This window comes from Amblyomma americanum, chromosome 11 (assembly GCF_052857255.1).
Source record: "Amblyomma americanum isolate KBUSLIRL-KWMA chromosome 11, ASM5285725v1, whole genome shotgun sequence".
In the NCBI taxonomy this organism is placed as follows: domain Eukaryota; kingdom Metazoa; phylum Arthropoda; class Arachnida; order Ixodida; family Ixodidae; genus Amblyomma; species Amblyomma americanum.
Genome location: NC_135507.1, coordinates 18958422 through 19100077, shown reverse-complemented (window position 1 = coordinate 19100077; position 141656 = coordinate 18958422). Strand labels below are relative to the sequence as shown.

General features: G+C 46.2%; 2 protein-coding genes across 5 annotated transcripts; both read right to left on the bottom strand.

The window, feature by feature from the left end:
• Positions 1 to 4609: 4609 nt before the first annotated feature.
• LOC144109997 (uncharacterized) lies at positions 4610 to 8504 on the bottom strand. Its single transcript, XM_077642803.1, has 3 exons — positions 8379 to 8504; positions 7555 to 7572; positions 4610 to 5372 (listed from the first exon to the last, which is right to left on the bottom strand). The coding sequence occupies exons 1-3, from the start codon at positions 8416 to 8418 to the stop codon at positions 4729 to 4731; spliced, it is 702 nt and encodes a 233-aa protein (XP_077498929.1). The 5' UTR covers positions 8419 to 8504; the 3' UTR covers positions 4610 to 4728.
• Positions 8505 to 20405: 11901 nt separating this feature from the next.
• Positions 20406 to 105515, bottom strand: Lar (tyrosine-protein phosphatase Lar). 4 transcript variants are annotated; one of them, XM_077642798.1, is made up of 34 exons: positions 105118 to 105515; positions 96766 to 97050; positions 96268 to 96450; positions 95572 to 95682; positions 94680 to 94952; positions 92102 to 92392; positions 89249 to 89269; positions 85809 to 85909; positions 84851 to 85046; positions 83538 to 83822; positions 81309 to 81614; positions 67895 to 68019; positions 66343 to 66529; positions 65503 to 65700; positions 64598 to 64690; positions 62348 to 62537; positions 57336 to 57543; positions 48097 to 48283; positions 44534 to 44628; positions 41775 to 41991; positions 40675 to 40847; positions 40209 to 40391; positions 39441 to 39640; positions 37429 to 37669; positions 36620 to 36925; positions 35429 to 35542; positions 34605 to 34759; positions 33783 to 34162; positions 33129 to 33205; positions 32326 to 32460; positions 31580 to 31705; positions 25934 to 26088; positions 25057 to 25192; positions 20406 to 22831 (listed from the first exon to the last, which is right to left on the bottom strand). In XM_077642798.1, the coding sequence occupies exons 1-34, from the start codon at positions 105185 to 105187 to the stop codon at positions 22763 to 22765; spliced, it is 6072 nt and encodes a 2023-aa protein (XP_077498924.1). In that variant the 5' UTR covers positions 105188 to 105515; the 3' UTR covers positions 20406 to 22762. The 4 variants fall into 4 exon arrangements, with proteins under 4 accessions (XP_077498924.1, XP_077498926.1, XP_077498925.1 ...); XM_077642800.1 differs by lacking the exon at positions 81309 to 81614; XM_077642799.1 differs by lacking the exon at positions 89249 to 89269.
• Positions 105516 to 141656: the final 36141 nt, after the last annotated feature.

The window sequence follows — 141656 nt, the reverse complement described above, 5'->3', positions numbered from 1 at the left end:
TCTTCCACTTCGGGGGCAGTTTGCGGCGCCTCCTCGTTCGTTATAACCGATTGGTGCGGCCAAAGTTGCTCGCTGTATCTGCGACGAATTGCCATTGCCCTTACGCATATTTTGACGGCATCACCGCACCCGTTAGTGATAAGCGAGCTTTTGTTGTGTCTACGGACGTTATAAGTGGGCTCGACTGTATGTTGTCGGTCTCACCTAGCCCAAGTGGCCTGTTTTTCTTTTCTTCCAAATCCTTGGTTCAAGTTATGTGAAACACCCTACACGTGAACAAGCTTCGATGAGACACTCTTTTCGGTCTCGAGCATTTGGCGTATATGGGGATATAAATTATCTTAATATTGTCTTCCAAATAGTGTCTTAATAGAGTCTTCCAAATATCTCCAATATTTCCGTAAAAAAAGCTTGCTTCTTTCCTCACTTTTTCCCAGCATTACAAATTTCCGCAAATTTTCTATCTTGTCACCATGGTTCAGTAATGCCAGCATGACTGCAGAGGTTTCGAATCAGTCAATTGCTTTCTCCTAACACATGAAGGGTATATTTACGGGTTGGTTATATTCCACGCGTTTCTACGCACCCTGATTGGCATGCAGTGTGAATAACGTATATCGTCCAGCAGGCTTTACGAAAGCCGACCTTGACCTTTAGTTGAAGTTTCCCCGATTCTATTAGCGACGGCCTAAGTACATACTATGAGGGCGACTAATAGCGTGCTGCTCGGTGTGTAATTTTTTTAAAGTCCTTAAAGTCCCCTTTCTTGTGGATTGGTTTAGAGGGTTTAACGTCCCAAAGAGAGCTCACGCTATAAGGGGCGCCGTAGTGAACCGCTCCGGATAATTTAAACCACCTATAGGGTTCGCCAACGTGCATTGACATCGCGCAGTATACGCCCCTCTTTGTGAAATCGCCTGCGAAAAACTGCGATATTTTGAAAGCCTTCTCGCTGCTTCTGGCGTGCGTTCGAAGAGCGGGACGTAGTGATAACGCAAAAGCCGCGCTTCGGCAGTGAACAAGAATGCTGAGGGTAAAGATAAACGCAGTAAAGATGCTCTGTAATCGAACGGTTCCAAGAGAATTGGCAGCGCATCGAATCTACGATAACAGGGCATGAGTGTGGTTCTGCTTCTTGATGCGTACGAGTTCAAAATGAATTTTAAAATAATGAAACCTTTGCAACGCGGCGATTCGATGCCAACTTGTGCGACATGAGATACGGTTGCTTACGTCAACGCGAACTCTTCGAAATTTCACGCCAAAGGCCTTGCGACAACGTTCGAAGGCTACTGCTTGTGCGTAATCGCGGATTATTTCACACAGTGGCGCGAACGTAGAATGACCCATGGAATTTAGGCAGGCAGGCAGAAGTAAAATGTCTGCCACACACAGTTCAAGGTTGTGCCAAGTTTAGCCGAAACTCGTGTAGATACAGAGAGAGAGAAATATTTATTTCCCAACCCTGGTCCGAGTCACCGTCTCAGGTTTACGAGTCAGCGCCCATATCGTCCAACACGCAGGCGTTATGGGGAATGGAATGAGCAGAGGCTTCAATATTGGGAAGAGTGCACCAGGAGGTGCGGCCAAGCTCTTCCAACAATAGTGTACCCGGGTAGGTAGGGATCCGCATTGTAGGTAGTGTAGTGAGTGTATGAAACACCTGTGTGCGGCACGCGGACAAGTACAATATGCGCGTGTGTTCTGAGGGCCGACGCCACACACCTGATAGCGGAAGTGGCCAGAACGCACAAGTATGTGTTGGTTGTACAGGTCATCACATGGCAGAGAATTTGTCCGCGCTTGTCTAAAGAAAGTAGATTCGCGGCGAGAAAGATGTAGAGAAGGGGCGGATGGAGGCGGCGGGTGTGCCGCAGTTCTTTCAGACTTTCTCTTCGGCGTTTTCTGTGCATAGCCCGCTCATCTTTGGGCTTGTAATCACCCGGACAAGGGGAAGGGTTGTTCGGACATGCGTCGCGGACGAAGGCATGCGCCCGCTCGCTCCTTTCTATTCCCTGCCTGCTTACCGGAGACCCATTCCAGAAGGACGTGTCGGTTTGCGTGCTGGTGAAGGTTGTTTAGGTTTGGCCTCCTTCACAACACATGCGTGCAAGTGCAAGCGGGAGAACAGCACTTATAAATTCAAAACCCTGCAGTACTCGCTCAGCGACAACTACGAAGCATACTTCCCTCCCTGCTTTCTAGATCAACCACAGACGCGCGATCACGCTCAGCTACACATGACTGCATCTGTCACTGCTTACACCTCTGCTTCCGCAACTGGCGCAAGAAATGTCCCGGGGTAAATATAGGTCGTTACGGGATCTTTGCATGAGCACTGAAAGTATTTCCGACGCCAATAAAAGCTCGAAGGTTGCAACACTTGCGTAATCAGCAATGCGACTTACAAAACTGACCAGCGGCCATCGCACTTACGTTCTTGCTGTTGGGGCTGAAGATTTGGGAAGGCTTCGTTCACGTAGGCCGATCGTGTTCACACTTTGAAAAGATGACGCCGACAACACCACACTTCGAACACAAGCCCGCAGTGGCACGTTGGCGGTTCTTTATTTCTTCGGCAGCAAAAGAGAAGATGCACCGTGGTTGGCGACGGTCGGGCGAACATGACGTTGTCAGGCGCCGGTAATAGCGGGAGCCTCGGAATTTGTCAAGCCATAAGTTGATGGAAATAACAGGGACAGGGCTTCAGCTGGTCACATTACGACGAGAGAAGCAGGAAGGGCTCATCAGTCCAATTAGTCGAGTTCAGCTTGAACAACGTCACGAGTAATCAACAAAATCACATCCGAACACCGCTGTAACGACGAAGCCGTGCAGCTGCCGCGTCGTTGCCGCCCGGTAGGCTTAGGCCGAGTCTCGCTAATTCTCGTTCACCGGACGAGAACAAGTTGGTGGCCAAATAGCCGAGTTGATAGCACGTGCTTCAGCTCAGACCACAACGACTCTTTCGTTTCTTTTTTTTTTGGGTGTAAGATCGCATAGTGTTATCTCGATTTTAAGCTCTCGTCCAGTTGCGTCCGACAGCTTTTTTTTTTAACCGTGCAAGTACCGTTGTCTAACTTACTACGAGATAAAATTTGCCGCAATACGCAAGCTCTGCGTGCAGTTTCACCGTAAATGAGCCAGCGGTTGAGGCGGGGAAATTTTTTTTTCTCTAATTCAAGTATGCGCCAACTAGCCAAGAAGAGGTGTTAATACCTTAATAGACACACGTGGAATAGTCGTACGTATTGTTTTTTTTTCTTCGAAATCTTGACTGGGTGAGAGCCTTACACGAAATCGGCATTTAAGAGCGCAGCTCTTATGTGCGTCGTCGGCGGCGCAACCGGCAGAGATATACCAAAGCGATGAGCACGACCAGAATGAAAAGGCGGAGGAGGGGCTATACGTTGAAGAGAGAAAAGTGGAAGCGTAAGGTAGAAAGCAGAGAGACAGGGTGCGGCGCGGGTAGGCGAGAGGAGTAGCGCTCAGTTGGCGCCGGCTGTTGCGTAATGAGTTCCTAAACGCGTTTAAAGGTAGTCGTCATGCTTAGAACGTGCACCACAACCACTTGCACAAAAGCGACTGCGGTGGATTAAAGAAAGAAACAAGGGATTACAGAGGACTAATATTAAACAAAACATTAGGATGACAAAAGATTAAAGAAGCAAAGAAATGTGACTTAAAAATCTTGCGGTCATGAAAGAGTGTGTCAAGAAATACATAGAGAACATAACAGTTTACTTGGAACATTAAAATTGGATGCATAAAAAAAACGTGTAAAGGAGCTGGCGCCTTTTGGTTCATCGATATCAGGTTGATTACAGGTATGCATCATGCGCGTTGAACCGTGCAAGTACCATTGTCAAACTTACTACGAGATAAAAGTTTCGCCAATACGCAAGCTCTGCGTGCAGTTTCACCGCAAATGAGCCAACAGTTGAGGCGGGAAAATTTTTTAAGGTTTGGTTTGGTTTATGGGGGTTTAACGTCCCAAAGCGACTCAGGCTACGAGGGACGCCGTAGTGAAGTGCTCCGGAAATTTCGACCCCCTGGGGTTCCTTAGCGTGCACTGACATCACACAGTACACGGGCCTCGAAAATTTCGCCTCCATCGAAATTCGACCGCCGCGGCCGGGATCGAACCCGCGTCTTTCGGGTCAGCAGCCGAGCACCGTAAGTTTTCACGATAAAGATGCACGGTACTGTATAAGTTTCAATTCCTCACAGCACATACAAAAGACACGGACAGAAAGAAACGCACCACAAGCGCTTGTGTTTCATTCTGTCTGTGCCTTTTGTGCGCACTGTGAGGAATTGAAGCATCTGCCACCAGCTATCCCAGCAGATCGTACTGTACGTTTAGTGCTTATGCGACTCAGTGTAGCTATGGGTGGTCTTTCTGAACTACATCGTCTATTGTTGTCGGCCTTTGAACCGATTGCTTTCAACTTAGTTGACATCCACACCTTTTTTTCTTCGTTTCTTTCACTTTCACAATTCAATTCTTAACGTCGATAATGACCGCTAGGAATCAATTTATTCTAAAGCAACTACTGCAACCTTGAGGGCATTGTGGCAGCACCAAAACGTACACGAACGAGAAGGGTAGAAGTAATACTAACTTTATTTTCTGTCCCACACACTTCCTGCATTTTAAGATGAGCTAATTTATAGTGAAAGACGTGCCGGCATACTTTTTTTGCGACTAGATTTTGGGCGTACTGCTTAATCAGCGTTGGCGTTGTCAGCACTAGCGGAGTCCGCTTCTGCAGAATCGGCACTGGCGGAATCTGACCTGTCAGCCATGGCAGAGTCGGCCTCGGCAGAGTCGGCACTGGCGGAATCAGACCTGTCAGCGTTGGCAGAGTCGGCTTCGGCAGAATCGGCACTGGCGGAATAGGACCTGTCAGCGTTGGCAGAGTCGGCTTCGGCAGAATCGGCATTGGCGGCCTCGGACCTGTCAGCATTGGCAGAGTCAGCTTCGGCAGAATCGGCATTGGCGGCCTCGGACCTGTCAGCGTTGGCAGAGTCGGCGCTAGCTGAATCGGCATTGGCGGCCTCGGACCTGTCAGCATTGGCAGAGTCGGCTTCGGCAGAATCGGCATTGGCGGCCTCGGACCTGTCAGCGTTGGCAGAGTCAGCTTCGGCAGAATCGGCATTGGCTGCATAGGACCTGTCAGCGTTGGCAGAGTCGGCTTCGGCAGAATCGGCATTGGCGGCCTCGGACCTGTCAGCGTTGGCAGAGTCGGCTTGGGCAGAATCGGCATTGGCGGCCTCGGACCTGTCAGCGTTGGCAGAGTCGGCGCTAGCGGAATCGGCGCTAGCGTGGTCATTTCGGGCGAAGAGTGACCAAGCTTGAGCCTCCGTTGCTGTTGCATAAGAGAACAGGAAGTTCAGATGAAACGTCGCTGCATAATTGGCCTGCACTATGTCACAGTATATAGAACCATAAATAAGATTTTTCGAGGACTGGCTATTAATCTCCTATTCCCAAGTTCTGGCCTTCACTATGTCATAGTATATAGAGCATAAATAAAATTTTTAGAGGCCTGGCTATTTATCTCCTATCCTTACGTTCTGGTAGCAACGTGAATTTTCTGACAGCGTAAAAGAAATAAGCATTTCCTTCTTCCCCTAACCACGCCTTAGGGCAGTCCTTCGACTTCCCATGCATTTTAACACATATTTGAGACCAGTTCTGTTAGCAATGCAGTCACACATCTTATAAGGGTTTCTTTTATTTCATGCCCCATTCTGTCTTCTTTTAACTGAACCACAAATACGGCATTATAGCAAATGCTGTGATTTGTGACCTTATTTTCAGAAACATTTTTTGCTGTTTTCATTTAATAAAACTGTAATTAAAAATACCAACTGAAGAGATGTTTGTTATTCTAGCTCAATGGCTCTGCTTCTCTAAGATCAAAAGAGAAGAAAGGCAGCTTGTTATCTTTTGTTGTTCTAATAATGCGTCAAATTTGACAACAATGATATTGCGAGATATTTCAGGTCAACGAGAAAACACATATTTACTGCAATATTTTGGGAGCAGCAATATCCACTAAACATTTGTTCAGTAGCGGCTAGTCATATTGTTCAAATTTCAATTTTACGCTTTGCCTATCTGCTTTTTTGGCCTCCTTTGCTATCTGTTTTGCAACTCTCCTGGTAAAGTACTTTTGATACAAATCCTCCTCACGTAACCGTATCGAGATGTAGCATTTTGGAGATATCCTAAATGCCTTGATATTATTACGCATATATCCTTGTAGGGTGGGCATTTAATGCACTCCTGAAGCTTCATGTATTTGTAGGGTTACTAAAACTTTTGCTCTCACCACTGCAGACCTTTTGGCCATGAAGGGTGCCGTAAGCGACCTACTATATGGCTCAAAATTAAGCGGCGTGCCCCGAAGGCTATTGGCAGAGGTTATACATTAGGTTGGATTAAGACAGTTCGTGTACTTTTTAAAGTTCCGTAAAATAAATGTGACACCTTAACATCACAAGCGGTGCTCACTTCTCGAACAACCTACTTCGACAACCAAAACGAAACTACGGTTTGCTATACCTTACCCCGGCATTACAGTGACCGAGTGCCGGTTAGCAGAAACCTGTCGTGGTTCACCTAGGGGACTTCAGTACGTCATCATCAGTATCGTTATTACATTTGTTGTCGCTGTGATGCAGCGACCGCCCCGCTCTAGCAGAAGACAGTCAGCAGCTTGCCTAAGGTATACTACCTTTCCCTGCCTTTACACTGCACTGCAAGCACCACGAGAAGCATAACCAAAACAGGGAAATGCTCGTCTAGGGGACCTTTCACGGTCTATTGTTATTTTGATTACAGTACGGTAGACAATGTACAGGTGCGGGCAAAAGTAATCGGAGCACGCTATTCCGCTTTAAGTGCAATCACGTCTGCCATATTGGTCATGAAGAAGCGTTGTTTGTGCATGAGAGAGCGCACTAGTGTCCACTGACAGCCTGCGCATACCACATCTGCCCGTTTCAATTAGGCAACGCGTGAAAAATGTTCGAAGGCAACAGAATGCTTCGTTTACTTTTGTTCGCACCTGTAGCCTTAAGTGAAACGAGCAGCGGCTCATCCAGTGTATCTAGCTTTTACTTGAGATCAACTTTATAAGTGCTGTTGCCATAAAGTAACCACGAGATAGGGACAAATGGGCAGTGGCTCGCCTAAGGAGTAGTTGACTACATGAAAAGTTGAGCGCGAAACATTTAGTCTAAAGAGGCAGCGGTTAGCCTAGGAAACCTTTCGCGACTACGAGACGCATAGTGGCCCGTTTCTTCCGCTTGACAAGCTTGGGGAAAGTTCACCATAGACTTAACTGCTGACCATGTCAGTTAGCCGGAATGGTTAACTGGAACCTTCCTTTGTCTAAAGCCCTTGCCTACAGCGACTGCCGCGGCCAGGATCAAACCCGCACCTTTCGGGTCAGCGGTCAAGCACCATAACCGTTAAGCCACCGCGGCGGCTATTACCAGAACTAAGACGCTAGAAAAAATTAATGCGGAATGCAGACTTACCAATAAGTCCCACCATTACTGCAAAAAAAAAATGTATGGAGTCGATTAAGACGCACATTAGTATTGTTAAGTTCAGACTTTAGCTTGAGCACAGATCCCCAATTATGTAGGCACGGAGAAACGACTTTTCTTAAATGCTGCTTAACCCATGTCTACAAAGCGTAACTCTAAAGGCTGACACAAGTAGGATTTGGTTTCTCATTTTATTTACACATATACATTTTTTAAATGAAAATTGTGACGGAATCTTGTCTAGCCCTATATGAGCACACAACCACAAAAGTTCCCATCGCATCTGCTCGTTACTAAGATTATGTGGTTTCCTAAAAGCGATTGATTTTAGTGGTTATATTGCAAGAAATGAATGACTAGCATCTGAGTAAATAAGCAGAAGCATTTAATGACTCCCTTTCTTGTTCTATTGGTTCCTCCGTTCGCTACAGGCAGCTACCTCTTCAGACATCTGGGCTGACAGCCACGAAGTAATGTTTACCGCTGGCCCCACAATCGTAACCGACGGGTGATCAGAAGCAAAGAGAAAAAAAATAATCATCGGAAGAAAAATTATCAACAAAGTTCCCATCATATACGAGCCCCGGCGCTAAATTTTGAAGTCCAGCTACGTCTGCGGTTAGGTTCCTACCATGACTCAGTGTGCTTAATGAGGTCTCAGGAGTCCGTCTGCTTCTAATTCTAGCTACGTTATGATAGGTATAGATTACAGACAAAATACTGCATGCATAGAAAGCGGATGCACTCATTTCTGATGCCACAGTCGCTTTAAAGCACCACTGGCATGACGAGATGAAGACCGGAGTACCCACCGACCAGACCGAAGAGGATGCAGACGGATAGCTTGGCCATGATGGTTTGCTGTGGTTCGGTAGCTCGAACCGACCGGTGGGGCTGTACTAAAAGGTCCGGCTCGTGAACAGAGTTGAGCAGACCTTTTCTGGTCTACTTATAAGGCCGCCCCTGCAACGCATCTCGGTTGCCCCCAAACAGCCAGCATCGACCCTCGCTCTCCACACGGCTCCCAATCACGACATCGTCATTAGTGCTGACATTTACGGCCACAGGCGTTCGAGATGGATACCTGGCCGAAGGCAGGGAGATTTGTTATTTTTTGGTTCTTTCGCGAAAACCTACGTGATTTTCTTTTTTGCCTTAGTTCACGTCTACTATCTTGCCTTTGGCAGCAGAGAGCTCGCTCTGTTATACGAGCTACACGTTGCGTCTAACATGAACGGTTGACGACCATTTGCTCCTGGGGAGACACACAGACTTGCTTCGGCAATATACGATCCGGCCTTAGCCGCAGTGGACGCAAGGGCAGCGATTGAGAGGAGGCTGGCGTGGTATAGAGGAGGGAAAAAGAGAACGTTAGAGCTTTCGCTTCACGAGCGGGGCCGGCTTTTCCCATCTGTGATCGTAAATAACAACTAGCCGGGAGAGGCGGTCGTTCTTGGACGCTTATGCTGGCGCGGGGTATTGACGAATGACGGAGGACTCCGGCTACCGTGACGACGCTGCCGAAGCCGGCACTGCGGCTACCGGACCACAGGACCCGCGCTGACCGCACAGTACGTACGTGTGCTCACTTAACAAGTGTATGCACGCCAAGAAAAAAGATCTTCTAAACGTCGCACCTTTAGACAAGGTGAAGAACTAACCGCGGTAGCTACGTGATGGCAAATGGAATTAAAACAAACTTTATCCATTGAGTCAGGCTTTTTAACTCCTTACCGCACCCACTGAGCAGCAGCAGAAAAATTCACAAATATCCTGTAAAGGCAAATCTGAAACATCGACAGAGCACAGAATAGCCTTGAATGGTCTTTAAAACTTATAGGGAACATGGTTTTTTTTGTAGCTGAGGTTAGTGTAGGTCTCTATGCGACAAGGACAATGTTAAGCGTAAATATCCTAGAGGCGTCTAGGCAAAGTGACATTCATTCTCAACGAGGCTGGCCACGGAGTGGGTCCACTCAAGTTCAAGGGGAGATGCGTTTATAATGGCCGCTTTCACCCCAGGGGATTTCATTCCCAGGTGGAGAAGGCGATCAGTGGACGTCTTGGAGGGGAGTCCAAGCGCCTTCCTGATGGCCGCTCTGGTTATTACGTCTAATTTCTTCTTGCCGCACTGCATATGTTATTCGGCTAATGACGAAAGCCTGCACCAGGCGTAACGTCTCCTTTTCCATGAATCCACCGTGCTTGCCAGATACCCTGCCAATCATCCCTACTAATTTGCTCGCACGTGGACTTTAGTTTGTTAATCGCTATGGTATTATTGCCTTTGCTCTTGATTTGTAGCCCTAACAAGCGGATGTTTTCTACCTCCGAGACCTGAGTTCCATCTATGTATATTGGAATTTTGCTTGCCGATTTTTTATCCCCCGTGATACGAAGGACCTCTGATTTCGTGGGTGCACACCTAAGGCCACACTCTTCGGCATACTTATGTAGCGCTGACGCTGCCTCCTGTAAGGCGTTCTCGATCTGTCCAACAATGTCACCCAACTACCACAGAGTGATGTAGTCCGCGTAGATGGCGTGTCTCACGCCATCTATCGCGTTGAGCCTCCAGGGGAGGCCCGTCATGGCTATGTTGAAGAGCACAGGCGACATTACCGCCCCTCGAGGCGAGCCTCGCGTTCCCATCTCTATGGATCCGAATTTACTCTCGTCTATCCTGATGTAGCCTGTAGGCCTTCCTGTCCATGAGAAAGTCCTTGACGTACTGGTAAGTCCGCTTTCCGCAGTTTGTGGTGTTGAAATTCTCTAGTATCTTACTGTGTTTAACGTTGTCAAAGGTTCCCTTCAAATCCAAAGCTAAGATAGCTCTGTCCCGTTCATTGCCGTAAAGGGGGCCTATGATTTCCCTATTAAGTTGTAAAAGCACGTCGTGCTGACAAGCGCGCCCGGAAGACGGACATAGTTGTAGAGAAAAGCTCCTGGTCCTCTATGCACTCAGATAGTCTTTTCCTGACCATCGTTTCCATACGCTTGCCCGCGCACGACGTAAAGAAAATGGGTCTTAAATTGTCCGTGTTGATTTTCTTACCCGGTTTGGGTATGAAAGTCACTATTGATGTTTTCCACTCTTCCGGTATTTGTTCCCCTTCCCATAACTTATTGATGAAGTCTGCGAGGCTCTCGATAGCTTTTTTGTTGAGGTTTGGCAGAAAACTTACCATTATGCGGTCATCTACCGGTGCCGTGCCTCTCTTCACACTGGCTAGTGCCGCTTTGACCTATCACTTAGTGAATTTCGCAACCAGTTCATTTTCTTTCGCGCTGTATATGTTAGTGCGTCTTCATATTGGTCTACCGTGGTGCATATGTACTTGTCTTCTAGCGCTCTAGCGAGTTGTTCATTTGTACCTTGAAATTCGTGTAATGATGGTATTAATTTTCTACTGTTCTCCCCCCTCGTTTGACTCGGTTCAATGAGGCACCTCAGTAAGCTCTCTAGGGCACTCCTGGCCTCCCACAGATGCATGAGGTGGCTGTCCACCGCCGGTGTCATTTGTTTGTACCGTGGGCGTATATTGTTCTCTGCTGTCTACGAGTGCCTCAGCCCAACCACGATACCCCCCGTCCTGACTGAGCTCTGGAATTCCGGAGTCCCTGAATTTGGTCCAGTCAGTGAGCCGCGCTTGACCCCTCTTCCCGAGTTCGTTCGCCTCAATCGCTACCTTTAGGATACAATGAAAGAAAGGAAGAGGTGACCTCTTTCTTCTTTCACTCCCTCCTTTATCCCTTCCCTTACGGCGCGGTCCAAGTGTCCAACGATATATGAGACAGATACTGCGCCATTTCCTTTCCCCCAAGAAACCAATTATTATTATTAGGATACAATGATCCCTCCCTAGCGTCTCGTCAGTGTTTACCCATTAGTATCTTTTTGCGTTTCGCACTAGGGAGAGGTGCGAGCATGGAGGAAAAAAAAAACTAGGAGGGAGCATGACGTCACGCGCTCAGCCTCTGCAAGCCATCCTCCTCTGACGCCGCTGCCGCGGGCCCTTTTTACTCTTGGGAAATAGGCCCTCCACAGTTACCAGACTATCAACCAGCTTGGATTGCGATGCTTATTAGTCTGATGCAATACGGCGATAGAGCGAAGCCGAAATCCGGCTAAGAGCTACCGTTGCCTTGTCACGTGAGGGCCTATTTCCCATGATGCTTTCTATTAAATTTTTATGACTAGGCTTCAGTATTATGACGTCACGCTCCCTCCTAGTTTTTTTTTTCGTCCATGGTCACGAGTCACGCTGTTTCCTTTCTGGTCGGATGAAGGGGAAATTATTGGCCGAAAATTATTTTTAAGCACACCACACTGAAATTACGCTTTCTTCTTTGGTCGGGGGTGTAAGGAAAGAGTTAATTAGTACTTACGTACCCGTTGACTCTTGGAGCGGTGCCAGCTTATTGAAAATTTTAGCGCCAGCGCCAAAAACATGGCCCCACTTCGGGTAATTTCCGCATCTCCAGAGGATCGCTTTTTAAGAACTTAGCCGTAAAGGCATTAGCCGTCTTAAACACCGCACACTTCTGCAACTCTGTTTATCGACACTTTGTTCCGAGACAGCCTCGTGCGGGGCGCTCTCTTTCAACTTCCGCCGCCGCCAACGACGTGTCAGAAATGTTGTGAAGCCGCCGGACACCAAGCAGCTGCACGCGCCCAGATTGGAAGCCTTTTCAGTGTGCCGCGGACTCAATATAACGACGGTTGAAAGGCAGTCAATGAAAATGCAAGCACAGACGGCGAAAGTCGTCGGACGTTATATGTGCCGTGGGCAGGTGGCAGGCTACAAGCTTTCCTCAAATACTTTCGCGCGGACCTTCAGTATCCGCAGTCTAGTGTGTAAAAGGCGGGGCAGAAGGCGCAGAGACCGCTCCCGCAAGAAAAACGCGTCGTGGTTTTGCGCGCATGCGCAGAGCGCGACGTGCCGCAGCGGTCATGGTGGCTTCGATCACGTCCCCAGGCAGAAGGAATATGCGCGTCCTGGTGTTTGCCGTCGCAACGATATCGCGTAAGAGAGCTTCTTCATCCTATATCACATCTTTTCGCACGAGCATATTCATGGTTATATGTAAACAGAAGGAAACGCCAATTTATGAAAATTGTGGTTTTTGAGGACAGGAAATGACAGTATGTCTCGCATCTCGGTGGACACGTGAACCACGCCCTAAGGGAAGGGATAAAGGAAGAAGAGAAGAACGTTTGGGTTTACGGGTGTTTTAACGTCCTAGAGCGACTCAGGCTATGAGGGACGACCCGCCGCGGTGGCTCAGTGGTCAGGGCGCTCGGCTACTGATCCGTAGCTCCCGGGTTCGAACCTGACCGCGGCGGCTGCGTTTCGATGGAGGCGAAACGTTAAGGCGCCCGTGTGTTATTTGCAAGCCAGTACGGCCATTGAATGCATACATCACAAACATGTCTGCCAGTGCCTGCAGCAACCAGTCCCTGCCAAAAGCATTAAAAAGGTATCAATCTAATAAAAGAAGGTTTTGTGTTAAATGGGTGCAACTGAGACCAATAACACCCTTCGAATTCCTGTTTGTCACCGTACACCTAAAGCGCCAGCTAAAGACAAAATAAAACACCGTAAAGGGTAGAGCTTCTTTTTACACCGCATAACTGAAAAACTCCGTCCCCACACGGAGTTCCGACTAATGATTTATGGTTTATAAACTTTTCCATACCTAATTCCTACCACCAATCTAGCAGCACTCACAGGAGACTTTTGAACTGGTAAATCACGGGCTGATCTTTCATTGAGAGGAACACCCACGAGTAAGGTGTACCAGTAATGAAGCAGTAGCAAAATTCTCCAGAGTGAAAGTTTCTACCAGTGATCTATCAGTCGCGAGAGATATAATTTAGTTTCGCAGTTATACGCCAAAAAGCTTTCAGAGACTAGTGCTTCAGCAAAGGACGGAGCCAAAAAAAATTTGTTAGACCTAATGCCAGTGACACCTTTGTACTGCAAGTGGGCTAATTATGACACATCTCATAGATTTTCTGCGTGCTTGCAATCGATGTAGCCGTGGAATGGCTTTCCGCCGATCTTCCCAGAAGGTGAGTGCTTGTTGAGGAATGATTAAGTTTTGGGTTTGAGGGGGTTTAACGGCCCGAAGCGACTCGGGGACGCCGTAGTGGAGGGCTGCGGATAATTTTGACCACCTGGGGTTCTTTAACGTGCAGACATCGCACACGCGTTTAGCATTCCGTCTCCATCAAAATGCGACTGCCACGGCCAGATCGAACCTGTGTCCTTGGTCAGGAGCCGAGCACATTAACCACCGAGCCACCGCGGCGGGTGCCGACAGGGCTCCTCGCATGAAAAGAGATGGCGGGAGAGTAGTCAGATGGTACTAGTCAAGACAGATAGGCAGGATGATAAAGGGCAGCTTTCAAACAAGCCGCCGATGTCACCCAAGCAGCTATACTCAAACTGATCGGGAGACCCCGAACACTCTCCTACACCTTCATTTCGGTTTACAGGATAAGTTGGAGCTAGCTGCGCTGGCAGCATTAGCCAGCGGAAAACATATTTCTTCCCAGGCTGCCGGCTCGAAAAACCTTTTGCACAGAGCACGGTAAGAGCATCGAAAATGGTGCTCCGACTTTTGCGATTGGGTAGCCTGTTGTGCCTTGGGGAGTGCTGGCTGGGCAACATTGTTTCTTTTTAACCTGCCCACATTACGTTGCAATTGAGCATGCAAGCAAGTCCTGCAAGCTGCATAGGACCAATGAAATCAGCCGGAAACTGATGACCAAGTGTTGTCGTGTTGGCCACGTGCATGCGCCTTCCCCTCCCTCATCAGCCAACCCGGCCTCCAAGGACCTGTACGAAATGGCACAGCATTAAAAGGCAAGCAATTGGTACACAAACTCGCTTCTCTCTGAATTCTCTTGTGCTTTTAAAATAAAAAAAATCTAGATGTACGCATTAAGGAAGTCAACACCTCGAAACCAAGTAAATTTAATTTGTGGTGTTGATTAATGGGAGATTAGTAGCACAATCATTCAAGCCGGTTTTTATAAGGCCCTGCAGAATTTCCCCTACTTCTTTTTCACGAAGCCGGCAAAACCTCTGGTCCCCTGCTTCGCTTCCCAAGGTCAACTGATGGCAATCAAATTGCGCCCTTGAATGCTGTTGAGGTGACATGTTTTTCCTATTGCAGTATGGGTACACAGCGGAACTATGGCGGACTCAATCCGAGTGCGGCACCTGCCAGCTCGGAAAGATTCGGTGGGGGTTCGGCTTCCGTCGGCCCGCTTTGGCTTCGCCCAGCTCGACCCCAGCCACAACCCTTGCGGGAAGTTGCACGGGGTGCGATGCACCTTGATCGCACCCTGGTTCCGAGCCGCCAGACGGCAAGAATACCACCACAATGACCGTGGTGTACCAAGTGCTCCGTCGCTGCCCGTGCACAACGCCTCATTGGACATGTCTTTGCCCATGGGACCTTATGTGCATGTGCGTTAGCTGCTGTTCCACCTAAGTCAGATATCTTTAGCAAGATTCTGTTTTGCTGATGAAGTCCACGGCCAAGGACACCTCACTTGCAGACTCGTACAAATGAAATACCAGTGTACAAGGCTGGCGGCAGTGCTTTCCGTTCCTTCATTACACGCTGTAGTCAGATACAACTCGAGAACGAAGCGGATTTTCCAGACAAAGGACGCCCTTCCAGCCAATTGTGCCGGCTGATTCTCATAAGCCTGTTACTTGACAATGCAGGGAGTGGCAAATAAAAGGGGATAGTCCCCTTCCCTGCACTGTCACGCTAGCAGGTTCACGAGAATCGGCTGACATCACTGGCTGGAAGGGGGGTCCTTTGTCAGGGAAACGCCACTTCGTTCTTGAGTTGTACCCAACTATAGTCGCTTTAGCTTCATTTCCCGGTTTCATGAAGCATGTGTATTCATGTGCCAAGTAGTGTCAGTTAACACATGTAGAAAGGAAAAGACTTGCAGGGAGGGTCCTTGGACACGTTTATTGGGTACACTATGACAGACACGAGCCACACTGGTGGCACAGGGAGAAACACGCAGTTATTCGAAGCAGCTCGTATCATCACACCTCCGATGGCCCGCAAACACAGTATGTTCCAGCCCAGAGGAGCATTTTTCACAGAGGATGCAGGCCTCCAAATACTTGGGAAGGGTGCGGCCGTGTTCTCTTTGTGCAGCTTTCTCTTCTCTTTGGCGACTGTTAGGTCTGTTAGCTCAAGTATTTCTAGTTGCCTTCAATTTGAAAGCTTCACACTAAGATGGCAAAGAAACGATTAAAAAACAGACACAACACAATAAAGATCAACAAAAGACGTCCTACTGCGTTCAGCATGCAGGTTTTGTGATAAGATCTTGTGAAGTATTCCAGAAATAAACAGCGCATAAGAAGAAAACAGCTGCTGCTTGATGAAGGAACACACTTGTTCATTCAGCGCGTGGATACAACTTAACATCTTTGATAACACAGCCTAAAAGCGGCCGTGGTGAAGGAAACGTCAACAGACAGTCCACAGACTGTCCATAGACAGGACGGTTCATAGACAGTCCATTGACTGTATATTGAAATTTCCTTAAAGTTGACAAAACAATTCTTAATGTTTGATGAAAACCAAGGTGTGACGTGTTGCTGCTCTTCTGCATCGCAACAGTAATGACAAAATATAAGGACACAAAAGAGCATCCACATCTAGATGGCAGTCAAAACATAGGAGTGCAGAAACACACAAAAAGGAACTTTCTTGGATTGCCAGCCACTGATAACGAGAAGGTGATGCAGCACGTCTGACGTCACCGCACGACTCATATTGCATCAGCCACGCAAGCCTGGCGGCACTGAACACTCGAAACGCGCGTTCGAAGAGCAAGGCGTGACCCGTGGCATGCAGCGCCTTTTTCCCACCAACTTCACCAGACACTTTTTTGACGAGCACACCAGTTGAGTAAAAGATCTCTCTCAGCGCAACATGCTTACGTCACAACCTCATTTAAGTATGTGTGTGTAGGGGTCAAAGGCTATGAAGCCAGCTGCAAGGCCGGCCACCAATTGAACCGACGATAGAGAAACCACTACGTGATGATATGTCCCTAAAAGAAGCTCTTGGAGGCCGTGACATGCAGCAACCCGTGATTATGTGTCGGCCAGCCGGGAAGCATTCAATAGACCACACACTCCATTCATGGCCAGTGTCGAAATCGGGGGTGCATCGTCCACACACCAAGTTCAACAAAGGCGGTGCACCGTTTTTCACTTGCAAAGACTTCACAGTGAGCTGTCACACAGCGTTCGTTCTACTGGTCTAAGTCACATGCATGGTTATGTACAAAAAGAGCCCAGCCGGGTTCGGTAAGCGGTGTCACCGCCTGCGTGAACCAAGACAAGCGGGCAAGATAACTTGAAAAAAAAAAAAATTGCCACGAAAAACCCCTCTTGTGCTTCTAGCATGACGCAAACTAACGCCGCAGATGCTGCCATTCGTGGTAAAAATATCTATACCTGGTTGCAACATACAAAGGGCTCTGTTAATGTAACAGAAGTACACGCGCTTACAAACCATCTTCGGACAAGAGTACAAACACAGCTTCTCTCTCTCTTTTTTTTTACTCCTCCGCATACCAAAGGCATGCTGTAGTAGAGGCTAAGCAAACGTAGCGTGGCATGTGCTGTGCTCCGGACAGACATAAAAAAAGAACCCATACAAAGAATGCATCCAGTACTGCAACCACACACTTGCACAGTTAAAGAGCAGGTGCTAACCAAAAAAAGCAGCAACCCCTACAAAACTACTCAAAAACTAAGTGCGTCAGCGCAGATTTGTTTGTTCACGTGGATTTGTGCGTTAGCACGATTTGTACACGGTGAGTGTGTACTTAATGCGCACGTCATAAACAAATAAAATAAAAGTAAACTTTTTTGCTCTAGGAAAACTGCAGTAAAAAGCAGTGCTTAAAAAGGCAACAGTAGTAAATGTGTATATAAATAACAACAAGAAAAAAAAGTGGGTGCATTAGGAGGTTTCTCAGCTCTGCAAGGGCAGGGCAAGAATATTTCCTCGTCAAAGTTCTCACACTTCTCCAGGCACACCAAGTTTAGTTGCCTTTACCTCATCGAAGCTGCCTAAATTGAAAGAATGACCTAGGTGTAAAAAAACGAAGAGTGCACAGTTCATTATACTTTCCTCAAATGCTGCCACAGCAACACTTTTCCCTTCTCATGTTCTAGGCGACATTAGCATTACACCACAGCCGTGCACCCCATGCACGAAGCAGCAATGCACAGAAGAAACTGACCTCTCTCACTAAGATCGATCAAGATGCAAGCGTTCCAAGACGCTTGAAGCTAGCTATCTGCTAGTGGCATCTGGTGGCGGAAAAGATTATCATCTCACTCAGATGAACACAGATCCAGACACCGAGTTGCTTGCCAGCATCTGAAGACAGTGGACGCGTCTGCACATCTCTCCGACGACCTTGGGCGCGCCGCTCAGCCCACCGGTTCTTCGCCTTGACTGTGCGCAGTCGGCAGCCCTCTGTGGCAATGTCTGCCCTTTTCCCAGTCGTTACGCTTGCCCTGGATTAATTGCCCCCCAACCTTTTCTCTCTTGGACCTCGGAGGAGTGCGGTGTATGTTTGCTGCTATTCCCCCCGTGGATTCCCTACGACTCTTGTCACCACAGTCACGCTCCTGCCGTCACCTCGCCCAATCGCACGTGCTCCTGGGACCAGGATTACATGCATGCCGGCGCAGTGCCCTTGCACCGCACCAACTAGGGAGTCTTCCCAGCTGTCAGGCACATCGTTCCCATCTCCTTAGAGAAGGACTTCATGCCGTCGTCGTGAGCTGCGGCGGCCCAAGTTCCTGTACCTCCTAGCAGCTGGCTCTGCCGACACTGAAAGTGGTGGCATGTCTACCACCTCAATGCCTGGTGGGTTTTTTTTAGGACAGAGAGCTGCCATCCTGCTGCCCTTCGTCCACCCTGTGTACACTCGTGTGAATGTGCCTTCATCTGCAGAGCTGCAGAATAGTAGTTTCTTCACTGAGAGCACTCCACTTGGATAAATCTTATCCTGTACCTTACCGTGAATGTGTGTGTGTGGGTGCCCATCTCTGCTGTTATTTGTGCCCTCTCCTAAAGGCTGCACTTCCCTCCACAAGCCCAGATTACCTCACAGTCCACTCTGTCGAACTGATGCGTGTGCAGTTTGCTTGGGTGCCCACTACGGCCTCATACATGAGCTCTCATACATGAACTTCCCCATTACCCATCCTGTCCCGCATCCCCCTTCGTCACCCCAGCCATTGAGCAGTGATCACATCAGGGGTAGCAGGAGATAGCGCCTTTCCCCCAACCATTCCAAGCCACGTCAGATGCAGACATTCCAAGTGGCTCGTTGATGGATGGATGGACGATAGGAGCGCTTCCTTTGAAATGGGGTGGTGGCAGTCACCACCATGCCAGGCTTTTTTTCTTTCCATTTCTTTAACGGTGTAATTACAATTAGTATTTAAATCCGCCATTTTCTGCTAGCCAGTCTCTTGCTAGTGGCATCTGGTGGCGTTAAAGATTATCATGCTCATGCACTCTGCTCATCTCCAATGGAATGAAGCAGGACAAGGGGTATACATGCACTGAAGCTGCACATAATGAGTAGGCAGTGTGGGCTGCGGTCAATGCAGAGACGGCACACCCAGCCCCACAGCAACAGCAGTGCAAGGAACCACCCCGTGCACGCACCTACACGCAAGCAGCCAGCCACACCTCGCAGCTTCCGGGGCAGCCGTAGCAGTCTTGCGAGCCCGCTGCTGTCACCCACAGCCAGCCTCTGAACAAGTGCGATCTCCCCATCGTGCGGCTACAAACTGTGCTGCACGCCACTGCAACGTTGCCGAAGGGATCAACCAGCCGTCGGCTCTGCCTGGACCACGGAGCAAGAAACCTTTAGGAGTGGAAACTCCGCTGCTTGCGGCGACTAGAAAAGGTCACAAGCCCGCGGAGCCACTATCATGCTGGAGGCGCCTGGCGGCCTGGTAAGAAATTACCGCCGTTTGGATTTCCAAGGCAACTGGTCAAGTGTGTTGCTCCCGTTCGGCCGCGCACGCCCGGCTTCTATTGAGGACATTCTCGCGCGCTTCTTTACCGCTGGTTGCCCGAAGAGCAACTGGTGCTACGCTTCAACCACTTGAGCACAGTAAAAAATAAAACGCGTTCTTTTCCATGACCGCTATAAGATGATCTGCAGCTTCTGGTTGTACACAGGGCTTTTGTCTGACACCCGCGCGATGACTTTAATTGGATGGGTATAAGCGCTGCTGGCATTCGTCGAAGGCAAACATGCCTTCATGTTCCTTGAGTACGTGACCATGCTAAGTTTCATCTGCTGGAGGAGAACGCGGCGCCGTACGGTGCAGCGTTTATGACTACACGTCAGCCGACCGTCAGACACCGACAAGAACTGTTGCTGTTTGACTTAAGGGTGCAGAAATACAATGTCATGGCGTGCCCGCTGAAGCAAACACCCGTTCCGACTGCTTGTTGTCTGCTTATAGTGCGCGCCGAAGCCGCCTGCCCGGGCGCTGCATTTTTTTTTTTTTGCTGCAGCTTCTACGATGCGCCGCATGGCGCCGCCACTGCATACGGCCCCGTCGGGGCATACAAATTGTGACCTTATCTGGTCGGCTGCGCTCGCTCGCGCTGACGGGAGTTTCACCTCCTATATAGTCTTCCTCCGTGGCCTGGATGCAGCGGGGTCCTTAGCGGTTGTTGGGCACCACCAGTATTGAGCCTGTGAACTCTATGCAGTGCACTGCGTGCACAATTTTTGATTGTTTTTTTTTTGCAATCCGACGCTTTGCGTGCATGGACTGTATGTGCAGTGAACCTTGCGCATGTGCAACCATCCCATGCACGCGGTGGCTAAAACTACGAGTGTAAACACTCCTGTGTTGGTTACCCGCAAACTGCGAACAATGCCAAGCAGGCAAATGCCTGCGGGCAATGCGAAAGTGCCTGACCGCTGGCCATGTTAGCCACTCTCAGGGCAAGACAATCATGGCAGCCGCGGCATCATTTCAGTGTTTTATATCGCTCTTCATGCCCTGTGTTTTCTCGCTGTACCTTTCCCTAGTTTATTTTCCCACTCAACTGTCCCTTCTTTCCGCTGGCTGCAGCTCGGGTGCTTTTATAGTTACAACGGCAGATGCCGCGGCCGACAAAAAATATTTTTTGTTCTTTTTGTATTTCATTCTCCAAAAGACCAGTAATAATAAAACAACGGATGCCGTGGTGGAGGGCTCTGGATTAATTTTGCCCATCTGGGGTTCTTTAACATGCATCCACTGACTTCTCATAGCATGTTTTTTTTAATGCTGCCACTATAATTCAATGCCACTAGTCACAAGCACTCCTGGCGTCTTCACCAGTGCCTTTTTTTTTCTTTTTACCATCTACACGTGCTCTCTGCAGGGAGGTGTTCACCCTTCTGCACATTCCTGCTTCGCGCATGCAGACAGACAATGTAATCAGCAGTTCTCCACTGCCATTGACGGCTTGCAGCCATTCCCATTACAAGCGATCCAAAACCGTGGCATGCCAATCTCGCCGGCACCACCTCGACCCTTTCCCAGCTTGTGCGCGCCCTTCACTGCATCGCAGCTATGTACACCAAAATTGTGCCGAGACAACGCACCCCCACGCTCCAAACACAATATAAACACATATATACCAGTGTGATGCCATGATGCGTTATGGTACAGTGAAATGATGACGATAAAAAAATCCTATTGTACGTTTATATTAGCTCGGCACCTCACGCCGTGCAGCAGCAGAGGCAGCCGCCATTTTTGTGCTGCGGGCATGTGGGCCTCCTGCCTGCGGAGAAAGTGCGTTTATGTGCCGCGCAAAAAAGAAGCGTCCATCGACATTAAAGAAATCAGGCAGACGTCATTAGATCTAGGAAGATTGGCGGCAGAACTTGTTGGCAAAAGCGGAATTCTCTCTATTCTCGCACCTATGCCAGTGTGAGAAAAGGCAAGGGGAAAAGAGGCTTACAGGAATCTCTCACCACTATTGCCTTGACGAATATCTGAGCCAGTGGGTGAGGGGGAAAGAGAGAAAAAATAGGGAAAAGGGTAGCCTGCAGTAGGGAAGGCAAAGTTGGCAACATCTCGAGGTAGGGATGCCAGTGGGAGGAGGGGGCTCATTTCCCTGTTTATCTCTCATCCTCTCTCATATCACCAGCATCCCATCATCCGCAGCTGAGCCTGCCCCCATCCTGCCCACTGCTTTGCTCTGAAAATCTTTTTGAGCGCTGTGCACCGGTAAGACTTTCGTAGACAGGGCAAAAAGAATACAACGAAAAGGTTAAGTCCCACTCGAGGGTAACTCCCCTCCCTCTCACTCTCCATGGCGGAAAGGGGATTTCCCTCCAGCTAGCCAGTTCCCTCGAAATGCAGAAGTGTGGTTAACCTGAGTGACTAGGAAGCCAGACAGCGTGCTGCACGCGTCTATTCTTCAATGATCTCTGTCACCTCCTCCAACAGAAGAGTTAGCATTTTGAATTCTTGTGCATTCCCTTTTTTGCTTTCCCCCCTCCCTTTTTGTGGTCTTATCAACGGCATGCATCAAAGTACTTCCACTTCCCCTTGTGGCGCTTCCCATGGTGAACACAGTGGTGTCGTAAAATCCGGTGCATGCTAAAGAATTCTGCGCCTGCCTTGTGAGTATATGAGCACACCTAGGGCTGACAGTGTGAGAGCAGTTTTGAAAAATGAGATCGTGCAGTGGGCACCAAGAATACCACAATCCAAAAATACTACCAAATTCAGGAATGATGAGAACCGTGCTGCTCTACGCATGGAATCAAAATATGGTGTCTCAATGAAGAAGTGTAAAGGAATTCTACATACCTTTGGAGGGCAGGTCAACAATATGGTAGCCATTAAAAATAACTTAACCTAATGCAAACACAACTGCCACCGAAGTGATCTGCAGTGAGCAGGCACATTGGCCTAGCTGCCGATGTGTACCAGTGCACTCGGTACCACAGTATGATTCTGAAGTCCTTGTAACGAATGCCAGCAATAGGGAAGGGGAGGACTGTTTAGGTAAACAGGCCATGCCATGTCAAGCCAAGCCAAGTCAGGCCTCTGCACAGTGCTTGGCTCCTTGCTGTGCTCCGAGCTCAATTTGCATAGTGGTCAAAGCTGCTCATGTACTCCAGTGCTGCCCGGTAGCAGAACTGGTACTGGTCCTGAAAAAGAAACGCATGCCACATAAGCTGGCTTAACATGTGAATTCACGTTCCATAATGACGGCAAATGCAATCAATTGTCGATAATTTGAACTGAAAGAGTATCAAAAATCTGTTTGAAATATGCAAAGTTATAGAGAGCCTATCAAATACATGTTTACAGGACCAAAGCGTCAATTCAAATAGACTAAATTAAGCAGCTACAGTTAGCAAAAATATATTGTATTTTGCAAGCACAAGAAGGAACTCCACACATAGCCAGTGCTTTGTTTAATGAGCGCCACTGTACAAGAATGGACATAATAGCTTCTTTTACATAAGCCCGACAGAAATGGGTCAAGTCAGGCGTTGGGCTGAGCAAGGTCCCCTCCGACTTGATGACTACTCGTTTACATGAACTCGAGGTCAGCGAGTCAAGAGCGCCACAACTGCAGTGACACGTACTGTCGTGCAGCATAGTGCAAGCGTGCAATGGTAGCCTCCATGAGATAATAGCCGCCAATGCTATTCTCGGAGGCGGTGCAAGAAAAAAAAGGTTCCTATTTATCCTTTCCCTTCCCACTAACCTGACTCTTCGACCTAACAACACTCACATGCACCTCACATACGGCTCTGACTAAGTTAACTTACACCCTGGAGTCCTGCTAGCTCAGCCTGACCCGACAGTTGCTTAGCCCAACTTGCTAATGCTTCGATGAGCCCGACAAGCAGTTTTCAGCCCGGCAGGCCTATTCAACCAGAGTTTGTTGGGCTCATGTAAATATCCAGAATGACCAAGCATGTTAGCATAAATTCGTACTTCAATACAGCACAAGATGAAACATGAAGAATGAAACTGCACAGGATGAGCGCTGATCATCAATACCATGTTTTCATCAGCAACAGGAGAGCATATATAACAAATACATGAAGGTAACAAAACAAAGTTACCATCAGCTTCTCAAGTATGAAACTCCGCTATGGCACATCACATTTCTCGGCTGGATCCCATGTACATAGATGATAAAGGTCTCCACAAGCTTGCTGTTGGTCACCGAACTTAGGAACATTGTTTTGTTAGCTCGAGAACATACAAAAGACTACCGTTAAGATGAACTCAAGGTGAATTCTCGGACAATACCAACAGTGTGAGAACATTTGGTTGCTTTCCTATACACCCAATGTAAAAAACACCTGCTTAAGACAAACTGCTTCACATGTGCTTTCAGTTAAGACGAACTTTAGCAGCGACCGTGAACTACGGCGCCGCCATCAGAGGCACTTGTGGAGCATTCGTGCAGGACTATCGAGGTAAGCAAGAAAGAAAAATTAATAAAGCAACGCTTCTCTGGAAAAAAGCACGCTTCCTGCAAGAAAGCTTCATTGCAGTGAGTGCTTTCTAGCTAAGAAGGCTGGGGTGGTATAATATAACTATTCCCCAACTGACTCAAAGCAATTTTTGAACTTCCCGCCCTTGTGTTGTGTTTTTTCGGCCATTCCGCTTTTGCACTGTTACCAACATGACACTTACATAGCTTTCCTTGGGGTACTTCTGATATATAAGGCGAACAAATTCTGAAGGTCTCTTCAAGTTCGTCTTAAAGGCAGTTTACTGTAAGACCACTCTCCTTCTAAAACACTGTCTTGACAGTTTACTCTTCCCCTGTGTTTTTCAACTACAAAACAATAAAACTCACTGTTGTGCTGTATATAATGCCACAAACGAAATGCAAATGTTCAGTCCACTGACAGGAGAGTGGCTGTCTCATCATGAAAGGCTTAACGATAAGCATTATGTGTTGCCTAGTGCAGCCACCAGACAAATCCAGACCTTATCAAAGAAATAACTGGTACAGCTGAAAAGGTATGTGCTAAGTTCTCACATGGCTCTTAGCCGACATATAATTATGCAGACGTTTTCTTTTATTTTCACCAATCACAACAATTTTTAAAACTTGCATGAAACCACAGCGGTCTGTTTTAGGCATGGGATTCTCAACTGATTTTTGTGCCTTGGGGAGCCCCCACTGACTTTCAAAAGTTGCAGAGGAAGAACCCCACGTCTTGGTGTCCATCCTTTCATTGCCTAGCACACATGCAAAAAGGAGCATGCAGACACATAGCCTCTCAAAGAATGCCCAAATTCAATTAACAATGGTTGGATGCATTCTTGTGTCACGTGTAACGCAATATTCCAAAGAAAGAGAATGAGTAGCAGTAGGAGGACACGGACTGAGGACACTGACCTCGCTCTGGACCATCCCGGGGCGCTGCGTGCGGAGTGTGCGCACCGTCTGGAAGATGTCCAGGACACCCTCACATTGCAGCCGTTCCAGCACAATGCTCAGCGTGATGAACACGCCCGTTCGGCCAACGCCAGCGCTGGAACGATGCAGATGTTGAAAGACAAGAGAGAGAGAGAAAATAAAATTTGTCAACCGCAGCACGAAAGCATGGCTTTCTTTGCTTTATATGCAAGCACAAGTGGTAGGCAAAGAAGAAGCTTGAAGCTAAGAGAAACTTTAGGATTGACACTGCTAGTCACGATTAAGCTTTTCAAAGACGAAACAACGTAGGAAAAGGAACGCGCGAATGCATGCAGGCACCGCTGCAGAGAAGTGAAGCACAACTGAGACATTGCAGAAAGAGGAAATTGAAGCATTTTGGTGTGATGCAGTTAGAATAATGGCACAGTGCTTACACACACACAAAAAAGGGTGGTCACCATAAAGACAAACTTGTTCGTTTTACCCTTCATTAATCAAGATTTTCTGAACCCTGCATTAAAACTTTGTACTTTGACATTCATGCTTATTTTCCAAAAATTATGTATCAACACGAAATCACAGATGCCTCTGAGGCAGAATTACAACCACACAGAGAGATGCAGAACTATTCAAAATGCAAGGGCTTAGCCAACATTCACCAGATGCATTACAGGATGCCGCAATTCCTAATTTCCCAGTCTGGTGGGTAAACACAGGAGAACATGATTATGGGCTCAATAAGGGTTTCAGCCATCATCATCATAACTAATCCCAACTTCCCTTCAAGGCTACACGCTGCTTCATGGCAGCAACCAACAGAGGGAAGACAGCCTAAAAAGGTTCCAAAAACGCCCACCTGCAGTGGACCGTGATGGGGCCCTCCTGTCCGAACTGTTCCTTGGTCTTGTGCACCTGTCCAATGAACTCAAGGTACCCTTCGGCTGTCTTCGGAACGCCCTGTTCGGGCCAGTCGGTGAAGTGAAACTGCCGAATGGTCCGTGACTGGCCGTCCTGTGCATCGTGAGCCAGCAACACAAGACATCAATACTGTCCTATGCACTAGAAGGAAACACTTCAGATATCATAGATGCAAAAACACTAGCAAGTAACAATACCCTACATGACGAAAGAAAATATAGTCATTATTCAAAGTGGCATTTGCAAACAAGCAGTGCATTTGAATGCCAGCTGGAAAGTTGCGTCAATAAGCTTGCCATTGCACAATGTCTGAAGAAGATTCCAAATCAAGGTTGAAAATAAAATGCTGTCTAAAACCACTATACGCTGAGAGGTAAGCATGCCCCAGCTCCACGCTATCGACAAAACTGCATAAAAGTGTAGATGCAATGATATCTGCAGAAAAGCTCAGCTACCATATTTACTCGATTCTAACGTGCAAATTTTTTTTCCAGACAAAACTGCCTAAAATGACAGGCACGTGGGAATCAAGTATAAAAATGAAACCATGCCAGCGATATCCTATTGTCATCAGCATCACAAACATGGCGGCTTGGCATTTCTTGCGCATCGATATTATCGGCATCTCCTACCACTGTCTTGAATACCAAGAGGACTCCTAAGGATCTGAAGTCTCCTGTCAGCAAGGTGCCGACAGTGAGTGTGGAAATGTCGGTAGCGCCATGCTCACTACGACGCCAGGTTAGAATAGAAATCAAGGACATAACCTCCGCCTTTACGGTAAGACATGACAGCGTTAATAATTTTTTGCTATTTTCATTCCCAATTAGTATGCCTTTTAATTGCATGCACTACTTAGCATACATCAGTAGGCATACTAGGCCACAGTGATACACTGCAGAACACAAGTTCTCTTCTAAGTCAAACGAACGTGCCTGAATGATGTGTTTGACTCGCAACCCAATCGTCATCATCTTGATTCTTAATTAACCCAATATTCTTTTCAGCGAAATTAGTTTACTTTACATCCTTATATGCCATACGGCATTTCAGTCATGCTACAATGTCGTACTGACAATTTAACTCAAGTTTTAATCAATATCATTCGACAGCTCAACTTGTGAAGGCTCAACCCTTTCTACCAATCCTTATTTAGTGTGCTAATGTGCACAGCATTTCGTCCAAACGTCCACCCTGATGCTGCCGCGTTAAAAAAGTGACCTCTGTTCAGGGGCTTTCAAGGCACACACTGGTGCTGCCTGGCAGCCCCACGCCGAACGGGCAACCACCTCAGACACTCTTTTTCAAAACTTTCAAAAGCACTGCTACAGGGGACACCAAGAGAAAGAAAACTAAGGACAAGCGCTACTATCCACTGAAGTTTATTGGAAAAAACACACAAGGTTAAATAGCTCACATAAGGCAGCCAGCAGCGCATGCGCCTACCCCCAGAATGACAAAACGAATCACTGTGTTGAATTAAGATACCGAATTTCACAATCATAGATGACAACAGATGGTGTGCTGATGCACATGTCGGAGTTTTTGTGAATATGAAATGCCTCAGATAATTCTCTTGTTAGCTGATTGGAATGCATATAGGCATTCCAACGCATATAGGCATTCCAATCAGCTTCAATCAGCATTCCAATGTTGTCATCCACGATTGTGAAATTCGGTATCTTAATTCAACACAGTGATTCGTTTTGTCATTCTGGGGGTAGGCGCAAGCGCTGCTGGCTGCCTTGTGTGAGCTATTTAACCTTGTGTGTTTTTTCCAATAAACTTCAGTTGATAGTAGCGCTCGTCCTTCGGTTTCTTTCTCTTGGTGTCACCTGTAGCAGCGCTTTTGAAAGTTTTGAAAGTGATGTACCAACTCACTCAATTGCCCGTGTTACTCGGACACTCCCGTCAGGCACACAAGTGTCTTGGCTCTATGCCAAGTTTTCCAAGCGCGCCACTGTTGCCGAAGCTCTGGTCTAAAGATAAATGCGCCATGTTATTGAAGCGAGCACCTTGGCACAGTGCCATGGTCTGTACTGCAGACACCGACTATGGTATAAAGGTAGGAGCTAGGAAATGCCAACGCTTTGAAATGAGGTGATCTTGTGTAAGGAGGCAAGTGGCAACGCGGCAGCCTCATGTGCCTATTTCTTTATCGCAGCATTAAAACCTAGCGCGCGTTACAATCAAAGTGATAGCACTTTTATCTGACCTTGAGAAAAGGGTGTGTGTTACAATCGAGAGCGAGTTATATTTGAGTAAATACGGTATCTCAGCATCCCACAGAGTTGAGAAAGGTCATGACACACACCTTACACCATATTTTGGTGAGTTACATCAACCTCACCATTCAGAGGGGTTACAATAACGTTAGAGGTCTTCAAGCCCGTAAGTGAAATTTCAGAACGGACAAAATGCTTCCCCACCCAGACGGCTAGCAATGTCCGACGGATGTCCGATTAAGGTCCGTACGTCCAAGCCAAATCCAAAGAAAGAACGAAGCAGATCCAAAAGCGGACATCCGAATCCCTATGTCCGTTGGGCGTCCGAAAATCTGGATATCCAAATCCGGATGTCCGGCCGGCTTACGAGGGGCGTCCTACTTGGGACCAATTTTGAAAACGGGTAGAACGGAAAAATCACTTTTCCACTCGGCAGTAAACCGGTATATTTCTTGTCTGGCTGTTGTAGGAGGCGGGGAGGGCTAGAGAGCTGCCCACTGAGGACTCTTATTAGAAGCTCGAATTAGCTCCGTGACCTCGTCTTATTTCTTGTGTTTTGCAACATTGTTGGTGCTGAAAAACTTATCCATATTGCAGGCTGTAAGAGCAGCACATGGCATTGTGTCTGCAATCTTCAGCACAGCTGCTTGAACACAGACGCCGCGCTAACTTCGTATTCGGCACGCGGTGGCCCGTACACCTAAGCGAGTAACCTTTCAGAAGGAGAGTCCTACAAAAAAATCTCTGCGGAGCTCCGCTTGTGCACTGAATCCATCGCGTGGATGCAACCTTCCCGGCGGTCTAACTCGCTGTGAGGACCTCGCACTAAGAATACGAGTGGGTGCAGTGCTGCATCCTGTACTCACAGGCCCCTCCACTAACATGTCCTTTCTGCCCTACTCCAACCAAGGAGGCAGTACTTAGCCATTTTTTGACAGCTTGATCCGGTCTTAGTGCAACGTGCGCCATTGACTGCAGACACAGCTACCACCCAAACCGCCAGCCAGATGCATGCATGTGGACACATTCGCCGCACATGGAGCCTCAATTCGTGCCGAAAGGTTAATTTGTGGAATGAACGAAGCTCTCCCCTCACCTCTTTCATTTCACTTCTTCAAACTGTCTGCTATCCTTTATTTCCACTGCCCCAGCTCAGGTGCCGCCGCCACAATGATGGCAGATGCCGGGGTTAGCAAAAATCTTTTTTAACTTCCATTTTTATTATTTTTTAATACACTTACTACTACTACAATAAACAAAAACCAATCCTCACACAACGCGAAAGACTGATTTTGGTATAGTGTCCCAGTATTCTAGAACACAACACTTTATTCTTATTTTTATTCCTGATTACAAGAAAAGGCCGGCTTAAAAGCCAAAACCAGCCAAAGCCGATCGCGAGCCGCGCTGAAGTAAACAACACATATGGCCGGCGTTCTTTGTGGCTATGTGCTTGCGAGCTCGATTTGTCTTTTTTTTTTTTCGTCGTCAAGCGCTGTTCGCAGACGGTGTGACCCTTGAGATCGATGAATAAGTATCTCGTGCATCTGTAGGTGACATCTGTTTTCGGCAAAGAACATTCAACAGGAAGGAGCAATTTGCCATTAAGCGTCGTCGTACTCTGAAGTTGGGCAGTGGAACATTTCTTGTGAGTGGTTACTGAAGGGAAGCAAATACCTGAAAATGCACCCTAGGGCGGTCAAGTTATACTGGTGATTGAAAAAAAGCTTGGAAGTTAGAAAAAGTTTCCCTGCGTCGCAACGTCATCTTACGCCCGTACACCCAGCCTGTACGGTCGAACTCGACTGGAACTTGCGAAACGACATGAAAGGTGAGCCCATTTGTCTGAAGCGGCCGAGCGGTGCTCTACAAAGGAAAGAAAGCGAATTTTTAGAACAGGTACGGAATTTCAGAAATATTCGCACTCAAGTACAGCCTGATAGGAATGCAACCCCGTACAGGAACAAGCACTTCATCCTTACGCTGCGTAAAATTTTCCTCATTCACTCTGCACGCGACCGCTCGAGAGTTCTAGACAAACATGCTCACCTCTGCATACGTGGACAGATCGCCATGACTCTTTTCGCTGTGGTTTTGTAATTTTCCGTATATGTATATTGTGTGTCGTGTTTGTCGCTTAGGAAGCAGCCCTTTCGTGCAATAAATGATTTTTCGTTAGACCTATTCCTACTTATTTTTGTTTTTAATGATAACAGTGGCCTACCGACTTCCTGCTGCAAAAAGCATGCAGAAACCGCTTGAATAACCTGGGTATGCACGGTACCCTGCGACGGTCCAAGAAATGTCCGTACGTCCGTGTTCGGACGTCCGTCGGATGGACTACACATGTTCCGCGGTCTTGCATCGGAGGGTCCGACGGACGTCCGGTGGTTTACTTTGGGTAAAAAATGAGTTCCGACGGACACGCGAAAGTCCGATGCGGGATAACCGTTGGACTTCCGCTGGACATCAATGACCGTGTGGGCATGAACACCTCGGAATGACCACACCACGGCCTTATGGCACAAAGACAACAATGCAATGCATTACCATATTTACTCTATTCTAACATACCCTCGATTGTAACGCATCCACTTTTCAGATACGAAAAAAAAATAAAGTGCAATAACTCTGGTTGTAACGTGCACCAGATTTTCATGCTCTGATAAAGAAATATGCAAGTGAGGCCGCCCGATTCCCACTTGCCTTCATACACAAGATCATGCTATCCTAAAGTGTTAGCTTTTCTTAGCTCGTTCCTTTGTGTCCTCGTTGATGTCTTTAGACAGGAGCTCTGCAGCGCTGGCGGACTCAATGAACTTGGTAGAGCGCCAAGATGCTCGTGCACGTTGGACGGGAGCGTCGGCAGTGGTTGCGCAACAAGGCTGCCCAGCTGTGCCCGTGTGTACTTAAAAGGTCACCGCAAGCAAGGTAGCCTTTTTTTTTTTGCAACTGACGTTTCTACACTGGCCCAGGTACAGGTCGGTGCCTTGCTGATGAAACATTTCAGATGCTCATGAGGTCTATCGATATACATGGCTGCAGTAGGTTAGGTAGGCGATGTCGATAATATCAATGCGTAAAAAATACTAAGCCGCCATTTTGTGATGGCGACTGCAACAGGGTGTTGCTGGTGTAGTTTCATTTTCATACTCGATTCTAATGCGCATGTCATTTTTAGGTGATTTTTTTTCCGGAAAAAAGGGGTGCATTAGAATCGAGTGAAAAAAGTAAAATGAAACTGTCATAATCGAAAAAAAAACGACAAGATATTCACAACATCAGTTCCCATCAGTGTGCTGGCCTTCAAGTGTTATTAGTCTTTCAGACAAGAGAGACAGGCAGAAGGAAGCAGTCACCTTGGCGTCAGTGACTTTGAACTCCCTCAGAATGTACTGAGGCATGTTGTACTCTGTGATGGGGTCGACCACATAGTACAGGTACCGCTGGGAGTGCTCCGACGGCCAGTACTGGTGGCATTTTTCCTGCACGAGCAAGAAGGAAATATAAAGGTGCAGTCAGTCAAGAGGCCAAGTTTCATCATTCCAAGCAGAAAACTACTACAGAATACGCTACAACTACAGTCAACTGCTGATGATTCAAACTACAGGGGACTGAAAATTAGTTTGCATTATGTGCTGTTCAAATTAGGGCGAGCCTTTGATGTTGACAGGACGAAAGCACGAGTTCAAATAAACTGAAAGATCAAATGTAGCGAGTCCAAATGAACAAGATTCGACTGCAGTGCTGCAACGTCAAAAATTCCTGCAGGAAACCTGTGTAAAAACAACTGGTGAAATGAACTAGCAGCAAGCAGTGCTAGAGTTTCCAGGACAGCAGCACATCTTTATCTGACCTCTGAACTGGACCTATCTTTAAACAGAATATAAAACAAGCAAATTTAGGATTTTAGGAAATTTAGAGAATTCAAATGCAGGTACTACAATAATAACGATGGCCTTGAATATGTTGGACACTTCCATAGCCTCAATTTTGGCTTGCGTCTATAAAATTCCATAACAAGTGCACTACGAATTCCAAGTCACTTGTCATGTTGGAAGTGTTTGTACACAAGCCATGAATGGCAGGTTTAAGTGATGCTCACCCGGCCCATCTCCTTGAGCTTGGTGAGCATGACCACAATGTTGGAGTTGTGCTCCCAGACCATGCGCCAGAAGTCCTCCGTGGTCTCTGCCATGGGGCCCTGCGTCGCTATGTACGCGTTCCGGTACCGGTAGCCCTGAAATTACAAAATGAGAGAAGAAAATGTCAAGCAGCATAGCGCAAGCGAAGTAAAAGCCAACGAAAAGAAAAAGGAGGAAGTGTTGACATGTCACACCTGAAACACTGACACTAATGTTTTGCTTGCATAACAATGTCAGTTATGACAGGCACGATTCGTGAAGACTACACATTTGCAATTGGCAAATGCATGAAGCATGGCAAGAAAAGGTACACTGCAGAGCTAGCACCACTTGCACTCCTCTAGGAACAGCCCAGAGTTCTAGCTGAACAACTTGCTGAAGCCATGTGTGCCTTTTGAAGCTCAGCATGTGAACTGAACTAATGCAATACTTATCTGCTTCTTTTTGGTTGTATATTTCCATATCACGAACGTAGTGTCATATAACCTATTCTTCGTCGCCACAAGTTTCTCTGATCTCCTGTCATCGTGACATGAAAAGATAGGATGGTACTGTCGACCAGTGCAGATGGGAAAGACATGCATTATCGATTTGTACAACTCTAAAAGAACCCAAATTAATAACACCCCTTCCTCCCTGAAAAAAGCAGTATGTAAACTTCAGCTAATCAAATCAACTAAATATAACTAACGCTGCTGTAAGTAATGCTAGTTCAAAAGGCTTACATAGAAAGATGCAGGGAGCCAAGCCAAGTTCAACTCACGTCAATAAAGCTTGCATTGATGTAATCAGACCCATCCACTCCCCTTATAGGCTGTAGACAGACCCGAGTTGATTCATCTGCAACACGAAGAGGGAAAATCAGGAAAGGGACAGTACAATGCAGCAAGCCCTTCTCAACAGAGACAGTCATTAAAAAAAACTTGCATAAGTAGGTCCACTAGGTCTCTCTATGCATGAATGTTTCTATAATTTCTATTTACAGACAATGAGGACAGCAGTACATCATGCTGGCCGCTCAGGAGAATCAGGGACATAAGCAAGGGTGTTCAACTCTGCAGTTGCAGACTGCAGCTTGTCTTCTAAATCTGTTGCGAACTCTGTAAATCATCAAGCTTTAAAATATGGCTCTCGAATTAACTTTTTGAAAATGCTTCACTGGTCCTAATCTCTGTGTCTACTTTCTTTTTATGAATTGGCTCATTATTATTAATCCTAACTTCTCATTGCCTTTCCCTAGGCAAGGGTTGAATTGAGTGACAAGGCTGTACAGGAAATAAGAACTGGCAAAAAGAAAAAAGACCAAGAGACAGTATAGGTTGAGCACAGGCTGCTGAGGGAAAAACAGGACAAACCAGGGACACATGGCTGCGCATGAGCCGAAAATGAAAGCAAAAGGTGCCAGAGCAGTGCTCACAGGGCAGGATGTTCATGAGGCGGTTCTTGAACTTGTTGACCGGGAGGTTTGCACTGACAAACTTGCTGGCCTGCGTCTTCATATTGGCCAGCTTCTTGAACTCGAGCTCCATGCCCGTGCAGGCCTCGCCGGGCACCAGCTGCAGGAGGGACTGCAGGTGGGTGGCCAGGGCACGCGCGGGCACCTCCGTGCTACCCGCCAGCACCGCCTCCAGCAACGCGTCGTGGATGAACAGGTACTGGTCCTCCGTCTGGACCATGTAGTTGCGCTGCGCCCGCAGGCACGTCACGTGGCCATAGATGTCCACCGTGCCCTCGTGCCGCAGCCGCTCCAGCATCGAGTCAATCACCACGAAGCAGCCCGTGCGACCCACGCCCGCGCTGCATCAAAGAATGACGTCACCAGAACGAAGCTCAGAGAGAGGTTCTCTAAACATCTCGTGTTCACTGAGGAAAGGAACTAAAAGGGATGATGAACTCAGTTGGAGGACTGACTACAGCCATGTGTTACTAATACGCATTCCGAACAGTATGAAGCTTTGCAAGCAAAGACTCCATACAAACTAAAAGCTAAACCCAGGGCCAAAGTCTGGGTGTATAGCAAAAGGCATACAACCAGGCTGAGAGCATCCCCACAGTGGTGGGATCCTAATTAACTTAAGACTGATCAGGGTCGTTTAACGCAAACTAGGACCTGAAAATGTGGGAATTTTCACGTCCTTTCACCACTAAAATGAGGCCTACCACAAGACAAGCCAAATGTGTAATTTTTCACTAAGCACCAGAAAACCACAGAGGGTGAGGGGTACCACCACCACATTACCTGCAGTGAACGATGAGAGGACCAGCCTCTGGCGGGTTCATGGCCCGCACACGCCTCAGGAACATGAGGAATGGAGTCGGGTGGTCGGGGACGCCGTGATCGGGCCACGCTGTGAACTGGAACTGCCGCACTTCCCGCCGCTCCAGGTAGCCAGACTGCAAGCGAGAATGAATGGAGCCAATGAAAGCAGACCACAGCCAGCGAACAATATGTTGAACAAGAACTTCAGCGCCTTCTTAACCGCATTCTTAAAGAAGCAAATACGATAGCATTTAGGTTGCCTGCTATGGTGTCTACAATGAGTGTCTAATGCTCTTGTGATTTTACCGTTAAAACGTCAGTTGGCACCGGTTCCGCTGCCCTTACATGGTATGCATGAGTCATCACCTTTTAGAATGCTTGTCTTTCATTAGGTTATCATGTGGGATTATACTAATCCAACTCATTAATTCACCTTAATCCAAACACTAATACACTTTAATCCATTTTTTGAGGCGGGCCTACCTCCAAAGTTTTGGGGGTCTTTTGGAATACGGGAGACAGTGGGCAGGTTGTAATGACGTCACAAGGTCACGTGACCTCTCTCGATCAATCGGGCTGGCCCATCAGGGCAGATTGTGATGACGCCACGAGGTCACGTGACCTCTCTCGATCAGTCAGGAATTTCGTAAGAAGCTGGAAATTTTTTGCGACACGACAACCTAAACGCTGCCGCTTTAATAGCAGCAGCTCCACAAAATATACTGAGTGTACTATGGAAGCAAAGCTCAGAAATGTTTTGAATGGCATGCTACAGCAAGGAACCGCAAGTCATTGGGACTCACTCTCTTCAGGCTGAACGTCCTAATACAGTAGGTCGCCAGTTCTTGGACCTCTTCCAGGGTTACCTCCATGAGGCCATAAGTTTCAGAGCCTCTTGAGGGCCAGTACTGGTCACACTGCATCAAAAAATTTCGCGTACACAAGATCATATCTCAGCAAGAATTCTCCATGTAAGACATGGATCAAACTTGTAGACATTCAATTCATTTATTTAAGCTAATGTTTTGCCCCCAGCAACATCAATATGTAAGTTAACACTCCTAAATTCATGTTTTGTGTAACTTAAAACAAATTTTCAGTCCTCTTCGACTTCTTCTGGTTGCTCTGGTGTTCACCGAACCAATGTGAACAACAGCTCAGGTGCTCATCATTTCTGTCCTGCATCTATGCTGCTACGGCTGAATCCTCGAAAGGGTTTGCTCTGCAGTAATGTCATTTTGAGTCATTTTGACATAGGGATAGATGGGATTAAAGTGCAGGTGGACAAGGGGTGGAGGCAGCAGCCAACTGACAATATGCAAGCTGGAGAGAATTGACATCATGGTTCTTGCGGTTTTAGGGGACTATATGCTAACTTGTCATACACTAACAGATGAGCTTGATATATGGGAGAAAGGGGGGCAGCCAGGCCCCCTCGAGCCCCCCTTCGATGTGAACCTGCATAGCAATGCTAAATCAGGACCCCAAAGGAACAGCCACCATTTTTATGAAGTAAAAAACTGCAGTCCCTCTCCCACCAGATGTCGTCACATCACTGTTGATGACATGCAGCCAATGACACACACAGAGGGGGGAAAGGGCACTGATTCCGGAGCGAACTGAATCATGAATTCAGACCCTGTTTTGTGCTATGCAGTACAGCAAACCTGAAAGCTCCATTACTAGTCCACGCGATAAACGACGTTGAACACAGAAAAGACAACGTCTGTGTAGTGTTTTCCTGAAACTTTAAAATCAATCTTCGAATAATTTGCCCAGATATTGTGATTTTGCCATGGTCAGATTTATAAAGTTGGAAATTCTGGAAGATACATTCCTCGATTCAATACGAACAGACTAACAAATATATCCGATTTGTATTCAAAATTTTGAATACTTCCACACCCTCAATGACAGACAAAACAGTTCGTGATAACACAGATGGAGAATCTTGGCTTATGCTTGCTTCTAAAGATGGCAAGCACTCCGGTCACCTTGACTCTGGTCCGCTCCTCCAGCTTAGTCATCATGACGATGGTGACGCTGTGCTGCTCCCAGACCATCCGCCAGAAGTCACCGCATGTCTCGGGCAAGGGCCCCTGGGTGGCGATGTAGGCGTTGCGGCGGCGGTAGCCATCGCAGTAGTTAGCATTGATGTAGTCCGAGCCGGGGATGCCCTCAATGGGCTGCAGCACCACGCGGCTATGGTCGTAGGCGACAACATTGGCGTACCGGTTCTTGGGCTTGTTCGACTCCAGGTTTGAGTGCTCCCAGGTGAACTGCTGGCCTGGGTCGATTGACTGCGACAACACAGACATGAGAAAAGTGGGAGAGTGAATGAGGAAAAGAAGACGAAAGGGGATAAAGACATCCAGTAGGAGGCCCAAGCTGCCCTTGTCCACACTTCCGAGCTGTTTTTTTTTTTCAGTCCTGGCCATCCATCTTTCATTTAGCTCGTGCACTGCTGCTAGGCAAATTTGATGCTCAAGGATAAAAAAGAATGCATCCATAAGCATAATGTAAACAAAGAGTAAAAAAAAACCTCCCAGACTCTTTGTCCTGCCCAGGAGCAAAGAAAAATAAGGATAACTGGTTGATTACTATGAACCAAGCCCTAGTGGAAGGCTCCAGATTACCTTTCGCCAGCTGGGGGTTCTTTAATTCACACTGAAAACTCATCGAACGACTTTTCTCACACTTAAGTTTCCAACAAAGTTGAGGCCGTCCCAAATGGGAATTGATGAACCCGCAAGCTTGTGCTCAGGGGTGGAAGAGGAACAAAAAATGCACCCTGCACACCCACCTCATACTCCTGGGAGAAGCGCAGGTTGTCGTTGGCCTTGAGCGCTTCGATGTGGGCCGCCAGCTGGCTGACGGGGATGGGCGGGTGACCCACCATAGCGGGCGTCTGGTAGTTGAGTCGCCGCAGCTCGACAGGGTCCGCACCTGCACCCCCGACGGGGTGGGATGAAGCCAGGTCTCCCGAGTTCATCAGTAGCTTCATGGTCGTCTCCCCCGCAGGCGCCTTTGCCTGCTGCCGTCTCCTACAAAGCAGGATGTGCGTCATCAATGTGCATGCATGAATGTTGTGATTTATTTCCTTATTTGTTCATTTATATGTACCACAACACCTAGCGGGGCTACAGCCAAAGTGGGGGAAAAAGAGGTAAAATGAACACTAACACAAATGGGTAAAAAGTTCAAAACCAAGTGCTACAGGATAAGGCATATGTGCGGTAAAACCTCGTTAATTCGGACTTCAAGAGAGTGGAAAAAAATATTCAAATTATCCGAATGCCGAACTGTCAAACGGGCCCCCAAAACTACCAACAAGTGTTCGCGTAAAAGTAAGGCTTCTTCATTTTGGGAACAGCGCTAACACAGGACGGAGGTGCGGGAAGTCTAGGATCACGAGGCGAATAGATACTGAATACGACAAAATATTGTTCTTTGAGATGACTTTACCACTATGCTGCAGAGCCGAGAGGAGGAGCCAACTTTTAGAAGACCTTGAGGCCCTGAGGCAAAGCGTGCAGCGCGCACGGAAAAAGTAAAGCTGGCTATGAACGCAGAAAGTAGACTGCGCAGATCACTGAGGAAGGAAAGCCAGTAAAAATCCAATGAGAAGTAGAAAGGGTGCGAATCATGTAGCAGGGGGAAGCAGCAGCAAGAAACAGAGGCGTGGCAGCATGCCCAGGTGGTTTTGTCGTGCTTGACAGTGTCGTGCTCATTTCTTTATTCTTAAATGATGCTCAGACCACAGAAGGTGACACCATGATCATGCAAAGCTTTGGTTTTCACATGGAATCAAACTCGCTTTATTTGTGTAGCCATGTTGTACTCGTGCAAATGCCGTAATTATACAAGACGTAAACGAAGTCGAAAACGTGATAGCATGTGATAACTGAAAATAAATAATTATCACATAAAGGGGCAATAAGAGCAGGATGTAAGGTATTTCTGAGTGTTTCTTTTATAAACCAACATTTGGTGCTTAGTAAGCAGGCAGAGAGCATAGTCGAAGCCGTGCCATCCCCAATAACTGATATAGTAAAGACTCTATATAGTAAATATTTTTGCTGGTCCGAGCTATTTTAATATAGAGGAGTTCTACTGTTCTACATTTTGAAAACGCAAACTATCTGCTCTGATTCGAAAATATTCGCTTCACTTCGAAACTACTGAAACAAAATAACTATACGTTTCGAACTGAAAATTCACTATTTCCACATGCTTACAGCAAAGCTACCTATGAACGAAATAATCGAACTGCTAAGGCAGCTAGTAAAGGCCTACTTTATTTATAAAGCTGGTGCAATGTGCATTAGTAAGCAGTCTATCATCCTGCAGCAGTGTGATTGCGTTCCTGTAAAGAACTTTGTGAGCACAGCCAGGCGACATCATCTGTGTCAGATATGAAATCCTTTCCCGTTTGAATTGAACTCTCATTTGAAAGTAAGCGCCTGTTCAGTCTCTCATTTGTGTCGCCTTCGTTTTTGCATTGTGGTCTACAACCCACCCCCAACTCACTCAGCTTCGCGTTTTTCTAACCCGAAAAGGACTTCAAAGAACCAAAGCATTTGGCGGAACAGAGCTCTGAGAACACCTGCAACACAAATTACCACGACAGAATGCAATTTTGTTCAATCAAACTCGCTTAACCTACACTTCCACTTTAATCGAAAAAGTGCTTTGGCACTGTCAACATCATGTGTATTCGACAACATCATGTGCAAAGTATGTACAGCAGGCAAAGGCATGGCAGCCTCAAAGAAAGGCACTGTGGGACCCAGCTGACAGTGATGCCATTCTCACCTTTTCATGAGGATGAAAAAGAGCGTGAGGAAGAGGGCCATGAAGACGATGAGTAGTACAGGGCCAACAATCCAGCCCACGTCGGTGCGGGCACGCTCGATGTGTGATACATTGGGCACGTCGTCGGCCGATGGCAGTCGCACCTGTGGCAGCATCTCCAGGCTCAGCTCGTCCGAGTATGGGCTCGTCGTGAACAGGTTCTGCAAAGAAGTCACCGAAGAAAGAATTGGAAAAAAAAAAAATTCCCAAAGTAAAGGGATACTGTTGCTTAAAGTGTTCACGACAGCAACACCAACTGTGATGTCAATCTATGCCAGTTTGGTATAAGGAGTTTTTGTCCAGATTGGGCATCTTGGAAGACCTGCTTAGTTGTTGATCAGTTTCGCAAAAGGGAGGCATGATGGGTTGGCACAGCTGAGGAGAGCTTGTGCAATATTCTGCGATATACTCACCAGTGGCAGAAAGATGGCCAGTCTCTATTGTACAGTTGCAGCTGACAACAATTCAGTCAGACCTCAACATTAGTTCATCAGTAATAATTTTTTGGACAGCATAAATCAGCTTCCGAGACGGCACATGCCGCATCATTTTTTCGTCTTAGTGAGTACCACCGAATTCTCCCGCAGTGAAAAGATGCAGCAGAATCTCAATAACACGATCAGGGCTAATGCAAATTTCAGTATGGCAATTTTTCTATTTCGTTAAAAAGGCATATCCTTTGTGGATACACTCCATTCTGTCAATGTCTGACCGCAACCACCGACTAACCTTTTGCAAGGTGTCCACAACAGCTCGCACGAAGATGCGGTACCGTCGATATGGCTGGAGCTTGCGGTTCCGAAATCCCCCGTTCACTTTCATGTCACCAAGGACAAATCGTTCGGGCATGTTTTGACGGACAAACGCTGCAGCTATGTAGGGGCCGTCTTCATCCATGGGCGTCTGCATCAACTGCAAGAAACGATGGTACAGTGCTTAAAATGCAATACCAAGAAGCTAGCTCCTACCATAATGACACCAAGTTACTATGATTTCTTATATTACTTTAACAAAATCATGTTGGCTTGCGATTGAGAAACTGGACAGCCAGCTATAGTTTAAATGAGACTACAAATTTCAATGCTTTTAAAAAGCTAAAGGGCGTTTTCAAAGAGAGCTGAAATTCTTTTCCTCATAGCTGTCATACTGTTACAGGGAGACCTAACCTTGCCAACACTCTCAGGCCCATACATACCTCTTCGATCTTGTAGTCATCAGGCTCCTTGTTGGCAAACTCTGAAGGGACAACGACGAGGTAGTACTGCTTGATAGGGCCATACTCTTCCGAGGCCTTGGGTAAGATGACAGTGATCTCGTCTCCATTGCTGATTGGCCAGAGGGCATCTGGCTTTACCATTGGCTTTGGCGCTGCAGCAAAGACGAGTTGATGAGCATCACTGCCGGTCGGCCTATTTTCACAGAGCGCAGAGCAGGAGCTAATATGCTAGCAGGTCTCTAAAAAGGGAGGTCCGACAGCATTTACACGTTCTCGATGTAAAGAAAAGAATGCAACATTTTGCACCCCAGAGTGCCAAGCATGCTATGGTGCAAGCTATGGGCGTGTTGTGTATAAACCTTTTTATCCAGTGTGCTGCCATCTAGCTTGCTACACATACCAAAGAAATGATTCCTTTGAACAGTGGATGTTCCTTGCCTAATGGAAAAGTCAATATAATACTGCTGCTAAATTTTGCTACAGTGAACACCATTATATTAGAATTTCTGCTACTACAAAACAATTCCGATCGAAGGTAATGTCCATAATTTCATCCTGCAATTAGCATTTTCTGGAGAAGGGTTCCACTTCAATGGACTTCCTGCGAAATAAAAGTGAATGTGAGAATTTATTTCACAATATTAAAAACATAAGACTGCCAATTTGCCGGCGCTTGTGTTGTCTATTCTCTCCTTTTGTACGTGTTTCCTGCGCTGTTGTGAATAATGAATATGTGCAAATTTGCTTTCGTACGTCCAAAGATGCCTACACAGCCTGATCGTGTGGTTTCATCAAAGACAACCACCACACTGAGTATGTGTTTCAAGAGACACCAGTGCCATTCCATGTGCACTGAAACAGTTACCAAACCGTGCACGCGTCAACATGTGCTTAAATTGTATCTGCAAGCTCTACCAGTTACAGGGTCACGAACCATTCAGAGCCAAGCACTCTATATTTTTTACACACGCTATCAAAAAAAAAACATGTCTGCCGTGCCCACATTAATTTGAGAAGCAAGGCAAACAATGCCATACATTCTGAAAAGAACAAGCGAGAAGCACAAAGGACTCCATTACCAGCCATGGCTGTTGTGACCATGATTTTAGCTGGCGGTCGGAAGGAACCATCCCGTGGCACAGCCGTCAGGTTGACCCTGTAACTCGTGAAGGGGATGAGGTTCTCGATGGTGTAGTTGGTGGTGCCCACATCTAGCAAGACACTCTGTGGTGGGATGGGCAGTTCCTGGGGGCTGCCCCGGCTGTCATAGAACTCTTTGTGGGCACTGTACGAGATCTGTGAGGGGAGGAGAATATGCAAAGCAGGAATGACGGGCTAGATTAACGGTCTCCTTTTACTTTACTCATAAATACTGCAATCATTTACAGGGTCTCAGCAGAAATCGGTAAATACAGCATAAAAGCTACTAGTGTTGGAAATAATGTACAGCATCATAGAACATGCCGCCGAAAAAAAATTTCCAAGAAAAAAACAAACAATACAGACAGCAATGCAAAATACACACGCAATACAAAGATACAAAAAAATACCAAGATATTTCGAATCAGCAAGAATATACCAGCCTTCAACGGCGGCTATTTCGAATTAGCAAGAATAGACCAGCCTTCAACAGCAGCTATTTCGAATTAGCAAGAATATGCCAGCCTTCAACGGTGGCTACACACAGAGGGCGCACCATGATGACAGCCCAAAGTGGCAACGAAAAGAGGACGTACAAATATAAAAATCAATACTATTTCACAGTGCACTGTTAACACTATAAAAGAAGGACGTGCACACCTCACACACTACTTTTCACCAACGAAACAAAACAAACCCACTTGAGAAGCATGCAAAGGGACGGTCATGATCAACTACAATTTAATTACATGCTCCAACCTGTGTAACTATGATGAAGGCATTTGAGTGTATTTCACAATGCTTACATTCCATACCCTCCCAAAATCCTCTTAGGAGAAAACATAATTGCAGACTTAACAAACTAAAGCTTTCAACTAGGGAAGTGTGAATTTTAGAAACTTCGAATACGAATCAAACATGTTCACTGCTAGATTCAAATTCGATTCAAGAAATTGATATTCAAGAATTTCCAAAGATTAGAAAATTTTCCAATATTAGGTGGTGATCGAATACTGTGCTGGCTTTCATAAATCCGACCGTTGCAAAACCACAATATCTGCGTAAATTCAGATCAAGCCTAAAGTGTCAGGAAAACAGTACAAAGGCGTCCTGTCCACTTTCCTGCCCCGCCTGCTGCTCCATCTATCCACCCATTCATTTTCAACAAAAGCGCATGGTCGATCGACACGTAGTGTCCCTGCATTCGTGTCGCTGGTGTTCAGCATTATACGCTTCAAAAGGTGCTTGCTGTCGTCATCATCATCATCAGCAGCCTGACTACACCCACTGCAGGGCAAAGGCCTCTCCCATGTCTCTCCAATTAACCCAGTCCTTTGCCAGCTGCATCCACCCTTTTCCTGCAAACTTCTTAATCTCATCCGCCCACCTAACCTTCTGCCACACCCTGCTACACTTACTTTCTCTTGGAATCCACTCCGTTACCCTTAAGGACGAGCGGTTATCTTGCCTTCACATTACATGCCCTGCACAAGCCCATTTCTTCCTCTTGATTTCGACTAGGATGTCATTAACCCGCGTTTGTTCCCTCACCCACTCTGCCCGCTTCCGGTCTGTTAACGTTACACCTATCATTTTTCTTTCCATGGCTCGCTGCGTTGCCCTTAAGCTGAACTCTTTTCATTAGCCTCCACGTTTCTGCCCGTAGGTGAGTATCGGTAAGCTACAGCTGTTGTACACTTTTCTCTTGAGGGATATTTGTAAACCGCCATTCATGATCTGAGGGAACCTGCCATATGCGCTGCACACCATTCTTATCCTTCTAGTTATTTCCCTCTCATGATGCGGATCAGCTGTCACTACCTGCCCTAAGTAGACGTATTCCTATTCCTTTACCACTTCCAGCACCTCGTTGCCAATTGTGAACTGCTGTTCTCTTGCTAGACTGTTGAACATAACTTTGGTTTTCTGCATGTCAATTTTTAGACCGAGCATTCTACTGTGCCTGTCTGTATCATTGATCATGATTTGCAGTTCACCTCCTGTGTGACCAAGTAAGGCAATGACATCAGCGAATCGCAGATTATTTAGGTATTCTCCATTTACTCTTATTCCCAACTGTTCCCAATTGAGGCCTCGGAATACCTCCTGTAAACATGCGGTGAAAAGCATTGGCGAGATCGTGTCTCCTTGCCTGACGCCCTTCCTTATTGGAATTTTATTGCTGACTTTATGGAGGACTATGGTAGCTGTGCAGTTGCTATATATATCTTCCAGTATTTTGATATAAGGCTCTTTTACACTCTGATTACGCAATACCTGCATGACTGCTGAGGTTTCCACTGAGTCAAGTGCTTTCTCGTAATCAATGAAGGCTATATTTAGAGGTTGGTTATATTCTGCGCATTTCTCTATCACCTGATTGATAGTGTAAATATGATCTATTGTGGAATACCCTTTAAGAAAGCCTGCCTGATCATTTGGTTGATTAAAGTCTAAAGTTGCCCCGACTCTCAGTCGCAGCGAGATAAAGCAAACATGCTGCAGACCAGTCCTGAACGTCAGGTGCGCGTTCTTTATGTGAGGTTAAGAAAATAATAATTCTCAACAAAACAAGTTGGCAAGTGGGTTCATTGTGCAAGTAAATACAGTAACTTTTACAGTAACATGTGAAGAAAAACCAAAGCAGATTGTTAGGGCATGCCGTGAACTTGAATAAAAAACCAAGAAGAAAGCTTACATTGAATTTTATGTAGTCCAGACGAGTAGGTGGTCGCCAAGAAAGAATCATGCCATGGGTGGTGACGCCATATGCACGCAGCTGTGTTGGAACATCTGCAAGTACACGACAGAAATCAAGGCAAGGCTGAGACAAGATGGCGACATACGACATAAAGTTTGGTGGAGCATATCAAAATGGGTTCACCACTGAGGCTACTGCTCTCTAAATGCGTGACGATCTCAAGAGTAAAATGGACGTGAGCTGCGCTCAGAATATTGCTAGCGCATGGAGGACAACCTATAATGGAGACATGCACCTAGGAATGTTTTGTAGCGATAGCTACATTACGGTAACATTTCGAGCCTTCGCGTTGGTGGTGGCGGCGCCGCCACCCTGTGGCTGTCACGTGGTTGGTCACGTGATGCGGAGTAGCTGCCGGCGGCGCGGCGCCGTGGCTGATCATGTGGTTCGTCACGTGGTTGAACACGTGACCAAGTTCCACTCGGCCAGCTGTAGCTATCGCGTCACTCCAGGTTTAACCTGAGCTAAACCACCGCCAATTTTTTTTCAACTGTCACGAGGAAAGAGCTGGTCTCATGTACTAACAGTAGTTGTTGTCCATGCCAAACACTACAACAAGCACACAGAAAGCACCACTGTCAAAAGGTAGTGATGATGAAACAATGGTAGAAAGAGTTACAAACTTAGTCACAACAACTTCAATTTAACAAAATTCAAGAGAGCCACATACAGCCGACTGAAAATTCAGACAGCTGATTTTTCGGACATGCTTGATTATTCTGACTTTTTTTGCTGGTTCAAAATCCGCTGAACCAGCCGCTGTCGGTACTCCACCTTCAAGTTTTGAATGATGCCCAGGTTGAGCGGTTGAAGCACAGCCGTGCAGTTAGGCGGAAGGTATTCGACACGCACATTGCTGAAATGAACATCAACAAGGTGGGCTGAGCAATTGTCGACTATCAGAAGAATGTTTCTCTTTGCATTCCTCATTTCTTCGTTCAGGGTCAGGAGCCATTCACTGAATACATTCCTGGTCATCCATGCCTTCTGGTTGCTTTTATAGGTACATGGCAGTGAAGGGAGACCTTTAAAACATCGTGGTTTCGCATATTTCCCTATCACTAGCGGCGTGAGCTTGTGAGTGCCACTGGCGTTGCAGCACAAGAGCACAGTAACTCTAACCTTTGACTGCTTCCCGCTTTTGCAACTGTCGTCCTTGAAAGCCATTGTCTTGTTTGGAATAGCCTGATAAAACATACTAGTCTCATCCGCGTTGTAAACGTCGTCAGGTGAATATCCAATAATGACATCGCGAAGTTTTTCATCCCTCCAGGTTCTCGCTGCCTCTTGGTCGGCATCCTTGCTTTCGCCGCAAATCGTTTTCCATGCGATCCCATGCCTATCCCGAAATAATGTAATCCATCCACTGCTTGCTTCGAAGCCGCGAACGTCCAGAAGAAGAGCACATTCCTTCGCATTGTCCTGTATCATCGGGCCGGAGACTGGAACGTTTTGGGATCGTAGGTCGCAAAGCCATACCGCAATGGCATCATCCACTTCTTTGAAGTACCCCGTGCAGAGTCGTTTCCTGGCGGGATTCATTGAAGTTTCTCCTTCAAGCTTCGATTTTTGTTTCACAATCGTTGACAACGTCGACGGTGCAATTCCATAGTCCTTTGCAACTTCCACTTGCCTTTGACTGTTGTCCAGGCACTGAAGGATTTCCAGCTTGTCCGAGAGAGACAACCGCTTCCGTTTCGTCGCACTCATCTCGAAAGTGGGCACGTGAATTGCCGTTGTTACTTAAAACTGGAAGGCTGAACGGAGCCGATGAAAAACGCACCATGTGGGTTTTGTGTGCACATGTGGAACCGACGAGACTGGAAAGAAAGAGACGACGACCATACCAGGACTAGCCGGTCGAAAAAAAAAAACAAACACACACATTACGTGGTTTGTGGTGTGGCAGATCGTCGCGTTGCTCTGGCGGCGCTGTAAGCACCAGTGATGTTACTTTGTTCATGGCCTTTCAGATCACACGCAAGCTCGTTTCGAGTGGGTGATCTCGGAGGCCATGCCTCATTGCCGTTTGTCTTCCGCGCCGCCGCTTTGCCCCAGGGGCACTGTAGAGCCAGCGACGTTACACTGCCGCTGGAGCGGTGGTTTGGTGATGGCGGGCATCGGTTGCGCCTGTAGTGCAGAGCGCAAAACTTCGTTGAACTGATCGGAAAAATAAGCCTGGGTCCTCTGAGCGAGTTCGTTGAACTGAAATATTGATTGTTCCGAAATTCGTTTAAGTGAAACCTTTTTGCATACAATCTATAAGAAAACTGCCGGGGATTTTTAAAAAGTTCGTTATTCTGAAATATTCTATAAACCGACGTTCGTACAACTGAGAGTTGTACTGCAGTCGCTAGGCCTAATGACGAAGGCCAAAGCTGACGGAGTGCTTGCCTCGGCTGTTTCTCGGTTCTTATTGTTTCGCCATCTTCGTGTTCTTGTTCCGGGCCCACCGTACTGCGGGCGCAGCGCAGTTCCCGCAGCGGCATGTTCGTTTTCCAGTTTAGACTTTGTCCCAACCCATGCGTTCCTCGGCGACATGCTGAGGGCAGCACAGCCAGGCCGAGCTCGTGAAAGCAGTCGCCGCCCGTCGTCTGTGCACACGTCGCACGGTGAAATTTAGTCATGAGGAGCTTTAGAATATGTGCAATACAACTGACCCCTTTCTCCGGCATATTGATAATCAGTTCGTGATTTTTCCGTGAAATTTGATTTTCCGGACTGCCTGATTTTTCAGTCGTTTTCGCGGACCCTAGAGAGTCCGAAAAATCGGTTGTCGACTGTATAATTAATTTCATTCAGGTGAAAATTGCGTCTGACTGAGAAAGTATTTGCTGCACTGGCTATCTGTGGAATACTGATACTTCATTTGCAAAAAATTGAAATTTTACCTAATTCTGGTTCATTTTTTTTTTTTCGATATATTTGTGCAAGACGGTGTAACCACTAGCCATTAATGCAGTTCAGGTGATTTTTACAGCCAGCACTGAATTTTCGACATCACAAACATTCCCACCATATTAATGGCAGGAATATTTCAGCGTCACTAACAAAATTTTGAGGCTTGTATTAGGCCATCTCAGGCATTTTGTGAAAGGGGTCATCATTTTCAGTCGGTACTTCAGCTATTCAATGCACGTACGAAGTATTTTTCCAGTAATGTTTGTGACAAAATCACTGCATCAAGCGAAGCGATGCCGCCGCTTTGAAACTCAGTCCATGGGGCCATGGACCGAGTGTCAATTTCAGTTTGCTGTTTTCGCTGTTTTGAAACAGGTCCACTCAGTACTTTGAGAAACGGCTTGTAGTGGCGGAGAGAAGGAACTCCAATGGATGCGATGTAACTTTCAACTCAAAATATTTTTTAAAAAAACCCGGACTTGCCCTTTAAGTACATAGTACGGTGAAGCAATTGCCAGTAGTAATCGCAAGACTAATCCCACCTGTAGCCAGTAGCCACCTCAACAAAGAGACCCGAGTTACGCCGACGACATACTGACCTGTGGGTGTGACCTTGACCGTGACCAGGTCCGAGAGCTTGCCTAGAGACTCTCGCGTGTATGCGGCCACCCGTATTGCATACACTGTGTGGCTCTCTAGGCTGGTTAGCTCGGCCGACCATGTGAGAGGCACCTTCTTCACCTGCCACTGGTCCAGATCTTCCACAGCCGTCTGGGCATACAGCACCTGTACACAAAGAAGTCCATTCCTGGGACATCGTCTACACAGTGTCATGCAAAGGAGAAGACACATGCAAAAGGAACAGCTGTGTGCATATTCGGGGACTGCGGGATATGTCAGTGAACAAGGCGACAAGTAGACGTTTTCTTTCAAAGAGTACTGTCTATGGTTGGCTATCTGTAGGGCATTGTAAACAAACTGATGGGCATCCTTGGCACAAGAAAAACAGCGCATAAGTTGTCTCTCTTTCAGTCCACCATGCTCAGTGAGTTCGCGACAACTTGAAGTCAGGTGGCTAACCCTTCTTGTCAGCTGATACAAATACAGAAATCATAATAAAAGTACAAAGGAATTTTGTCTACTCTAAGACACCTATGCTTTAAAAGGGGCTGTGAAACACTATTAAAAAAGTTGCGGCATGCCCGGGATGTTGGAGGATGCAGCAAGAATTTTTTTTCAGTGTGTTTGGTAAAAGCGGAGTTATCTGCAATCAAACTTAGAATTTCAATGTTGCCGTGCCTCGCCCTCTCTTTTCACCATTTTTTGCATGCACTAAGACGGGCACTCTTCCACAGGCTCCACACACTAAAACATCACTATTGACGCCCACATGAAGTGGTTTGAATTTTTACATTTGTATTTATCTTTCAACACTTATTTTCAGTCTTGGTGCGCTGAACTGCTGGCACCTTGCATTCATGTACAAATCTTACGGAGAAGGCAAAGCTTACTCCCACCACGTGCTGTAGCAACTGACTTGATGAATTTGAATGTCACTGGGGGGTCCGGAAGGTGTTGTAGGCTGGCGTGGTGCCTTCTAACGATTTGTTTTAGGTTTAACTAAACTAAAGAAGCTGCAACGAAAGAAAAGGTCGAAGAAAAAAGTCTAATAGAAAGAAGCTGCAACGTGCTACACAGAAGCAGACAATTTTGACACTCATCCGCCGCCACTGTTCCTGCACCCAGCAGTTGCACCATAACACAGACGCTGCGTCGCTTTTGTTGGCACGTGACTGCATAAAGCTCACTAGAAGAAACACCACTCGATTCAAATAATGGGCGTGCCTCTGCCCGGTCACATGGCACGAGGAAGCTCCACCTCCCTGTGGAACTTCGACGTGAATAGAAGGCCACATGACACGATGGCGCGACGCGGCTGACTGTGACGTCTGACTCCGGCCAACAGCCATTTCTAAACCTAGATATGTAGATGCATGGCACTAATGAGGGCGCATGCTTAAAAAAAAATTTGCTGGTGGTTTAGCTCTGATTAACCCTGGTTGAAAGTGAAAAGCTGCATCTCCATGGCTACGTTTGTGGTCGAGTGACTGGCGGTTTCCATAGATAGCCATACTAACACACACACACAGTAGGTGGCATTTTTTTTATTTGTTAATCATCTTGCTTTCTTCGAAATGACATTAAAGGCACTCACACAAGACAGTATATATTTAATATAGATTCCGAGATATTTACAACTGCATTACTGCTCGCTGTATGAAGAGATATGGAACCAAATCCCATTCCAAATGGCGCACAAACCCTACAAATAATTTCAGAAAGCCAAATTGAAAAAGAAATTGTTTTTTTGGGGGGGGGGAAAGGAAATGGCACAATGTAAGACAAGCAGGCAATGTAAGACAGGCAGGCAGACAGGCCTCATTTTTTTTTCTTAAAACAAACTTTAATTATTCTTCCCTTAAGGTTCTGGTATCCATGGAGATATGCAAGACAGGCGTAATTTCCTTTCCTTAAAACCAACTTTCCTTCCCTTATGGGAAAACCTGAGGACAGGCCATATTTCCTTTCCTTAAAGCCAACTTTATTTCACTTTCCTTCCCTTAAATCCTGATTCCTTTCCTTAAAGCCAAATTTATTTCACTTTCCTTCCCTTACATCCTGATTCCTTTCCTTAAAACCAACTTTATTTCACTTTCCTTCCCTTACAGCCTGATTTGGACATGTCCACCAAGATATATGAGACAGTAATTTCCTTTTCTTAAAACCAATTTTCATTTGACATTCCTTCCCTTAGGGGCAGGATTCGGATGTCCGCCAAGATATGTGAGACAGGCTTCATTTCCCTGTTCGACCTTTAGCTGCACTCAAGGCCGAACTTGCAGCCCACAGCCCAATGGGCATTGAAACCCCCTTGGACGTCCCACGGATGTCCTAAACTTCCACAGGACGTCCGAGGCAGTTTCAGTGCCCATTGGGAGAGGGCTGGCTCGAAAAGCTGACATAGTGAAGCAGTGAAATTTTTCGCTGCAAAGCCAGAAGAGCTCACCTGCTTGCAAGCAAAATTGTGTGTTCTCTGTTCTCTGCTATATGAATCAGCATGTATATAATGCATTCTGGAGAAATGCGCAAAGTTTGAAACAAAGATCATGCAAATCAACAATCTAGTGTCTCCACTCCATAAAGCTACACCTATCTGGACATGTCCACTTCGTGGACCACATCTTGAATGCGGACCATATTTTAAATTTGTATTATTACAATGAATTTGCTAACTCTTGTTCTACATTCTGTGTTGTACATGTTTGGACATATTTCTATAGCAAGAATTCTCATACTGGGCTCTGTGGAACCCCGCAGGTTCCTTGGAGTGCTCTCTGGGTTTCACCGTGCACCTAAATCCATGCATGCCACCATCCCCACCTTTCCTTTACCAACTTCATTTTGGGACTAATCACACTGCAACTGTTCACTGAAGAGTGTTTCACTGCACAGTCGGTCATTATTAATTTAATTTGGGCATTTCTTGAGCTGCCGTGTATCTGCATGCTCCTTTCTGCATGCATGTCATGCAGAACGGAATGGACGTAGGTCTCTGCGAATAGTGGCTCTTTGGTTTGAAGAGAATTCGAAGCAAATAGTAATTTTCTTCGAACAATATCAAAGCAAATACTTCGGATACTTCCGCCACACAAAAGGTTCAACAGCACAACAAATCTTTTCACCATCCTTTATTTTTCTAATACACGGCGCACGAGAGTTTTTGTAATTTGCCTCCACTGAAATATGGTCACCACAACTGGGATTGAACCCGTGACCTTTGGATCAGCAGCTGAAGCCACCGAGGCGGGTGGAGGTGAAATGCGCAAGACGACCCTGTACAGCCCATTGTCAGTGCACGTGAAAGAGCCCCCCCCTGTGTTTGATTAAAGAAAATGATGCAATAACTGTAGCATAGAACTCCCACGACACTTTGTGAGCTTCAATGTTTTTCATTACGCATGTATCACCGCAGTTGTTAACTTCAAAACATAATTCTGTTATATTCATACTAATTAATCACACTGTATTTCGAGCATTTTTTTAGAACTGTGTTGTTGGTGCCTCTTATGAAATTTCTAATTAAAATTTCGTATAGGAAGTCCCTCTAACAGTTTTTTAACCTTGGAACCTCCTCCTGTATTATTATGTTAATAAATAAAGTGTTGTTGTTATTGAATTTAAACGGTCTCGCATCTCCATGGACACCTCACCTACCATGCAAGGGAAGGGCATAGGAGAGGGTGAAAGAAGAAAGGGAGGATGAACTGCAGTAGTGGAGGGCTCTGGAATAATTCTGACCACCTGGGGATCTTTAAAAGGGCTCTGAAAGGGTGCAGGGTATGTCGCTGGGCGAGTTGGTGGTGATCGAACATCGTGGAATCGCAGCGCTAGCAGACAAGGACTAGCAGACAATGACGCAGGGAGGACACAAACACACGCTTGCGCTGAGTAGAAATCTTAGGGCTACGTCCGAGCAAGTGCTGGATATCCTTGGGGCAGTCCTTGGCAACTGCTACAAAACGAACCTGGCTGCTAGTTGCCGTGGTCTTTTTGGGCACGAGAGTCCGGAGATGTCGAAGGGTCTGTTGCCACAGACTCGTGCCCAAAAAAAGACTACGGCAACTAGCAGCCAGGTTCGTTTTGTAGGAGTTGCCAAGGGCTGCCCCAGGGATATCGAGCGCTTGCTCGGACGTGGCCCAAAGTTTTCTACTCAGCGCAAGTGTGTGTTTGTGTCCTCCCTGTGTCCTTGTCTGCTAGCGCTGCGATTCCATGATGTTCGATCACCACCAACATACCCTGAATAAGTTCATTTCTTGTACAAAGGGCTCTTTCTCCATGTTTTCTGTTGATCCGTGCCGCGTTGTTCCTCTCATCGCCACTGCAACGTGCAAGGCAAGATCTTTGGGGCTCTGCATCCGCCACAGAATTGTGCCGCCTGAAATTCGGGGCTTGTTCGGTGGGCTTCTCACCTCGGCTGGCCATGGACACCGAATGTGCAAGATTCTGCGGTCGGAATGGCAGCAGCAAGCTCGCCTACATCGGCAACATCTTCGACTGCTTGTGCTCACTTCCCCAGCAGCAGCTTCTTTGCTGAAGAAATGTCGTGAGCTCTCGCGCATAACAGACGGCACTACCGAGTTTCTGTGGCAACAGACCCTTTGACATCTCCGGACTCTCGTGCCCAAAAAGATCGCAGCAACTAGCAGCCAGGTTCGTTTTGCAGGAGTTGCCAAGGACTGCTCCAAGGATATCCAGCGCTTGCTCGGACGTGGCCCAAAGTTTTCTACTCAGTGCAAGTTTGTGTTTGTGTCCTCCCTGTGTCCTTGTCTGCTAGCGCTGCGATTCCATGATGTTCAAACTCTGGAAGGGGCTTTCCATATAGGTGCGGTATTCCTGGGATGTTATATCTTCCAGCAAGAATCTTTTAACGCGGCCATGGTAGCTGCACTGGCAGAGGGCATGGTAGCTGCACGATGCTTGAAAGAATCTAACCAGTAGCCATCTCTGAACAGAATTACGCAGGAGTATGTGACGGAGGAGGGCGCAAGCATGAAAAAGTCGCCAGGCAGGACTCGCCAAGCTTCGCACGTGATTGTGTTCTCCGCTGCATGTAGAAGTGTATTATTTGGCTCAGGTGTTCATGAAGAGAGAATGTAGTGACTGAGTGAGTTTATGTACTCTCCCTGGGTTTAAGAGCCCCTGTAATGTACATTGACATTGCCCAGCACACGGGCCTTTTAAGGTTTCACCTCAATCGAAACGCGGCTATCGCGGCCAGGTTCGAACCCAGGAACTCTGGCTTGGCAGCCAAGCACCCTAACCACTGAACCACCGGGCGCGTCTCCGCTATGGGAACTCTTTCTCTTTAGCCTCCTTTCATCCACTTTCTCGTTCCTCTCCTTCGAGTGTCTACCCTTAGAAAAACAGTTACTTCCATTTTCGTTTCCTCCTAACCAGTTATTAGTGCCATAGCACTAGAAGCCTCATGGGGCTAAAATTCGTCATCAGTCATAAAACTCGCCCACTGGATGAGGAAGTGATACCACCAGACAGGAAACGACAACTAGACATTTCAATTTATCTTCTCTCTCTCTCTCTACTTCTAGACACCTCCACACACTTTCGGGGAAACATGCAACCACCAGCTAGATGACCTGAACCCGTCTGTGCGCAGTCAGATGTGTAGGGCTCCACAAACACAACTTCTAATGCTATCGCACAACCTAATTAAATTACACCTAGTTAAATTAGGTGTGTCTACGAATTTACTACTATTAGCATAAAAATCAAAGTTATCAGGCCTGTGCAAATAGTGGTTTCTTGGTTCACAGCAAATAGTAACTTTCTTCGAATAATTTCGAAGCGAATATTTCGAATACTTTTGGTGCATAAAGGAGGAGGAGGAAAAAGATTTATTTTTCAGCAAAAAGAAAAGCAGTTGGTTGGTTCTTGGTCTTGGTAGGTGGACGGGAGCCGTTGGTCCTCGATGACCTTCTTAGCTTGCTCCACTGCCGGGACTGAGCTGAGCAGCACGGCCTCCCACTACTTTTGAGTTAGTGAACTGCATTAGGTAGAAGGAAAGCGTAGCAGTGGACAGCAGAAGGTCACGCGGGCGGATGAGATTAAGAAGTTCGCAGGCATAAGGTGGGTGCAGCTGGCAAAGGACCGGGTTAATTGGAGAGACATGAGAGAGGCCTTTGCCCTGCAGTGGGTGTAATCAGGCTGCTGCTGCTGATGATGAAGATTAGGTCAGGTGGTGGGGGTCCTCTGTACAGTCCCATAAGACGGGATCTAGTGTTGCTACAAGCTACACTTAGTACATAAGGGCGAGTATTGGCCTGGGAATATATGGAAATATACTGCTGGGCATGGGAAGGAGTAGGTTTGAAGCCAGTGCCAAGTGATATCGTTGGCCTTGATGAGGGACTTGTGAAGGGGAGCAGGTAATGGAGTCTATCTGGTCAACAGTGGAGGGTGATGTCGTGTTAGTAGACCAGCCGATCCCTCACAGGCCTCAGGTTAGGAGTGCTCACAGCCCGGCCAACATAACCTGGGGCCTTATTGTGAGCTGCCTCATTCCCCGGTTTAGAAGAGATCTGCAAGCAGTTCGTCTTTCCCGGGAAATTTGTATATGATCCGGATGAGGTGTTCCCACTGGGTTGATTTGCTCTGTTTGGGGTCTAGGAGGTGGCATAGTAGGTGCCACGTTTGAGCCGAGCCTATCTGCCCATTCATGCCGTCGCATATTTGCCCTCACTAATGAGTGCCAGACTGAAGGTGTGGTCCACCTGTCGCTCGAATTGTGCTATGTTGCGGCGAGGGTGCAATTGAAGCGTTGGGTTTTCCATCGCTTCAGTAGACTCGCGTGGGCTTCCCTTAGGTGGAGTAGGCAGCCGTCTATCTCTGGTAGTTCTTCGGAGGCTACAGCATGTTTGGTGGTGCTGATGCCCTCTTTAAGTTGGGTGACCCATCCTCCGAGGTGTGTAATGTCTGAGGGAGCGGTTCAGTCGTGTAGCCAGCAGTAGTTATCCCAGTCCGTGATGCGCGCCCCTCTGAGGAAGCGTTTGTGCAGGCTGACAGTGAGTGTTGTGGAGAGGATGTAGTGGTGGCTGCCCATGGTGTTCGCCGTATTTGACCACTGTGCCTGTCGGATGTGCTTGGCGAGGGTAAGGTTGGGGGTCGTGCCTATGACGAAGCAGTTTCCAACATGTGTGGGGTGTGGGCCCAGTCCTTGGGTGCTCTTAGGGTTGGCTGTACAATAGCCCTATGCCGGTGTGTGTGCATTGAAGCAGCTGACTATGATTAGGTTAGCCGCAGATGCCACCTGTACCACACATTAGAAGAGGGCTTAGATTTCAGGTTCTTTGTCCTTGGCAGGTGCTATAGACATTGAAGACGAACAGCCTCAGTTCTTATTTCTAGGGAGGAGTTCGAGCACCACGTAGTCAATGTCGATGCCATATGCCATGTGTTGCATTGGAGAAGAGTGGCAGTTCCTGGGACCGGTATGTCTGGAGGGTGATGTGCTTTCAAAGACCGGTAATTTGACCGGTCCTTTAGCTTCCTGGATAGCTATTAGGTCCAGGGGTATACCAGAGTTTTGAATGTGGAGCTGCACGTTGCCCTGCTTGTGATGGAACCCCCTGCAGCTTAATTGCCATACTTCAATAAGATATGTGACAAACTTGTCAAACCTGCATGGCTTTATCTGTACAAATTTGGTCCTGATCCTTCATGTCTCAGCCACCCTGCCCCTCGTGCCAAACTCTCCCGCTGTTTATTCTTCTGCCCAGTTGCTCTGCAATCGGGTTTCTTTCCCACCTCCTCCCACACTGTTGGGACTTGGCTGAACTGGCGTGGAGCTGAAGGAAAAGACGAACAGAGCCTGCTCTTGCAACAGGCCATCGACGTTTGAGGCAACAAAGTGTTGTGCCTGAATAAAGTTTCGTACTACTACTACTACTACTACTACTACTACTATTACTACTACTAATACTACTACTACTACTTCTTTAGCGTGTTGGCATGGAGCCGTGCTGGAGTATGGGAGGGGCGAGAGTGGGATTGGATGTGGTGGCAGGGGTTGGGTGGTTGTAGGATGTTTTGCGAACTGTGGAGGGAGTGGTTGGGGGTGCGGAGGGGAGTTTAGTTAGCTGGAGTTCGATTGTGGCAAATCGGTCATTGATAAGCTGCATGAAGACGTTTAGTTGCTGTTGGAATTGTTGGGCAAAAGCCCCGAGTTTGGTGTCAATTTTGGCCTCGAAGGCTTTGAGTTTGGCTTCTAGATCCTGAGCGGGCTCAGCATCAGATGGCCTCTTGGGGTGGGATGTGGCTTTATGTATGGTTGGGGGGCTAGGTTTGGCATCCATAGCTGGGGGTGTAGATTGTTCTGAGTAGAGAGATGTCTGAGCCTGTGGGGGGTGGAGCACACATAAAAAGTTTGTGGCACAATAGGCACTTTTTAAAAATCATGTATTTTTCCAACACACAAGACAATTACATTAAAAAAAAAGACAGAGTGCATTGAAACTTTGTCCCACTCAATGAAGCTGTGTTGAGCATTTGGAAAAATCACCATCTGAAATTCGAGGAGTTGACCTAAACACGGAGCCTACATGTGGATTTGATCGACACATTCTCAACTGATGCACGCTGCTGTGCTGGCTCCGTCATGTGTACACGGCAGATAGCACAAGTGCAGACACTTAGCAGGTACAGATCTCCGCACTGCACTCATGACTGCACGCATCTGTAGCCACGCACATGTGTAGACTGGCTCCGGCATATGCATGGGCGCACAGGCATGGGGCATATACGTATGGTCTCTAGAAATACTTATAGTGTACACCTAGAAAGTGTCCACAGAGTCAGGCTTTTGGCGGCTGCACGCATGCCACAGAGCCGTCCCGGACAAGGTATGCTGAACCGAAACCTCATGAAGAAAGCATTCAAGAAACGTTTTTCACTCGAGACGAATACTTCCAATATTTCGAATACTAAAAATACTAGTCGAATTCAATATTGATTACTTTAGTATTCGACCAAATATTCGAAATTATCGAATATTCACACAAGCCCACATGAAAGCCAAGTCTTGAGCGGTACCTCAGAACTCTGAAAACCGTTAGGGTTCCTTGAGGTTAAAAGGACTCAGAACCCCTGCTATAGCCAGTAATCTGTATCACTGGTGCATGAGTGACTATGTTTTACAGAATTGCTACCTCTGTGCAATAATGCCCTTGAGGTGATGTGTAAATGAACAAACATGGGACCACACCTGGTATCCAAGGATGTCCCGGAAGTAAGGCATCTCGTCCCACCAGACCTCGACTGACTGGTCTGAGGTGGCCACAGCCTGCACGTTGGTTGGGGCCGAAGGGATGTCCCCCGGGGTGCTGGCCGTCAGGTTCTCGCTCCAGGGGCCGCACCCCTTGGCCGTGCAGGCACGCACCCGCATGATGTAGTCCGTCTTCTCGTCCAGCGAGCTGCAGGAACCAAAAATTATTGCAAATGTAACTGAACTCCTCAATTCACTCCAGTCTCTTCTCATCCCAGCTTTTTTTTTCTTCCTACGCTAGTGGATCATTATGCTACAGCCCAGATGGTCAGCAATGTCCGACGGACGTCCGATTAAGGTCCATACGCCCGAAGCTGAATCCAGACATCCGAAGGAAGAACGAAGCAGATCCAAAAGTGGACATCCGAAAATCCGGATGTCCGGCGGGCTTACGCGGGACGTCCTACTTAGGACTGATTTTGAAAATGGGCAGAACGGAAAAACGACTTTTCCATTCGGCAGTAAACCGGTTTATATCTTGTCTGGTTGTAGGAGGCGGGGAGGGCTAGGCAGCTGCCCACTGAGGATTCTTATTAGAAGCTCGAATTAGCTCCGCAACCTCTAGTCTTATTTCTTGTGTTTCGCAACTGTTGGTGCTGAAAACCTTATCCATACTGCAGGCTATAAGAGCAGCACATGGCATTGTGTCTGCAATCTTTAGCACAGCTGCTTGAACACAGACGCCACGCTAACTTCGCATTCGGCACGTGGTGGCCCGTACACCTAAGCGAGCAGCCTTTCAGCGGGAGAGTCCTTCTACAAAAAAAATCTCTTCGGAGCTCCGCTTGTGCATTGAATCCATCGCGTGGATGCAACCTTCCCGGCAGTCTAACTTGCTGTGAGGACGTTGCACTGAGAATACGAGTGGGTGCAGTGCTGCATCCTGTGCTCACAGGCCCCTCCACTAACATGTCCTTTCTGCCCTACTCCAGCCAAGGAGGCAGTGCTTAGCCATTTTGACAGCTTGATCCAGCCAGATGCACGCATGTGGACACATGCGCCGCACATGAAGCCTTAATTCGAGCCAAAAGGTTAATTTGCATAATGAACAAAGTTGTCCCTTCACCTCTTTCATTTCACTTCTTCAAACTGCCTGCTATCCTTTTCCGCTGCCCAGCTTAGGGGCCGCTGCCACAGTTTGATGGCAGATGCCGGGGTTAGCAAAAATCTTTAACTTCCATTTTGATTATTACTTTTTAATCAACACTTATTCCTACTACAATGAACAAAATGCAATCCTCACACAACGCGAATGATTGATTTTGGTTTAGTGCCCCAGTATTCTATAGTCGGATACAACTTAAGTCTGCACTGAAGCTCCGCCCACATTCAGGACCGGCGCACAGAATTTCTCCACGAAAAAAAGTAGTCCGTTGCTAAAAGTTCTCTTGCCGCCTAAAGAAGTAGCTAATCACGAGAAAAAAGTCATAAGCTCTAGAATTTTGATACCTCCCTTGTTTAATAAAGTCAAACATTTAAAAGCTGATTTCGTTTACTTTTGTGACTGGGTGGCGGAGTAATACAATATGCCGTGGGCCGTGGCCCAGTGTTAACAACTGCTGTTTTTTTAAGTTGTATCCTACTATAGAACACATTAATTTTGGTCCACCATATCTGTTAATTGCTAGACTTGCATTGACTTGAATCCAGTATTGCTTTTAACCAAAAAGAAATGCCTTCTGTTGATTCTGAACGTTAAACTACAATTTTAAACACTTTAGAAGCTACTTATACACTTTATTCTTATTTTTATTCCTGATTGCAAAAGAGAAGGCCGGCTTAAAAGCCAAAACCAGCCAGAGCCGATCGCGAGCCGCACTGAAGTAAACAACAAATATGGCCGGCGTTCTTTGTGGCTATGTGCTTGCGAGCTCGGTTTTCGTTTTTTTTTTCATCATCAAGCACTGTTCGCAGACGGTGTGACTCTTGAGATGGATGAACAAGTATCTCGTGCATCTGTAGGTGACATCTGCTTTCGGCAACGAACATTCAACAGGAAGGAGCAATTTGCCATCAAGCGTTGTTGTACTCTGAAGTTGGGCAGTGGAACATTTCTTGTGAGCGGTTACTGAAGGGAAGCAAATACCTGAAAATGCACCCTAGGGCGGTCAAGTTATACTGGTGATTGAAAAAAAGCTTGGAAGTTAGAAAAACTTTCCCTGCGTCACATCGTCGTCTTACGCGCGTACACCCAGCCTGTACGGTCGAACTCGACTGGAATTTGCGAAACGACATGAAAGGTGAGCCCATTTTTCTGAAGCGGTCGAGCGGTGCTCTACAAAGGAAAGAAAGCGAATTTTTAGAACAGGTACGGAATTTCAGAAATATTCGCACTCAAGTACAGCCTGATAGGAATGCAACCCCATACAGGAACAAGCACTTCATCCTTACGCTGCGTAAAATTTTCCTTCATTCGCTCTGCATGCCACCGCTCGAGAGTTCTAGACAAACATGCTCACCTCTGTATACGTGGACAGATCGCCATGACTCTTTTCGCTGTGGTTTTGTAATTTGCCGTATATGTATATTGTGTGTCGTGTTTGTCGCTTAGGAAGCAGCCCTTTCGTGCAATAAATGATTTTTCGTTAGACCTATTCCTACTTATTTTTGTTCTTAATGATAACAGTGGCCTACCGACTTCCTGCTGCAAAAAGCATGCAGAAACCGCTTGAATAACTTGGGTAAGCACGTTACCCTGCAACAATCCAAGAAATGTCTGTACATCCGCGTTCGGACGTCCGTCGAATGGACTGCACGTTTCGCGGTCTTGCATCGGATGGTCCGGCGGACGTCCGGTGGTTGACTTAGGGTAAAAAAATGGGTGTTCTGACAGACATCCAAAAGTACAAAGCGGGATAACCGTCGGACTTCTGTGGGATGTCAATGGCCGTGTGGGAGAGCATGGTCAGCATCATGAATACAGACCAGGGTGTGGTACATCAATCTGCATGTTATTCTGACTGTGCCTGCACTTGTAGAAAAGCTGACAAGAGAGTACAGCACAAGCTCATTAATTCGAACTCGGTTAATTCAAGCTTACAGTTAATTTGAACTGACGCTGGATCCCTGCACTGCCCCGTGTATTTCAATGGGGGAAAATTCCTGATAATTCGCACAAGTCAGCATCCGCTATGGTTAATTCGAACTCTGAGCCCCTGGCTTACAGCGCTTCTTGTAGATTGAGGTTCACCCATAGCAAGTACAACGTGCTGAGAATTTACTAGAGATGTAAAACAATGAAAAAAAAATTGGTTGTGGTTTAGCTCTGGTTAGCCCTAGTTGAATTGCGAAAGCTTCGTTTTCTCGGTACGTTGTCTACACAGCATCTCATTCCGACGCTCTCGAGAACTCAAACCGGTCTCTTCCGCAGTTGAAGAGTCACGCCGGGACGTGGCACGACTTCTAGCCGCATCTTCGTTATGACGCTTCTCAAGTCATGCGCAGCGTTCTTCTGCTGTCTCTTGAGTGCGTTCTTTCTTCCTCGCTTCGTTCTTTTGTTGTTGCCTCTCTTTCGTGCACTCCATAATGACTAGAATCCACTGCAGCGAAGCACATATATACATACCCCCCACGAGGCGACACATCCTCTCCCTCTACCCCAGCAGAGCACATCTGGTGGAGCGAGCGGCGTCGCCATCTGCTAGGCAACGGCAGCTCAAGGTCGTTCGTGGGCCACAGCATACGGCTGAAGTGCGACCACGTGACGAGCCGAGCTGGCTGGCTGGCTGGCATAGTGTTGCTTTCGCAACAAAAAAAAAGCCAAGCGGACGAGGATGCCGGAGCCCGCGGTTCGATGCATGCTGAAGCAGGTTTTCTCTGCCACAGCACTCGCCCACACCGCTCACGCTTGGGTGCAAGCCATTCCAGATTTTCCTTGTGCCGTGGTCGCTGGGTCGCGATCACATGGTGTAAACAACGCAGTATGGCAGTTCGGGCGCTGCCGTCATGCGTTTTGTTGGTGCCACGTGCTACATGGACAGCAGTATGGAGACGTTGGAGCCCTTGAGTGACGCCGATATATTTGAGGCTGCACGCTGTCAGCAGACACCACAGGGCTTACGTGTGGTGAGTACAGCCGACAGTGATGAGTCCGACTGCGGTGACGAGCCTATGCCACCGCCAAGTGCATGTGAAATAGCATCGACACGCCAAGTTGCAGCACGTTACTTCTCTGCCAATGGGAACTCTGACGTTGCACTGGAGCTCCTGGGGAAGCTGCAGATGATGCTGATGGAGTCTCAGCAGAAGAAAAGCAAGCAAATGCTCATCACTGATTACTTTTAATTTTGATAACCCTTTCCCGTAAATAAACATCTTTTGGAGTACAGCCGAGAGTGATAAGTCCGACTGCGTCGACGAGCATATGCCACCGCCAAGTGCATGTGAAATAGCATTGGCACTCGATGTTTCAGCACGCAACTTCTCTGCCAATGGGAACTCTGACGTTGCACTGGAGCTCCTGGGCAGGCTGCAGATGATGCTGATGGAGTCTCAGCAGAAGAAAAGCAAGCAAATGCTCATCACCAATTACTTTTAATTTTGACAACCCGTTCCCGTAAATAAACATGTTCTGGAGCATAAATAGAGTCCTATATTCCAGCACTAAAGCCTGCTGTTCAAGTGAATGCATTCCAGTACTTGTTTCTGGCACACAACTGGCCGATATTTTATTTCATTTGCCATTAGGACCGCATGAATTTAATTCTCAGAATCGCACGCCACAAACATATAGTATCGCCTAGCTCGCGATAAACGAGTCTACATGTGACTGCTTCAGGTTCTGCCTGAGAGGCGGGGTGCAATGGCCGCTCATTCTGGCGCCCATTCGGTAATTCAAACTTCGCTTAATTCGAACAACTATCCAGACCCCTTCAAGTTCGAATTAATGAGCTTTTACTGTATTGACAAACATGAAATCACAAAAATGTGCCAATGGTGACTCCCGCACCCACCTGAACACCACTCGAGTGTGGGAAGTGTTGCGATCATCAGCACTGAAGTCAGAGGACCGCCGCCGAAACTGAACACTGTAGTGGGTGATGTGACCATTGCGATGCAGGGGGCTTGGGGGCTCCCAAGTGAACACCACGGTGGTGGGGCTTTGCAGACGGAAGGTGACATTCTGTGGCGGCTGCGTGGGCTCTGAGAGAAATATAGAGGGAGAAATAAAAAAAAAACATGAGATGAAGCAGATACGGTCAACGCTCAATAATATGAAATCGAAGAGGAGCAAGAATTTGGTCAAGTTTCACAATGTTCAAATTAATTTGAAGCCTTCTCTAATACACTTAATGTTGATGGGATTAAATGATCAAATAAATCAATAGTTCGAAATAAGCAATTTAGAACCAACAACAGTACAACATCTGCATTCACTGTGGTTCCTACGGTGATCTTTTTTTCTCTTTGCACCATCATGTGTTAGTGACAGCAAACTTGAAACTGCAGGCAAAAGTACAAAACCAAACTTCTGAAATCTAAAAAAAAAATACAGTACAGTGAAAGTTCGTTAATTCGAACCTCGATAATTCGAACTACACTACTTGGTCCAGCCAAGCTCCATAGAGATCTGTGTATACAAAAGCTGGTTAATTCGAAAGCAAGTCAGTTTCGCTACGGATAATTCGAACTACGAGCCGCCCCGTCTGGGCGGCTTGGCACACAGCACGTGGCCAAAAAAAAAAAAAGCACCTCTGCATAGTTAGAGGCTGAGCACATCCTAAACGGGGACAGAAGATGGAGCCAGATAAAACCGTGGAAGAGTGGGTAAAGCCTAAACGGCACCATCACTGGCGCAGAGGCCGGCGGCACCGGGGGGGGTAGGGGTTGGCGGCCGCGGTGGCGGCTGCCTACCCTTTTTTTCCGCACAGCCTCCTAAACTCTCAACTAAATACCCGTTCATTGGGAAATACGGATAAGTACTGTCAGCGCGTTCCCTGCAAATGCCCATGAAAGGCTATGAGTTTGGACGGGTGCTACAAATTACGTGCGAAAAACTTTTTTTTCTTCGTGAGTGTCGTGCGTTCCTCCACCTGTCAGTCGCCAACGGAAGCACGGGATGAGCCTCGATCATGATGCCGGCCTTTAGTGTCATTCGCTGCAAAAGGCATTTGCTGCTATCACGCATTCCAATGATTGAGTGGCAGCTAGTAGACCACGTCCGCCCCAATCGCCCATGGCACAATAAGGCGAACGTACTGAAAACGAAGCTTGCCCAATCGGACAAGTGCTGGCACTCTGCCAAGCTTGCTTCGCCCCCTTGCTAGAGCTAACCTCAAAAGGTAAACACATCGTAAACACACATGATGTTTTGGCGCACTGCCAAGAAATGCTTTGTGGACCATGACGTTTCAACGGAAGGAAGTGTTAATGACTGACGCTTTTTTTTTTTTCAAATTCTTAGGCAAAAATTGGGGGCGGGTGGGTTCATTATGCGAGTGGGTTTGTTATGCGAGTAAATACGGTACATATACCGCAATGCAAATGGTTCTTGTCAGTTTTTTTCGAGGCCATTCGATAATTCGAACATCGGATAATTCGAACTTTTTTCCTGGTCCCGTGAAGTTTGAATTAACGACTTTTACTGTAGCACCTCGATTGTGCATGCCCCATTCATGCAACCCGCATTTTACGATGAATAGGTGCAGGCCCAGCAAACCTTCCATAGAGATAATGAATTAAATGCCACAATTATACAACGCACTATTATATGCGCCGCGTTTCATATAATGGCCGGTGGGGCCCACTTTAGTGCTGTTCGCTTCGCTGGAGAAGACATTATAAAAATCCTTTCTATATTCATTCCAGCATGAAGTTATTGTGCTGGCAGTAACTGGTAACAAGATTAGACCTTTTATGATCAGTGGCGAAAATTTCGAAAGCGCTTATAACAGCAAGCGAGCAGCATGCTGTCGCTCGGCGGACTGCGCAGCACTGCAGGAAATGTGCCCGGCGTCGGTATACTCTAGTCCTTCATTAACGTCGAGACTATGGTTATTTTTTTACTTTAAGGTGAGAAAGCCTACTGAAGACTCTACTGCGCAAATGGTGGAGTCACAGTGGTTCTAGGTGGCATGCTTTCTTTTCCTTTTCAACATTTTCAAGTTATTAAAACGAAGATTTAAAAAAATTTAAAAAAATGGAATGGCTTGCAACCAGGACACCCATGAACGCTGAGGTGGCACGCGACAGGCGGCTCTCACCTCCTTCAGGAGTGCTGACGAATGTGATGGCCTCCTGGCCCCATCCCAGCAGGTTCCTGCCCGAGAGGCGGAACTCGTACCTTGCTCCTCGAGCTGTCACAAAGTATGACCGTGGCCATGAGAATGGGCAAAGAGAAATGGGCGGGCCACATTTAGACAAAGCAACAGCTTGCAATGCTAGTACAGTACTGCAGCAGAATATGTCCACTCATATGCGCAGTAGTTAACAAACTTAACTACAACACATATGATGCCCTTCTAGCAGCCTTGCATGACATACACAGGCCGCAAAAAGCAAATGCTGGTAGCTTTAACCCCCTAATAGACACATTTTTTTTTTTTTAAATGGTACAAAATGGTCATTTAGTACCTGTGCTGCCATCTGTCAGGAAGCCAAAAAAATTCTTTGGACAAATTTTACTCGCCCTAAACTGGATAGAGAGTGCCAGAAAACACATGGCAAGCTGGACCTGTCATGAGCCAGAAATTACAGTTGGATGGCAAGTCTGGCTCGTCCAAGACCACTAGAGGGTCAAGGAAAACTACGCAGCTTTTTTAATGTGTTACTAGGCTCGGAAAAATTCACCCTGGTTAGCTGTTTCCTTACAAGCTCAGTTATTTTCTAGTTACAAAGACTAAACAATGATACAACCACTTACACTCTTTTTAGCCGGCAGGGATGGGAGATACACAATAAAATATGAAAAAACTAGCCTAAGTCAAGCTACACTGAAGCCCATGCTGCCAAGCTTACATCTTAACTGCTATATTAATAGTGCTGAATTCATCTCAAGCAAACAACTAACTGCTAGGCTTAGTAAACCCTAAGAAAAAGCCCCAAGAGATTGCAAACTACAATGCTGCACCCACAGCATTACGGGGGGGGGGGGCAAGAGAAATCCTACCAAGGCTCTCCACAGTGATGTGCTGATCCATGGGGCCGATCTCACGCTCTTCCAGAGCGCCACCGTCCATGCGGCCATAGCGCAGCCTATACTGGAGCAGCTCCCCATAGGTGTGGTTGGGACGGGACCAGTGCAGTTCCACACGAAGGCGTTGGTCTTCCGTGTGGATCCGAGCTGTCAGCTCGGGGCGAGTTGGGACTGTAGCAAGCAGACAAAGTTTTGACGGTTGTCAAAAGAACACACAGCCGACGACTTACTTCATGTACCTTCTGAAAGATTTATGATGTGGCACAATGGAAAACTACTCGCTTGATGGGCACAAGGATAAAGGCGACGTGCTCACCCTTCGTCTTAAGCTTATGGAACACGACTTTGTCGAAGAAATTTCATTCCTTTGTATCCAGGGTGCATTGCCTAAGCTTTAAGGGTGAATTCTGTAACTTGCACACTCACATTTAGGCTGCATATGCACCAGGCAGCGAGCATAGGAGGCACCGACATTAAGTGTTCAGATAATAGTGAATTCTATAGACTTTTTGAGTGCGGGTGTACCTTAACAATAGTGCATTTAGGCACAAATAAATTATCACATACTGACAAGCTAGAATTAATAGTGCCATTAGCTGTTGCCCAAGACCCAATCAAATCAAATCAGTAAGTCAGTCAGTCAATCAATCAATGCTCAATCAAAGTATTGTGGATTCAATTTTTAAACTTTAATGAGAGTTTGAAGTAAAGCTTTGAGTGAAGTTTCAAAACTGACTTCTGACTGCCCTCTCAGTGTGAAAGGTGCTACCTCCTTCACTGAGGTCGCAAGAGGCTGTTGGGACCCTCTCTCACCTCCACCGTGAGTGCGGGCCATTTTGGGACGGCTGCGTGAGCCATCGCCCTTTCGTGTCACGGCAGCCACTTGGACGGAGTACTCAGTGTCTGGCTGGAGCCCTGTGACATTGTACTCTTCAGCATTCTCATCAGCAACATCGTAGCGCAGGGGCTCGTTGATGAGGTCGCCATGACGGTTCATCTCCTGCATGCGTGAATGTGTGGAAGCGCAATAGCTTCAACATATTGGCCACATCTATCATTTGTGTCTTCACTCTACTTGCCCACTTGCCCTTGTCTCAATGACCAGCCTTTCGGCACCTCGCAGATGTTTTCTTTAGTTTCGGCTTCCTTTCATTTAACCGGTAAGCCATGATTCCGAAAAAGTTGTAAATTGTGCGGTCTATAAGGAATACTACACTGGTGGGCTCCAGAATAATTTAGACCACCTGGGGTTCTTTAGTGCGCACTGACACTGCACAGCACTGCTACAGCATCTTCTGCGTTTTGCCTCCATCAAATCCCAGCTGCCATGACTGGAATTCAACCAAGGTCCTCCTGCTCAGCAGTGGAGTTCTAAATTCTCAAAATTTTATTAATGGTATTTTGGGAGATTACAACACATCACAAAAAAGAAAAGTTGACCAGTCGGTGACTTTATGGAGGCCTTCTGTACGGAATAATTATGGGATGAATCAGATGCAGTATATTAACCAGCAGGCATTAAGTAAAAGTAAGGAACATACGTAACAAAGTTAGGTTAATGAGTGCACATGTAATACCAACACAATAAGAAAAACATGAGAATAATGCAGTCGCCAAAGAAGGGGTACTCAAAGCACCCAGACTAACAGTTCACCCCTTTCCAGTACACTTCTTGAGAACGCGTGCGGAGCAGACACAGTATCTGGTTTGGTAAAACTTATTTTTACTATTCTTCGACATTGATACGCTAAATTATCTCACTGCAATCATTACCAGCCTGCATTGGCACTTCTGTTCCTTGAAGGCATGGGTCCCACCACCAAGCTAGCCGAGCTGAACTACAGCACCAACATGAAGCATAGGCAAAAAGGAGAGGAGGGAGGGGGGGGGGGGGGGTCATTGGGAAACACAACTTCCTGCGCTAGTGTAACTAAGCTCCAACCAAGGCTGGTTGCAGCTGGCTTTTTCTGTGTGCCTATCCAAGTGTTCAATTGACACTTTCAGAGAGGGAAGATTTCATTAGCTTTGCTTCTCGGCTGGCTGCTTTTGGTTGGTTTGGTATGGTTTATGGGGGCTTAACATCCCAAAATGACTCAGGTTATGAGGGACGCCGTAGTGAAGAGTTTCAGAAATTTTGACCACATGGAGTTCTTTAATGTGCACTAACATCACACTGTATACAGGCCTCTCAAATCTCACTTCCATTGAAATTCGACCCCCGCGGCTGGGATAGAACCCGTCTTTCGGGTCAGAAGCCGAGCGCCATAACCACCGAGCTACCGCGGCGGCCATTCGCTGCTTTTGGGCTAAAAAAAAGAAATAAAATAGAAGTGCCGGAATAATGAAGTTGCAGACCATTCCCTACCTGCACGTGAATCTGGTAGCCGCGGATGAGCCCGTTGCGGTCCCGGTTGGACGGTGGCTTCCATGAGACGGCCAGCGCCGTGCTATTCAGTGCTGCCACTTTCACTGTCCGTGGCTCTCCTGGAACTGCACAGACGCCCATGGAAGCGTGTGAAAACCATGCACAACGGTTGAAGCATTGCTCGAAGCTGACCCCAGCCTCTTGAAGTCCTCAGCGGGATAAAAGCTTGTCTCTTAAGTCATTATGACGAGATCACCTAAAGTATGTGTGGCTACAACTCCAGATGTCCAACCCAATTTCCATCAATTTCTTTTCGTAAGCAATGCAACACTAGGATCTATAAAACTGACACCACCAGTGCCTATGTATAGCTCCCTCACGACAGAAATCTGCGCCTCCTTCTGCAACACCTTCAAAGCACCTTTCTACACAACTTCAAATACTGCTGCTAAATGTACTTATGTGTTTCAAAGTACTGATGACTTTCAATAACTTTTTAAGCGCTCCAAAACTAAAACCCCTATTTTTCCACTCATTTCTTTTTTGTTTGCCAGTACCCTGCCACCTATGGATGCTCTACAAATTACAGAACCCACCACAATTAACCAATACCTGTAGATGACACAAGCACCTAGGATCGATGTAGGCTTTTGGATGAAACCCCACCTCAATAACACGACAGCTATTTAAATACCTGATAAAGCAAATTCTTGTACCAACTCTTCTATCCTTTATGCCATGTGCCAAAGCAGGGCAGTGGAATGGTGGATTACATACACACCACAAAAGCTGTATTCAGTTGGCGCCAGCCTGTACTCCTATACGCAGCTAGCTCAAATAATGAGGAGGAGGGGCAAACTGAACATGGCTAACTTGCCTACACAGGAGCTTGGCGGCAGAGCTTTTTCCCCAAGAACCCTCCTATTGGACACATGCATGTTGTAGACTTAAAGGGACTATGAAACGATATTTACCGAGGCTGAACCAAGCGCAGATGACCAACAGGTATTCCACCACTCCTCACCGTCCCCCACAAGAATTTTTGAGCTAGCTTCATTAGCCCCAATCATATAGGTAATTAAAAATAATGCCCCCCCCCTCACCTCATACACCCCAGCAGGCCCGAATAAATAAAGGAAACAGGTTGTGATTGTGACCCGCCCGTGAATGCGTCACACGTCGACACCCGGTTCGTTTACTTCTGGTGGCCGCATCCTTATACGCATTCACTTGTGTACCTTTCACCGTTGTCACTGCGAGCGCATCATGGACCTGGATTTAAAGGCGAGACTTCTGCGGGTGATCACTGCAATGGGCTTTGAACCCTGCAAGTATGCTCTGTGTAGAAACCCACTGCTGAACACCGGCGCCAGCAGCAATGACAAGTCGATGGGCTCACAGGACTCTTCCACTGCACGGGCAAACTGGAAGCTGTGATGCACGTGTATTTCCCCCCTTCCTTTCAGTCTGGCTACAGTAGTCTGACCCCGCCCGGCGGCTGCAGAGACGACTGTCCCTCTACTGGAAGTATAGCCATGATGTCATGCTTGCAACAAATGACAAGCACCCAGTCACTAACCATGACATCACCAGTATTCATAATATATGCATTTTAGAAAAGTAGTTCCAAACACTGCCACTATGCAGTGACCAATTGGCATGAAAACTTTAAACATTAAGGTTTTTAACATTAATAATAAATTGCTGTCGCCACTCCAGGAACTCATACTTGGTGTGAATGCTCAAGGGCAATTGTTTTACACATTAAAAACATTTACCAGCAATCTTCAAAACCGTTTCATAGTCCTTTTAAGGGGAAACAAGCACCTAGTGTAATGTGAAGGTCCACTTTGATGTTTCTGTTCTATTCAACCATGAACATACATCCTTTTAATGCATTCTTACGACCTTCTGACAGTGAAACTGCTTGACTGCAGACAAAAATCCATTAAACCACTTAGCTGACAATACCCAAGAGAGGAGAATATGCTCAATGGTTCGCAGTGTAAATATGTGGAGAAAGAAGGCTATCCCCAATACCCAAGAGAGGAGAATATGCTCAATGGTTCGCAGTGTAAATATGTGGAGAAAGAAGGCTATCCCCTTTGCACAGCCTGAACCTTGAACCACACGCCCCCTGCCACCTGTCAATGTATTATGGTAGAAGAAAACCAATAGGTGTGAAATGTTCTGCTAATTTCTCTAGGTCACAACACTCATGCATTTACCTGATCTGTTAGTGGACGATCTAATCTGAAAGGACATGCGAATCATCTGAGCTGAACATTAAGTTGCAAATAACGAGTAACTTTTTTGAGGTGCACCTCCAGTATACTGAGCCGAGTTCCAAAAGAGCAGAAGAACAAAGAAAACACCAATGAAATGGCGTAAAAGACCGTAATTCTAATCGTCACAAAAACTAAATACTGTGCAATCTGCATTCTGCTAAACAAACGTGCTCAATGGTAACATGATAAAACACAGCTCTTGTCAACACTTCTCTCTGAAAAAAAAAATGATAACGACAGTACTTAGCACAGGGACAATGTTAAATGTGGCTCATACAAATCCTCATTTTGCCCAAGCACACTAGGTGCCTGGTTCACCTTAAATGTAGTGTTCGCATTACAACTAGAAAAGAGCTAGAGGACATTACCACCAGCTTTAATGCACTACAGCAAGAATGATCTAATCAGGCTCTACATAGACTACTACTTTTGACAATGAACTTGGCAATGAAATGAAATGCTAAATATCTCATGTACAGAGTCGCCCATTGCTGGAGTGAACACGAATGCACCACATTTAAGATGCTTGCGAACTGATGAGCAGGATGCAGGCACACACACCGACTTTTCACATGTGTTCCATAATATGGCATCACTCTCACGTGACACCCTGCGCAGCAGTGATTGCATTTTATTGTGCTCTCGTGCGTTCACTCTAGCGATGAATGACACTGTACAGTGCAATAACAATTCTGACGATGACGAATGAGGAAATGTGAGGCAAAGGAAATGCAAGGTAAGAGATATGGTGCTGGAAAGTGAACATGACCATTTTTTTTAATTCTATTAATGAATGGGAGGGAGATATGAAGGCACAGTCTGGAGTACAATGAAGTGATTGAAGAAGAAGAAGAAGAAGACACTACAAGGGTACAGGTGAGACCACAGAGCAAGGTTGAGAAGAGTAGAACATAAAAAGAAAAGCAAGAACAAGAAGTATTTCTGAGTACAGTGAGCAATACAGATATCCAAGGTATCAGCTGGCACAGTGGCTGGGAATAGAGCCCAAACACCAAGAAATGCAACCAGAAGAGAAAGTTTCAACCGTGAGCATTCACAAGAAAGCACTGTTGCGAGACTACATACACAGCATATAGTAGCTACGATTACATGCCCTTTGAGTACATGTACGTATACAGGAGAGAAAACAAAATTAAAAGACAGAGAGAGAGAGACAGAAAGAGAAAGACAGATGACTGTAACTTGTTTTTTTAAAGAAACATGTGCATGCATCCAGCCAACATGTAACATGGCAGACCTTCCCACAAGTGTCATCAAGGTCTGTTTGAACGAATCTGTCGATAACAAAATTTCACCTTCAAGCGGACTTAAGCCACCAGCCCTAAGGAAACATGCACTGTGTGAGAGCAGGTATCATAGCTGAGAGGTTTTAACCTGAGCCTAACAACACTACAGCACAAGTCCATACGTAAACAGTTAGACACCAGTATGAGTCATTATGTGTAATAGCATCTCCTAATAGCTTTACACATACTGCGAGCACATGTTGTGTGGTGCTGCAACTAACAACCGAGCATACCTGCTAAATGCAATCAGTTTCAGAAGATGTCTAAACTTGTCACACATTGGTGTGCTCTGCTACAAATTCCCAGCAAAACATAAGCATCTGGCAGATGGACTCATCACTGTATGCGTAATGAGACTCTGAAAGATAAGATTACCAATTAAGCTTAGCAGCTAGGCATAGCAATTAGGCTTAGCGATCAGGCCTAGCAGTTAGGCTTAGCAGTGCATGACGGAATGGTGGTGATAGGTGTACTAAATGCACAAAGGTAGGTGCTCACAATTTATGACCACAAAATAAAGCTTTAGTACATAGTTTGTCTACTGCGAACATTTTATCCCCATCAACCAAGGCTAGCCTTTGCCTCGTGCGCACAGACCTTTCCAGGTGTACATCATCCAGAGCATGTGTTTCTAGTCTGATAGGCAAAACATGCCGCATACCACGGGGGCTATAATCAGAAGAAAGGTGGTGGGGGGGCGCTCACAACAAGGAAAACCTGCTCAGAAGCGAAAGTGTGCAGTTTTGCCCATCGGGCAACGTCACTTTGACATCACGTTTACAGGAGGGAGAGGTTTATACCCCGCTCTATGTGCTACCATTCCAGCAAGAATGTATAATAAGAGATGGCCACCAATACTGACAACATTCTTTGCAATATCCTTAACGTTATGTGCTGTTATTCAGTCTCTCCACTTCAACACCCCATAGGCAGCAATAACGTGATGCGGTAATCTTAACATGGTACATGGTACCGCCTCTCGCTTGGGCGCAACATGTTTTCAAGCATTTATCCTAATGAGCACTGGAACTCGCTTGAACAATCTGCAGATGTCCTGAACATCCGCAGAGCGTCCATAAGAGTTTTAATGTCCACTGGGATGTGCTATACTCCAAGTTCATTCAAAAAGATGTGCTGCCTGCATTCCTTTCAAAGTACTCTCTATTCTTTATGGATACCAAAAACCATTAGTTTCTGGCCTTATTTCAAGGCACAAAAGATAGGCTACCAAAGCTTTTCAGAGGAATGACAAGCCCAAATGGTCGACTTTGCCATGTTGTGCAATTTACATTTAGAAAAGCTCCTGCTGGCACCTCAACACAGTGCAGCCATAGCTTTTTGTGAAAGGTCTGCCATGACAAACTGGTGGAGTCATAAACAAACAAGACGTACTAAATTTGCATATACAGTATGTCCAAAGAAGTCAGCATACAAAAGCAGTGCTAGAGCTTTGTTTACACTGAATGTCACGTGTGAGTTTACAGCAAGGCTTCGATGTCGCATGATCAGTTTACTGTAGTGAGTAACCGATGAAATGTGTCCATGAAGAAAGCCAAGCAATTTAGTGTCTCATGATCAAAGCTGCACCTTATGTAATGCTAACAATTAGGCGGTGAATAAATAGCAAACAAAATGTAATTATAAAAATGGCAGAGTTGTTTGGAAGTGTTTTCTCAGCCATATTTCTGTTCTACCTTTCTCAGATCACTTGTACATTTCAAGCCAGAGAAAGGAAATGCAAGATCAAAAGGAACTGCACATAATACGCAAGGATGAGAAAATTCGTGGTGGTGTCTCAAAATAAAAAAAATGAAGCTTGGTCGCAACAAGTGAAGGAAAGAGCGAAAGAGAGATGACAAAAAGAAAAAAGAAAAAGGTGAGTGCAGATGTGGCAGTGACTCACTTCAAGTGACAAGCACATCTTCGTCATGTCCAAAAATGTTCTCGCACAATACGCAACTCCACACACACAACAGCAGCAGCTGTGCAGCAAGAAGTGTATACAGCAGGAAGCACCAAAAAGCAGGGACACAAGCTGCTTGGAAAAAGAAGAAAAAAGTGACAAAAAGCAGAGAGCAAGGAAGAAATTGGGCATAGTTGACAGCCACAGACAAGCACAAAAGTTTTCCAAGAAGAAGACAGGCCAAAAAGAAAGACCTGTGGGTGGCAGTATAGCAGTCTGTGGTGAACTTGTTTCAAAACACGTTCTATGCCAGAGTCCCTGGAGCACAGAGCAAGAACATACAGGAGGGTGAACGACCCACCGACATGAATATCACTAGACGACCAGATGATGGCGCGTGAAAAAATAAGAACTGCCATTAGAGGCCCATGCACTGGTCACACCTGGTGGCATGAACACAAACTTCCCACGTAGCTAGAGAGCAGGGAAGATGAAATTCTCGATGAAACAAGCTCGTACATGAAGTCGGAGGCAGACTTCAGTTTAATGACCAATGTTTTGCCCAGAGGTCTTGTTTTTGAGTCTGTTTCTTGGCGAATGTCAAAAGAAAGCCCTCTTGTTGCAACATTCATCAGCGGACTGAAACTTCCCAGGTTGTACTTTGCCAAAAAGGATAGCCCAAGTTAGTTTAGTTGCCTTTTGAGCCACCAGGTGTCAGCAGATGCTCCAGAGAAGGCCCCTTACACACTGTGAGGCAGTCCTGACATGATTACGCCAGTTCAAACAATGAAGGTGCCCCTCCTGTATGCTTTTGCGTCATGTTCCCAAGACAGAAAGTGAGCGAAGAGGCTGAGAAAGGCAGAAAAAAAAAAGGAAAAAATTCCAGATGGGAAAAAACTGTGTTAGTTGAAGAACAAGAGGAAGTAGTAGTAGGCGAAGGAAGGCTTAGTCAAAAAGCGAGGCCTTCTCTTGTTGCTGTCGTGGTGAGGCCCTCTGTGGAAAGGAGTTTGGAGGGATCAGTGAAAAAGGAGGAAGAAAAAAGGGGCGGGTGGTTGTTTGGCGTGTTGCTAGCTGTGCATGGTGTGAGTGGTTGTGAAAGGGAACTGACTACCAGAATCTACGAGACGTGCACAGGTCAGGTGGAAGAGGAAAAGGACGATATCGACATGCATCTCTGCAGTGCAGACAACAGCAGCGTGCAACAGCAAAAAGTGGGGAGAGAGAGAGAGACACAGCTAGCAAGCAGGCCTAGACACTTGGCATGAGGTGCAGAGCACTGCAAGATTACGCGTGCTACCACGTCGCACGCAATTTAAAAAAAAATGCTGGTCTGTTGCATCATCAGAAAAGAGACGAGCACGAACTGCTCTACAACAAATGCAGTCAATTCCATCTAGTTTCAGATTGTGCGTTGTTTTCTACATAATATCCATTTTGCATGCTAATCAATATCCAGTTGAATGAAACTTTTTCCACCTTCCGGCTTTTGTAAGGAGCATGCCAAGACTGCAGAGAAAAAATTCTCACCGATCACAGATCATTAATTATGCAACTTCAGCAGGGCCCTCACCTGTCCACATGGTGAGTGAACACCGCTTTCAGGTAATGCAGAGATCGGCATCTTAAAAACGATCTTATACGTCATTTTGCCCATCTAGCTTGAGGTGGTTTTATGCAAAGTTTTTGACATTTCAGCGCATTTTAGATGCATCCATATTTGTAGACAATGCATCTTGTATATGAGAATTTGTAGCGTTAAGTAGCACCTAAAAATGTCGCCACAGAGCCTGAAGGAGATAGATCAATATGAATATACTACAAATGAAAACGCGTATACAGTAGACTTCTGTTAAGACGAACTTGGTTAAGATTATTTCTCGGTTAAGATAAACAGCGTGAGAACATTTGGTTGGCTCCCATAAACTCTATGTAAAAACAATCTGCTTACGACTAACTATTTCACATGTCTTTCGGTTATGATGAACATTTGTTGCGACTATGATCCACAGCGGCTCCGAGCAAAGGCAGTCACAAAGCCTCAAGGCACTCGCGAAGCAAGCTAGAGAAAAAAATTTTAAATACATTTTCTCCCCACAGAATGTACCCCACAAGAAAGCTTCTTGATATCCTTAGCTAAATTCCACAATACAGTTTCCACGCGCCTTCACGCATAGGTGCAGAAAAACATCCTCGTAAGTGTGGGTAGGGAAGGTAGAGCCCCTTTACAATGGTGTGTGCGTGGCACAGCGATCTGACATGGCCTGACCTTAGAATCGCGCACGTTTCCTGCGGCGGACAAAAAGGTGCGCAGGGGCAGCGGACACCTCCTATTCGACTTGGCTATTATACAATTAGATGAGAGGCAAATTTTAAACTGACAAGCCATTACAGCATGGGTTTTCACGGCCCAGAGATCTGACATGGCCACATAACAGTGCCAAGTCTGCGTCCTCTGCTGCGGATAGAGGGATATCATAACAGCCGCGCTGCTCAAGGAGTGGGATAAACAAGAGAGAAATGTGGCCATACGATTTCAGTGCCTGCATCGCTTGACTAGACAGATGGGTGCCTTCAGTGTACTTGAAGTCATTGGGGAAGCAAAAAGAAAGGGAGGGGGGACCATAAACAATCACTGCGAAGAGAGAGGATAAGACAGCGAAGAAGAAGAAACTAAAGCAAAACAGCTCTCAAGTACGATGGCACGAGCCTTTTTGTACCGTCGCTCTTCAGCTCACTTCACATATAATGCTCTTTTTGCCATTGTATTACCACTCCAAGAAAAATTTTATTCACTCTTCAGGTAATGGATATTTTGCCACACCTAGTATGCCCACATATCCTTTTTGGGGAGACTTCTAATAAAATGGACTTCTGATAAAACGAACAAATATTCATGGTCCCTTTAAGTTCATCTTAAAGGAAGTCTACAGTATTTAGTTTTTATTAAATTCACTCCTCAAACCAGCAGACCATCTCTTGGCATTTTATATTCATAAATTCTGAAGCTGAATAATTCGTGTGCATTGGTTACAAACCTCAGGCACACTAAGTATTATGCACAGCCACAAGGCATAGCAAAAAACAAAAACCATTATAAAGAGAGAGGAACTGTTTGTTTCTCTAGATATTTCTCTAGTTACTTATCAGTTTGCAGAGACAGAAAAAGGTTATGCTAAACCAAATAAGACAAAGATGGCCCATTTTGCAGCTCAGAATGTAATTTAAGTCTGATGTCAAATGAGCTCCTAGTTTTTACAGCTTCATGGTATAAACTTCCGCATCTATTCTTATGCTGACAAACTCAAGACACCTCGGCCGTGTTACACAGCCCATTGCAATAAGGTATGAAATTGTTTAAATGATCAGCACTGTACCGGTTCTACACGAATGCCAGGCATCTAGGCCGAGAGGCAGACCACGGAAGTAAGCAAGGCTTGGCAAGATGGATGCAAGGATGGAAGGAAAGAAGAGACACACTACAGTGGTGCAACAAAGCATGAAATCGGAGGAGCTGCTATTGGTGCCTGCACTGCAAGAATTGCAAACACCTGAAAAGGGCTCCTCTACTCCATCTGAGATGGGCAAAGTTCTACTCTGGCTTTTTAACAAATTTTCTTTTTCCCCATGCAACTTATCAGAAGCAAGCCAGATAACCTTATCTGCTCATAGTATATCTCCTCTCAGTCAGCTACAAAGTGCAATAGCCTGCACGTTAGAGCATTCCAAAAAAAAGTACATGATTTCTGTACTCAAGAAACAGTATGCGGGGCCAGTTAATATTCCTGCACCACGCACCAAGTACTATTTTTTATCTAGTATAAACCTGATATTCAAGTATTTTGTGATTTTACATGAGCACAGATCGAAAATTACTAGCCAATGGTAATGTGGTGCACTAACTGACCTGTATTACATTCATAAGCAGTTCTAAACATGTGGTTTACAACCAATTCAGCTAGCACTAAACTGAACATAAGAAACAACAATTTACAATTAATGCCCTATGCACTGAGGGTAAGTTGATGCCCAAGAAAGTCACAGAGATGCTTTCTTAGGCGTCAATTTACCTGGAGTGTAAGTTGACACCTGTCCATACATAAACATATTCTTGCAAACATCAACAAGCTCATGTGCCAACGAAATTCCCCTGCAGGCTGCCATGCAAGAGGATTCTAGAAAGCAAGATAGTTGTTGTAGTACCCATAACCTTATTTGCACAAGTTATTCATCAGGAGAGGTTTTCTAGGACAGAAGCTTAAAGCTGTAACAATGCAAATTTCTTATGATACTCTTTCATTGCTGCAATTAAAATGTATTTGCTTTTGTAAACCTCAAATATGGCTAGCTAAACTTAAACAGGCTGTTTTCTTTATTAATTATAAAAGAAATAAGAAATAGTACTTCTTTTCCCTGGAATACCAAAAATAGAATTTAAGCTTTCATTCACATATTAAGGAACAACCTAACTTGGCACACTAGCTTTTACTACAGAGAATGCTATTCGTGAGTTTACTAGGCAATGTTTGTGACTTTACTGGTAATGCTTCTGGGTAACAAGAACATACGGCCAGAATAAAAACAAACAGTTTTGAAAGATCAAGTCCAGGCCTAATTCCAGATTAACAAAAAAAAATCCCACAGATGGGCCTCATTGTAGTGAACTAAAAGCAACTGCCCATGCTGAATTACAGGCATCCCTATAGTACTGTCTTTAAGCTTTAGGATTTAGATTTTAGGCTCTACGATTTCACACCTAGCTGACCACTGTGACCTCCACATGAAAATGAAGTGAAACTGAATGACAGCCAAAGGTGAGAAAAGCACGTTAAGGAAAAAGGCTGTTGGTGATTTAGAAGAAAAAAAGACTCCACACTAAAATAAAAAATAGACAAAAGGGTTTGGGAGTATAAAGAACACAATGGTCAAGAAACCTGAATGGGGAGTATAGATTAAGGGCAAGACCAGCAAGAAACACAAGATGGAGGCAACAAAAAAAAGATGCCCTACTTAAGAAAAAAAAATATCTGAAAAGAAAACAAGGGCTCTAGGAAGACTGCTCATAGGAAAATGAAGAGAGCAAAACTTTGTACAGACTTGAAAAAGGTACAGCGGGAAACCTTAAAGTGCAAATGAATTAAGAGTGGCAAAGGAACAGTGTGTACAAAAGAGGAAAGAAAGGATCCAAGACAAATTGCAAAAAGCAAGACAAAATAACACCTTCAGAAAGAATTGTGAGATACATCCTAAAGAAAAGAGATAGAGATTGAAATACAGAGGAAGAAGGCAAATATGAAAAAAAGAAAAGGGGAGCCAGAGGAAAAGTGAAACAACAAAAAGAGGAAATGGGGAAGCAATTATACAGACAGAAAGATGAAAAGGGGAAGTATAGGGAGAAACCAAGAACCTCGGGAAAGGGAAAGTGGAAAGCTGAATACAAAAAAAGAATTAGAAGAAAAAAGAGGCCTGAGAGAGAGGGAAAGGAGAGGAAGAAGCATATAGAGAACAAGGAAGAAAACAGGGAAAAGCTAATTTGGGAATGAAAATGGGGAGAAAGAAAATGGGAATGCTGTGGTGAGAATAGGATGGTGGTGGTAGGGATAGAGAATGCAATAAGGGAGAGGGATGCTAAAACAGGATAAGTTTATAAGAAAACACAGCTCTGAAATAGGTAAAAGGTGAAGGGAAGGAAGAAGGGGAAAACCAAAAGGAAGACAGAATGGTTCTTAGGGTGGTGCTCTAGCAAAAATGAATGGAAGGAGCTTGACCTTGAGGAATGTGGTTCCTCAAAGTAGAATAAAGAAAGTGCTCTGAGGGACAGAGGAGAATGATCACGAAGAAGGAAATGAGTAATGACAGGAAAAGTCTCAAAAAGAAATTAAAGAAACCAGCCTCACTCGTAATGCTTCCAGTCAGATTTAGTGCAAGGCCTGTTTACTGCAGTAACATTGATATGTTTAAGAAGCACTGCTTGCTCTCCACTCAGATTCAAAGTGTGTGCAACTCATAGTGCTGCATCATGAGCCATGCTACGTGGCTCATGATGCACCACCAGTGTTCGAAATCTCTTGGATGCGAGTGGAACTCCTGCCCTCACTTCTGCAAAAGTTGACTCCCACAAATGTTACAAGAGCGACACTAGACAGCTTAGATGCAAATTCCTTGGGCTCTACTTTTAGCAAAGGTTGTACATACAGAGGTTACAACGAAAGCTGGTTTTACCGCTCATGACTAATGACCAATCAACGGTGCCTTCGTTGACGTCAACACTGCAAGTTAGGCTTTTTGCCCCATACTACCTTGCCTCTGCTTTTATGAGCAATGCAACTGTTCACCTAAGCCTTCCTCTTGCAGCAAAGCTATTCTAAGTGTTTGTGAAAAAATTTGCGTAGTAATAGGTTAAAGACACTCATGACACAAGGTTTTTCTCTGCAGCTGCCCACAGTAGCATTATTTGATGCTTCAAGCAATCTCGAGCTAGTTCATGCCAGGAGATAAGAAATTGTCATATGATATGCATACATCCAAGTTATTTCATTATTAGGGGAAACTAGCAATGAACATCCCTTGCACTCAATAAGGCTGGCAGGGGCGATTGTGAGCTTTTCATCCGAACCAGTTGCAACACTCCTGCTGAAAATCAACCTCACTCTTGCTTCCTGTTCCCCACCAAAGGCACCGAATTCACACTGCACCCCCGAAAGCAATCATACAACTACCTCTTTGTTTAGCTACATTAAAAACTTAGCAAGAATTTTACCTACTTGAGAATGAAACCACAACCCTTAGCCAACCAGATGCAGTAAAGGACATGAAGTGAGGTTTTACAGAGCCTCCACAAGTGGAAATACTTCAAAGCTATTAAGGTGACTAATGGCTCAGTATTTCAAACTGTGCACAAAACTATACACAGCTCAGAACCACTTTTTTGATGTGCTGCGATTCATGCCCAGATTGAATTGGAGCAACACCTTTTGATAGCCTTGCCATACAGAATCCATCCGAAGTCTCAGCCAACTGCAATAGACCCTCGATGAGATATTACCGGTTTGTACGATTTCCCAGCTTACACGATCAAAATCGTGAACACTGAAAATGTTCCAAAAAGTTTCCGTCTTTCCTCTGGTTAATACATTCCTAGATAACATAATTCCTCACCAAGTTCGATGAAAATTTTTGCAAATTCTGGTCGCATCATACGTTAAACAACCAAGAACATATGCGCTAACATACAAACGGGCAGAGCCTAGGGGCAAACAACATGAACTGGAGTGGAACGGCAGTCACCCACCACGACAGCTCTCAGTGATGCCTACATGCAAGGGGGTGAAGCACCTCAAAATGACGACGATGCACTATCACACTGGCAGGCGTGGTTTGAGGGAACACTGTGTCAACCACCGTGGCGACTTCACCGCAGTGCATGGGCGCACAGAGGTGGAGCACCCAAGAACGACAATAAGGAAGAGATTTCTGCTACTTTCGATATTATCATCCACGAAATGGATGCACTGCAAAGTTTCTTCCATGCTGAAGACAACGCGAATGCAGACAGAATTCTCCAAGCACTAGAAAAGGAGCTCTTCAGAACTTGCGTCAACGAATGCTAATCAACATTTTTCAAAATCTCGAAGGGTGTGGATCCTAAGTTCTCCTGGATTATACTTTTTTTTTTCTCGCATTCTTTTTAACGAATGAATGACTAGTCATGACAACATTTTGTGAGCTGGCACGTTACAGAGCCTTTGCAACTGGAAGCGGTGAAAAGCTACTGAGGTGAAAGGAAACAGAGCAAGCATTGGGAGTAGGGAAGGAGTGAAGAATGGGGTTGAAGAGGGTATTAAAAGTGTGGAAAGAAGGAAGGAAAAATGGGAGGAAGTGGGGTCAAGGGGCATGTCCCCCGCCGCCGTCGGACGTACCATCCTCGTCGGTGCGCATGACAACTTGGGGGGAGGCAGGGCCGTCGCCGACAGCTGTGCCGGCGAGGACCCAGACACGATACTCGGTCCACTTGTCCAGTCCTGTGACGGTGTGCGACAGCTCGGCGGGCCCCTTGAGCGCCTCGTAGGGAGCCGCCCCAGGAGCCGCGTCGGCGCGGATGTACTTCACCTTGTAGTAGGTGATGGCACCATTGTGCAATTCCCGCGGAGGGGGCTCCCAGCTGATGCGCAGCGAGCGCGAGTCGAGAGCGACAGCGCGCACCTGCTGTGGAGGAGCGCCCGGCACTGCGAGGCGTGCGGGCATGCGCCCAAGGGGTGAGGCATTGGGGAGGTAGGGGCACAAGAGGCAGGCAACGTGTGACGCAGTGGGGAACAGAAGGCAGTGCGAAGGAAGAAGAGGAGGCTGTGTGCACTGGACGTGTGCAGCGGCAGCGAGCCAGGAGGTGATGACATGTGGCGACGAATGATGGCCGCAGGGACTGCCTCCTCAATCCCTTATGAGTGAAATGCATTGCTACGCTCAGTACTGCCCTCAACGGCAGTGAGTGACATTAACAAATTCTAATGCACTGACTCGGGCCAGTTACCTCAACACCTTGTGAAGAAGCAGCAAAATATTTGAAAAAAGCAGAAAAAACACAACTGCAATGTGCGAAGATGAAGAGAAATGACACCACAAGTGTTTGTGACTGTCACTTTTGCCCACCTTTACATCCTTGTCATTTGCCATCTGCATGAATGATCACTGTAAACATTTAAAAGCGCCAAAAAACACACTGTCATATGAGAAGACAAAACAGGATGGAGCAAATCCTTGTGTTTTTTTGGCGCCTTTAAATATTTACCATGACCAGCTACCAACTCGCCCCACAAGAAGTCCCCAAGGCTGAATTTGTCAAACCTCTTGGTCTTTGCACCCTGCAACTGTGCTGGTTTTTTGCTATCGTTTTACACCTAGCCCAGCCTTTTCACCTGGCAATACAAAAGTGTGCATTCCAAGATCAGCCACAGTTCTCTGCACTCACTTTTCACATGTCTGGGGCATCGATGACTGCTCCTGCATACACACTGCTCCCTTAGACTGTGCCTATAATAGGCTGGCTATACACATGCCCTTAGCTACAGTCCAGAACAGAGTTTGGATGGCCGTGAAGAATGAAAAAGTTAGTAGCACGAATCAACTGGGACCGCAAAAACTCAAATTGCTTGCCCAGAACTTTGCCTTCATGCACATGATGGAGAACCAGTTTCTTAAGAGCCCTTAGTTCAATCTGATCTCCCGCTAATATTTATTTTTCTAATTTCTAACGGAGCTTGACAGGTCAAAGTACAGAAACGCAGCTCTGCACTTTAATGCTGCCCATACTTTACCCATACTTAAAATGCACTGTTCAAATAAAGTTGAGCTGCACACACCTATTTCAACCATCTGTAACATTCCATGCCCCAAGAATATCCCTTGTTTTCATGCAAACAACACTAAATGCATTTTTTTTTCTACACATTGTGAAGGAAAGTCTAATGTCATTCATTCATTTCTATCCCTGATTGTTCAATGTGACCCACAACTGCAATAAATTTGCCACTTATACCTGGACGGGCAGAAATAACATATTTATGCGAATGTAGTGCAACCATGGTTGCAAAGTGCAGGTCACTTTAGTGTGGGCAGAACAAACAAAGAATGACTCAATTATTCAATAACACTGATTCAATAATAACATGAAGGTTGGATTTGCACTCACATTACCAATGAAAGAAATCATTTCAAGTAAATATGCCAAAAGAGTAACAGGTTTTAAAGCAACTTTTGATATTGGATTTAATGAAAATTTAAGGAAGAATGTTTCAACACTTTGCGAAGTGTGACAATGAAAGAAAAAAGTGGACTGTGCTTAACAGGCCTTCCACCACTTCACTGCTAGGAGGTGGACTGGCGACACAAAGTACAAAAAGTTAAGGAAAGTAAGCTTGTTTCCAGACTTATTGTGGTGAGCCCTCCAATCCGAACTAACGTTGCCGCAGGGTGCAGATGCAGAGATATTCCTACAGAGCACAGATGCCAAAGAGCAGCTGCGAAGCATGGATGCAAATTTGCTGAAAACCTGGCACGCAAGCCCCCGAATACATCTGCATTAAAAATGCGCCAATGTGGCTTCCTCCAATGGCACTGAAACAATGCAGATAGCGTTTGCGTGACACACTCACCGTACTGATCCGTCCGCACAGGCAGGGGTGGCGTGGCGGCGCCCTCTCCTGCGCGGGAGCGCGCTGCCAGCCAGACATAGTACACGGTGTCCGGGTACAGCCCCTCGAGGAGGAAGCTCTGACCGTCTGGCAGAGGGCGCTGTTCCTGCTGCTGGGTGAACGTGTCGTTCCAGTAGAGCTCGTATCCAAGCACCGTCTCGGCCGGGTCCAGGGGCCGCGTCCAGTTCAGCTGGATGGCCGTCGGCGACACTGCCACTGCCTTCAGGTTCCGTGGCTGGCTCGGCACTGCACAGCAGCAAAGATGGAGACTCGGTAGCTTTAGCAGCCATGTGATGAACAGTGCCTTGTCACATTCAACTGAGGCCTTGTCTACTAATTTACCTGCAATCTGTTATCATTTCATTACAAAGCTCCTTCCCTCGCATACAGTAGAATCTCAATGATACAAATCACAGGGAATCACGATAATAATTGCAGCATCTAATATTTCGTATAATCCAAAACAAACAAATTCAGTATGCAGAAGCATGGGGAAATGTAGTCATGCAGATCTGTTAATGGCTGACGGGATTTATTTGGGGCCGCGTAGCCACAGCTCACTACTAACGGTGTGTACCGCACGACTAGCAACCGCGGCGTTGGCGATGTATGAACAGTGCATAGTGGTCAGGGGTGAGGTCACGGCTTTTGCGTTCACATCATCCGTAGTGGCATGGGAGAGTGTTGTTCGGAACATCTGAAATTCTGCACAATGTACACAATGCACTGCGGACAAGGAATTTTACATATCCGTAACATCCCGAAATTCTCATTAACCAAGTTTGTAAAAATGAGATTTTACTGCATTCGGTTCCTGCTTTTTAAATGTTGGAATTTCTTCGAGATACGACATAAAAGCAGTCGCCATCACATCATTTCAGTAACTACAAGCTACTAGGCTTGTTGAGCAGCAGCCTCTAGTGTTCCATTAAAAAGACTGGTTCCCATCAAGGTGGTCTTTGCTAAGCTCACTCGGACATCCACATGGTACCAGTAGGACCCTGAGGCCCACCACATTCACTGTGACCAAACTGCCATTTAGTTTTGTATTTCAGTACTGAATTAGCGATCAGCTATTGGGTCCAACAGATTTGTATGTGCAGTTCGCATGACGTGTGCTGCTAGTCACAATAAATATATCGTGGCATTTCAATGGTTCAACTCCGGACCCAATCGCTTAATTGTCACACATTTTATTGTTCCAAGCCGCACACCACTGCAGTTAAAGAGAATCTCGAAAAACCTGCACATCTGCTTGGCCTAGTAGTGCTTACCGCCCTGCTGGGTCTTGACCTGCACAGGCGAGGAGAAGGGACCAGGGCCGCGGCTGGTGAAGGCCTGCACTCGGATGGTGTAGATGGTCTGCGGGGTCAGGTTGCTGATGGTCGTCAGCTGGTTGTTGTCAACTGTTTGCGCACTCCACGACTGCGTCGGGATGCTGGGCTGGGTCGTGTAGTACACATTGTAGCCCTGCGACAAGACAGAAAAGGGGCATGGGGAATCAAGAACATAGTAGGCTTTGTGTCGCACCTGCACTCTGCAAAGGTCTGTGACCATCGAAGGAAAAGAATTAAACAAGAATTCAACTCTACCATCCTCCCATCACTGCTGGATTAACATGAGCATTTTTTTTTGGTGGGGGGGGGGGGGGGGGTGGGGCTTTGAGAACATTCGAGAAATAATTTTGTGTGAAACTTACCAATATAAATTTGCAATAATGCAACACTAGTTTGAAAATTCAGGGTAAATAAAATGTGGGAAACTCCTTTAGTGTACATAATGCTACCAAGCAAGTGCCATTAAATTCATCTGCAAGGTATTCATCAAGTGACATTAAGGGTAAACACCTGAAGCAATTAAATGCTCATTAAAAGTGTTTAAAACAGGGTTAATTCGTTGTCTTTGTTTGCACAGTCCTTGCACCTTTGTGCTCTTCAAAAAACTTCAATACGACTGAAAAGACGCTGTGTTGTTTTGCCCTTAGTCCTGTTGAAGTTTTTATTCTACAATAGTGCAAAGATGCAAGACCACATAATTAAATGCTTCAAGTTTCACCTGCAGGACATGAGCGCTACTGTGGTTTATGCTCTGGATTTCAAAACTGCACAGAAAAAAAAGCATTCAAATACAGTCTCCTTTGCGCTTCAAAAAGGCATTACATAATATGAAAAGGAAACATTGAACGAAACAAAAAAGTTTTAGAAAAAGACCGAAAAGGCAGCCGCTGCTTACCATGACCTGCCCATTTGGCTCCTTTGGGGGATCCCACTGCACGACCACTGTACTAGAACTCAAGGTTCGTGCTTGCAAGTTCCGAGGAGCACTGCCAGGTTCTGAAAATAAGATTGGAAGAGGTAATCTGAGGAACTGCGAACTAGCTCCTGCTCCCTCACTAAGAAATAATAATTAAGAAGGACGTCAAATCATGGCAGTTTTCATGGTGATCATCATCATCAGCAGCCCGACTATGCCCACTGCAGGGCAAAGGCCTCTCCCATGTCTCTCCAATTAACCCTGCCTCATCTGCTTAGATACTTCTAGTTACCCTTAATAAGATAAAACCACTTTAAACCGTGTCTGAGATGAATAAATGAACATGCTGGGTGGGTTTTACAGCATAGAATAGAAACAATTTTTGTATCCACAATGTGGCTATCACGTCCTCGACCTACAGTGTAACCCTCAGAGTTTACACTTGCTAAGGTTATATTTTCGTTTCACACATCCAAAGCACTAATATCACCAATCCATACAGAGATACACAGGATCAATAGAGCAACAATTTCAACTTAGAGTATTGTTCAAAATTAACTTTCTCTTCATGATAAATCTGCAAATCCTTGTCTTGCCAACCACACATCAGAAGTCTGGGTCCATCTTGTAGATATCCATGTACCTACTGTATGCATTAAAAAATGAAAGCCCCAAAATTTTTGATATCCACCATATATTCCATTTTGTTCATAAAAAATAAAAAGGAAGTTGGGCTTAGCTACTAAAAAAAGAAAGGCCTAGTTTGTAACTAGGTAAGGCGACAGTGGTCCAAAAACAACTCTGGACAGTAATGAAAGTGTATTTCGCCAGATAGAAGTTGGGAAGAATGAACTTGACTGCCGTAGTTTTCATTCATGAAAACAAAACTACGGAACGCTCGTGGCTCTAGACTACCAAGGGTTGGATGCGGACGCTGATATCTCTAACTCATAAAATTTTTTTTTTAAATGCTAGAACGAAGTTAAACTTGAACACAGAATAAACAAAAGGATTTCATTTGGAATTTTTAAAAATAATTTATATTTACACCTAGCAATATTGCATTTACATCTATATAATGCGCTTCACAGCTCATAAACACATAGAAAATCGACAAAGTGCTATTAAAGCTAGAGCCCACTACTCAGGTTTCATTACTTTATCACATGTAGTTAAGTGAAACAATTCTGCGAGCATCATTAGTATTAAGACAGCTTTTTCTAGCTTTAGCCAGTAAACAATGTACCCATTAAACATGACCACCAGAACAGTAGCAGTGCCAATGATATTCAATGTTTCACTGAACAATTCCAGTAAATTTTCACTGTTCCCCGCCTGGAGACATGTTAAACAAAGGTCATAGTTCTTCTCAAGAGACACATGTAGAACTTCCTAGATATGAGGGCAGGTTACACCACCTCCAGTGAACTCGGTGCCCAATTGGTTACAGGCACAGAGTTTCCGAGAACAAGGGAGACGGCTACAGACAAAGGTAGCGCACAAATTTCCTCCCTATTGTCTGTGCGCAGTACTTGTGCCATTTTCTGATACTCTGCAATAATAGATGCTCTGCCTCAGAAAATTAGGAAGAGCGAATGGGACAAGGAATAAGGCACAATTAAAATTAAGGAAATGAAGAATTAGAAAGATAAGAACAGAATAGAAATAAGGAAAATTAAAAAAGAAAAAGGGAGACTACGAGGCAAAGCTTTCCCACTTGCTTTAGCCAAAAAATTCTATGAAGGTGCCACAAACTGTGTACTAGACCACGCCCTAGCCTAGAAGAATGAGGGAAGGAACACTGAAACTAAGGTTCAGGGATAACTTAGGGAATAAGCAAGGATCAGAGAGGACAGGTCAGACCCTATAGTTAGGCAGAAAGGGAGCTAAGGTAGCAAGGCTAGTCTGTACTTTCTCTGTGGAACATATTTAAGTGACTGCCACATACTGCTAACAACCTTGCACGAGAAGAATTAGGATGTAAGGGTAAACTAAGGGGATCGGGTAAGCAAATGGCTTTCAGACAAGAGTTGTTTGTTCCCTTCTTCCAAAATACTGCCACACTGCCGCTACATAATATGCAATGATAGACACCCTATTTTTTAAATCTTTTTTTCTGTTATTCAAAAACATATTGCACTTTTGTTCGCGTTAAAAATGCATGAAAGATTTGCACAACCTTGCTGGTCCTTCTAGAAGTCATGAGAAATAGTAAACTAACCAAATTTATGAAAACCAGAGGACAATGTTAAAAAAAGGAGGTGCTGTCGATACAAGGCGATGGAGCAAGGATTTGCTCCCAAAAATGTTCAATGATGCCACCCATAATACCACTTGTGTTAAGCAAGCAAGCTGCCATTTCGCACCATGTTTTATAAGGTGACAATGACCGTACACATACAACTGCATATTTTCCAACATCGAAGTAACTCCGCATTTTTACTGCAGCCTGAAAGACTTCGGCCTCAAACTTTTGCCGCACCGACATGATGCTACTGCACAGGCCACGTACACAATGTCGTCACTAAGTGTCACTAACCCTGTGAAATGTGATGCCCTCGACGTTACAATTCCCTAAATGATAATGAAAAATATGAGAACTAGAATCAAAGCAAATGATGGACAACTTCTGTCTTTAGCTCCTGCACTTGCATATAATCTGGGGTCAATGTCACATCAACTGGTGGAGTAAGACTGAGACCATCCAAAAGAGTGCTCTGTTTGGCACTGCTTAATGAGATTAACTTAATTGATATGAATGCCAAGCATCTCTTGCATGAAAAGCACAGCATAAAGCAGCACAGCAAAGAATATGCGCACATCCGGCGGTTAAGCACGTGCAGCATGGAGAAGTAAGTTGTTTTTTTCTGCACTTATATGTCGAGTAAACAGCTTGAAGCTGGTAGTATTATCTCTCAGAGCTTCATATACAAGCATGCCCTTCCCTTGCACTGCTCTCATCATGCATTCGGGCCCCACCCAGACAGTTGTAGACTTGCACCACACTATAATACAAAGTCTTCATTTCAGAAACAAGGAAGAGATTTTGCTAATTAGCGAGAACTCAATGCTGCCATTTTCTAAAGGGAAAGGTGTTTAGGTAAATTTGGGAGCAGTAATCAGCAACTCCTAAAGGAGAAGGGTTTCTGGGAACTGGGGACCAGCAAACCCCAACCATCCAACTCACATGCAGTGAATTAGAGAACTCAATGCTGCCATTTTGTTAAGGAGAGGCTTTTGGGGGAATTTGGGAGCAGCAATGTCAACAACTCATAAAGGAGAAGGGTTTTGGGGAACTGGGGACCATCCAACTCACATGCAAGGTTGGGGATTGAGGAATTGGGGAGCAACGGGGGAAGTGAGAGGGGAGGCTCAGAAATGCGAGAAAAGCATCTGGCTCAAGCAGTGCTAACACTTACTGCTCCCTCCAGCCAGATCCGCTGATGTTTAGGGAGCGAGGCGAGGGGGGAGAAGAACAACAAGGCAGCCCATGAGAAGTGTGGTGAGCGGAGAAGTAACGGGCGAGCGTACAGAGAGGAAAAGAGCGAGAGAAAAAATATGCGGTCATTAATACGATGGCACACATGAAAGCACACAAGCAGAAGCACTTCGCACTGCCGCACGAGCATCAGCAGCAACGCGCAAATTCATTCTACGCACAACGAGCACTGGCCAAAAGCAGCTGTCGGGGGCTTCCACAGGAGTGGCGAGAGTCCGATTTCATATTCAAATGATGGGACAAAAAGTACAAACAATGGTAGACTTATCAGCCTACCTTTACTTGTAGTGCTTCTGGTTTTGGAAAGTCGAAGCTAGAGAAGCAAAAAACATGCGCTGAGGACTAGAGTTATCACATGAAGTCCTAGTTTGTAATGACCACAGTTCCTTTCTTTCCCCTTTTTTACACACCACGCTTTGTGTCCAAAGTATAAATTTAAAAAAAACAGCATCAATGAAAGAAATGCAAGGCTCAATGGTGTATCAAAACAAATGGCCTGCAATTTACAAGCTTACAGTCTTGACATACATGTAAATGGAGTTTATAAGCCAAAATATTTTTTGCTGATACAGGGAGTTCAACCTCCTAACTACTCGGTCTTGCACTCCTTATTAAGGCAAATGCTTGTGCTTCCAGTGTCTTAGCTGCTACCTTTTATGGTGTATTTCCACATAAATCCAGTACATGCAGGCAGGCTCCATATAAACCGAAGCCTGGAGGTGGTACCCGCAAGCTCAGTAATAATTAAACTTGCACCAGATGACCATCTTTATGAGGCGTACTGTGGAAAACAGCATTGGTCAGCTGTGCCATGCATTGGCACCAAACAAAATTTATTTTAGATGAATCCAGCGGAGTGCTGCAGTCAAAAAAAGACAGTCAACTAATCTCGCCAGCTGATGGCATTTGTGTGATTCTGGAGTACGCATGAGGCAACAGTTAGGACAGCAGAAGTGTTTATGCCTGTCTCCATTAGTTAGGTGAACAGTATTTAAGCACTGTTTGATTTTAAAGCAACTCTATTTCCACCCAGGTAGGAATAAGCAAAGAAAGCCTGAACATTAGCTCTAGGTAAAAAGTGTGGACCGTGCGAGGAAAAATAATGCTGTAAGAAATGCTCACACATATGTTTTTTAGCACAAAGAAAATCAAGCACATTACACATTCAAATGAAATAACAACATGAAGAAACACAAACTGTCAAGGCCATCTCAAGATAGCCAACAGTTTTATAATAACCTTCTCAGAGTAGACGAACATGAGAGCAAAGGAAAAAAATATTATGAACAAGGTGGCTGCTTCCAACCCAACACATCCACACAATTGGTAAAATTAGTTTCAATAGAAATATATGCTATGCAAAGTGCATATTCTGCTTGAACTTCACAATATGAACCACCTGCAGCAGTCTCCATAAGATTTGTGAAGAAGCTGCAAAGAACAAAATTAGGAATGCCAGCTGCTTTAACTGTTCTGGTTAGTAGTAAGCAATGCATTCAAACTTGTGCCCCGGATTTTGTTAAATTAAGCATTTCAACCATCCATCACTGTCATCATCATCAGCCTGACTACGCCCACTTCAGGGCAAAGGCCTCTCCCCCCCCTTCATGTGAGGTGAACCACACAATAAACGTAATCTTGAACGACACATGCTGCATGCAAAGTAGCTGCACCACACAGCGAATCCCTCTACAGTCCGTAGCGGAGAAAATGCTTTATACCACAGGGCTTTAGTAACAGCCTCCAATAAAGCTTTTCTTCTTTCCCTTACTTCAATAGCAATAACAGCCACATCATTCCTGTTGGTCTTGTGCTGACATGAGTCCAAACATGACTGACAGCTGACACAGTTTGAAATGCAAGTCATCGGACAGCAGCCGATGCCTTGAATGTGACATCATCACTGCTGTACTTAAATGACGACTGTAATAAGATAAAGGAGGGAGGGGGGGGGGGGGGGGGGGGGGGGGGGCACTGTTTGCCTTGCTGGGCTGCTCATCCTTGAGTCGCTGCACAGATACCGCTATGACAGGTCTGGGAACAGAAAAATCCTACCTATCCTCTCACTCAAAGCATATGCAAGCAAGGAATTACGGTGTGTAACAGCAAACTTGTAGCTTGTAACTTACCATCACAAGGTGAGTAACGTAGAGCGAGGCAGATGATGCCACTGCACCCCACAAAGAAGCTTTGGTGCACTGTGCCTGATATGACTGCTGTACGCTACCCATTAAAGCCAACAGCACACATTTGTTCAGCCATTACTGGCTCATCTAATGCACTGAGATTTTAAGAATAATAATAATAATTGGTTTTTGGGGAAAGGAAATGGCACAGTATCTGTCTCATTTATCCTTGGACACCTGAACCACGCCACCGTAAGAGAAGGGATAAAGAAGGGAATGAGAGAAGGAAGAGAGAGGTGCCGTTGTGGAGGGCTCCGGAATAATTTCAACCACTTGGGGATCTTTAACGTGCACTGACATTGCACAGCACACAGGCGTCTTAGCGTTTTGCCTCCATAAAAACGCAGCAGCCGCGGTCGGGTTCGAACCCGGGAACGCCAGATCAGTAGCCGAGCGCCCTAACCACTGAGCCACCGCGGCGGGTGCACTGAGATTTTAAGCCACCGTTTTCAACGTTACTTTGACATTGCTGAAAATGGGCACATTGCTATGTTTTCACAGCACAGTTTGTTACAATAACTAATTCTACTCCTTGAATAAAAGTGACCAAACACTAGCCTTCAGCACTTCATGTCTAACAAGCCAACCTGTTTCCCCAGTCGTGACCGTGACCGGAACGCTGGGGGAGCCACGGCCCAGGTCGTTGACAGCGATGACATAGAACTCATATTCCGTGTATGGGCTGAGGTCCCGCACATGGTGGAAAGGCGTGGTGATGCCGCTCGTCTCACTGTACTCGCGGTTGGCCTGGCGCGGCTTGTACTGCACCACATAGTAGCGGATGTTGTCCGAACCGCTGCCCTCGTACGTCCACGACAGCCGGACTGAGGTGGCTGTCACGTCAGACACGGCGAGATTGCTGGGAGACCGAGGCAGTGCTGTTGGAGGGAAAGAAATAGGATGAACGCAGCTCACATGAAAAGTAATGTATACTTGAAATCTCAAATGCATACCCATTCTTGAGAATGCCTGCCCCCGAAGGACTGGCCACTGAATAAAAGCTATTTTTTAAAGTGGTCTCCTGGTCGTTAGAAAGTGCTAATCTCTTAATAAAAGGCAAAATTCAATTTACCCTCAGTGTTCCTTAATGTACCAATGCAACAGCCATGCTAGTGAGAACCTGCTACATCCCTTATCTATAACATGATAAATTTTTGGGCCCGACAAGCACGAAGTATGGGGATTTCCTCACTGCTCATGCTGAGGACACCAAGGTGCAGAAACAAACACCAGCTGAGGAAATGCACCAAAGTTATTACTCTCATCCAGTAGTACAGTATGCGTCACACTTGTGTAGAACGCTTGGGCGGTGCACTTCCCTGCAAACAAATCAATATCTTGTTGCATCCTCTAGTGTCCAGAGGCAACAATTGCACCAATGTAGTGCCAGATAGACCGGCAAACATAGTAGACCCGAGTACTTCCTCAGAAATCAGGGGCTGCTCTTTAATTTCAGATTGTGTTACCAGGTACGCACTGCTCGAGCACTCTACACAAGAGTGACGCAGACTGTACAAGTGAATGCTTTAGGTATTGATTCCTGAGCACTTCACAGAAAGAATAAGCATCATTTACATTTGTCTGTGTCCTACTTCTTACCAGTAACTCTGTGTGTGGTGTCATTTTGTATGCATACAATGTGGAACCAAAATGACAAATAACGCACCCTTTTATCAAATAAACAGCAGCAACAGCTGCAGCAGAAAAACAATATCTCCCATGCACGCACACACACATACACAAATATGATGCTATGAGCTCAAAATGTCTCGCCTATGCATTCTGTTATTTTCGTGCCATTTAAGAGCCACCTTATTCTTGGTGTTTACGAAGTGCTAAACAGCAATAAGACCCCATGCCTCCGAAAGCTTAAAGACCGTGCAGTAAGCCTGATCTTTAACAGTAACAGCAATGCACCTTTTGATGACTTAAAGAGGAAGGCGGGAATCGGAAGTGAAATTTTTATTTTTTGACATAGAAAAACGAAACCTGGCATGCTTACTGGGAAGCCCGCTAATGCTTAGATGGAAAATTGCAATATATCTTAAATAGCTTCACCATTATGTGTTTCACTGCTGTACCAAAACTTGCAGAAAGCCTGGCGTGACAACAAACCATGGTAGGAGTCTGTCTGCTGGTCACTCCTTAAGTTTTACCCAAAGGAATGGTTCATGCAGTGATATTCTCCAAATAAAACTTTTTTTTTTTATCAGACAGAAAAGTGACAGTTGCAAATGAAAGAATCGGTTGAAAGTGAAAAGACAGAAAAAGGCTGCACCTTGCTCGCTTTTCCAGCGGCCCTGCAACCCTAAATCACAAACTGTGAAACCAGTCAGCGGCACTTCAAAAGTGACGTGAAGCTTGTTCCACATCTGGTTTATTGCTGCCACTAACGGCCAAGAGTGACAACTCCTATTCCAGAGGAGACCACTCAGGGACCTGCAGGTCAGACTTATTGGCATAAAAGTCGGCCTTATTGATGCAATCCTTGATCAAAAATTGCAGCTTGGTGGCACACCCTGCAACCAGCTGTGAATGCATCTTTAGAGCTAGAAGAAAAAACATGAAACGCCCTACTTTTGTATTTCCTCAGTTTATGTGAAAATCTTTTCAAGGATTATAGACACCTAACTTATGGGTGCGTGTTTTCTTGTTTGTAATGATGCGCAAGGCATTATTTATACATGGTTACCACCTAATCTCCTTTTACGACCGCTAAATAATTTATAATCGCTTTCGGTTCGCTTTCAACAGCCAAGTGAGGACTGTGACGTTAACGTGTGCTTACAGGTCACGTGAGATATGAAAAAACTGCAATATAATTGCTGCTTCCAGATTTGTTGTCATTCCGCGCTCTTTAGAAGCTGGCTTCAGCACTGCAGTAAATTAAAACGATAAAGCAGCAATTATATGGATGTTTTTCCATGCCTCACATGACACAAAAGCACTCTTTGACGCCACAGCCATCGTTCAGATGTTGAAACCAAAACCGAAACAGCACGACAGAAAAAATTCGTTTAGAAATTATTTAGCGGTCGTAGGCAAATATCACATGCTGATTCATGCATATTAGTGTCTTCTGCATCATTGTAGAGAAAAAGACATGTCACCAAAATTAGGTGTCCATACTCCTTTCAGAACTCTAAGCTGTGCCACTGTCCTCACCTTGGACGAGCACTTGCGAGACATGCTCGATGCTGCCAAGAGTCGAGCCGGCCACACAGGTGTAATTGGCCGACTCGCGTACGTTCTCCAACACAAGCACGTTGCGGCCCACAGGCACCTCACTCTCGGGGGTAAGGTCGACTGCCCCCTTGCGCCAGCGGACGTACGGCATGGGCGACCCCACAGCCACGCAAGTCAGGTTCAGCGTGGCACCTGGAGACACCTCGTATGTTGACTCAGGCGGGATTGAGAAGTAGGGTGGCACCCGCCGCACTGTAACAAAAGGGGTCATCGTGCTGAATCATACAACCATGGAGTCATTAAATCTGCCTACGCCACAATGCCTGACGTTACTTCTTCCTTTCTTACTACCTGCACGCTCTCAGACAACAGTGAGCTTAGTAATACAGCCACTGGCAGTTTTTCAGAGTATGCCATCCCGCTTTCCCTGCTGGCATCAACAGGCCCAAACATGCTTTGCAGTGGTCTGTCTCCAAATTCTTGCAACGCGGTTATTACAAGTAATGAACTTACGAGGCTCCTGTACTCGGCAAAACAAAATTCAGAGAAATCACACATAAACGGCGAGAATATGAAAGAAGTATTTTGGCCCAACAAGTGCAAACAGTAGGCTGAGCATCAATGCACAATCTAGAGGACAATGAACAAGGCTTCCTGAAAGCCACCTGCTGGAAGAGCTAGTGCTCGCTGCTTTATAGCAGCATAAGCCCTATTGCCTGTAGGGCTGGTGGTGCATAAAAATAACAGGCAATAACGGTGATTGCAAGAGATTCTGAGCACTGCAGTAAACTTTGGCAATTTCACACTTGTTCTTACTTTCACCTACGGGATGGGCTTCTAGTTTCACAGTTGGTTGGCAACCTCCACTTACCACGAACGAAGAGAGTCGCCATGGGTGAGATGGCAGTGCCCACGCTGTTTTCGGCTATGCACTCATAGTTGCCCTGATCTTCTTCCTGTGCATCGTATATCTGTAGGGAACCTGCAGGGCAAGTAATGACGTCCCAGTAAGAGCCCTGCTTGCATTAGCCATAAATGGCGCACCGTGTTCAAGCGCACCAATGCATTGCCTGTACACTATTCTCTTACTGGTTGTCACTCAAGCCAAACTGCATAAGAAATAAAAACTAAAGAAAGCACATAACCTGGTTCCTACCATCACCTGTCTACCATTTTAAATCCGCCCTCCAGGTACTGGAAAGGTCAGAAGAACCACCTTATTGTTATTTTTTTTTCCTCGCTATTAATTTCACACAACCTTCACATCTTCAGTATCTACCAATGCAAGTGATCACACCTAGATTTTGTATAAAAAGGAACATTTTTTCATGCAATATATCACCTCAAAGCACTTGTTTCGTCTGTTCAGCTGTCCCCATGTCTCTGTCTCAGTTTATTCATGTCCAGTATTTCACGTCATTCGGTAAAAGTGAGCAACCAACAATGCCTAGTTCTTGCCCCTTTACCTTCAGTTCAGTCATACAGATAAACTCGGCCCAGAAGGATTAATGTGCGCAAACTGGTGAACAACAACACTGCATAACAACGGAGACCAAGACGGACTTGCCTGCCGCAGCAAGGGAGTAGCGTGGGTTGGACATGTCGACAGGGATGTCATTGCGCAGCCAGGACAGCTTGGGCTCAGGGTCACCTTCGGCTTTGCAGGGTAGTAGCGCACTGCGGTTGCGCTCTACGCCCTGCAGGTTGGGCAGCAGCTTGAAGTGGGGGAAGCCCGGCGGAATCTGGTTTTCTGTTGCAGAAACAAATTTTTAAAAAAGAAGAAACATGGAGAACAGTCACTAAGGAAAGCACATTAAGAATTCAATGTTTTCAATGTCACTCTGTCCTGCATGCAATCATTCTTTTTCACATTTTTCACATCAAAGTCATGGCCTGTCAGCCTGCATTCTGCAAAAGTGTCACTGATATTCTTAAATAAAATAACCATTTTTCACTAATATTATCCCAACCTTCATGCAATGCACCTCCTCCACGCAGGGTATTCAACGCAATGAAATGGAATTAAGTCGATTTCATGCACACAAGCATTACAGTCGGCCCTCACCTTCGAGCACGGTGAGTGTAAACTGAGCGCGCACGGGCTCGCCGACGCCGTTCTCAGCGAGGCACTCGTAGGTGGCATTGTCCTTCCCAGCGCGTACCGGGTCGATGCGCAGCACCGAGCCACCGGTCATCTCGGTCACCGTGTACCGATTGGTGGAGACGCGCTTGCCATTCTTGCGCCATTCGATCTGAGGCCGCGGGTTGCCGACGGCTGTACAGACGAATACTGCCACCCGGCCAGTCACCACCGTCTGGTCCCGTGGAAAGATGACGATGCTCGGCGGGTCTGCAAAGGTGTGCATGAAGAATAGACAGTGTTATGACAAGCTAAAGGGGACAATGAGGGGAGATTGAACTTCGACTGCATCAATAAACTGCTGCATTCTAATCACAAAGAGGCTAGTTTAACTGAATGCGGAGCTTTGATACAGTAGAAAACGTTGAAGAATGAAATACACAAGTTGCCATCACTGGCCATTTTTGCAAGCACTCTGCAGCGTGCCACGACAGTGACGAAGACTTCTGAGGCTATGTGCAGATCCGAGAAAGCTAGGCAGCACCCCTATTCACTTACAAAAGGCGACCATAGAGTCCTTCAAAGTCTTGACGTCACGACTTTGAATCGAATGGCGGGAAAACTTTCAAATTCAGTTTTCTCGGCAATAATGAGTCTTTTGCTGCCGGATAAACATCCACTTAGCCAGAAAGGACAACAGAATTGATATTTACTGACAACAAGAGTTGGTTGGAGTTGTCTTCGGGGTTCCTCTAACCACCCAGCGCATGGCTGACTAGGAGAAGGCAAATGCAACAGGAGGAAGTGGCGGGGGGGGGGGGAGCAGATGAGATTAGGAAATTTGTAGGAATAGGCTGGCCGCAGCTGTCTCAGGGCTGGGCTATGTGCTGATCAATGAAAGAGGCCTCTGCCCTGTGACAAGCATAACCTTGCTGACAAAGACGCCAATGGTGACGAACAGCTGCACTATGGAGGTTTTCCAGTTTCACAGTGCTGCTGCAAGCAGCAATCAAATAAACCGTGATATCATTATGTCAGATAACTGCCTTGTGACTAATGACAACGGGTTGCTCTCTAACCCACCGGTGTTTGCTCTGTGATGGCATGATGCCAAGTAATCACGTCGTCAACTGATACGTTCCCATTTCTCGATATCAGCTGCATGTCACAATAGACGAACAAACCTAGCAACCAGAGTGGTGCGTGTAGAGAGTCTTGAGAACAAAGTCTTGAGAACGAGTTGCCCACTCTGCACTTTGCTCAATGCTCGTCACCGACTCCGAAGGTAGCTCATGCATACTTGAACAAACAGTTGCAAATATCCGAGAGCGTGCCTGTTTAAATAAAGTAAACAAGAGCAGAAATGGTGCATTCGAGTGTGTGTATTCACAGAAAGCATCACCTGCAGCAAATGTTACGCAGCAACTGCTCTTAATTCTTCCCACTGTGCAAACAAAAAGTGCTGTAACAGTGAGTACACCAAAGTACATGCTCATTGTCAAGTTTATCGTCTTACTTTTTTTTAATAAGCACGCCGGTCGGCTCATCACAAACTACCAAAGGTTAACAAAACAGTGCCACTATCCATTTCCCTCCACTTTATCTCAGGTTCTCTTCCTCGGGTCAATTTGCATGACAGTAAGAATTACAGTTAACGTCCATGGATCTTGCAGTTCAATGACCCCAGTAGCATAGCTATTATTAATATTATTAATAGGCTTGACAATATAAACACAGATGCGTGAATATGGGAAAGGGAAAAGGAAGAGGACTGCCTGCTCGAGGAACGAGAGGGAATGGAAAGAATGCAGAAGCAGAGAATATACAAAAGAATGGGACACTATATAACAGTCACAGCACGAAAGACACCGAAGCACAAGGCACACGGAACATATAAAAAGGTCAATAATGGTAAGAAAAATTTCAGCGGATCCATTTCAGTGGATCTGTATCACATGACTGTTCCACTGCCAATGAATAATGAATGTTGAAAAAAAGAGCCAACATAACAGCTAATGGTCAAATGTTAAGGGGAAACCCCCAAGGTGGAGTAGATTTGTAATAAGGAAGTAATTACTCATTGACATTCACCCGAGCGTTGCCATACGGCTACAAAGGAAAGCTACACAGCTTTCTCAGAAACTTCGTAGTTAAAAGAAAAATTCATCCTGGTCCAGGGTTCGAACTCGGGACCACCGCTTCACCGGAGCAGTTGCTCTACCAACTGAGCTAACCGGGACAGCAAGCTTATGGCAGGGCGAGAGCCATACAATAGCTGAATGGCTGCACTGAGTAATTACTCCCTTGAGTCATTACTCCCTTATTACAAATCTACTCCACTTTGGGGGTCTCCCCTAAACATATGACCACACTGTTCCCACTTCGAGTTATTGATCAATTCGCCCTCGCCCTACTATAAGCTTGCCTCTCGGTTAACTCAGTTGGTAAAGCGACTGCTCTGGTGAAGCGGTGGTCCCGGGTTCGAACTCCAGACCAGGACGAATTTTTCTTTAACTACGAAGTTCTGGAGACAGCTGCGTAGCTTTCCTTTGTAGCCATATGGCTGCGCTCGGGTGGATGTCGATGGGTGATTACTCCCTTATTACAACAGCTAATATATGCTCACATGAACAACAGGTGCCAGCACACTGACTTGGTTTATCATGACCACAGATACTTTGCTTATCAAGGAAAAAAAGTCACAGACAGAAGTAGAATATGAGGGGTGATCAGGAAGTCCCATTTCCTGGGCTAAAACTTTTTATATTAAGCAATGCAGTTAAAAGATTACATTGAAATGAAAGTACGGAATATCCTCTTTCCAAGGCGGACCTTATTTTTCCATGTAGTTCCTATCAGCAGCGATTCACATCTGTACACTAGTCTCCACACATTACATAAGAGAATGACTAGGCTTAGGCCACGTGGCTTAGGCTTACGGGGGTTAAACGTCCCAAAGCGACTCACAAAATGGTTCAGGCTATGAGGGACACCACAGTGCAAAACTGCGGATAATTTTGGCCACCCGGGGTGGGAGAAACCACCACAGCCGGGATCGAGCCCATGCTTTTGGGCCAGCAGCCAAGCACCATAACCACTAAGCCAACGTTGCGGCTTACGTACAGAATGAAGACAGCTGTCGATGATGCCAATGGTGCACCACACAGGTGACTAGACCTTTGTCAGACAAGAAACATGTGCTCTCCATATGTTTCTCCAGCTTCCAGAAAACCAATGGCATGAGGTGGTGGTTGTAAGGTGGAGTGTGCCACTGGTGTACGGTGTAAGTTCTTTCACCATACACCGGTGTCAACACCTATCGGCATTCTTTTAAGACAGCACGATGAGACCAGCGTACCAATTTTGCACATTTTCAAAGTATCTGACAGTATTGAACACCGGGCAGGAACCTGCCTTTTAAATGCGACCTGTATGAAAAGCTGAAGATATGATCAAAACAAAAATAAACAGCATATACGAGGCCACTAACAGAAAGGAAATAACTACTAGTGCAGCTTTAAACTCTGACCTGATAAAAGAAGGAAAGTGAGATGCTCTTAAGAGTAATTTCATTGTGAAGGAATTTCATGCACAAAAACAGCTCTTGGATGCTTAAAGGGACCCAGAAAGGGGGTCTCAATAAAGGTGCGATATGTCTGGGATGTTAAAAGACAACGGCTAATAATTATCCTCCAGCAAGAATTATTTTAATGCGTTTTGTGGAAGCTGTTATATGCAGACAAAATTTGAACTTCCGCGTCTTCGCGCCTTTCCCTCTCCTCTCGCACGCCAAAACAGCAGCGCTCCTCCGCTGGCCCCACTCACCCAGCCCCTCCCCAAACTCCGCCGGCTGTGAAGCACGCGGAGTGGCCGCGGACACGGTAGCGCGTGACGTCTGAAAGAATTTGGTGCTGTGAACCAATGATTACCCCCGGCTGCTGACGTCATTTGCAAGATGTAACGTTGTCTGCCAGGTTTTTGCACAAAAGCCCGGCATTGCGCGTCGCCGCAATGTGCGAAAGCGGGAATTTTAAAAAATTTATTGTAAATTTCCCGCTCGTTTTAAAGGTCTCGTATGTGGCATGAACGCTCGGTGGCCTGTACTCTACATAGTGCAAACATTTTAAAGCCAAGCTCAAACACCCCTTTCTGTGGCCCTTTAACACAGCTACTTGACAATGAAAGCACGGTGTGCTGCCATTTGTGTTTCAAGCAATGCAGGTGACTTTTTTTTTTTTGATGTGTAATACCTAAATGTTGCAAGGGGCGTACAAGATATACGCTGACATCCAAGAAAAGCACAAATGAACAACCATGGGCCAGGAGTATTAGCAAAACAGAGAAACATGCAACAATTAACTGGTCATTACCCCCATTCCAATTTTGCAAAAAAATAACAAAGCACTGTTTCCTTGCAGCAAGCTCAGCTGCATAATATTGAAAACCTCTGTTCCAAAAATAAAACATTTGTCTGACAGGGTGTATAATTCAACTGTACGTTTTGGGGCAAATTTTTAATACTTACTTTTATGGTTTCAGTACACACTCCTTCTGACCAAAAGCTATAAGATAGTGAAGCTTTACAAGAGTCGGGTACAAGTCAAGCAAAAAGCAGCTTTTCCCCGTCAAAGGAACCCCTTAATTCCAGCCAAAGGCTTTGGCTGATTCTCATGAAACTGCTATTATGACAATGCAGGGTTTGGCAGATGAAATGGGACAGTCACCTCCCCGCATTGTCGGGGACAGTCTCCTCTCTGCTTGTGATGCCACTCCCTGCATAGTCCTGCTACCCATGGTAGCAAGTTCATCTTAATCGGCCGATGCCATTTGCTGGAAGGGGGCCCTTGACCGGGAAAAGCCACTTTTCTTGGCTTGTAAGAGAAATGCATAAAGTGCTGTTCCTTGCTTCACTACCTCTTGCTTGTTCTCAGATGGGATGTAAGATACACAGCGTAGACATTCCAAACAAACTCTGTTAAAGACTGAGATATGAGATAATGCAGGAAATACATAACTGTTTCATGGCCCCACCTTTACCCACAGAAGCAAAACGAACTGTCCATTGTTCACTTATCTTTTGCTTCTTCTAAGCAGAGGAGATACTGCAGGAAGTGCATAACTGTTTCACTGCCCCACATTTCCCCTGATAAGAAAGAATTCTCCACTGTTATCTCTTGTTTCTACTAAGCAGATGTGACATCTGTAGGCACTCTAATCTACCTATCAATGAGTCAGGTGTGATATTTGATAATGCAAAAGATAACTCCTCATTCAAGCCAAATGTGCATAGATATGCAAAAGAAAAGAGGCATGTAGTTTATGGCAGCAAATCTCGCTGATTTGTGACACAGGTTGCACAGGTTTTCTGCAGACTGCTTTTCTCAGCATATTACCATCTCGTCAACATGACACCCACATCTTTTACCCTTAAAATTGCCAGCTTGTTTTTTGTGAAGTCAGTTAAAATAATTTGTCTCTATATTTACAGTTGGATACAATTCAAGAAGGCACCAGCAAATAATTCTCAAAGGATGGCTTCCAGCCTACCGTGTCTATCGGCTGTCATGACGTCACGTTCAATCCCATTTCACGGAGGATCCTGCCAGTTACCTGCGGTGTCATGCTAGGAAATTAATCGTGATGCCATGGCCGTGATACCACGGCTTTAAGGTACGCTCACTGCTGAATTCTCGACTTATATACGAGTATAGGTACTTCAAGCTACCACTTTATAATCCTTAAGTAATGCTGTTACTTCAGTTTTCGTGCTTTCATACGCAAAAGTCATAAACAACTGCCCGCTATATGTAGTCAAATCGATAATTCACACTGAAAGGGGCTGATGGGACTGAAGAGTTGAGTAATCAGAAGTTCAAACTACGGGAGTTCGAATAACAATAGTCCACTGTACGAGACTTTTGTCCCATTCATTAAACATTACCCCCTTATTTATTTGCAATAGAAGATGTAAAAATGTTGAGTACTATGAGTGAGGACTCCATTTCTATATTATCTTTTTTTTCAGCAATTAAATTTGTTTTCTAAAATGGTCACCATCCGAGATGGAAAGGAAGACTGACCACTGCAAACAAGAAGAAAAAAAAGAAGGAAACCATTGCAAAGGAGAACTCTCGCAAGTTTAATCAGTGTAACTGTACGAGTTGCCATCCTGTATTTGCCATGCACAGAGGCGTCATGGTCGGATGCAGAACGAACTGACTCGCGTTTTCTGCTGCAGAAACATGACTGCATGCCGTGGGTCTGCTCAAAGGCGCTCGCAACAAGTCAGGCGTGAAGTTTCTGAAAACCAAACCAACAGGAAGCAACACCCGCAATGGCAGCCACGACTGCTGCCAACACGAGAGCGGCCGTCGTCGGGCAGGTATTTTTAGCGTGGCAAGCATGGTGCCAGACACCACAAGGCTGACGGAAAAAGAATCCCCTCAGAACCACACAACAGTTGAATAGAATGACAAAGCAAAAGGAAAAACAAGCATGCATAATTGAAAAGCCTCTTACGTTGTCATCACACTGTCCTTCTGTTGAAGAACCATAAGGCATATGTGACAGTGTAGGAACACTTCTATGAGCAGTTATATAACAGAAAGAAAATCAGAAATGTTCCTCTCAAATTTTCTCTGAAAAAGGCGTAAAGAAGGTGTTAATTTAAAAATGAGCAAGCACAAAATTGTTCATGGGAAACATATAAAACAAAAAAGAGGGAAAAAGAAAGGGAGGTTGCACGACAGCAAAGTCCCAAAATACCTATGTAAGAACATTTTACAACTATGAAATGCCTGCCTAACTTTGCGGCTATCCGATGTGCAATATTACTCGCACGCGTATCTGTTTTTGGTTAGAGGTGCTCATGACATATATTGGTCGGATCCCCCTTAAAGTTTTGACGTTGACCATCAGCTAATCTCACATATTTGCAGACTGTAGCAGTTTTTTTTTCTAAAGAAGACACTTAATATACAGCACAATAAAAACCATAAATTATTAATGAGGGAATTAACCTGGTTCTAGAGGTAAATGCATATGCGTATTATCGCTATCATTAGATCTCCGCAATCAGCGGGTAATTTTAAGAGACGAACATAAGCACAGCAGTTTCGTTTTTAATCAAACGTGTTCAGCAGTTATTTAAAGCAGACAGCTGGGCTAGTTGGTGATCTTTAGATTCAATGCACATGGTAACTGCGCTAGAGATACGGACAAAGATAGAAGGACACCACGTTACGACAGAGCGGCATTGATGAACGGGATTTCGCAACCTTTCACTGAAAAACGTGTCGAACGCTCTCGCGTTATGTATTAAAGCAAGTAAACCTGACACCCCCCTCCCTGACAAAAAAAAAAAAAGTTTTATGATTTAAAAGCGGCTAGGCTCCGGAGCAGCGTCGTACTGACACCTGCATGGCGAGGTCTCTCCACGAGTCGAGGCCGACCCGGCCTTCTACGAGTTATCTTCACGCTGTCCGCAGCATGGCAAAGTGTGACTAAAAACAAAATTTGTTTCGGCTCGTTTATCACGAATGGAACAGGAAACACGCGTCGCATGCTCAAGATAAGCAGCAGGGAAGTCAACATTGAGCAGTTTTCACACATGTGCACAGCTACCGGCGCGACATGGCCGCATACCATAAAGAAATCTCGACGCGGCAGTCAAAATACCTGCGATTAGTCTCATTACACAGTGACGATAGCCGTAAAAAAGGAGGCAACAAACAGTTTGTTTTCTTTTTCTTTTTAACAGGCGTTCGCAGAATTTGCACCCACAAATCAGAAAGTATAACCTTCATTGTAACACAGCAACCAGGCGAATATATCAGTCACGAAGAATTAGCGCGGGCTAAGAAAGCAACTTTCATTTACCACTCGCTTTGAGCAGCCGCGCTTCACTTCCTATATCCCAACGCCAACTAATAATGCGTGGACGCGCGTAACATAGGATGGGCGTGGAAGCCGTCAGCAAGTGTCAGCACCAGCGCAGCGCACGCAAGCTCGCGATCGGCACGGTCGGCGGAGAAAGCTCGCGAACTTTATGGCGCGCTATTACAGCAGCGCGATAAATAAACGACTATCTGTGCACGAGCGAGCGAGTTGCGCTCGTAGACAATACGAAAGAAACAGAGAGAAACGAAAGCCCTTTGTAGTGCCGTTCGCTCTTTTTCCTATGTGTATGCGGTGCTGCTCCCAATGGCAGCCGCGATGTGAGGGATGTTCGGAGCAGCGCCGGACACAACGCTCGGCGAAGGGAAATCGAAACTGCGGAAACTGCAAGCGCAGCTGCTACACGCGCGGTTCTAAAATGCCGATCAAGGGGGAACTGACCTTCGGCGGGCAGAACCGCGGACACAACTTGCAGAGAGGCGAGCAGCGCTTGGAGAAGATGCCAAAGCATAGTAGCGGGGTGCCTTCATCCGACATTCACATCAAGAGTAGTACTCCACGGCACTCTCCGCACCACCGACACACCACATTTCCAACAGCGGCCTAGGTGCACTTCTAAAATTTCACATCGCTACCTCTGGTATGGTGCAAAAGGAGATGGGAAAAAAATACGAGTCCGTTCGCGTCGACACTTTGATAAGGCATATACGCCTAACGCTAGCCGCGCCAGAGCAAGGGGGCTGTCGGCACTTTTCTTGTTTGGATATTTTCTCCCCAGCCAGCGATCAGCCAGCCCCGCAAGCGGAGGAGATGCCGAACCTCCGCCAACGCCAATCGGCGGAGGGTTACGCGAAACCGGGGGAGTGACACTATTTATTTAAATGTTTTAAACAATGAGGTGATAAAGAGTCGCGTAACAAATGCGTAAAAACCAACAAAGAGCGTAAATATAGCTGTATACTTTTGAAATAGTCTATCACAATAAAAAGCGATGTTGCACTCTTTTCTGACTCGCAGGAATCAATAAACGGCCAGAGAACACCTCTGCCCAGGGTGGCCACTCGCCGAGATGGAGTTTTTTTCGGTGTTGCCAGACGAAAAGAGCAAAGGACCTGACACTGTCCAGAAACGCCCGTCGGGCCGGCGCTCGCTCGCTGAAAAGCAATCAATAACGCTGTCACGCCCGGGTCCAGGGCGTGTTTGTACCCATCGGGACCGCGCGTAGCGGTGCATATTTGATGACGGCCGCTTCAGCGCTCCGTAATTGCACCTCCCTTCTTTTGGAAGCGCCCCGTTCGCGGCTCTTTTAAGTGGCTGCCAAAGCCACCGCCCGAAGTGCTTTCAGATTCGTGAAGCGCTCATGATCTTCAAATGATGCGGTATCGCGGTCGTGGCCATCGTGGTTGCAAGAAGCATATGTTGTACCTCAAACCGGAATCATAAGTAGTTATTATAACGGTGCACTCGACAAGAATTTTTCATATTACACGCACGCATCGGGCGGCAACAGCCATACGAATAGCTACGGGCAAGGTGCTAAGCACTCTAAGTTATAACGTAGCGGCTATAAAGAGTAATTTATGAGTCCATATTGGCTGAATTTATATATGTCAACGAAGCAGTGAATTCCGATATTTCAATTCTTATTTAGTTATATTTCTTTTAGCTTATGGCTTAGCGAATATCTTTTTTCTCCTATCTTTTTCTTGCTTTTTGGGCGCGTCAATGGAAAATCCCGTATCTCGAAACCGTCAACGATATTTACTGATTTTTTTTTTCGTGACACGTGCCTTATTCCCCACATACCACAGTGGAGTGAAATTAGACAATGAATATTCCTTGCAATGCGCAATTAGAAGATGAAATTCTCGAATCCCAATACACTGAAGTCGAAAGGTATCAAAAATTCATTCAGATTATTTGGAATTCTGGTTAAAAGCTGTCGCGGATCCCCGGAGAACACTCGGGAAGAGAGAATGGACTAGACGACACGGGTACCCACACGTGTTGAGAGGGAACAAACATTTTGCATAAAATTGCCGTAGTGGAGGGCTCCAAAATAATTTCGACCACCTGGGAATCTTCAACGTGCACTGACATCGCAGAGGCGCCCATGTGCTGTGCGATGACAGTGCACGTTAAAGATCCTCGGGTGGTCGAAATTATTCCGTAGCCCTCCACTACGGCACACCTTCTTTCACTCCCTCCTTTACCCCTTCCCTTATGGCGCGGTTCAGGTGTCCAACGATATATGAGACAAATACTGCACCACTTCCTTTCCAAAAAAAACAATTATTATTACTACTATTATAAAATTGCGAATATTCTGATAACATATCTGTACACTAAATTTGAGAATGACTTTTGAATGTTATACATACAGAACTTCTTAGAAAACAAAGAATTGTCAAGCATAATTATGGAGCAACCAATAAAATGCACGCTCAAACGTTGTTCCCTCTAATATTGATCACGACTGTACATCAAATGAATTAATCGGCCTCTCAATGCGATGGCGTTAAGGAGTTTGTGTAGCAGAAAATTCGCCACCTCTGGCGCCGTCAGCGTCGTTGACCGCGAGCGAAAAATCCACGAAAAATTCCCAGAGAAGCAACCTGTAGGAAGCAGGTCGACCACCCAGGTCACGTGACCTTGCGGCGTCATCACCACCTGCCCACCAGATCATGAGAAGACTGCCCACCGTGGCAGGTGGCAGTTAAATCACTGACTGTTCGCTCAGAAAGAGCATCCTGGGTCGCACGAGCCCAGGTTTCGTGTGCAAAAATCTATACTACAACTTGTGTGTCCATGGCTAACAAATTATTTAAACAGCATATCGTTCTAACTAGAAAGTAGTTAATTCACAAGGGACACGTTCGATCTAAAAAAATTATGGCGAGACAAGAGAAAGAAATGGAGAATATATCGCTCCAGCACGTGCCAGGCTACAAGAAGTGCTGTTGACGTGTGTGCTGGCAAATATCACTGGCGTGGTTTGATGTGAATCTATTAAAACATGACAGCGGGCTCCACTCAGTTCATTCTGTCTGCGTCCGTGGAACGACCACATAGACTGCGTTTTCTTACGGTAGACGAATTGTGGAGACCACGTCTCACATACTGTCAGGGCAGAGACCACGAAAAGCTAATTTTGCTCGCAGCCTGTGTTTGTAGCCGTATAACAACGATAGTGTGGGCTACTAACGCAATAAAATGCCAACTGCCTATCACCCACTACATCGGACTGCGAAAGTTTCGTTAGCGGTTCAATCCTGCAGTAGCTGCTGGACATTTGCAACCAACTGTTGTTTAACCATCACCGTCTTATCTATCACCCTTAAGCAGATTGTTTCCACCAGAGGACAAAGACCTCCCCTGTACGTCGACCTCCTAATAGCATTGTGCACAGCCAGTCGCGGCTACACTAAATCAATTCCCTCATCTTCCAAATTCACTCTGTGCTATATGGTTGTGTTTCTCTTCCCTTGGCGTCAGTTCTATTATTGCGACAGAACATATCGGTAACCCCCATCCCCTTCCACCGCATTACATGTCGAGCCAAAGTCCCCATTTTTAGCAAAGAGCCATTAACCTGAATATGCGACAACTAACACGTTTTCTAAGCCGATTCTAATATGAATAGGACAGCTTCTCTATCGAACCGAATACAATTAAATCGTATAGTTAAAAACAGAATCGAATGCAAATTGAGTAGTGAAAGAACCGAATCGATTTTGAATAGAATGTTTGGGTGGTTATTCTCTACTACTGCGAATATTCGCGCAAAACGAAAATTCATGTAAAACAGCAAAGCGCAAGCTCTATACCTGTCAAAAGACGCAACACTGACCACCATTAAGATATGAGGCCACTTTTCAAAAGCAATACTTTTGATGAAATTCCCCTGCCGCGGTGGCTCAGTGGTTTGGGCGCTCGGCTACTGATCCGGAGTTCCCGGGTTCGAACCTGACCGCAGCGGCTGCGTTTTTTATGGAATAATAATAATTGGTTTTGGGGGAAAGGAAATGGCGCAGTATCTGTCTCATATATCATTGGACACCTAAACCGCGCCGTAAGGGAAGGGATAAAGGAGGGAGTGAAAGAAGAGAGGAAGAAGGAGGTGCCGTAGTGGAGGACTCCGGAATAATTTCGACCACCTGGGGATCTTTAACGTGCACTGACATCGCACAGCACACGGGAGCCTTAGCGTTTTTACTCCATAAAAACGCAGCCGCCGCAGTCGGGTTCGAACCCGGAAGCTCCGGATCAGTAGTCGAGCACCGTAACCACTGAGCCACCGCGGCGGGTCGTTTTTTATGGAGCAAAAGGCAAGACGCCCGTGTCCTGCGCGATGTCAGTGCACGTTAAAAATCCACAGGTGGTCGATATTATTCCGGAGCCCTCCACTACGGCACCTCTTCCTTTCTTCTTTCACTCCCTCCTTTATCCTTTCCCTTACGGGGTGGTTCAGGTGTCCAACGATATATGAGGCAGATACTGCGCCATTTCCTTCCTCAATAACCAATTATTATTATTATTATTATTATTATTATTATTATTATTATTATTATTATTATTATTAATATTATTATTATTATTATTATTACTAAGGGAAGGGTTAAAGGAGGGAGTGAAAGAAGAAATGAAGACAGAGGTGCTGTAGTGGAGGGCTCCAGAATAATTTCGACCACCTGGGGATCTTTAACGTGCACTGACCTCGCACAGCACACGGGCACCTTAGCGTTTTGCCTCCATAAAAACGCAGCCGCCGCGGTCGGGTTCGAACCCGGGGACGGGTGCCTTTTTGCGTTTCGCCACGAAACACAAAAAGGCGCCCGTTCCCGGGTTTCGCCACCACATGGCGTAGCTTGCGCAGCCTTGGTGTGTCGCGAAGCGCGGACAAATCGGTGGCCATGCATGGCCTGCGTTTCGCGCTCGCGCGCGCACCTTACGCCACTGTCACTGGACGGGACTCCGATTCCTTGGCGTAAATCGGTGCGGTACCTTGGCCTGGACATCGACTGGCGCCTTTCTTTCCACCCCGCGGCGACCAAGGCCTGTCTGCAGATGAATAGGATCACCGCCGCCGTGCACAAGCTCACCGCTCGAGGCCAGGGCATCTCCCAGGAAGCCGCGCTGCGGCTATGCAATGCCGCAGCTTTGGGGTCGGTGCTCTATGCGCTGCCGCTCGTCACGGTGCGCAAGCTGTGCTAAAAGGAACTCGAGCTCCAGCACCGCAAGTCCCTGCGCGTGTGCCTAGGCCTGCCCAAAAACTCGCAGTGCGCCGCAACGTTGGCCGAGGCAGGAGCGTGGCCCCTTGAGCTCCAAGCAGTGCGCAGGGCACTGAATCACATCGACCGGCTTCACCGAGCACCGGACGGCGGCTCGCTGCTGCAGCGTATGCGCTCGCACCCGCGCTCACGAATGGGCGCGGCGCTGCTTGAGTATGAGCAATTGACCCAAGGCCCACCCCCCTACGGCTCCTGCGCGCCCTGGCCTGCTGCCTCGGAGGTACAGCGAGAGATCGTCGTCATCGCGGGAAAGCGGAGCACACCCCTCTGCGCTGTGCAGCAGCTGGCCAGAGCCGTCATACACGAGGAGCTCCAGGACCATCTCCTCGTGTACACCGACGGCTCAGTGGCCCGCGACAGCTGCTCCCTTGCTGCGGCGGCCACCATCCCCGCCCTGCGACTGCACAGCCAGCAACACGCAGCCTTCCTTGGCTCCTCCACCACGGCGGAGTTGATGGGGATCCGGCTCGGGCTGGACCTGCTGCTCACCCTCGGCCCTCCGCCGCCCAGGAGTGCTCTGCTGTGCGACTCCCGCGCCGCCCTCAGCCGCCTGCAATCTAACGGCCGGGGTATTCGCTCGCGCATCGAGAGCCTCGCGCAGAAAGGATGCGCCGTGCGTGCACAGTGGGTGCCCGGTCACTGCAGCATCGCCGGCAACGAAGAAGCTGACGACCTCGCGACCGCTGCACATCACTACCAGCCAGCGATCTGCCCCTTGTACTGGCAGACGTGCGTGCGGCCATCGACGACCATCTCCGAAAGCAGCATCCGACCCACGCATCGCAGGAGGTGAGCGCATCGACAGTATCACCGGCTGTCGCTCACTTACACGGTCACAACGTGTAAGGATCCTCCGCGCGCGCATTGGCTGCGTGTGGCCCGGGGAACGACGGGAGCGTCACGGAATCGCGACGAGTGATGTGTGTGACGGATGCGGTGGAGTGGAAACACTAGAGCACCTGCTCCTTCGCTGTGCCGCGTTCGCCGATGCTCGTCGATATATATGCTTGCGGCCTATATGGCGCAGGGCATACTACCAGTCTCCATCAAGACGCTATTGTGGCCGCAGGGCAGTGCGCCCACCCGTGAGCGAACCTTGGTGAGCCTCTGTGCATTCCTCGAACACACGGGCTTGACGTCCCGTCTGTTCTCCGCCAGGTAGTTACACGCAGTGACCGAACGCTCCGCGAGTTCTACCTTTAATGATTAATAACTGGACGCCCCACTCCAGTTGTATATATATAGTCAACACAGCGCTGCGCGCGTGTGTTTTTATTCCTCCAACATGAACCAATCATGCGCACAACCTGGACACATTTCTTATTGTGTATATTACTTCTCCCCCTATCCTCTCTTCCTGTCCCCTCATTTCTTTCATTTCATTTCTCCATTCTGCCTGCTATCCTTTATTTCCGCTGCCCCAGCTCAGGTGCTTCATTATCGATGGCAGATGCCGTGGCTAGCAAAAATCTTTTTCGTCCTTTTTACTATTATTTTAATGAAAACCACTTACTACTACTACACCACATGGTGTGGGCATGCCCCTCTAAGCCTGCTTACTTCCCTTTTCCCTCATCTACCTGAGAGAGCTGGGAGGCTGCCCTGCTTGGCTGCTCTACGTTAGAGAGCCAAAGAGCCCCCGTAGCTAGGGCCCGTTCTGCCGCGGAAGCCACAGGGGTGCCGGACTAAGGACCTCTCCCAGAATTTGTAAGGGGCTGGTCCTTAAGGCCAGTTTCCATTCTGTCCTGTAAATAGCCTTGATTAAATGTTTTCCACCACCACCACCATCGAAACGCGGCGCCGCGGTACCTCTTGCACTCTTTACGGAACCGAAACTCTAGGAAATACACATCATCCGTGTGTTCGGTGACAAAGAGCGAACGTACAAGTAATGCAGTTAACGCAGATTTGTGACATCACATCTTGTGATCACCTGTGCATTACTTTTCACTCCCATTTACTGCAAGCGAAGGTGTAGTCCCATTGCAGTAAATAAGGAATTACTCGTATAACAGAAGAAGCGTAGCAGTCTTTGCATTTAATCAAAGGTCACCCCCTTTGTCATTTGGTAATTGCGCTCCTCCTGAGCTTGTCACGTTAAATCCAAGACACCTAGTGCGAGTCCGGAACAACTGCACTACACGCTATACGCATCAATGCTATGTTTGTGACACCTGTCCTATAACAGCCGGGATGGGTCATTGATTGATTGTAAAACATTTTATTCGCCGGGAAGAGCTTGGCAAGAGGTCGCGTTAAGTGGTCGAGAGTACATAGCCCTCGACGACTTTGTCAGCCCACTCCACCGCCAAAACTTGCGTTCTGGGGTCAGAGCTAGCCAGCACGGTCTCCCACCGCTCGAGAGAAGGAGCTGTAACTAGATCACCCGGAGGTGGCTCTATTTTGCAGTCCCACAGGATGTGATCGTAGGTAGCACGTCGGCCAGATACGATTACGCCGACTCGAACTTGGCGCCTTCAGGCTTCGGTTAACCGTCAAGAGGTGGCGCGACGTGTCCATAAAAATGTAGGGTGCCTCTGCGCGATGAGCGCGAACATCGATTCTTCTGTCCGCGCGCCCGTGTAGTGCCCCAATCTCGAAAGGTTCGCTTAAAGGGACACTGAGGAGAACTCTATCATTTTTTTTTTGCTAGCAAAATCTGATAGTTCGGCATTTCATGGCTTTGTTGCCGCTTGTCCGGGCGCGAAAGATGTATTTATTTCAAAGAAATTTGGATTCGAAGATGAAAAAGTTTTTCCCGCCGCTCTGATTCAAACTCAGGGAACTCTTATGACACCACGGCAACTCTTATGACGTCTCAGAACGGAGTGACGTGTTACGTGACGTAAACGCAGATTCCGTGATTTCTGACGGCTAGCGGTGCGGTGCGCAACCTTCCTTTGCCAGCCTCAGAGATTCATGGCTTCCATGAAGTAAGGAAAATTCCTCCGTGGTGGCGCCTCTTGTCCTAGGAAGTCATCACGCTTGTACTTGCGAGATTGGCCTGTGGCGGCGACACCTGTATTTTGGTTCTTGCAATTTTCAACATTACAAGAGCTTTGTTTTCAGTAAGAGTGGCGTTTTTGTGATCAGGAGCTGCTATTCTATCGATACAAGCCAACTTCAATTTCTCCTCAGTGTCCCTTTAATACAGAGTGGCAGAATCAGAAGCATTGGAGTTCTGCGAGAGCGCTGCGAACGGTAGACGGTATCGGAACTGGTTGCGCGCATAACTTCGGTCGTACGGTTGGTGATGGAGGCAAAACGCTAAGGCGCCCGTATGCTGTGCGATGTCAGTGCACGTTAGAGATCCCCAGGGGGTCGAAATTATTCCGGAGCCCTCCACTATGGCACCTCTTTCTGCCTTTTTTCTTTCACTACCTCCTTTATCCCTTCCCTTACGGCGCCGTTCAGATGTCCGCCGATATATGAGACAGATACTGCGGCATTTCCTTTCCACCAAAACCAATTATTATTATTATTAATATTCGGTTGGTCCAGTAGATACGCCATCTGACGTGCTTGCGTATGCAGGATGACGGGGAGTACAGGACGTGGCTCACATGTTTCTGCGAACGCATTCCGCAAGCATCGAGGCACAATGGCACAATGCGACGCATTCATCGCTATATCGATGACAGGTAACCAACCACCAAGGAAGCACACTGAGGCGATTACCTCATTTTGAACAAATGAAAGCCTGCGAGTGTGAAAAGAGGCAGCAGGGTGCTGGCCTTTGATGTGCAGCAAGGTCTGGGACGTACATCTCTAGCAGCTTACCTTTAACTTATATAGTTACGCACCGCATTCTATAAAAGCTCTGTAGCTCGCCATTAACAACAGCCATATCATTTCTAGGTTTTCGAAAATGCAGTTTTCGTTGGTGCTGCAGGGCAAGAAATTCTGGCCCTGTAAAATCGCCATTCCGAAACTATGGGTCTGAAGATAGTATTAGGCCACGTGGCGTCACCTGGCGGGGCGCGCGTGTCGCGTTCTTGAGTGTGCTCTTTTTCGAAGCGCTGCGGACGAGTGGAGTGAGCGCTGCCATAGGGTGGTTTTTTTTTTCTTAAGTCAATAAGCTTTTAGAGCACAGCGATTCTTGTCTGCGCGGGTACAAAGAAGCGCATTATATGCTGCATTAAGTAAGCTCTATTTCCTGTCTGACAATTACCAAAATTATATGAGGTGTTTCAAGGAAGCCGGACATAAAAAAAAATAGGCTTTTTGAGATATGGAGACTTCTGCCGTAGAAAAACACCAGTGTCGGCGGGCATCAGAAAACAGCTGCATAAAGTTAACTACTTAGCCGATTAACTAATTTCTGGGAATTAACTTTTTAACTATTACAGTTAGACACCTGGTTGCAATTAGAAATTTGTAGCCAGTTGTTAGTAATAGCCATATCAGTTTTTACTATTTAGATGACGCGATTGCCCTCGGCGCTGTGGCCCGACCAAATATGGCTATTTCGACTAGTTACTTGCACTTGAGGGGTTGCTTTGCCTGAATGCTTTTCGAAAGCGCATGTATTTTGGCACAATATCGCCAAAATTCGCTGGGCCACAGCGCCAAGTGTAATCGCATTTTCGAAATTCTAAAAAATCTGCAATCGCAACCAGCTCCTTAAGAGTGATACTTGAAAAGTTAAATATCAGAAATTAGTTAACTGGATAACTACTTAACTTCATTCACCTGTTTTCAGATGCCCGCCGACACTGGCATTATTCTGCCGCAGAAGCAGCCTTCATAACTCAAAACGCTTGTTTTTAAAAATAAGTGGCCCGCTTCCCTGAAACACCTGGTACCTATATCGTCCATATTTTAAAACTTTGGTTTGTATCACTTCGTCTAAAGCTGGCAAAGTGTTCTCCTCTGAGCTGCTAAAAATCGTTTCATCTTTGGGCGCCTCATACAGCGCCAAAATTTGAACTCTTCTCCGCTTAATCCTATTTTAATCACTCATTTTCGTAATGGATTAACCAGGTCATATGATTTCCTTAATTACCTTAGCCACTGCATCCTTCTTTTCCAGAAATTCATATTGTGGTTGACTGATGGCATGAGTATCGCCTACGATGCTGGGAGGCAGTGGATGCCGCGTCAACCACGTCTTTTTTTTTCTTCAGAAATTTGACATCATTTCAAATGTCAATAATATCCGGTAAGGAATTGCCGAATGTTTCCGCAACTTTATGATACCGCGACACACCTACCTCAACCGTTCATTGCGTTTATTTTTCGGCTATGGTAATAGCCATCCAGCCGTCTTTTGCTATGAAGTGGTTAAGTGCATCTTTTTTGTTCTGTTTCTTCGCACAATATAAAAACACTACTAGAACAAGTGCCGACACCTAGGTGAACTTCTAAAAACTGCTGAACTGCTTTGTCTGTCCGCCGTAAGATGACGCTACCTTCACTAAAGGTTCGCATTTTGGCGGGAAAGTCAAGCTCGCGAGCTTTCACTCGAGCGGTGTTGTCAAAGCGTAAACAGCAGGAGTCCTGACGACCCGTATTATGCATTTCTGTCAAGCTTTCCCCATAAAATATACGGTTGTGATAAAGATGTGAAAGTAATCTGGATGGTACCCTTGTAATGAAACATAGCAGGCAACAACTACGACGATACTGATGGCCTGTCGCCATGTTCGATTCGGTCAGGGCTCGACATATTTTAGGTGACTTGCGAAATATGCAGGCAGTTTTTGGTGATGTTAATTACGTTGTGGAACACCACGTTGCATAGTGTGCGAACGAAGAGCCTAGCGCTTATTCACCTTGTGATAAGGTAAAACGAAAGAATAACGGGTACCGCGAAATCAATGCATTTCATCCACTTGTCGTAATAATTGACTCGCTTTATAGTCGTACTATTTCTCTGCTTCTGAAAATAATGAAGTTTTCCTATAATAATGACAGATCACCTAACACTATATCGAAGACCTGTTCAGCACTCCTCCAACGGTCCTTGAAGCGACTCAAATTTCCTCTCTTGAGCATTTATTTTCCTTAGGGCCATCAAACATTGAAGGACTGAAAGACATATTTCTCCGTTAGCTGAGCTCGCAGAGCGGATTTTAAATCCAAGAAATGCACAAGAGAGCAAGAGAGTTAATATTTGGCGCCTAAGCAGTCGAAATCGTAAAGTCAAGCGTGGCGCATGATGGCCTTAGCTGCCTATGTGCCATAAAACCCAACACAACACGTAAACTCAAGCGTGGAGTCAGAAGACCGTGTTCCATAATTGGGTTCACCGCATGCGACGACACTTCTGTGGCCCGCTGTTTTCCCGCCGTTGTGGCGCTTTCTATAGTCTGTCACACATACACCACTGCCGCGAACAGCGCATCTTTCATGTCGAACCCCCCTTTCCCATTTTTGTGTTTCTGTCGATTGCTGGAGCGATAGCGGTTTCTGCTCTGCTCTCCCTCTGGAACACCCCTTCCACCTATGCTATATATCGGCCTGCGCTGCCAGAATAAACGCTCATTCCCCGCCAGCTGTGTCTGCGTCTACTTGCCCGCGACAATCAAAGGGCCGTTTTGCTGTAATAGGCCTCCCTTCGGAATATCCTCCACTCCGTTAATTTTCCAAACAAGTAGACGCGGTACTGTCAGGCTTACCAGGGGTTCAAGCATACCTTGATGTACTGGTTTCGGAAAAATGTAGAGGTGGAGCAGAAGACCCCAAAAAAGTGCTAGAACGCTTCCGAGGACGCGGAGTTAAGCTGAGATATGACAACTGCAAGGCGGGTAGGCGGAGAGGGTCTCCGCCTGACCGAGAAGAATATGGAGGCTGTTGTTCAAGCACCTGGACCGCGTAACGTTGATTTTTTGTTTAGGGATGCTGACATTCGGGTGACAGTGCCACAGTCTTCACCTGCAAAAGTGGCAACCGAGGAACAAGTGCTACGGTTATCTGCCAGGCAACTCAAGCCAGTGCAGCGGTATTGTTTTTAAGAGAAGTGTTACGAACATCGCACCTTACACGCAGAACCCGCTTCCTCTTTTTTTTTTGTTTCTGTAGACGGCTCGAGCGATGTATCCGTTTCTGCTCTTCTATCCCTCTGGACACCCTTTTGCGCCTATGCTTCAGGCCTGCGCTGACGGAATAAACATTCATTCCCCGCCAGCTGCGTCTGCGTCTGCTTGCCCGCGGCTGAGTAGCTGGAGATGGAACAACCACATAGAAAGTACTGCCGTTGTACTAAGTGCATCTCGCTTCATAATGGTGGCTATGGCGCTCGGTTGCTGACCCGAAAGACGCGGGTCCGATCCTGGCCGCGGCTGTCGAATTAATAATAATAATAATAAATGGTTTTTGGGGAAAGGAAATGGCGCAGTATCTGTCTCATATATCTTTGGACACCTGAACTGCGCCGTAAGGGAAGAGATAAAGGGAATGAAAGAAGAAAGGACGAAGAGGTGCCGTAGTGGAGGGCTCCGGCATAATTTCGACCACCTGGGGATCTTTAACGTGCACTGACATCGCACAGCACACGGGCGCCTTAGCGTTTTTCCTCCATAAAAACGCAGCCGCCGCGGTCGGGTTCGGTGGAACCGAATTTCTAGAAGGGCGTGTACTGTTTCCGGAGCTCGTCACTGCGGCGTCCCTCATAGCCTGAGTCGCTTTGGGACATTGAACCACCATAATGTTGGCAGTGCAGTCAACACTATATCGAAACCACGCAATGACTCGGGCGTGGGAAGAGGACAAAGACACGGCTCTGACTTACAGCTGAAGTTGAGGCTTTGCCGCTGCTTATATACTCTATACTGCTTATATATATTAGGTGTCCTCTTTTCACTTTTAAGTGTTTGCGCTGTTCCGATAACATCGAACCAACCCGCCCAAGCCTCCACTTTGTAAAAATCTGTTAATCCTAGCTGAATCGCCATCACCCTTAGTGAGGAAAAGCACACAGTGGGCCGCCAGGGCTGTACTCATAGTTTTCACCATTTTCCCCGTTTTTGGTGAAATCTGTAGGCTTGGCATCTTTGTGTATATGTGCTTTATATGCTGCAATTTATAGTTCGTGTAATGCACTGACGTCTTACGCGCTTGTTGGCAAATCACGAAAAGGCTGATGGTGCCCGTACTCAGGCACTCTGAAAGCGTGTTGGGGCAGCTGTTCCGGTCTTACAGATGTATACCCGAATTAACGTGCCAAATTCGGCTGTAGCAACTACGAAGCGGTGAAAAGGGACGGGCGTTTGGTGTTCAGCATTCACAGATCGCGAAGCAGAGAATTGGTCGGGGCGACAGGTTCAGAGAAGAACGTTTAGAGAACAGAAAGAGGATACAGAAAAATTGCGCTTCACACATCAGAACACATGCTCCCAAGGCGGGGGCACGCACAACCATGTATAGACGGTGCAAACGCTCTTTCACCTTCTTGCCGGGGCGCGTTTCGTTAGTGATTAGAAGATGAGGAATGTCCAAGAAAGTGAGATTCATTTCTGCTCCGAGCGGACGACGCCGCCGCTTTCGAGCAAATTGGGGAGGGCATCACCTAAAGGTTGGCTCACATGGAAGCGAACTGAGCGGCGCGTCGCGGCGAAAAATTTCGTAACTTGTTGGAACCTCGTCGCTCTGGACGCCGCGCGGGCTCGAATCGTTGCTGCGCCGCAGCGGCAGGAACCGCTTGCGTTTTCGCTTGCAAGTAAAATAGGCTTACCGCGCGAGTTGAACGCTCTCCATTGGTCATCACAGGACCTCTTTCCGTTCTCGTACATTCGAATGCGCGCCCCATCGCGTTATTGTGCGCTCGACGCCGGGTTCATAAATGTGCGCCGAATTTAGTGACATCGACCTTTTCATTACGAGCTCCGTAGTCTAGTAACTGCAGCACACAACATCCGTCAATCGTGTGCGTGGTGCAGGCCTCAGGACGACATCGATCATCTCTCGTCAATGTTCGTCCTCGCTTTCGGCGTTGTCTGCTAATCATAGAGCGGCCCACAATCCATACCTGTCACCTCGCACATCCGGCGCTTTCAGAAAGCCGTGCGTTTTATCCGGCGAGCCGCACAAGTTTACCGACCTTTCGCGAGTGTTGCAGCTCTCTTAAAGACACCTTTAGCATACCGTGTACGGTGCTACAGATACCATTAGACACCTTTAGCTTGCCGTGTACCGTGTTATCATTACCAGAGTACAGGGAGCCTGCGCGCTGCCAGTGCGCATGCGCAAATCGCTTTGACGGCGTCAGATGGCGCCAGGTACCCGGCAGCTGCGCGCGCGCCTGCCACATCGGGACCAATCAGCGCGTGCGTACTGGTGGGGGGCGGGTTCCAGGTATACCGGTAACAGGAACACGGTACAAGGTTTGCTAAACGTGGAAGGGTACTTCGCGGATGGCGAAACACTTGCAGCAAGGGTTATGCAACACTGCCGTCTTTTCTGGCAGTCGCCTTAATTGTAAGCGCGGCACACTGAAACACTGGCCGGTGTTCGTTGCCGTCGCCGATACAACGTAGATGACGAGCTGTGTTTGGGCTTTTGTACCGGTCGACTTATTTAGAAAGTACTCCACCAGCGATCAGTTGGACAGTAATAACAAAACCAGCGGAGATTCATGCAGGACAGCTTTGTACGCTCTTAGCTCCGCCAAGCAGAAGGGCTAGACGCAGAAAGGCCGACTTTATCTTTAAAGCTTTTTGATTGGTTTATGGTCGGTTTATGGGGGTTTAACGTCCCAAAGCGACTCAGGCTATGAGAGACGCCGTAGTGAAGGGCTCCGGAAATTTCGACCACCTGGGGTTCTTTAACGTGCACTGGCATCGCACAGCACACGGGCCTCTAGAATTTCGCCTCCATCGAAATTCGACCGCCGCGGCCAGGATCGAACCCGCGTCTATCGGGCCAGCAGCCGAGCACCATAACCACTCAGCCAGCGCGGCGGCTTAAAGCTTTTTGACTTTAGAGAATCCTCTTGAAACTAGCCTATAGAGAGCTTTAGCACAGCCGGGCAGCCGCAAGGCGAATAGGGTAAGGCGAATGCTGTTGCTACCGTTGCCATGCTTGCCCAGCTGCATTTGTCGTACGGTTGTAGTTACCATAGCGTATTTACCGTGATAAAACTGTGCAGTATGCCAGACGCACCGCTGCCCGTGCGATTGCCTCAGCTGTCCATACGCGCCGTTGACGCGTCCATCACACGGGCGCATCTCGGCACCCGCGGCTTGAGTAGGCACCTTACGGCGTGGTGAATGTCACCAAATGTTCCAGCAACGACCTCATTGCGAAGACGCATGACATTCCGTCTTGATGACGACACTCGCCGCGTGCAGACGATGTTGCATTGCACGGCTTTTCTGAAGAAGCCACGCTCTTTTGCTTGGCTGAGATGTTTTTCGCCTGCCATAGGAGTCGAGCTTAACATGCAACATGTTTAGTTCTCTTGCAGGAAAATTAAAGAATCAGTGTCGATATCCGCCTATGACTTAGCTGTATGGGAAAATCTAATAATACACTGAAACAGAATCGAAGCCGTTGAGAGATGTTCACGGCCGTAAAAGCTCTTTCCCGGATTCCTTTAGGACCTGTGCGGCTATCGCGTGAGTACTGTAAAACGCTTATAGTTTCCCACCTCTCCAGGAGCTCTCAAAAAGGTGGGAGTCAGCGAGGGAACATTTTAGGGTGGGAGTCAAAAAGAGCAAGCGATTTACGTACGTCCTAGCAACTGACCATTTTTAAGCACTTGATAGCACCCTCAACACACTAACCATTACACGTAAACACGTACTAAAGAGAAGAGCGCACTCAAGGCTTCTCATTTGTGCTTCGAAAACGTCGCAAGTTCCTCTATATAGAATACTTTTCAGCTCACAACCAAAAGTTTGAAACGCAGCCACTGATATTTCAATAATATTGTCACGGACTAGAAGATGACAAAGAGGGCAGTGGCGCGCTTGTGCTAGGCCCATCGCCTTTAAATGATTTCATCGCCATCTGTCATGTAGTCCTCCCTTAATCTGCTTGCCTTCGAGTAACAATATTTTAGAATTTTTATAGCGTTTAAACAAAATCGGAGAGCCAGTTTATACAAAGGGTCTCAGCAGGATGCAGTGGCTGCTATGAGATGGCATTTTTGTCCGAGAAAGAATAGGTAAGAAACCATGAAATATTTTTTCTTTTGGCTGTGGCTTACAAAACAAAAGCAGCCGGATCGTAGTATATGCCAGGCCGAATTCCAGCGTTAGCACTGCTATGTGTTATTGTTCGAGGTAATAGCTCTAAATGATTTGTAGTCGTGAGTACGCGCTCAGAAGGACCGTTTACCGAGAAGCACGCGCGGTGTTGGTTTTGCTTAGTTTTTTGTGCGTTAACATATGAAATGCTTCATGTTTTTTTCGTAAATGATGCGAAGTAGGTGGTCGAGGACCATCAATAATTTATTGTGTACAACTGCCTTCCAGACAATGATAGCCTGCTATGATGGACTCTATTTACCCAAAGCTAATACAGATCGCCTGATAAATGATACTGATCTCAGTGCCATCTGTGGATAGTACGCAGCAGCGGTCGCAAAGAAAAAAGAAAAAAAAGCAGCCCACCTTGACCTTTGTATTTGCTACTGCATAGCGTATTGTGGCGTGTATAAGTGTTTGTGCTTGACATCTGATATACGGTACGAGAAAGCTGAGGCCTCCATGAGCGCTTACGAGGAGGGTCATCAGTAGAAAATGCTTAACGAGGCTTTTTTTTTTTTTGGAGCTTCGGTATTTGCAAGAGGACATGGTCATGCAGTGTTACTGACTGTTTGATGTCTATCATCCAAGAAAAGAAGCGAAAAATGAAATTAAAGAGATCGTATTAACGCTTTACGCAATATATCAACATCATTACATATGGATGCTTGCATTACGTTCAGAGAAATATCGATTCGAGGTTTACGTTTCCAAAACGTTATAAAGATGAAGCAAATGGCATTGGAATAATGCGTGACCCGAACATAAAATTGACGTTGTTGTAACTTTTCGGTGCTATATCTGGAGTGAGCCTCTGCACCACTTGCGCTTGCCGTTTGAGTTTTTGTTAGCCTTGAAATAAACAATTCACAGAACGCTTGAATTATAAATGGCACGTTTTATTTCTTTCGCTTCCTCATTATTCATTTCTTGAGCAGTTATATTTGTTAGGCAAGCATACGATGTACTAAGGACAGATAAAGGATGAGGAATTATTGATGCAGTAAAATTCAGCCGAGCTAGCTGATCAGACCTAGAATATTAGTACCCAGGCCATTTTAAGCGGTGAATACTTTATGCCTGCATCATGGCTATACGCGTCTACGACAATGTGCAGAGCTATTACACAACGAACTCTGCAGATTGAAGGCACTTTTTCTTTTCTGGCTGAGTCTATCCCGCGCAACTTTTTAACTTTGTTTAGAGTTTGTACACTCATCCAAGTTAGGTCGCGCAAACATTTCGAAATTTCTATGCATAATTTATGTTTCAAATGCATGGCATTGCTATTCAAAAGTATTGCTTTCAAACTGGAATCAGGCGTAATGATTGCCAGTGTCGTTTACCTACTGGCCATAACAAATCGCGCACGCCGGCTAAACATTAGGGGCTGGTTGCTTGGCGCGGTAGAAGGAACAATTATTGAAGCGCGAGTCGCATAAGTTTAGACACTGCCGGAAGAATTGTCGCGGACTGCGCGTACATGTTGCCAGTGCGAGCGAACGTCATTAGGCGAACAATATTTTAAATTCTGAAAAATGATCGCGCGCTGTTCGCAAAGCGGCAGGCATGCAGCCATTTCTAATGAGAAAACTAGAATGTGGGGAGCGGGGAGGGCCATGCCGCTCTCCTCTCATGCATTATGCAGGGCTCTTAAGGAAAATGAGCGCCATGAAGAATGAGCGCCTTCCCGAGGACGCATGCAGATGGCGCTCGCGCGCACCACAGGTAGCGCCATCTGTCAACAGCTCGAAGAAGGACGAGTCCAGGATAGAGCTTGTGGGCCGCTGCGGTCGCTGAGGGAACGAGTGCATTTTTACTCTAGCTCCTTTACTTCCCTGTTTTTTCCCCAATTTATCAAAGTGGTGCGCTGTCAAGCGAAGGCGGGCACGGTTTCGAAGGCTGACGAAGAAAGAGAAATTTCTGCGTTGAGCGTAGAGATGAAAGCGAGGGAAATACAGTTATAAGCCTAGAAGAAAGAAGCTCAATGTGAAATAAGAAATATGTATAGAGTGCGGTTGAAAAGGATGAGTGAAAGAACAGGAGAGAAAAGCGGAGAGAATCAAGGAAAGTGGACTCACGTCTGAGGAAGTCGACGTATCCCCTTTGTCGGTAGGGACCTGGAGAAATACGAGGTGAGGGAAAAGAGGAGAAAGAGAAGAAAAAAAAACATGAGCAAGGAAAAAGTATTCGAACCGGTGACAATGGTTGTGCGGCGTGTAATAAAAGCCACCTCCATTAGAGAAATAGAATGTATCTCGAATTAGGCCTGCCTCAAGACTGCAAGCGCCACTCTTGAAGCGTTTTTGTGTCTCTGAGATTCCTCTTTCTTTTTTCTCTTGAACTGTGGCGTACTTTCTTCTATGTAACACAAACTTGCTACGGTTGGGGTTTGGAGACTTCTATCCTGGCTGCGGCAACATGTAGAAAGGCCTAGGTCGTTCAGTGAGCGCTCCATTAGCGATAATGACTACGCACAGCCCACAAGTGGTGCAAAGAAGAGAGCAATCGAATGTAAAACTTCTCTAGAAAAGTGGTTCGCTTATAGTCTTGGCGCTAGATCAGGGGACTTTGACTTAAACACATGCTGAATGCCGCACAAAGTCGCGGGCAATCTATAGTAATTCATAGCGCAAAGCGTCATTGTGCTTATAGGCAGATTCCACCGACGTCCCAGTGACTGCCATTTTGAGGCCGCGCGCATGTATAATCGGCTTATGGCCTCCTGTTCTGGCCTGCACCACTGAAGATATGCGCTGGACAACAAAACTCAACGGGATGGCATTAGGTGCTGATGCCTTTACATCGAGTTTTGTGTCATTTTTTAATGATTGTGCTTGCTGAGCCCTACACAGCTGTCTGCACATAACCAACATCTCTTAATAATTGGTTTTGGGGGAAAGGAAATGGCGCAGTATCTGTCTCATATATCGTCGGACACCTGAACCACGCCGTAAGGGAAGGGATAAATGAGGGAGTGAAAGAAGAAAGGAAGAGAGAGATGCCGTAGTGGAGGGCTCCGGAATAATTTCGACCACCTGGGGATCTTTAACGTGCGCTGACATCGCACAGCACACGGGCGCCTTAGCGTTTTTCCTCCATAAAAACCATCTCTTCGGGTGGTCTACCTGGTAGCGATATTTCCTCGAAGGTGCCTAGAGGTGACGACATGGACGCAATGAAGATACGTCGAAACGCATAGTGTTCATTTCTGGCCTGCTGACGTCGCTTCAGATTTATTGACGTCAATTCGGTTCCTGGGTATTATGTCATCGACGACCCATTTTTTAACCCCATGAGTCTTCTAATGTTATCGGAATAAAATGGCGTTCGTGACGTCATGTGAATACCCTGCTTTTGAAGTGGCCGGCGCCATGACAGTGCACAGCGCGCATCTTCAAAGGGTCAACCGGATCATATAGCGACAAGTGGACTAGACATACGCTCGGCCTTTGGCCGTGCTCCGTGTACACCAATATGGCGGCCCCTGTGGCTTGAGTGCGAACTTCCTATAGCCAGTGGTCACGGTCAGATTTGAGACATCTCTTGATGATGCTCTTGATTCCAATACGTTTTCGCTACCATCGCGAAGACTGACAGGTGCGTGGTGGGAAACAAATTTACGATATTGGGACGGAAAAGCCTTCGGCGCCCGTAAATAGTCCGAGAATATGTTGCAGATCGCAATAAATTAGTCGTTACATCTAAAATTTGTTCCTGTTTTATTGTATAGTAAATCGCATGTAAACGGAAATAGATGGTGTGAGAGAGAGAGGGAGGTTAACTAGGCAGCGCCCGGTATGCTACCCTACACGTGGGAAGGGGAACGGGGGAGAGATAGAAAGGGGAGAGAACAAAGGGAGATGTTCACTTTCCCACGTGTCCGTTGGCCATTACTTGCAGGGTACACAGGGCACACACTGAAAGTTCACAACCTTGCGCTCAGTCCTGAGTCCTTCAAGAACTTGAAAAGTGCCTTCATAGCTGTCCTCTGCGATGAAGGCTTACTCCAATATAAATTGAAAAACAGAGTGTACTTTGGGTGGTTTTATGATGCAGCAGGCGCCATGATCCTGTAGCCATTTTATAAAATGGAAGAATTAATTTGTCACGTCGAAGGCTGATGACATTTTCAAGGTTTGATGTCGGTGCTGTATGCCTCCTGGCTCTTAGGATTCTTTGAAAGGCCTTTCCAGCAAAAGTGCTTCATTTATGTAAAGGAGCAGAAGCTAACGGGGTGAAGTTCAAGGGATGAGCAGTAACTGAACTTGTATAGCTACCCCCTGTCCGTAAAGTAGGGCTTATGGCTGTTTATGTATTTCATAACTTTAGCGAAATAATGTACTGATTCGTCCAGGTACGCAACTTAATTTCTCTTACTTCCTCCGCAAGAGAAGTGCCGACAGTTTTTTTCAGTAACTACCGATTTCGTTTCACTTCCTGACCTGCTTGAGGGTCAATTGTGCCACTACATTTTTGGACATGAAACACCTCGACAAAAAGTGAAACTCGACAAACCTTTTGTAGATTTATAAATTTTTAAACATAATGACGTGAGTAGATCATAGGGAGGATATGAAAGCGCACAAAACAAAAATGGAATGAACAAAAATTTTGTATTTTTCATCTAACGGTCACTACGGGGGCTCGATAGATACGAGCCCACCATTCACAACTCAAGCACACAAAAAAAGGGTTGTGTATATAAAAGAAAAGTGTCATCGTCATCGTAATCATCGGCATAATTAACGTCCACCTCGTCTGCCCAGAGGCTGACGACGGCTCTCAAAATGTCACGGTTCGAAGAGGACTGAAACGTATTTGACGGCCGCGAATAACATAAAAAAGTCAACAGTTTTAGGGGTAACATGCAACAACAAGGTTTTGTATGACAAAAATAACAACAGTAATGTAAACAAAAATACTTGTGTCGCGGCGAAGGACGTAAGAAGAGAAAGGCCGAAAGCCAGTGGCTGTTCGTTACATAAGCGGATGGATTCGCACGAATGCACACTCGCAATATAAACAAAGCATAAACAAATTCAGTGAGATAATACAAAGACGTGTGGTGTTACAAATGACACAAGGGCAGAAAGGCTGGAAAGTCAGAGGATGCGCGTCTGAGCAGCGGACGCTCACAAACACAGGAAAAAAAGCACAAATCCAAAGACTAAAACCAGCAGCCACATTCGCTACGTTGCCACAGGTCTTGCTCGGGGCCGCGCACCGCCGTGACAAAAATAAAAAAAGGGGGCATTTTCTAAACTGACTTATCTGGCCCGGCCAAACGCGCACAAAGCTCGTTCTTTACGCACCCCCCTCGCCTTCGCTGTCCCTTTTCCCGCTGCGGAGCGCGTCGCAATAATTCAATCCCACCCACCCCCGCAGCGAGCACAGGGAGAGTCCCCTAGGCGGTGCTCTTCGCCGCATTACCCAAAAATGCATGAGGCAAAGCCGACTTCGCAGCCACACGCTTAGATACGCTTCGCTCGCGCCCAGCAGGCTTTGCTTTGGGGGCTTTGTACCTTCTCTCACGCTTCTTCTCCCCTTCGTAGTCGCCTCTAATGCTCTTTATGCCTCTCTCTCTATATCTTTCATATTCCATCTCTCTTCTTTCTCATCACCTTTTGTTCTCTTCTGTGCCTTTTTCATCGGCCCCCTTTTCACTCGTTCCATCGCGGTGAAGCCAAGCTCGTTTGGCGCTGTCCGCACTGTGTCACCTCCACTGCTGCTATTTCCAGAACATCCTATTCGCTAGCCTTGGATTACAATGTTGCTCAGTTGCTACCACCGTTGTTACCGGCAGCGAAGAGGTTCGAGGGATTTAGTCGAGTTCTATTTTTTTTTCTTACAGCACACTTTCCTGAGAATTTCCTTCTTTTATTCATTCGCTTGGTTTCATCTCCCTCTCCTTTTCTCCCTAAACCTCCTCTTCTCCCCTGCTTCGCTTGTCTTTGAACACTCCACCAGCGTCAGGTTAAAAGGGGAAAGTTCGAACCTTCCTTCGCTTTTGTGTAGAACAAGGCATAGAGAGAGCTTCTTTCGTTCGCTCCAGTGACCAAGAAAGAGGGAAAGGAGGTGAAAAAGAGTGAGGCTGTAGAAGAAAAAAGAATGAGGAGGAGGGAGAGGATGAGGTAAAACGGATTTGAATGCCGTCATGGGTAACAAGAATTAGCGATTCGGGGAACACGTAGATAAGCCTGGGAAGGAGAAAGTAAAATAAAAAAACACTGTAAGATGGGGATAGGGAGCGTGGGGAGGTGGATAAAAGGAATAAGGGAAACAAAAAGAAAATAACACAACTGTTCCAGGACAAGTCCAAGGAAGTAATAGCAGAAAGCAACGCGGAGTCTCTGCTTGCGAGACTCAATTAGGGCGGAAGAATTGGTGCACGAGAGGCGAACGAGGTTCTCGACGACCGCGCATTACCATTAGGAAGACGGGTGCGCTGTGACGAAAGGAGGAGGGTATTGGATAAAAGGGAGCAGGTAGGAAAGGGCAAAGCCTTGACCGACGTGCACGGCCAAGTCTGGGATTCTGAAGGCGAGAGTGAGTTAGAAAGAAATCTAATCATCCTTCATTTGCGACACTTTAATGCAAAAGAAAGAAAATCCGTTTTAATTTTCACCGGTTGTGCAAACCTAAGGCGGCTTTAAAAGTGTGAATGTGTTTGGGGAACATGACGGACTTTCGGGTGTTCGTTGCAGTAAAAATAGTAGACTGGAATTTTATGACGCAGCAGCTGTCGAAGCCCGTATTATTGCGCCTCTGATACTTCTGAGATATAAATTTTGATGATATAATTTACGTCCTCTAATGCTACAATACGTCTACCGAAGCGTAAAACCGCGCTAACTAAAACGTGCGATGTCAGTGCACGTTAAAGATCCCCAGGTGGTCGAAATTATTCCGGAGCCCTCCACTACGGCACCTCTCTCTTCCTTTCTTCTTTCACTCCCTCCTTTACCCTTCCCTTACGGCGTGGTTCAGGTGTCCAACGATATATGAGACAGATACTGCGCCATTTCCTTTCCCCAAAAAACCAATTATGATTATTAATCACTGACGAACTATAATGCACAAAACTGCCAATGCTCTGGTTAATTATAGGCTTGGTGCTATAGGCTTAGGGCTTTATAACTACACCAATCTGTTAATATGTTACTCGTAGTACCAGAAATCGTTCACATCGTTAACCACTTTGCGGTGTGTTTTCAGTGAGCACATTTCTATACACACTTATATAGTAATTGTAATTAAGTAGCGGTCAGGCTAAAAGAAGTTAATAATAATTGTTTTTTTTTTGGGGGAAAGGAAATGGTGCAGTATCTGTCTCATATATCGTTGGACACCTGAACCGCGCCGTAAGGGAAGGGATAAAGGAGGGAGTGAAAGAAGAAAGGAAGAGAGAGGTGCCGTAGTGGAGGGCTCCGGAATAATTTCGACCACCTGGGGATCTTTAACGTGCACTGACATCGCACAGCACACGGGCGCCTTAGCGTTTTTCCTCCATAAAAACGCAGCCGCCGCGGTCGGGTTCGAACCCGGGAACTCCGGATCAGTAGTCGAGCGCCCTAACCACTGAGCCACCGCGGCGGGGTAAAAGAAGTTAATCTTTCTGAATTAAGAAGAATACAAATTACCGAAGTATACAAGCAATGGCGTTAATGGCCGCATTATTGCTCGCGCCACTTAATCTGTGACGTGAGCGACTCAGTGTCCGACAGTCTCAATCCTCTGTAGATACTGCACTCAACTTCAGAGCGGAAATGATTTTGGGACTTCGTTGCATTTTGCGAGATCACGAAGGCGTTTCGACATTTGGCGAAAGCGGTCACAAGTGAATTGCTAGAGCAGCAGATATTGACGTCAATCAGCTCATTCAGTCTGGATATGGTACATCGCAATTGATCCCAAATATGACAAACTCCTGCAGCTACAATGTCATATGAAACACGGAAAGAAGCATCAGTGGTGTGTTTCGATTGTTTCCGGATATTCGGGTATATTTGTAAGGCTGTGCGTTTAAGCTAAGAAGTGAGTCGTGCTTAACTGATCTCAGTGTGTTTTTAACTGGAATGTCTTAAAGAAAGCAGCGCAAATACAAAATTTCGAGGACGTTTCGTCTTTAAGAGCAGGACGCGACAGCGTGCTGCAGCATTTCCAAGGAATCCACAGAACGCCAGCGTCCTTCGGTTCGACCCCTTGCCCGGACAATTTAAGGAAAGGAAACATATCTTGGTGGACACCCGAACCGCGACGGAAGGCAAAGAAAATGAAAACAATTTTTTTCAAGGAAAGGAAAGGACGCCTGTCTCAAATATCACGATGGACGCCCGAACCGGGCCGTAATAGGGTCTCGAGGCACCCTAGGCCGTAAGGGAAGGAAATTGAAATGAAAATTGGTTTTAAGGAAAGGAAATGACGTCTGTCACGGTCACAATTCTCACTGGACACCCGTGCCGCGCCGTAAGGAAAGGAAAACCTCTTCCCTTACGGCGCGGTTCAGGTGTCCACCGAGATGCGCCATTTTTCGCTCACGGCCAAAGACGCCAACGACACCGGCTTTTCTGCGACACGAGCTCCTTAACGCGGTCGCGTTAAAATGACGGAGGCACTTCCCTACCTGGTTAGGGCGCTCGACTACTGATGCGGAGTTCCCGGGTTCGAACCCGACCGCGGCGGCTGCGTTTTTATGGAAGAAAAACGCCAAGGCGCCCGTGTGCTGTGCGATGTCAGTGCACGTTAAAGATCCCCAGGTGGTCGAAATTATTCCGGAGCCCTCCACTACGGCACCTATTCTTCCTTTCTTCTTTCACTCCCTCCTTTTTCCCTTCCCTTACGGCGCGGTTCAGGTGTCCAAAGATATATGAGACAGATACTGCGCCATTTCCTTTCCCCAAAAAAACAATTAATTAATTAATTCCCTGCCTGAATTAATGACTCAGTAATTGGCTAAATTGCTGGATAACTGAGCGCCTGAGCGATAGAAGCCCTGTTTGCATGAACACGATAACGTCGGGTCGAGTCGGGTGCCTGGCTGAGCAAGGTCTACCGACTCGAGACTGCGTATTTACATGACGTCATTTTTATCGAGTCGGGACCGGTTCAACTGCAAGCGTCGAGCAGCGCAATGCGAGCGAGCAGTGGCGGCCCCTATAAGATTGCGGAACGCCACCGCTGTCTTACAGGGGCGACGGCGCAAGAAAAAAAAATATGTTCCCATTTATGCTCTCTTCTCCCGTTAACCCGACTATTCGACTGGACAGCGTTTACAAGCACATCGGCGTAGGGTCGAGTTGAGTCAATCCACCGCTAATAATAATAATAATAATAATAATAATAATAATAATAATAATAATAATAATAATAATAATAATAATAATAATAATAATAATAATAACAACAATAATAATTGGTTTTGGGGGAAAGGAAATGGCGCAGTATCTGTGTCATATATCGTTGGACACTTGAACCGCGCCGTAAGGGAAGGGGGAGGGAGTAAAGGAAGAAAGAGGTGCCGTAGTGGAGGGCTCCTGAATAATTTCGACCACCTGGGGATCTTTAACGTGCTCTGACGTCGCACAGCCCATGGGTGCCTTAGAGTTTTGCCACCATAAAAACGCAGCCGCCGAGGTCGGGTTCGAACCCGGGAACTCCGGATCAGCAGCCGAGCGCTCTAACCACTGAGCCTTGCGGCGGAGTTGACTGTACCCGAGCCGTCGACCGCCGACCCGACTCGGCGCGCGTTTATATGAACCTAGTAACCGGTTTTCGACCCGATAACTCGACTCAACCCAGCCCTGTTGGATTCATGCAAACACAGAGTCATTAATTGACGTAACAATAAAGCGCTACTGCCCTCACGCATCTGTAGATCTCGTTAAGTCTCTAGTACGGCGAAGTTAATCGCCCACTCATTTACGGGGCAGTCACTGGCTCACCCCAGGGTGACGCATCATTCACTATTTGCGCGAAACCTTATTCACTCGCTGCCTGTCCTATCACATGCTCACGCATTCGCTATTTGCTATCATTCTCCTCCCTTCACTTAGTTGCCTGGTTGTATTTCACATAACTGCCGCTGCAGTGGCTCAATGGTTACGGCGCTCAGCTGCTGATCCGAAAGACGCGGGTTCGACCCCGCCCGCAGCGGTCGCATTTCGATGGAGGCGAAATGCTAGAGGCCCGTGTGTTGTGCGACGTCAGTGCACATTAATGAACCCCAGGTGGACGAAATTTCCGGAGCTCTTCACTACGGCGTCCGTCATAGCCTGAGTCGCTTTGAGACGCTAAAACTCATATGTGTGTATATATATATATATATATATATATATATATATATATATATATATATATATATATATATATATATATATATATATATATATATAAGTTAAAGGAAATGAGGGGCCCGTTTGACAAATTTATGAATGGAGCCAACAGTCACCGAAACCAAGGTGCATTGGGGAACGTTAATTTTTTTTCAATAATGTGTTCTGCTTATTAGTGGGATAATAATACTTAGATTAATAAATCGCTTAAAGAAAATTACTTATAAACAGCAGAAAAGTAACCGGTGCAGAAAGCACCGGACGCGATATTCGGAGGTCGTGGGTTCGGATCCCACCGGCGGCATGGTTGTTTTTTCTGCTGTTTATAAGTAATTTTCTTTAAGCGATTTATTAATCTAAGTATTATTATCCCACTAATAAGCAGAACACATTATTGAAAAAAAATTAACGTTCCCCAATGCACCTTGGTTTCGGTGACTGTTGGCTCCATTCATATATATATATATATATATATATATATATATATATATATATATATATATATATATATATATATATATATATATATATATATATATATATATATTAGACAGTCATTGGCTCTTCACTCTTCTTGTCAGTCATTCGCTGCCTTGCTCGTTACTCTGTCATCGACTTTATTAATTGTCCTCCACTCACCCATTCACTATCGACCAACCCTTCCCTCATTTGCAAACGTTCTAATTGACACAGTCATTGACTCGCATAACTTCGAAGAACACAGTCGGTGGATAACGAATGCTCGCGTTCGCATAGTACTTTCGTGTATGCCAGTATAAGATAGGCATTAAGACAGACGAATAGAAAATTAATCAGTGCTCTTTGGTTTTATGCCACAGTCCTGCACTGTGTACTGAAGTTCACGACGACAGTTCACAGCCAGCTCACAGAAGGAATAATTTCCTTACGCGCACGCAATAAGTCGTTGTAGATTGTTCCGCCAGACAGCGGCAGCGAATTGATAAAGGATTTTCCGGGCAGCTTTAGATCGCTTCTGTCGGAAGCAAAACGGGGAAAATTTCGAGGAAAGAGTTTTAGGACGGAGTTACCGGCCGACAGAGCGCGACTGTGCAGTTCTTTTTGCCCAAACAGTAAAGCATTCAAACACAAAATAAAAAAAAGAATTACGTAGTAAAGCATTCAAACGCAAAATAAAAAATAAAAGAAGTACTTTTTTTGACCAACATGTCTGTGTGGCACATGGGAAGAGTGTTGGAAAAATTGGGGTGGAAAAAGAGTAAGAGGGAAGTTACACACGCAAGCGAAAAAAAAAAATCAGTGTATCAAAGCGCAGTAGCCATCACTGTGTGCGAAAGCACCGGTTCGTACCAGACGACAGCGTATTCAGAGTTGGAGCAGACTACACGGAAAAGAACTCGCAGAAGTGAAAAGAGAATAAAGACGGAGAGAGAAATAAAGCAGCTAAGCAACGATATTGCCCGACGAAGGAGTCGAGTTCGACTCTTTAGCATGCACGGAAAAAAGGAACGTATCGTAGTCGGATAATGACTTGCACTTCTTTTACGTAACATCGTCTGCATGTCTTTTCCCCTTTGTTTCGCCCTCTTTGCCGCTAGGGCGAGCAATATCTCTCTAGGAGGCCTCTCAGGACAAGCGTGCAATCGGGGCGCTCCTTTCTGGGAGGTCGCGACTCCGACTGCGTGCCGTCTTAACGCGAACTTAAGCACCGTGCTCTACTACTCAGGGAAGTGGTGCCGTCGACTACTCAGCAACGAAGGCGGCCAGTGTTTACGTGTATGAATGATACTCATTCGAGTGCTGTGAGGACAAGAATGCCATTGTCTCCGCTGCATTCCTCGTGCGCTTTTGACTAGATTTACGTCATTGGCTAAACACAAGGCAGCGAGGAAGGTCGTGCTAATATCTCTTAAGAGGACTGGGGTGCCACATTGTTTTCGGGAAGGCATGGTTTCCCCGAAGGGGAACTGGACAATTTGGAAGCAGCCTTCCCGGTTCCTGAAGTACCTTCAGGACAAAGAACTTGTTTACACTTGCTGACGGTGGCAGGCGCAGAGCTTTTTGTATGCTTGTGAGAGTGGTGAGAGTCGCAGCCCTGTGCCCCAAATGGCCGACTTTAATTTCTCTATGATGGAGAAATTAACTCTGCTCACGATCGGTGCTTCTAGCACTAGCGATGGAAACAAACTGACTCGCACGCTCGCGAGAACATAAATATCAAAATAGCTCTGATAGTTACAAATCGATAAGGTTTGAATAAATGACGTTCTCTTCAAACGAAATGGAGTTATTAAAATCCCCTCTAGTGAACCGACAGATGTGGGAACAACCGAAAACCGACGTTGTGGCGGGATCTATGATTGAGACATCTTGCATGCACACATACCTTGAGGACCACGATATAAAAGAACCGGGGTGCTTAAATACGCGTTAATACGGTACGACAGACGTACACAGCAAGCAGCTCAGGTTCAACGAAGAAGACCCGTCGTTATTCGCTTCAGGTTCGGGTTTGATTTGCAAATACGTTTCCTGGCTGGGGCCAACGCAGAAAAAGGACCCGAGCTGCCCTAGCTCTTTTGCCGGCGGGGAAGCCGACTCATATATTGGGGAAGCCATGGGGAAAAGAGGGTTATAGGAGTGCGCGGAGTTGGGGAACAGGGCTAGGGGTTGCGGAGAGGAGGGGGACGGCCTCGCTCGGAATCCCCGCTTCTGCGTTCTTTTTGTTTTTTTTTTATTTTTAGATTCTTCGTTCTTGCCTTGATCGCCGTCGTCATCTCAGTCGCGGGTGCAAACATTGGATCGCAGTGATTACCATCGATTGAGCGGCTGGGATGTGTGGCGGACCGACTATGCAAGCGCCGGGCGATGTTTGCTTCCTTTCATTTCATGAAAATATATGTCTAATTGAGAAGATTTGTTGTCACTGCAGAGCCGACAGTCATAGTAAGAGCTCTCTGAGCATACCAGCTGTGAGAGTCAGCTTCGAAACATGAACATTCCCAGTATCCACTTGGTTCGCAGACGATCAAATACTCCAGCTACGAGCGTGCATAAAAATAGTAGCAGTTTTTCATCACTAACATCAGACGCGCCCCCGTCTATTGCTCCTCGCAGCTTTTAATTTACCTGTCTGACTCTTGTATCTATGCATTTTTGTTCCTGCGACTGTTTTACTGATTTTGTTTCCATGCACCACGGTTATCAATAATCTTGGAGTTTGTAACTTGTACATAGTTTGTTTTACTGCCCACAGATGTGGCAACAGTCTGCTAACTCAAAGTTTTCATCCAGTCGTACTTCCTGAAAAAAGGCTACCAACAAGTATTTGTACGGGCCGGACTCATGCATACCTCCATAAATTTCTCTTGTGGGAGCCATAAAAGTTTTTCACCACCACCACCATGACGAAATACAGTCTTATCGAAATGGGCCTAAAAGAAGTAGACGGAAAAAGAAACTCACGAAGAACCAGTAGAAGAGACAGAATAGACGACAAAGAAGACACCGTAGAAGAAGAAAAAGATGGTAGAACAAAGCGTTATTCGGGCGGGCTTGGAAAGTGAAGCAGCAGACGAAGCAATCAGCCTCGAAAAAATATATGGACATCTGTGGGAGCTGCCATTCTAATACATATATGTCCGCCCACATTTCTGCACAAAATACTCATATGCTGTGCAGTAATGCTCATTGTACCGCCCCCCCCCCCCCCCCCCCCCGCCTGTATAGCTGTCGCTAACGGAAGCCTTTCATCAAAGTGCAAATAATTTAGAACGTCTTTCAGGTATGTCAAAAAGACCGCCGCATTTTCTCTGTTTTGCTGTAAATCCAGAATAATTAAGTAGAACCTGCTAACTATGCTTCATTAACTGACCTCAACATATTCCTAACAATTTAAACATAAAACCTGCTCCTCAAAGACAAGAAGAACGGCATTGTTTCCCAGTGTTTCAGAAACATTGGTTTATAAGACATTGCTTTGTATACGTTGTATATGCAACTGTAAAATCCCACGTCTCTAATAAACACAGAATGGGTCTACCGCCCTGAGATATAGGTACGTGTAAGGTGGACATGCAAGAGAGAATGTGAAAAGTTACTGCGTTCGGAGGTTGAGTGGCCAGTTTATTTAACTAATACCCGTGCCGTACACGCGCAAGAAATGGCAGTAAATTCTGAATGCCTTAACTTTGTCAATGACATTAATTTCGGAGTTGGGGCTACAACTCCACATTTAATGTCATTACACGAAAGTCCCGATAGTGAATAGTCAAGAGAGGTTTTAACAAAGGCGTTATATGTTGGTAACTTTTTTTAGAACCTTCAAGAAAAACACGTCAAGTATACAGGGTGTGCGTGTTAAATTGGTAACACGGAAAAAGCCTCGCTTAGACCCGAAGACGCTTGTAGTTATGCAAGCGTGAGTTATTCGCGGCAATTCGTACAGCTTACGCATTTTGTGAAAACAAAACGTAGTGATTTACGCGATAGATTATTTTTAACCGCGTGTTGAACACAGAGCATCGTTTCGAATTTCAATTGCATAAATGACGGATAGGGTGCGCCGAAGATACCCGGAAAGGCGGTAGGCGAATTCAAAGACTGAAATACTATCCACAGCAGGCCCTTGAATAGCAACCCGGAATGTGAGCTCCTTTTCATGAAATGGTTTTTTAATACCCCAAAAATAAAAAAATAAAAAGTTGGAAAAATTGCAGACGGTGGTTGTTACGCAAGTACCGGGTCGCACTAGTTCAGGCGTTACTATTCATAGAGGTTTGCGTAATGGTGAAACTCGTTAAATATTTCTTTCTTGCGATCGGTCTCTCCTCCTTAAAAGCCCGCATATGTCATTGTAATCACGTTTGGCGGCGTGGGTTTTGTGTAACACCACGCTTGGAGATGGCATGTGTCTGGATCATCCGCAGTTCAGCCAAAGTACGCCCGGCGATATCTCGAGCGCTTCTTCGAAGGTTTCGATCGCCCCGGGGAGCCCAGCAATTTTAATTTATGCAAGACCAGCTTTGGTATGTATACCTATTGATTTATAACAACGTTATAAAAGATATATAGCAGAGTGGTGGGTCTAAAAATTAAGATGCAGAAAATCAAAATAATGTTCAACAGCCTAGCAAGGGAACAACAGTTCACAATTGGAAGCGAGATGTTGGAAGTGGTAAAGTACTACGTACTTAGGGCAGGTAATGACAGCTGATCCGGATCATGAGAGGGAAATAACTTGAAGGATAAGAATGGGGTTAGGTGGGCGGATGAGATTAAGAAGTTTGCAGGCAAATGGTGTATGCGGCTGGCAAAGGGCAGGGTTAATTGGAGAGACATGGCAGAGGCCTTTGCCCTGCAGTGGGTGCAATCAGGCTGATGATGATGATGATGATGATGATGATAGCACGTTTAAACGTACATTCATGCAAAATCATGTTTGAGGGTCTACTGGAAAAAAAAAACTATGCAACTTAGAATCAGCGTTTGCGTCACCCGTTCTCGAGTGTGCGATGGGCAGTTTGGTTAAATTTCATTTATCGTGCAGCACTTACGTAAAACTCTGCGTGTGTTATTGAGGCCAAATAACCTATAAGAGGCCAGTAATCGCGTGCCGCTTAGGTGTAGCGGCTGAGAGTGCTTGTGCACTTCACATATGCATACCGAAAGGTATGCATATGTGCATATCGAAACACATATGCATATCGAAACGTAAGAAAAGGAGGCCTTCTAATCCAAGGGAAGTCAATACAATCCAAAAACAAAAAAGAGGCAGAATGATTCGTGTAATTCTAATGTAATTCGAAACAATAGCAAAATAAACGTCGCTAGTGATATGCAACTACAAGCCATGAAATTGGGACAAGAGAAGACTGCGGAAACCGTACAGAATCTAAAGAAAGCAAAAAAAAAAGCCCGAGAAATCTGTCTTAAGTGTAAGAATTGGTATTAAATGAAGGGTGTCAGCCGTTAGGCTTAAAGTGGTTACTTTACATGTCACGTAGAAACGGGAACATTCAGGCGTACGCTCCGTTTAAGATTGCACTAGGAATTGCCCTAATGATTGAGAACGTGAAAAAAGTGGTTAGCCCTAGTGAATAAGCACATTGTAAATAAGCGCATAACTCCACTAACTACTTATCTGAGGAGTAGCCTCATGCCTTTTTTTAAAGGTGTATAAAAGGGGCACAGAGAAGTAGGGTTACAACTACAAGGAAAGAGAGAGGGAGAGAAACGTTTGTTCTGCTCGGAAATTTTGGTAGCGGATGTGTGGAGCTCTTAGCTTCTGTGGTGATCTTGGCTTAGTCAGTCAGCTTTCGAAGCTCTTACAGGCTCTCACCCGGACACCACTGGCTTTCACTGCTCCGTTGGTAGCGTTTCATATTTTGTGGGCTGCCGTTATACTGTGGCAGCCCCATGTAGTGTGATACAGGGACGGCTTATACTAGCACAAAGAGCATAAGCTTTGATACTGTATGTTTCGAAATTATATTTAGAATGTTCAGATCTTACTATTCCTCGCATTCTTCTTATTGTTCCAAACACTTTTCAGGAACTGGAGGGAGAAAATGATGAACAGTAAGATGAAAGCAGAAAAGATTTAAAACAATAAAGAAAAGCTCACGGCCCGTTTTTTTCTTTCGTTTTCTGAGAGCAATTTTTTTCACGGAATGACGATGGAAACGTTTTTTCAAAGATCGATACTTCGTTTTTCCTTGAGCAAAAAAAGCTCCCACACTAGTGCCGATCTTCCTCGTCTTGGTGCACAAAAATACCTTCGATATGCTGTTTAAATTTTGCTTGTGGTAAAGCCCGCAATATTTGCTTCTTAAACAGAGGCTGATAGCCGCACTTCCAAGAATGTGCCGCTTATTTCCACGGAGCAGGGGTGAAGTGGCGAGAGTAACCTCCCTTTATTTCTAGTGCCCCGTGGTCGCCGCGTCCATTATGGTGAGAGACTGCGCATAGTCGATGCGCTGTGGTGTTTTCGTACGGACTAGATAACGATGTTTACTTAACCGAAGCAAAACAAGCGTTGTAGGAAGTCCTCGGGCACTTCATCCTCTGCTAATTAACTAACTATAATATTGTTTCATTATTTTGCTTTCATTGAATATGAGCTACACTTTTGATCAATGCATTTCCTAATTTTTATATAGTAGGTGACATTCTTTATTCTTCTCTGTGAGTCGCTGCGAGACACGCCTGCTAAGGATTTAAAAGGAGCGGTTTTTCATTCCGTGCATATTAGCGACCACACAAGCAATAATTTTACTGCGAGATATGAACCATGTGCCTTGTGAAAATGGCCGGTGGCGGCGACCGCATGTACTTTATTTTTTTAGTCTCTTCCAGCGTATAAGACTTCTTTTTTTCCCTCAAAGCGTGTTGCCCCAGCGGTGCAGGTGTTAAGGACTCTTGGAATGTAATTTAGCGTATGCTGTGAAGACTGCGTCATTTCGCCCTGCTCAAGAGAAACCAGTGACCGTTACGACGGCGGCGTGTCGCCTCAGCGGCGGTCGTCCAGGTGCCGTGCGGAATATATATATATATATATATATATATATATATATATATATATATATATATATATATATATATATATATATATATATATATATATATATATATATATATATATATATGAAGGGAGCCAACAGTCACCGAAACCAAGGTGCATAGGGGAACGTTATCATTAGTATTTTTCTTTAATGTGTTGTGCTTATCGGTGGGATAATATTACTTAGATTAATAAATCACTTAAAGAAAATTACTTATAAAGCAGCAGAAAAAACAACCATGCCGCCGGTGGGATCCGAACCCACGACCTCCGAATATCGCGTCCGGTGCTCTTGCCAACACACACACACACACACGCCTCTTGCTGCCGAATTTCAACCGATTCACAGAAACCCAAAGAATCGCATTTTACTGAGAAAAAAAAAACGAGTCAGTTTTCCCCAGTAACCCTTTAACTTGAGCCATCGCGATTAACCTCGGCATTGCGAACAGAAATATCCAGAGGTGTTCTCGTAACATATTCTTCACCAAACTCTAGCTCTAAGGTAATGACTCTGATGCTACCGCCAGGCGGCCCCAGATGGCGCCAGTGGGTAGCTGCCCAGTGTTGCTGCTGGACGCATATGATGAGCTCGCATTCATTTTGCTTCCTATACGGCGACTGTACAGAAGACCGTGCCTTTAACAAGCCCCAGAGAATGCGCGTAGGCTTCAAATCTGATTACGCGGTGAAGCAACAGCCCTTTGAAGGCATTAGGGACACCGAAAAGCCATTTCGTTCAAATGCACCACTTCCAAGAAGACCACAAATTAAAATATTAATCTGCACAATATCGTCCCGATCAACTCGCCGAAATACGCTATCAGTTCGAACAGTAACACCAGAAAGGAAAAAAAGATAAGTGTAGAACAGAGCGACGGGAGGGGGGGGGGAAGGGGCGGTGCGAACTAGGCTATCAGTTCGAAGAGTAACGCCAGAAAGAAGAAGTATGGAACAGAGCGTCGGAGGGAGGGAAGGGGGGCTCTAGTAAATATTGAGCACCACCTTGTAGGCGTACAGAAGAGTGTTCGAAACAAAGCCGCAAAGGTAGAGCATTTTTATTCTAGTTTTCGCGACCGGCGGGCGTGTACCTGTCTGGCTCTAATGACCCGTGTCATTAATTCATGCATTAAAATTGTACCCGCCGCACGAAAGGGCTGAATGGCTTATTAAATCAGCCGGGATGAGGGAAGCAAGGTACAAAGCGTCGCCCTAAAATGAGCGAGGGTTGGTTTCGACCAGCAAACACGAAACGCATATAAATGGCTGCGGAACCCACTAACTGCCCTTCAGACTTGGAGATTGGTAGGACAAAGAACGCGGCTGCCACGCCAAACAAGGAGACAACGAGAAAGACTACATTCAGTTTTTGTTTCCAGTATATTTTTTGTGTGTTCATAGGAGAGTTTATTTTGCTTTTGAGGAAAGGAAATGACGCAGTAATCGTCTCGCATCTCGATGGACACCCGAACCGCGCCGTAAGACAGCAAAGAAGGATGGGACTGAAAGAAGAAAGAGAAAAATAGGTGCCGTAGTAGCAGCAAAGACATAATTACGTCTTGTGCGCAACAATCGGTTTGGGTCTCGGTTATGGGGGTCTAACGTCCCAAAGCGACTCAGGCTATGAGGGACGCCATGTGAAGGGCTCCGGAAATTTCGACCAACTGGGGTTCTTTAACGTGCATTGACATCACATTGTGTGCATCAATGATCCCTTCTAAAAAAAAAGTTGAAATGGGACATTTTTTTCTTCATCACTCGATTCGAACTCGTGACGTTGATGATGACGTCGCGGGAATTATGAACTCTGTGACTGTTGACTAGAAAGGATAGTAGCACTGTAGATGGCAGTGCAGTCCAGCCTCAGTGATTCGCAAACTAAATTACTTGAGAACATTTTTTTGTGCGTCACCAAACCTGCACTTTTTGCGAAAGTAGCCTCAGTGTCATAACACCGCGGCAAACAATAGATGCATGCATATTTGAATTCACCTTTAGTGCCCCTTTAGATTTGAAAGCCGAAACACACCACTGCCACTTTGACGCGCGCCAAGATACTTCTACACTTCTCGCTTTTCCCCGAGGCGCAGTAGTTATAACTACATCTGTGTGAACACTACGCTCTCTCCATCCCTTTCCTCTTTACCACCTCATCACTTTCACTCTTAGGCCCGTCTTGACTAAATGATCACAGTGGCTCACAATCGACAGCGCCCTCTGTCCGGGTCCGTGTATGCCAAATGAATCGGGCCGCGGAGCAAAACAATGCGGAGGGCAGATTCTGTTCTTAGAATCACGTGGCCGGTGCCTCATCAAGACGGAGCTCCGTAGCGCATCCAATAAATGGCTCCATGACGTAATAAGAGCTGCGCCAAAGCAGAATAAAGAAAATGTACCAAACGTCGCAGAAATATCAGTAATGTAGATTACAGAATTAAAAATAGCCTTGGATGGTGGGGACAGAAAAATGAACAGAACATGATTCAAAGTTTAATAAAAGATGTGAAAAGCTAGGATAAAAGAAAACAATTAAGTACTTTATTTATAGGGCAAAGTAGCACTGGCCACCACCCTGATATTGAGGGAATGACAATACTAATCTATCTATTCATCTAGTTCCTGATAG

Excerpts from the sequence above, each read along its gene's own strand:
- Lar (XM_077642798.1), bottom strand. The coding sequence starts at position 105,187 with ATGCTTTGGCATCTTCTCCAAGCGCTGCTCGCCTCTCTGCAAGTTGTG. Across the intron at positions 94,953-95,571 it reads GGCGACTCTCTTCGTTCGTG|TGCGGCGGGTGCCACCCTAC; the intron begins GTAAGTGGAGGT and ends CTTTTGTTACAG. Across the intron at positions 48,284-57,335 it reads GGGACATCCTTGGATACCAG|GTGCTGTATGCCCAGACGGC; the intron begins GTGTGGTCCCAT and ends CTTTGTGTACAG.
- LOC144109997 (XM_077642803.1), bottom strand. The coding sequence starts at position 8,418 with ATGGCCAAGCTATCCGTCTGCATCCTCTTCGGTCTGGTCG.